Source organism: Limanda limanda, chromosome 7 (assembly GCF_963576545.1).
Source record: "Limanda limanda chromosome 7, fLimLim1.1, whole genome shotgun sequence".
NCBI lineage: Eukaryota > Metazoa > Chordata > Actinopteri > Pleuronectiformes > Pleuronectidae > Limanda > Limanda limanda.
In genome coordinates, this window is record NC_083642.1 from 16509714 (window position 1) to 16625703 (window position 115990).

The following is a 115990-nucleotide window of genomic DNA, read 5'->3' on the forward strand; positions in this document are numbered from 1 at the left end:
ACATATCAAACAATGTAATTTGATTCTCTTCAGATGGTGAATTTATTGAGGAACTGGCCCGACCTCCCAGCCATCCATGCCTTAGAGCTCTTGGACTACAGTTTCCCTGACCCAGCTGTGCGTTCTTTCACGATCAGATGCCTCAGGAAGCTCAGGTACACAGATGTTTATTTTTACATCCATGAGACGTTTAGTTTTTTGTCTTCTAATTGAATTATCATCTATGGTCCACTTTCTCTGCACACAGTGACGATGAACTACTTCAGTATTTAATCCAGCTGGTCCAGGTCCTGAAGTATGAGTCCTACCTCGACTGTGACCTCACCACTTTCCTGCTGGAGAGGGCTTTGTCCAACAGAATGATTGGACACTTTCTGTTTTGGCATCTCAGGTCAGATGCAGCCCAACAGAAAACCCAACATCACGTACCTCTGCAGCCTTTTGTTCAACTCTCTGTGTTCATCGTAGGTCGGAGATTCATGTGGCATCTGTGACTTTGCGCTTTGGCCTGATTTTGGAGGCGTACTGCAGAGGGAACATCCACCACATAAAGCTCTTAACCAAACAGGTATTCTTAAGTAGTTGTACTCTCTGACTTCAGGCACAATAAGTGTGTGTATTTGTTTTGTGCTAAATCTCAGCCTCTGCCCCACAGAACGAGGCTCTGGGCAAAATGAAGGCCCTGAGTGACTTTGTCAAGTCAGGCTCCCAGAAGATGACGGCCGAGGACCTGAAGCTGTGTATCAGACAGGAGTCCTACCTGGAGGCCCTGTCCGACCTTCTGTCGCCACTCAACCCCAGCATCATGCTCACCGAGATCTGGTTAGTGCAAGACACACAGCAGACCCACACACACACACACACACACACACACACACACACACACACACAAACACAACACACTTTTTTTGCCCCCATAATTTCATTTTCATTCTTGGCTTGTACTGAATGGCAAAATATATGAAATGTAACCTAAATAAACACTTGTTTTTTTCTTAACCCAACCTCGTCATTCTCATCCCCATCATATTTTGTAAAAGAAATATACGTCTTTAGTCTATGTCCTTAGTCTATAAGCCTGACACACAGTTAAGATGATCAAATGTTCATAATGAGTGTGTTTACTCTCACAGTGTAAATAAGTGCAGATTCATGGACTCTAAGATGAAGCCTCTCTGGTTGATGTACGAGAACCACTTGGCTCCAGGAGACATGGTGGGCATCATCTTCAAGAATGGAGACGGTGAGATACAAGAAAATCTGAAATCATGGCAGCATATTAACATATTGTGGACGCAAAATGTCAGGTTACAAGCAGTAGTTTCATTTAGTTTAGAGACACTAACTGGTTAAAATGCATAGTTGTACATTAGAGTGCAACAGAAAAGTAAACATACATAGAAAGGGAAGCCCTCGAAATCCAACAAGAGGAATTTTAGAGGTCAAACAGAGCAAGGGATATAATGTGCAGGAAATTTAATTTGGAGCATCCCCAGTGACAAGGAAATTAATATTTTTTCACTCATCATCTTAGATCTCCGACAAGACATGTTGACCCTCCAGATGATCAGGCTCATGGCGACGTTATGGAAGAAAGAAGGCCTTGATCTCAGGTACATTGGGAGCAGCTGCTGATGTTATTGCACAAGCAGATCTCCTACTACACCATCATAAACCTGTCAATTTCACCCCCACACTCACAGGATGATCCCTTATGGCTGCTTGTCCACTGGGAACAAGATGGGACTCATCGAGGTGGTGAAGAACTCGGACACCATCGCCAACATCCAGCGCAACAACAGTAACAGTGCCGCCACAGCTGCATTCAACAAGGACGCCCTGCTCAACTGGCTCAAATCTAAGAATCCTGAGTGAGTATGATGAGCTGCTACATTGTTCACTATCATCTGTTCTTAAGACGGTCCACTGATCTCTGTCTTTAACCCAAGAACCCGGCACTGGGTCACTTATATGCTCACAAAGGTTGTTTAAAGCCACAAATTTGTATCCATCCATCCATTTCTTAGTTGTTTATCATGATCAGGGTCACAGGGCGATAGCATGTGTCCAAATGGCCCCTTCATAGTAATTTTCCCCAGATTCCTGCTAGGAGGGATCGCCAGTGCCCCTGAGCCAGCTCTGTTATGGTCTGTGTCTTAAAGGAGACTGATTGTGATTATATACAGGACTGTCTCAGAAAATTAGAATATTGTGATAAAGTTCTTTATTTTCTGTAATGCAATTAAAAAAACAAAAATGTCATGCATTCTGGATTCATTACAAATCAACTGAAATATTGCAAGCCTTTTATTCTTTTAATATTGCTGATTATGGCTTACAGCTTAAGAAAACTCAAAAATCCTATCTCAAAATATTAGAATATCATGAAAAAGTATACTAGTAGGGTATTCAACTAATCACTTGAATCGTCTAGTTAACTCGAAACACCTGCAAGGGTTTCCTGAGCCTTGAAAAACACTCAGCTTGGTTCAGTAAACTAAATCACAAGTATGGGGAAGACTGCTGATCTGACTGCTGTCCAGAGGACCATCATTGACACCCTCCATCAGGAGGGTAAGACACAAAAAGAAATTTCTCAAAGAGCAAGCTGTTCACAGAGTGCAGTTTCAAAGCACATCCACAAAAAGTCTGTTGGAAGGGGGAAATGTGGCAGGAAACGCTGCACAACCAAGAGAGATGACCGCAGCCTTAACCGCATTGTGAAGAAGGGTCGCTTCCAGAATTTGGGGGAGCTTCAAAGACAGTGGACTGAAGCTGGAGTCCAGGTATCAAAAGCCACTGTTCACAGACGTGTCCGGGAAATGGGCTACAATAGCCGTATTCCCATGGTCAAGCCACTTCTGAACTCAAGACAACGGAAGAAGCGTCTGACTTGGGCTATGGAAAAGAAGCACTGGGCAGTTGCAGAGTGGTCCAAAGTCCTCTTTTCAGACGAAAGCAAGTGTTGTATTTCATTTGGAAGTCAAGGCGCCAGAGTCTGGAGAAAGGCTGGAGAGGAGCAAAATCCAAGTTGCTTGAAATCCAGTGTGAAGTTCCCACAGTCAGTGATGGTTTGGGGAGCCATGTCAGCTGCTGGTGTTGGTCCACTGTGTTTCATCAAGTCCAGAGTAAATGCAGCTGTGTACCAAGAGATTTTAGAGCACTACATGCTTCCGTCTCCTGAAAAGCTCTATGGAGATGAGGATTTCATTTTCCAGCATGATCTGGCACCTGCCCACAGTGCCAAAACCACCAGTAACTGGTGTACTGACCATGGCATTACTGTCCTCGATTGGCCTGCCAATTCCCCTGACCTGAACCCCATAGAGAATTTGTGGGGTATTATGAAGAAGAAGCTGAAAGACACCAGACCCAACAATGCAAATGAGCTAAAGGCCGCTGTTGAAGCATCCTGGGCATCCATAAACCCTAAGCAATGCCACAGGCTGATTGCCTCCATGCCCCGCCGCATTGATGCAGTAATCCGTGCAAAAGGATTCCCAACCAAGTACTGAGTGCATAAATGGACATTTTCAAATGTTTGATTTTGTTTTGCTGTTATAAATCTTTTTTTACTTGGTCTGAGGAAATATTCTAATTTTTTGAGATAGGATTTTTGAGTTTTCTTAAGCTGTAAGCCATAATCAGCAATATTAAAAGAATAAAAGGCTTGCAATATTTCAGTTGATTTGTAATGAATCCAGAATGCATGACATTTTTGTTTTTTTTAATTGCATTACAGAAAATAAAGAACTTTATCACAATATTCTAATTTTCTGAGACAGTCCTGTATATTATATTCTATTGTTATATTATCGTACTATGATCATCTTTATTTGGGTAATTACTTCAAAGGGTTAACATTCTCTGATTTTTTTTTAAAGCTCATCTCTCATTAAGGCACTTCTTCTAATGAAGCCCCCGTCTGCTCTGTGTTGCGATTTGTCAGCCGGTTCCAACAGACTCTCGCTTTACCTGGCTTTGTTAAAGGGCGTACCAGACTAGCCGCTGGGCGGGCCGTGCATAATGTAAATGTGGTATTGGTATCGTCCGGACCACTGACGAGGTGTTTCAGGAGCTTCAGGAACAGTGATTTCTGTGGGGGGATGGAAGCTCTCTGTACTGTGGCTTTTTTAACTTTACACACCTTGTAAAAAAAAAAACTCTATTAGAATCAGACTTTGCTTAAGAAGAGCACCATGCATAATGTTTTTTAAGGTTTAAAGACTCTATTATCCCAAAATGTAACAGAAGTGGAAGAGCACGTAGAAGGGCGTCCTGTGTGTGTGTGTGTGTGTGTGTGTGAGTGTGTGTGTGTGTGTGTGTGTGTGTGTGTGTGTGTGTGTGTGTGTGTGTGTGTGTGTGTGTGTGTGTGTGTGTGTGTGTGTGTGTGTGTGTGTGTGTGTGTGTGTGTGTGTGTGTGTGTGTGCAGTCTGAATTGTTCATATCAAAATATTTATTGTGTGCAGCGTTGTGAGACCACGACAGACCCAGACAAAGTGCACAGGCGACTACAGCTTTAGCAACATTAAATGAGAGTAGATTTTTATTTGGAGCCAGACAGTCTGAAGGTCTTGTCCATTCTAAATGCTCCTTGAAGAGGGAGTACCATTGGGTGTAATGAATAAGCCTCTGTACGTCACGTTGGCAGGACAGGCTCAGCTGACTGCACGACAGAACAGAGAGGTAATTAACTTGAAACGCAGCCGCGCCCGGAATGGAGAAAATTTGTAAAAGCTTAACACGGTGAACCCAATGCACGTCTAGACCGTTAAAGGACGTGACAGTCAATCATTCATTGGCCACAGGAAGTCCTCTGTGAATATTTCATACAGCAGTAGGAAAATCTACCTCATGACTGAATGATGAATGTGTTTGTACAGTAGTTAAGTTGGTTTCCCTTGGTTCTCTGACTCTTTTTGTCACCAGGGACAAACTTGATGAAGCCATAGAAGAGTTCACGCTGTCCTGTGCTGGCTACTGCGTAGCTACTTACGTCTTGGGCATCGGAGATCGTCACAATGACAATATCATGATCAGGGAAACTGGACAGGTGAGGTTTACTGGTGTAAAAACATGAAAAAAAACAATACTGACTCATATGGTTCCACCGTAATAATTCTTGACGGTGACTTTTAATTTAATTGCAATGATGATTTATTCTGATTAGAGTCATTTTGGAGCAAAATCATTCAGGTCAGTCACCAGTGGTGAGTGTGGTGAGTGATTCAGAACCGACTCAACAGTCGTTTTAACCTTTGTCCCTCAGCTGTTCCACATTGACTTTGGGCATTTCCTGGGCAACTTCAAGCGGAAACTTGGGATCAACAGGGAGCGTGTGCCTTTCATTCTGACGTACGACTTTGTTCATGTGATCCAGCAAGGAAGGACAAACAACAGCGAGAAGTTTGAGAGGTACAACATTTACCAAGGAGGTTATATTTTCACCCCTCTAAGTTTTTATGTTTGTTAGTATGTTTGTCAGATGGTGGATCCAGAATTAATCACTTCTTCACTTTGTTTAACATTTGTTTGACATTTTCAGTGATTTCTCATGAAATAATTGTTGGATCTTGATAAATTGTTTTGCTTCTTTATTTACAGTTTTCCATTTTATAACGACAAAACAGACCAAATATAACTATTTACAAGATGATATTAGAATTACCAGTTAAATACCACATTTGCTCATGTAGCAAGGCAGGTCAGTTTCATTATTAACATGCATGAGGTGATCTGATACTGCTCCGAGAAAGGACCTCAAACCCTCAAATCTGTCCTGTGTAATGGATTTGTGCAGTCAAAGTCTTTCCATCTGTATAAAAGACAACACCTCCTTGAGCCAAGGCAGAAAGCAGGGTGGAGTGGTAGACTTCAGGTCAGGAGAATAGGTTTCTTGGTGACTTAGCGATTAGGTAGCGAGTAATCTGCGTCTATTCATGATCTTTATGAAAAAAAATAAACAATCTGAGGACTTGATGCCAGAGGGTTCATTGCATGTCTGAAAGCCACTTCAGTGTGCACAATTTGGGGCAGCTTGATTGAATTTAAGGGAACGGTTGGGTATGAGTTTGTTCACAGGTCTAGGCTTTGGTTCACATATTTTATAACTGATAAGTGATTGTTGCATCCATGTCGTCAGGTTCAGGGAGTACTGTGAGTGGGCCTACAAGATCCTGTGTCGGAACGGGACGCTGTTCGTGAACCTTGTCTCTATGATGAAGGCAGCCGGACTGCCAGAGCTCAGCTCCTTCAAAGACATCCAGTATCTAAAGGTATGCAACAATACTAATGACGATGTTTCTGCTGCTGATGCCAATGAGGATTATTATAATGTTGACAATCTTTTGGATCTTGTTTTTCAAAAGGATTCTCTGGCTTTGGGCAAATCAGAGGATGAGGCACTGAAGAATTTCAAAGTAAAGTTCAATGAAGCGCTGCGAGAGAGCTGGAAGACCAAGGTCAACTGGATGATGCACTCGTTGGCCAAAGATAATAGACCATGAACACTGAACACCTGAGGACAAGCCAAGAAATTATGGATTTTACCTTTATGGAGATAAAAAGGGAAGAAAACACAATCAGATATTTGACTTTATCGATGGCACTTAAACATATTCAGTGACTGTTTACATCTGTCTGGCCAGTCTGTGGTAAATGAAGAACCAGTGGAGGCATCCAAAGACAATGAGAGAATCATGGAGCCTTGTTTCAAACAGTGGAATGCCTTTACCTCTCGGATAAATCGAATGTGCTTTTGATTTGTTTAAAACTGTTACTTGAAGACCACCTGCTAATGTGATGTGATGAATGTATCATGAATCACTGGAGCAGAAGCAGGGACTGAAACTTCATTTCACCAACTGCATCATTACTCACCAGGGAGCCGACAATGGATGATATCGATTTTAGATGACACATTTCAGTCACAGAGTTTAGTAACAGGGCGGCACTTTCACCTCAAGTCTTTCATATGGATTGATGTCTGTGTCGTTTCCTCTCATAGAAACTGCCTATTTGCAATTGTGTCTTTTTTTTAATTCTATTGTATTTTATTTAATTTGATAACTTTGAAGAACTTGTACAAAGTCATGAAGGATATTTTTTAAAGACTTTGCATTCTACTGCTGTATCACTTAATTATTTGTAATATTGCCTTTAAGTACAATATGTTGCCTTTTGTGTGCCAGTAGAAAGAAAACATAGAAGCATTCACAATTTTATCGAAAGATGAGAACAAAGCCCTGAATAGGACCATTATTTTGATAATATCCCCCTGTACCAGGCTGTGACTCAAAACAGAGCCTCACAAAACACCAACTACTTATTAGCGGATAGTATATTGTGGTAAATATGCTTATCTGCATTTTTATATAGCGTAAGATGAGAACTCACATGTTTGCCAGTTAGCTTAGCATAGTACAAAGAGTGAGGAAAAGGTGGAGACAACTCTGGTTTCATTGTTGGGATTCAGACAGAGTCGGGGTGCTGCAAGGTTTATTAAATTGAGTGGCCAACAACCTTTTGCACCAGTTCTAGAGCATTTCACACTACAACGGACAGCAGATGAGATCATCTTAGAATCAGAGCAGCATAAGAGCAGAAATGGACAGCTCACACGTCTCAGTTGTGCCGTGTTCTTGCCTGTTCTACATTTGCGCATCAGATAGGATATACATAAAATGCACAGAATATTCTTAAAATTAAATATTAAAACATTATTAAAAAAGGCTATTAGCCTACTCTTAAAATGTTGCTCTAGAAACTTAGATTAAATTCAAATTTAACAGGCAATGATTTTTTGCCTTTGGCTTACACCCTTTTGCCAGTAGGGGTGCTGCAGACCCCTCACCAGCCGTACTTCCAGCATCCATGTCTAGCACTTCTTAAATATAAAACATGTTTATTTGCAAGGTTGGCAGTAAGTTTTTACCTCAGACTGTTTCCTGTATTTGTATTAGCTAAGCTAACTGTCTAACAGATACTGTAGATTCCATTAATGACATGACTTCCATTACCATCTGGACAGAGAGATGTTCTCAGGCCTACAGCGGAGATGTTACATGTGTTTCGTGACTATAACAGACAAATATTTTAAAAACCTGTATCAGTAAAACCCTAAATGAGACAATCTGTTGGCAGATGTAAGACATAGACGTGTGGTTGTGTAACAGATCACTCGGCCCTCTTGAAAGTGAACTTTCTCAGATGAGGCAGTATCCCTGTCTGTGTGTTTATGAGCCTATGTTGTTTTCTGATATTTAAGCTATGCATTGTGATTCTCATTGTATTTTTTCAACTGATGTGCCAGGTGGCATGAAAGTGATATGTGATGATCGACCAGATGTCTGTTTAAGTGAGCCTTTGTGCTGGATGATTCAATATCATGTTGTGTTCACATTCATTTACATGCTGTATATCCGTCCTGCAAGGACTGGTTGAATGAGAGAAGATGATATGCTTTTCATTTCCTTCTTAAGAGGTGAAATGATCTCTACCGTTCGTATGAGTCTCTCTACGATGATGACTTTAAGAGAAGAGCGAGTGTAGCTGTGGATTATACAGCATTAACACCTTCAACTACTGAAATATTCACTGTGGAACAGACTTTAAATATGGGTCATCAGCGCAGAGTTAGTAAAACACTTCTGCTTCCAACAAGAAGGAGTGAGTCTACTCAATTAATGGGCTCTTTTTTGCAAATTGTAAAATATGCTGCTGTTGCCTTTTGATGGATTGTTATTCATTGTTTTGAGGCTCGGGCCTAATTCACATGTGTGCAGCTAAAACTTTCCTCCTTTGCTTCATTTGCTCTCAGGAGGGAAACATACTCTCAATAAATCGTTTGCAACAGCAGATCTCATTTGTAGTTTTTCTAGCTGCTGTGCGTGTGCGTGCATGGGTTTATATAGAATACTCCAACAATTAATAGATTTCCGTAGGGTCTATCACCGCTCACACAAGCTGTGATTTGTTATTTTGGCGACTGTGGCAAGAAAAATTTCCTCTGAGAGGAAGAAGAACTGGGTAGGGGTCATCTTCCTAAAGGTTGGGGGACATTGAGCTGTTCCATGGCAACCTACAGTATGTGGTCCGTCATCAATCAGAGCCCTGGAAATAGCCATCTATCGTCTTCTGGATGTGTTTGATGTCTAACCCTGATGTTCACCTTAACTTTCCAGTAAGTCTTCACTACCCCTAACCCTACCTTTTCACACCTCGGCCCATGGTTTGTCCTGTAGGTTCATTTTAGGGAGACTAGCTCATCACTGTGAGTTCAGGGCAACTTTAACTGATAGCAGGTAACAATGTTTTGGTGGTGTGTCTTTGTTGCTTGGATTCAAGGTGAGATTAAGAAATTTTATGTTTTTTAAAGCGTTTTGCTCTGGTGCTGGTAAGGCTGTTGGAGCTAGCAGTCATCACCCTGAGAAAGAAGTTGGGCGGAGTTAGTTCACTGATAGCACAAACATATCCTTAAATCAGCCCCAGTCTGATCATGTTGTTATTCTTTACCTGGTTGGAGGACACTACCAGCTCTTGGAGTATGACAGGGTCATAGATCTAGTTCAGCTGGAAAGATGGAGTAAACCTGGCATGCTTCAGGCTAAGACAAGTACTCTATTCTACAAGTTACTATTGTTATCATTAGTATTATTTTAGGGCAGAGATTTTGTTTTCCCCAAGGGCATGTTGAAGGTTAGTCTGGCCCTTGCATGACTGAAACAGCAAATTATATTAATTAATCAATAGGTTCTCTTCATAACCAATATGGTACAGAGGGAGCTACGGAAGCAGATAAGGAAGGGCAACGATGAGCTAGAGCAGGAAGTTGGAGGAACAACAATAGAGGGGTGTGGAAAGGCCGGAAAACCATCTCCGGCCACAGCAAGGACAGTGGGAGGGGCCCAGAATCTGGAGAGTGGGCAAATTAGCTGAATTAGTTTTCAACAGATTTGATTCTGTCCCCGCTCCCTCCCCCACTGAATCACCTTTACATCAATGCCTGCATGACAAAGGAGATGGTGATAGACGCTCAATGGAGGTCACCCCAGCCAGCACAGGTGAAAGTCCAGGGCTTGGACATTGAGATTGTGGGGGGACAACAGATACCTGGTGTTCACCTCAATAACAAACTGGACTGTTCCAGTAACACAGACCTCCTGTACAAGAGGGACCAGAGTCGTCTCCATCTGCTGAGGAGATTGAGGTCCTTCAGACTATGCATTTTTGACACAGTGTTCTATGCCATTGTCTGCTGGTGGTGTGGATGCACTCAGAGGGACAGAAAAAGACTAAATAAACTGGTTAAGAAAGCCAGCTCGGTCTTGGACTGCCCTCTGGACTCCACTGAGGAAGTGGGTGAGAGGAGGATGTTAGCGAAGCTGAATTCCATCATGGACAACACCTCTCACCCCCTACATGACACTGTGGGGGCCCTGAGCAGCTCTCTCAGCAGCAGACTGCCCCACCCACAGTGCAAGAAGGAACACTTCCACAGGTCCTTTTTTCAATATTTATGTTCTCTTGTCTACATCATTCTGACCTAACTACTGTTGTCACAACTCAATTATCCTGGTGTGTGGATCAACAACGTTTGATCTTGTCTTGTAAATAAAATAAACCTAATAAATGACATTTAAATCATACATGGCTGCATCCCCACATTGCTTGTACACATAAGGCCATTAATGCTGGGTCTAATCTAATCTTTAATTCAGGTTTAACTCTCCTGACTGCAATATTCATTCCTGTCTTTGCAATCCAATGACTTTGTGCAATTCCTTTCACTATGTATATTCTCACACTATATATGTAAGCTTATATATTTCCTTACATTTTCAGTATTGAATGGATCCTTTTATGTCTCTTATTGTATTTTTCTTGGTGAAGTAACACTACAAATATCCCTGTTGTGGGACTAATGAAGGATCTTTTATTGTATTTTCATCTTCGCCTCCCGGTATGTGCAGTGTTGGCTGTGCCGGTGTCGCCCCCTGCGGTCGGCAGCGGTACCGCCCAGGCATCAGGACTCCGGCTGCGTCGAGTCAGTCCGCCGGAGCTGCGCCGACTGGAGGGATGTGACCCCGGAACAGGACGCCCTCCTACAACAACACACCATTCAAACAGAGCACAGAAGAAAGGAAAGCTGGACCAGGAGGGGTAAGCTACGTGTGTGTTGCTTTTCCTGTCGAGCTGCCACGCTTCAGGGGCTTTTTACGAGCAGTACGTGGGTTTGAATCCCGGCGTTGTGCACTTCTGGCACAGCGGCGGCACCTGGATGCTGTTTGCACCCATAGGAACTTCATTCAGGCTTTTGTCTCGGGTATGCTAGCGAGCTAGCTCGGCTATGTAGCATTGCCTGCTTTGCCAAAGGTAGCGCGGGTTTGGTGGAGACTGAATTACAGGTTTGTCTCGGTTTAATTGGAGGCTGCGTGTTAGTGCTTGCGGAGTCGTGTTCACGCGTTTTCTCCGTGACGTTTGGTTAGAGCTCCGCATCGAGGTTGCGGTGGAGCCTCGTCGCCTGATGCTAGCACCAGCGATGCTACAGAACGGTCCGCGTCCCGCAACATGAAAACACGACCCGCACAGCGCCATGTGTTTTCATCTGCGTTTTACCTTCTGGTTTCTGCGTTCACTGTCCAGGCTCGTTTCTTAGCTCAGTTAGTTTTCATTCAGAATTGTTCTTCGGTTAAAAAAAGAAACTAATAAAATTCTCCAGTTACCTGCGGCCAGGAACTGTAAATTTCAGCTAACGTCAGTGGACATTAAGCAGAGTCAGCATTAACGTTACAGTTGGTGTGACACGTACCCACCATTATAATGTTAGTAACATGTAGTTATCACGACCTTACAGCAGTTTTCTGTTTCCTGATGACATGAGATTCTAAAGACTACATGTGGTTTATATCAGACTGAATAAATATACAAATTACAGACCCATTCATCAAACACCCACCAATCAGCAAATACATAGAGGACTACACAAAGGCACTGAGGAAACTCTTCTACCTGTGATCACTGTCTTCCACATGCTTTTCATGTTCATATAACTCCATTGATTTTTCTATTTTTGGCTCACGCCACCCATGGGTGCATTGTGCCATCCCTGCCTTTTACAGTGTCTGCTTCCCCCCACATGTCAGATAGCTGACAACCCTCTGAGTGGCAAAGCTGGCACCCTGCCTGCCGAGAGGCATTGGTGAGCGCTGCGGCCAGTGGGTGTTGAGGCTTGGCCACGGGCAGGCACACTGAATCCTACTGGCAACTAGCAGGGGTTGGTCATGGACCACAGTATGTCAAGCCTGCCTTAGTTTGCACATTCCCCTAGCTGACTGGGTTTGGGAGAGAGATCAGGACCCCAGGCCTCACATCCCTCCCCTCCTCGCTCCGTCACATTCAGGGCAGGTGCTCCTCGGCGGCTGCTCAACCCCCCCGAGCCCCGAGGGGACCTCATCAGCTGCCTGCGAGCAGCGTGAGGGAGGGAGGGCTGATTCATCACACAACCTCTTGCTCTGTGTTTGGCACATGCACTTGTCAGCCTGTCGGCATTAACCAGGCCACGTACTGGTCCCTTGTGGCCTGTCGCTAACATAGAAGAGCTGCTTTCATCCATTCGTCTCTTACACACTATGTCCAAATGACAGAAGACTCAAGACAACCACACATCTTTTTAACTTAAGAATCAAATTTAAAAGCCATCTTTTCTGTGTGCACTTCTTCGTCTGTTTTATATGGTATCCGGCACATTTGCATTTCGTTGCATTGTTCCAAGCAGAGCGATCATATAACTGCTCACAAATTTGAATTTTTCCCCCATGCCTTGACACTGGCACGTTCAAAATCTTGCAGACGCACCCCCAAGGGACCAGCTTAAGGCAGCAGCTTCTATTTCAATTCCTTTGAGAGGCCCAGATGCTCTGAGATCATAGTTAATTATGTAATATTGTGCAGTCTGTGAACATTTTTTATCAAATTACATATTATGGAAACATTTTCACAGTTACTTATTGTAAAAGATAGATGAATTTGGATAGAAGCTCTTAAGCAAACTGTGGTACTAAATGTACAAGTTGTGGCCCAACAGAAGCTTAAACACTGGCCAAATGCTCTCTAATAACTGATAACTTTAGCTTGTCTGTGGTGTTAAGTTTTTGAAATGTCATGCAGAGCATACTGGAATGCTCTCTCTCTAGGCCCTTACCCTAACCCATCAATTGATTGTGGCACAGTCATAGCCCGGAGACCACTAAAGCACACCCAGAAACCCAGCTATGAACTAAGCCTGTACAGTTGAGCAGGATTATTTGAGTTCATGCCTCACGTGGTGACAACAAGACATGACCTACTTATCAATCATGTTTTCACAATCCAGTTCATCATCATTGTCCCCAAATACTGTAGCCATTGTTGTGGGCACTGTACATGTGGGGAGATGGTTCCACACAAAGGCAGCATGCAGACATCCAGTAAATCCAAGCCAGAGCCTTTCTGGCCTGCAGTGTCTGTTCGTCTGGCTCACTCTGTTTCTGGACCCCATGCCGGCCCGACTCAGAGGGAGTCACTCGTCGTTGCTTGAAAAGTAGTTGTCATTATGGATCTGCAGTTTTATAATTTGTGATGTGTCAGGCAATACACACACAAAAAATAAAAGGGCTGACACTGACAGTCATTGGCAGAAGCTAGTCGTCAACAGATAAGTCAATTATCAAAAATCCAAAAACAAGCAGAAATGTCAGATGTTTATAGGTTACCCCTGTCTAGAATCAGAGTATTTGTAGCCTTTCCTAGTTTTATGACAATTTAAAGTGAATATACATGAGTTTTCATTCGCAGCCATTTCAGCCGTTTTATTAAACAATCCATAATAATATATAGTTGGTGATAAAAATAAATCTTACATGCAGCTATATTCCTTTGATTATTACTTTAATTATGTGACACAATGATTTAAAAAATCAACTCTACAACAGAAATACTCATAACAAAAACTACAGTTTGTTGTAAAGACTTTTAATAGACTATTAACTGCAGCTCCATGAATAATGAAAGAAATTGTTTATTTTGATAAACTGCAGTTTTAGGGGAGCTAAATTCATCAAATTATGTCCCTTATAAAGTCACTATCAGTTATTTTTGTGTTTTTAACAAATCAGGGAACAAAATCTTTTCACAAAATGAAAATAAATCACAATAATGTTATCTCTTAATGTCAGCATGATGTCTAGTTGTTTTAACCAGTAGAAGAACAGTGTCAGTGTGTGTGTGTCTGTGTGTAACCTGCAGTCACACAGCTGCTCTTCAGAACCAGGCCAGGTTGTTGACAGCTCAGCTGGCAGTCACACCAGGGTTGTAGCCTACTAAAGTTTCTCACACATTTGCTCTGGATGCTGAAGCAGCTCATGACTGAATTCAGATAATTCCCCTGCTCAGTGTTTTTCTCTGCAGAGGCTAACGACCTCCTAGGGTCCTCTGGTTCAGGCTGTCGGGGGCTTGTCCGTCAACTCAGAGGCATGTTTCCTCTCTTTCTGCTTGCTGGAGGAATTTGATTTTTAAAACAATCAGACATTGTGCATCATGCGAGCCAGTAACAAGCTCAACAAGTGGACCGGCCCATGTGTGATCGGGTCGGTGCACTGTGGCAGCCTCTGCCCCTCATGACCCTCAGCAAATGTGAGGGCCTATCACATTGCATGCTGTAATTCCTGGCAGCAGGCCCTCACTCAACTGTGTGGCGCACCCTGAGTGTTGAAATGGAGAGTGGCAGTACTGAACGTCTGTCCATCCGATTCCTGAACCACTTATCTTCGGAGGGTCGTGGGGTGCTGGGGCAAAACCCAGCAGACAACAGCCTGGACAGGTCAGCAGTCCAGCACATTACTGACACATAGAGACAATTTAGAGTCCAGCCTTATCTGAATTCAATTCTTCAAGAGCTTGTGAAAACAGTTACTCTATATCACAATATGTTTTAAAACATGGCTTCTGTTAAACGACACAATTTGAAGGTTATATGTATTTATTGGCACCTCTGAAGTTATCCAGGAGAAATCTGTCTCTTTATTTATGTTGAAATGTTTTTCACCAAGAGAAATAACGTAATGGCAACTCCTCCATGTTTTGTTTTGACAAGTTTGAGGATATAATAAAAAGTAAACACAAAACACATTTGAAAGGAATATATACTGAACATTTTTATACAACTAAGTAAATAAAATTATTGCTCACTAAATAAAAGTACATATTACCTGAGCACATTTACACATAGAGAAGATCAACATTTTTAACACATTCCCTTAACAACAAGGCATAAATAAAACTGATCAAATTAATGATGTAAAGATACAACTATGGCTCAGTATTGTAACAGAAGGAATTGCAGTGCAGAGTGAAAACCATTAGTAGCCCTTAAATTAAAGTCATGAAATGAACTAACAAGGGCAGATGGGAAATTAGAACCGTGCCCTCATGTTGTATTTGGATTCTTTAGGTTTTCTCAGCTCAGTGTCAGCGATGCAGTCTTTTCACTGAGCTGTCTAGAGGGACTTGGGCTTGATTACGCAGTTCAGACCAGCATCACAACATTGACGGGACGGGGGGGAGGTAGGCTAGATCCGCATTAAAGAAAGCATTTGATTATGTCTAGAACATTAGCCACATGTGTCTGAGGCCGAGTGTCCCCTGAGGGATTAGTGTTGAGCCAGCCCACCTCTAGAAACCATCATCACGCACACACAAAGGAGTCTTACGGGATCCTTGTTGTGGTCCTTGAAAATATTTAAGACACAGAAGAAGATCATATTTATCAAAATTATGCTACAAAAAACAGGTATGCTTCACCTGGAAAGGTTTCTCCCTGTAGTTGTAAAATTGTATCATTTCATAACCTTCCTGTTTGTCACCTCCTCTTGAGAAATCTGCTTAAATTTTTACTGTAACTGATGATTTTGTTCTTATTCTAAGCTGTTTGAAAAAAAAAAGAAAAGATACACCGACAAAACTCCCAGTTGTTCCCTGGTGTGTGACATCATACAAACATTATACAAAAGAGTATGTGCTTTATATCAAGACTCTTGGAGTCAAAACGGATTTAGGCAAAATCAAGAAAATAATTATTGGTCTGTTTGCATTTTAATTACAAATGAATGTTGGATGTTAGCTTTTCAATTGTGAGTACTTATGTAGTACTTGTGTATTAATTCATGTTTTTGAGATTTAGATTTTGGTTAAATTGGTTGGACTCAGTTGACACACTGGATTCTAGCTACCTGTAGTTTTATAGAAATATTTAGTTTTTGTACTATTCTTTGGGACAAAATAAGCAATGTGAACTCCAACTAAGGGTCTTGGAAATAGTGATTTTTGTAACTATTGTATACATCTAAAGAATAATGAAGCAATTAAAAAAATCATCTTTAATCAATAATGACATTAGTTCCAGAATATTATCTAACATACAGGCCTGTGACAGTACATCTGACTATGAGGACATTGATATTTGACCTCAAAATCACCTTTAGCTTGACACACTGCGTTAAAAATGTTGTAATCCAGAGCTGATTCCCTGGAAGGGATTACTTAGAAGTTAAGTCTTTGGCAGTGAGGCGTTGTACGCCAGGCATCTGAGGACTGTCTGGAGCATTTTGGATTTTCAACATCCAGTTGGCTCAATTTGAGGGCATGGAAAAAACATGCGTTACATAATCATTTGCACAATGTTAATCACTGTTGTACACATGTTGTCATCCAGTTCACCGCGTACCAGAACTGTAATGATTCCAGTTCTTTAGCTTCCCCAAATAGTTCCCTACAACTTAGTCTCTGTGCCCTTTTTGTGAGTCACAAACATGTCACGCTGACAGAGGAACATCACTGATCATCCACATTTATGATTCTTCATTGTTTCTTCTTACAGCAGATATTCTCCCATTGGGATTTCATTTACTTCATTTTTTGTTTGTGCTGCAGATATGGCTGCGAAAGTGGAATAAGATAAAATACACTTTGAGGCTTGTAAAAATATATAAATTACAACCCTCAATACAGTCAGGAGCCTGGGTAGAGATCGTGCTAAATATGGCTGGTTTTCATACTTCAAAAGCAAACATCAGAGGACCAGAAATGCGTTAGTTATGAAAGCAGCAGTCCTATTTATACAGACGATGAACCAGGGAATATATCGACCTTTTGTGCGGTAGAAGACATGAAAAATATTTAAGTTGTCATGTCTCAAGATATGCCAGAGTATTAATGCATCTCTGTTGTATAATCGTTTCTGTATTTCAAACTCTCAAAATGACACCTTGCAATCACAGGATCCTGTTCTTCAGTTCTTCATCCTCCATTTTTTATCCGGTCGTACGCAGTGACCGGTTTATTCCCAGCATGTTTCTGTGGCTGGCAGATTTGTGCTCCTGAGTTTCTATCTTTATTCATACTGTGCGTGTCATCTCGCCGGTTGGTCTCTGTGCCTGGAGTCTCAGCTCTCCTATTTGTCTGAGGCGAGGAGCGTGGAGACGTGATCAAACGTGTCACTGCTGCCGATTGAAGCCACTGCCACCCACCCCCCACACTACACCCTCCACCAACATCCTCTCTCCATCACTACCCCCACCCAAACACATTCACACACCACCACCACCATTACCCTGAAGGTGAACTGAGCTACTGAAGTCACACCAGCAGCACACTCTCCATCTTTTCATGTCTGTCTTGCTTTGAGTCTTTAGCCGTTCTCCAATTAATCTATGCCTGATGCCTAGTCGGTTTAAGTGAATAACTAATGTATTTATCTGCCCGTATCCATTGCTCTGCTACGGTTCTTTGTGACTGAGAACAGACAAGGGGACAAAGTCAAGTGTTAGTTGTTCACAGGAATTGGCCACTAAAGGTTCTTATAATGATAAGGACGTTAGCCACAAGAATACTCTCCAGCTGCTCTGATCTGGATGAATCCAAACGCTCGCAGTGGCACCCAAACGCCAGCCAATGCCCAACGGTGGCCCATTGAGCCTGCACCCTTCTTCTGGGAAGAGGGGGACAGCGAGCCAGCTCCTCAATTAAATATAACCCCACATCAAACAGCCTGTCAAAATGCATTAGTGGCCCTTTGTATAGATAAGAGGCCGAAATAAATTGCCAGAACTATCATAGTCACTGTGGCTCCCATAGGCTTTCATGAAAAATTCTTTGGTGCAAACAAATCATGACTTGCATACTGATCTAATTTTTTTTAGGTCCAGAATTCTATTTCGTCTTTTCAATTAGTTAATCCCTCTGCATGTTCTAGCTATTTCAACTAGAGAATTTAGGTAAGGGATCAAGCAGTGTTGTATTCCTCATCTTGTTGGTGCGTTGCAGAAATCTGATGCGACAGCAGCCGACCTTGATGTGTGCGCTATCACAGCGGAACCTATCCCTTTTCTGTCATATGCATTAGCTTTGGCAGCTTCTTTTATCGCCTTCCCCTCGCCCCCTTTTTTTCTCCCCCTTTGCCTATCCTTCACATCTCTGCAGACTGACAGTGAAAATAGGTCATTAGTCAGATGGAGAAGAAGAGATGGAAGGAGCAGGCAGTGGTGAGATCTGTGTGGAATCGCATACAATATTCATAAGAGCTATTCACACTGTGTAGTGCCAAAACTACTGTGACTGCACTGAGACAAGGCCACTGACTTCTAATATCCTCCCTGTTTGGATTATATGAATATGGTGTTTATCACACATAAATCATCTATCATTTAGGCTAGTAGTAAAACATCCAGTTCCCGCCTGGTTTTCTACATGTTACAAGTCAGATAAGATAAACATTTAATAGTTGAATAAGGTCAGTCTTTAATGGGTTATTATTTCAATGCTGCAGACTATGGCGACATCTACACAAATATTTTAAGACGTAGGAAACGCATTGCTGTTGCCATGTTTACGCCCTTTGTTCAAACTACTCAAGCGCTTAATAAAGATGTTCGGAAATGCTGCTGGGTCCCGTTTTAGATTGAAAACTCTGGAGCTGTGTTTTTGCATGGACTTAAACGAAACAAGGAAGTCAATAACTGTAGGTGAATGCAAGAGTTGCTAACAACTAACCTGTTTTCTGACATGAATTATGAAAAATGACAGTCCGGCGTGTTAAGAACAGTAAAATTGACATTTATCACCAAAAGCCATCAAATCTTCATGTGTGACACTTCTTTTTCATCCTGAGATATTTGTATTGTTTTTTTTCGCTTCCATCTTGTGTGAGTAACATCATCAACGTCCCCACTCACTTGCAATGAGTTCTCCAAGCATAATCCTGCAAAAAACTGACCATGATTTCTCACAGATCTTGTGTAATCTGGATTTGTTTGTGTGTCCAGAGCCACAGGAGCAGGCGGGATGAACCGCGAGGAGGCCCCGGGGAAGTCTCCTGAAGACATGTACGTCCAACAGAAAGTGCGGGTCCTGCTCATGCTTAAGAAAATGGGATCAAATGTAAGTACAGTGTCCTGACTCAACACTACATACAAAAAGTCATTTGACCAGCTCATTCTCGCAGTGGTTTTGTTTTATGAGCTAAGTCACACATTTGACATTTGACACTCATCACCTGAAATCTGCCTCTAATAAGCTGTCATCATAAATGTTTTGGTTTAGGTTTCTAACCAACAAAGAAGTTCCCCCGAAAGCTAGTGTATTGAGCTATTATACAAAATAAATTCCTTCAATAGAATGAATGTAAAAGGTGAAATTCTAGATCCACAATGTCAAACGTCTGCCTCTGTGGGGAATTATTTTGAAGCCTGTGTTTTAACTTGGAACTTTGTTTACTCGTCTTCAGCTCACGCCAAGTGAAGAGGCTTTTCTCCGAAATTACGCAGGTGTGGTCCACAGTCAGATGAGCCAGCTACCACAGCACAACATAGACCAGGGTAAGACTCACACACACACACACACAGACACACACACACACAATTACTGAATTTTGTTTATATAGAAGGTGTTTTTGACAGCCAGTTAATATGAAACCGTTTCATATACATTTCAAACACATTGGTCAACATACACCACCCTCACTGCAGAGGTGCTACTGTGCTGAGAGTGAAAATAAGGGAAATCCCTCCATGCACATCACTCCTCTTGAGTTTAAACCCCAGTTGGCCTATCAGATTCCCTGCCTGAGCGCTTGAGCCGACTCAGCGGTCCACCAGCACTGTTTGATTACTCATACAGCAAACTGTGTGGCTGACTGGAAACAAGTGAGTCATCTTCAGCATGAGTGCATCAGAAGTTTCACCACCAATTCTCACGATTGGCCTACATAGACAAAAGCATCCAAATATTGTGGTGTTTGTTTTACAAATCAAATCAGTCTTCACTTGTTTGCTTCATTATTTGACCTTGCGAATGATGTTTTTTCAGGGCACTGGGGAGCGCTGTTGAGCTTCTTTAAAGCCCCTCAACTCTTTTACCACCAGAAACCACTAGATGGTGCTGAATAAAACAAAATAGTGGAGATATGAGGAGAGGCACTGCAGTGTCCTGAGAAAGCAGCAACAAATTTAAATATTTAGTTTGCTAGTCGATTCAAAAACTGCTTTCCAGGCTCAGTCCAAACATCACACCGGTGCCCTGCGGTCCTCCTGTGGTAAACCTCCTGGGGCTCAGGTCTCAGTTAAGTGTCATGTCTCCATGGCTATTTAATTGATAAATATCTGATTTAATGCGAGTAATAAGGATTGGGTTTATGATTATAAAGGTATTAGGGGGCAAGTAGCAGGCGCAGTGACTTTGTCTTTTTGTTTCTTCTCTGCTTTTTTTTGTATTTTTTATTATTATCTTTGTTTTAGCCTGCAGGGTATTTTGTTAAACATTCTGCAGATCCTCAAATGTTTTATCTTGTCATTGATGTGTACATTTCCTGATTATTTTAAGCATTTTTATCCTCTTCAAGCTGAAGAGTTTTAAGCATTGCCTTAGACAGATTGTGTCACATCTTAAAACGTTCAGTACTGATTCTTTCTCAAATCTTACATTTATGGAGAATGTTTTCTGTGTGTTCAAACAACCTCTAACTAGCAGTCAGTTGGGGCAGTGTGGCCCTGTTCTGCTTCCTGATGCCCTTTCCTAGATACAGTATTGCGTGTCTTTGCTGTGTCAATACTGCGAGGAAGAGCCTCATTAATTATGGACGAAATGACTGGTGAAAGGTGCTCCGATGGTGCATTATACATCACAAAAACAGACACATTTAGCATCATCTGGCAGCACACCGCCTCCTGTGTGGCAATGAATAATTTGTGGTCTGCGTCTTGTCTAAAGTACTGTGATCAGGCATTTTGGAGAAAGCTGAGAGTTAATAACTTGTAAATATTCAATGCTGCACCAAAGGAGGGCGGCACATCAGCACATTGTACGTATCAGCACATTCCTGATCCTTTGAGGGGCTGTGAAGACGATTTACTTACACAAAGGAGGAAGTCCACAATTTGCTCTCATTTGGACCTAATAATATGATAAAAATAGATTGAAGGAAACAAAACTATACTACTCTGGTTCATGTGCGCAGCATAAATTCTTTTAAACCAGTTAGCTTCAGCAATATTTAAATTGTGAGAAGGATATTTTAAAAGACTAGCATCATCCACTTGCAATCAGCACATCCACTGTCTTCTGAAAAATGTTTTGTTTAAGCAACTTGATGGAACTGGTGTAAATGTGATTTGGTAAACAGCTGGAATAAATAGCGCTTTATGTTTCATATCATTACCTCCCAGCTAGAAGATTTTGTATTTTGTCAGACAGCGCAGGTCAGATGATTCCCATCGAGATTTATCCATGTTGGATAAGAAAGCAATGCAGCCACGATATCCTTTCCCAGGAGCGTGAAACTGAGCATAGTTTGAACATGCTGATGCGGGATGCTTTGATACCAGTGTCATCAAAGGGTCTCAGCGTGGAGCAACCCTGTCATGTGGTAGGCACGGCCTAAACGATCGAATTGAAGCTACCTAGAGGGCATCAAGGGCACAGTGGAGACATACGGGTATTGATTACTCAAGGTCAGCTATACTCAGGAAATGTTAAATGGGAGCCGAGCTAATGGGACAAATGGTGAACTTTATTGATGTTGTCAGCTTATGTCAGAATATTTATTCTGATTAGAAAACAAATTTTCAGGCGTTGCAGTTAAATCTCTCCAAAGACATTGTCACACTTCATCACATCTGATCAGACTGAGAGGAAATGTTACTCAAACCCTGAAGCATTCTCCCTGACTCTGCTTAACTGTCAAATGTTATTCTCTTGTTTCCTTGTAAGGAACAAGGAAAAGAAAAACGCTTGGGGGTGTGCCACTCATATTTCTTTTCAGTCTATGGGTCACTGAATTAGCATTTCAGATAGTTTTAATTGGCTGATTACCATAAATGCAAATACAGATTTTTGTTTTACAATTTTAATCAGGCCAAAGAGGAGTTCTCTGCTTTGGGACTGTGCATGTTTTGCTTCTATTTTTTCAGAGGAGCAGATGATTTTTGGTGAGCAGGACTCAACATGTTTTGTTTCATTGGAAACGAAGTGTGAAACCATTAAGTGAGATGTTGAAGCTTTGTTTAGAGAGTTATCTGTAGCTCAATAGTTTCCTGTGTGGAATATATTAGTTTTGTCTTTACAGTCAGGTTCTTATTCTTCTGCCTTCACTTCTCTCATTCACAGCTATCTATTAACTGACATCATGTCACTTTTAAACAGAGCCGCACATAAAGCCCGCAGTCTCACCACATATTATACTGTCTTATTTGACAGAGAAAGTTTACTCCTCCAAGAAGAACGTCTGAGGGTCGCAACAAAAGAGGAGAGATGAGGAGGCGTTGCCATAGCAACCTCAGTTGTCCCAGGAAAGCTGAGCGTCCCTGCGGGCCTTGGGTGTTGTTGTGACGTTGTGCGTCTGCAGATTGGAACCGGTGTCATTAGGGGGGGGCCTGGATGCAAGCTGGAGTGTTAATTACACAGCTAGAGTGTGATATTCCAATCTCTCCCTGATAGTCCCATCTCTCTTCTTACAGAAATATGGCCACTCTCATTTCAGATACTACCACAGCCCTGTGCAATCAATACACAATCTTCTTTCTTTTTGTGTGCAATACAACTCGGGTATCACGCAATCCTCAAACCGGCCCTCTTAACTGAGAGCACAGTGACACAGAGCAGGGCCCTGCCTTTGTTTGGCGCCTGGGCTCAGGCCGAGTGCTATCGATTCATACTTTGTCCTGCTCCTCGCTGCAGCATGAATCAGAGCCACACTCAGATTCATGAACCACCTTGTCTACCTGACTCACTGACACAGAGGCTGGATGTGCTCCTCTCAGTCTCAAATGGGTCAATTTGTTTGATGTTTTATTGATGAATGTTATAGCATTATTTCTAGTTCAGATTTGCTGATTCAGTCAATTCTCTTTGTAACAAGGTTTTCTTCATTGGAAACAGAAACTAAAAGTTTAACCAAACTACCCCATAAAAATCTGCTGCTTTATACAAAACAAATTTACCACCTGGATGTGGCCTGTAAATGTCAAATTAATTAAAGCTATCTTCAATAGATAATTGAGAAAAAGGTAATTTACCATTTGAAAGTAAGCTGCTGCTGCTTGAACATAATGTCAATGTTGTTACGCTCTCTTAATTATCAGAGTTTCGAAGCGTCATCAATGTGAGACATTCTCCATTTAATTCTGAAACATTTATTTGCAAATGTGACATGCTGCATTATATTTTGTTGTCCTTTTAATTAAAAGTTATTTTATTTACATTTTTTAGGATAAACAAGGATGAGAGTTTCTTTTGTCTCTTCTTTTGAAACTTTTATTGATATATACTCACTCTTTGTATCAGATGGTCAAAATGTTAGAATAAAATATCAGCCATCAAAATAACCAGCCGTAACAGGTGCAGAGGTCTGAACCTTAACACCTCAATAATATTCATGTTAGCCTAAAAAGAAGACAATTTTGTTGAAAATGAAACAATTAAAGTTACACGTTCACAAATTGGACTTAGTACTTAAAAAATAGATACTGTGAAGCTTCATCACCTTGAAATAACAGATCGTAGTTACAAGTGTATCAAAGTAGACCCCCTGTGTTTGTTGATGTCAATATGTTGAGCTGGACCACACGTGTCCCTGTTGTGTTCTGCATCTTAACCCACCCGGCTGGCGTGTGTGCACTTGCGTGTGTGTGTTGGACGGGGGGTGTTCCAGCTGACCCTGCACAGATTGTGACCTCGAACACTGTTGTTGCTCCTACTATTCACTCAGTGCTTCATCACTGGTTCTATACAGCTGCTTCCCTGCTTATTCACTCAGGAGTGACGCAGCACGGCGTCTTTCAAATTCAAACAAACTATTTTGGTCCATTTCACAGTGTTGAGAGGTTTCACTGGAACATTGTGTGTGTTTTTTATGCCTTTTTTTCAACGACATATTTATTGTCTCGCAGAAGCATGACAAAATTATTTTGATTGCTTGTGAATGATGACAGCAAAGCACTTATAATTATTTATAATATTAATAATCACTTTTCCTATATATTCTTTTCCTAGAAAGACTATTTCTGTTGTGGATGATGGAACTGTTCTTTTGGTTCAAAGTGCTTATATTATGCCTGTTGTTGTTGTTATTTATGTAATCCACCTTCCAGAGTCGCTCTATTTATCCATTTCGTGCAGGGTGAGGAGAGGATCAGTGCAGAGTGGAGGGCGGGGCCAGAGAAAAGCCGAATGCTGAGCTGCACTGAAACAAACCAAAAGCTTTTTGCTCATAGGCATCAGCAGGAGCAGCCCGCCATCCTCTGATGCACTGTGATCTTTATCTGTCGCTAGGCAACAGCTTTGAGGGACCTGACGTTTCCATTGCTTCGGCTAGACCATGTGTGTATTGTATTAGGGTATATGCGTTTTTGGCAGGGCGAGGTCCAAACATGACTGTCCGTCAAAACAGATATAGCTCAGTCTTCCACGCGGCTCCGTGGGTGTATTTTCAGAGGGTTTCTGCTCGCTATTCGGCTCAAGTTGCGCCGGGTCGGCTCAAGTTCACAGGACTGTCCATTATACAAGGGTGAACTCATTCACACAAGCACAAAAATAATTCAGACTGGCATTTACTGTAATAAATGGGCGTTACTGAAGCGTGTGGAGCCAAAATCTCATCTTGAAACGACAATGCTATTCATGGTTAGTGTAAATCAGGTTGAGTTCCCTTTTGTGTGGTTTTACATAATTGTCTCTTGTTCGAGCATCATTATTCCTACATGCTGTCTCCAAACAGATGAGATCTATATTAACTGAAGACAAACAGCATCTCTAACAATATTTTTCATCACTATGGGTCTGGTTTCCTTTCCTGCTGCTGCTTTTGCCCATTGACTTCATCTTTTCCATATCCTCTGGTGAACCAGTGTATCTTTTCCATATCCTCTTCTGGTGAACCAGTGTGCTCCAATGGGAAGAGGAAGTTGAGCCTTCATTCTAAAACCCACCTCTCCCCCAGTATCTTTATTTTACCGAGCTCATGATGACCTGAAAGCTCTTCAAACAGGCTCATCATCTTCGCCGTAGAGAATTTAAACACAAAAACTCTGTGTTTGGAGGGTCTGAGGAGGAGGGTCCGCCCTGTGTGCCAAATACATGTGGAAGCTCACAGTCCCTGGCCTACTTTCATATCTCCACAATAATTAAATCTAACAAGCACTCGAGGGCTGCAGTGAGAAAGTCTTTTTATAGCAGATCAGGCACAAAGTGCTGACAGGATTTCTTCTCAAGCGTGTGCAAAGGTGTGGATCTAGGTGTTGGTGATATTTATGTTTGTATCTCACTGATCAAGCTTCTGTTGGCTGCAGCTCCCCATCAACTTGAAGAGACGAGGCTTTATTATTAAAGAGTTGAGGAGACTAGGAGTTGCTGTATGTCCTTTCACAGACGGGTTATCACAAAATGGTTGAGGTTTGTATTGTATTTTCAGATTCAGAATCACAACAGCCTCGAAGAACAGGCTGACTGCAGATCCTTAAAATGTCTTGAATTAAAATTTACAGATAAATGGCCTTAAAGTCTTAACTCGTTTACATTTAGACTGGATGGATCTTTTTTTTAGGCACATCACTGCTAAAAGTCGCTGCAATACATTTCTCCACTCTGCCAGACCAAAGAAGAAGAATGAATAGTTCCTGTATGTGCTGCTTTTGGTTTAAGTTTAAGTGTTAAAATAATTACTTTCTAGCCAGCCTGCTAGCTTGTTTATGAAAATGGAGAAACCCAAGTTTAAGTGGAAATGATGAGAATCGGTGGTGATTGACACAGTGTAGGGAGGCGGTGATGAATACAACTTTGCTGTGTCGAAAGTCTGTCATACTTGGGACAATGGGGATCAAGTTTGTGGTTCTAGCATAAATGTGTGAACTTGGAACAGGTACATTTTCCCTTTTGATGTGTATTCCATTATAAGTTTGGTCTTAAATTCATTTAAAAGGATATAAATAACAAGTCTTCAACTTGAAGGGGCCAGAAGGGTTTTAATACTTTTCTGATATCATTTGTCAGAAGAGTTTTATCCCTCTCTTTTATGGAGGGCCTAAGAACATACTGCGAGAATTTAAGATGATTCACTGCAAAAATTATGAGGCCTATATGAAAGAACTTGGTATAATTGTATTTCCCCTTACTCTAATAGAATTGGAAAGTGTGTATTAATCAGGTGTGGGCAGACACAAACAACTTGATGAATCACAGTGAATGATCCCTTATTAAGCAGTCCTATTGTGCAACTGGCAGGTTCCATTAGTCGACTCAACCTGAATGAGGCTGTAATTAACGCTCACTCCTTGATAACTTGTATAAGTGAAAGAGACACAAAAAGGATGGAAAAAAAGTCAGACCCTGTGTGCTGTATCATTTCAGTCCCCATCGATTATTTTCCCTCAACTCGGTGAGGTTAAAATCAGCTGAAATCTAGTATTGTTTACCCAAAGATAATCTAGTGCGTCACAGGCAGAGCTGCAGCAGCAGAGGAGATTGAACGGTACTGAAGCCTCAGATGTAAGTGTTATCATGGCAGAGCAGGATGCGTCTGTCAGCAGGCCGCTCGCTGTGCTGCCGTATCTACCGTCTGGGCGCTGTGATGGCAGGCAATGGCTTCTCCCCAGCAGGGGAACATGGCGATGGATAGAATTACCTGCATACACCGAACTGATCTTCACGGCAATGTCGTCCCTCTCGGCTTTACTGTCACAGCTGACAGGATCTACAGGATTTACTGACATGATCCAGGAACCTGTAGGAAACTTGACTCGCTTCACAGTTGCCACTGAAATTAGTTTCGGCAGATTCAATTACAAATGGATAGTTGAAGTAGTGAAATATGTATGTTATTATCTCAGAGAAATAAAAAGTCTGAAGCATGACGTCATTTTGGGCAAATACAGTATTAGTGTATGTTATGATCCGTACGGTGTGTGGACAAAACTGCAGGTCACACCTTGTGTCGATGTTAAGCAAACAGATGACACATGTCTGGTTTGTCAGAAAAGTAAATACCGCTCCTTCCAAATCACAAATGTGAATTCACCGGCTCAAGCTGCATTATTCCTGGTGGTTTATCCTCTTTGACACTAAAAAACTGTCCATGTCCTGAAAGAAGTGTCACATTTCTGGATGTTTGGTATATATTTTTAATCAGTTTAGCTTTTATAAGAAGTTGACAGTAGCTTTTCTCTTAAAAAACTCTCAGACGTTGGGTTTCAATCATGTTTTCTTTCTATACTGTTACAGAAGAGCATGAGATCTGAACGTCAGCGTCTGTATTTATTTGTTTTGCTTCAGTGGACTTATCTGACTCTCTGCTGTTGGTTTCCAGGTGCTGAGGACGTGGTTATGGCGTTCTCACGGTCAGAGGCGGAGGATCGGCGACAGTGACCCTGGGCCCCCTCATCCTGCCCCGCTGCATCCCGTCTCAGACCCGTCCCCCCCCCCCCCGCACACGACCTACAACAACCCAAACTCCACAAGCACGACGCTGATAAGCTCAGGGGAGGAGGGGGAAGGGACAGAAGAGGAGAGGAAGAGATGCCGGGAGGTGGCTGCTGCCTCTCCCCCCCAAACCCCCACCACCACCCCCACTCCTTTTCCATCCGTATCCTCCTCACACAGGCTGGCACACCGTTACCTGAGATGCACTCCAGTGTGTCCCAGTGGGCTGAAGCCTTGAAAGTCAGTGAAAACACTCACAGATTGTGTGGATGAATATCAGTTGTAGTTTTTTTTTTTTCTTGTGATGGGGGGGGGTGGTTTTGTTATGTATTATCTTGTCTATGTTGAGACGTTGGGCAGTGTTACGTGTATTTCCTGCTGTGGTCACCGGAGGAACTGACCAGTCAGCAGCTGATTGGAGCAAAGAGAAATATAGTTGTGGTCAAGTAGAGCAGCGGGTGTGAGGAGTGGTCATGTTAGGGGAGAGATTTTAATTATTTCTGCTTACCCCAATGGGGCCGGAATTGTTTTGGATTTTAGCTGTTCTGTTATAAAGGCTTTTGTATTTTCTCCCACCAGGGGCCTCATTTATAAACATGTTGTGCGCATTAAAAACAAGCGTGAAAGATGCATTCACTATTTGGCACGTACGTGTTTAGAGATACAGGCGTCCGCTCTTCTGCTGGAACCTGCGTTTAGAGAGCATGATTTAAGAAACATTTAAACACTAAAATGTGTTTGTAAACAGATAATAGGTTTGTTAATAGATTTGTCACAATTGTAACTCATTAGTGGAGGCCGCTTTATAAACAGATGAATGAGAACGTAATAAAACACACTTGAGATCATATAAAATATGTCCTCATAGGAGAAGTTATGATTGTTGACAAACTGTGGAATAATAAACACAATAATTTCTTTTTAACTGCTTACAGAACCATTATGGTGTTTTTTTTTAAATAATTAAATAAATGTTTCAATTCCCACCCATAAATCTGTGACTGGGGAACTTAAAGTAAAGTATTACCATAAAATCGAATGCATCAATTACTCTTCTCAGTCAATGCTTTTCACTTAATGTTAAATTACAGCCTGTTTTTCCAGTGGGGAGCGATGGGTAATCACTTTAATTCACAATCAGTGATGTGAGGAGAGCTGCGGTGAAATCATTTTTACTTTATCAACTGATATTTTCATTTCAGAATAATTTGGTTCTTTTATCAAAAGCCAGCAGCATTTTAGACTCTTGATATTTCTCAATGTGATGGGATTTCTTCTGTACAAATACTAGCACGGCACAACGATGTGTGTCAACGCTCACAACAGGCCGTCATTAATTAAGTGAGCTAACGCGGTCTTTCCACATGCTTGACATGAATTTCTGCATTGAGGCGGGGGGGTGTTTGGAGCGTACGCAGGTTGATAAATGAGGCCCCGCTCGTTCTTCTGCTGCTTATATTTTTGAACCAGAGGCGGTCGAGGGTGCGGTGGCGCTTTCCTCTAAAGGAGAGCGTCAAGATTTAAAGACACTAGCAGACCTAATCATGCGAAACACACATGTACACATTCTCCCAAAACAACCACTGGTTTTGTTTTGGGTTATTGTGACATGTAAAACTTTTTTTTTTTAATTGTACAGATAGTTGGGGAAAATACAATAATAATTTGATTGTGCCAATTGTATTTTTGTTGTTTTTTTATCTGCAAGATAAAAAATTAACACATTGATTAAGAAAACTGATAAAGAGACAAGTTGTAGTTGTAATTTATTGTTTTTGCTGAATTGATTCCCTGTTCCTTGGACGCGTCATTAAAGATGGAGAACCAGTAGATAGTTAAAGCCTAACACAAGTCGCTCTTTGAATATCATCAGCAGTGGCTCTTTGTTCACACTAAAATCATACAAACTCTAATTTTTAAACTACCTGTAACTAAAACACGTGAGGCCAAACATAAGAACTGTGTGCTATCTCTGACTGTACTGTATCTCTTGCACTATTATCAATGAGATATTTGCAAAAAATACATTTTGATATTTAGCACAGAGATTCTCTGTTTGGTTCAATGGATAAAAGAAAAGTTTGTAACCATGTTTTTATTCATTTGGTGATTATAAAAAAAATCTCAACTGGAAAATAACTCAAATGAATATTTGTTAACAGCCAACATGTTTTTCTAGTGACATGCGGAATATTTAATGTGTTCAAGTACAGTTTGTTAACTTGTATAACTTAAAATAATCGTAACGTTTTAAAGCCAAGCATGTCTGCCTCGTGGTTTCTAATGTTCATTCAAGCGGAGCCAAGGATCTTTGAAGCCTGGTGCCGATGACCATTGTTTGTACATTCTTGACATTTGTGGAAGCGACTAGCTCTTTTAAAAAATGTTTCAGAAAAAAATGATGATTTCTTTTGTAAATGTTATCCGTTACATCGTGTCAGCAATAACTTCTATTTGAATGTTCTCATCAATCATCGCAATGTAAACGGCCAACAGATCCGTCACACTGTCCGCCTACGACAAAGAAATTTGTCATTTGATGTTTACTTTTATTTTGAAGCATTCTTTTTTTGTCTATGCATCGATTGTTTTTCTCTAAAATGTGTCTTACTGTACATTTTACCTATCAGGGTTGTTCTGCAGCCTTCATTCAAGCGTGTGTGTGTGAAAGGAAGTGTGTTTGTGTGTGTGTGTGCGTCTGTGTGTGCATGTGTGAGAGATTGCCATTGAACCTGCTACCAGTTTTGATTTTCAGCATGCTGTTGTCGATGTATCTTTTTACTGTGATGACCTGATGTTGCCTAATTGTCCTTTTTTTATTTTTTATTTTATTTTTTTGCCTTTGTATTTTCTTTTCCGCTCAGTCGACTTTGATTAGTTGGTTTTGTTTTGTATGGCTGCTGACCATGTTTTGACTTAATGCTTCCAAATCCTATACCAACTGAACCATTAAAGAAATTTTAAAACAGTGAAAGTCACGTTTTCTTCCTTTCACCATAACAACATTGAGCGTTTTCCAACATAAAAGCTCAGAGATTGCAAACTTTATTTTAAAGCAACTGCTTGTTTTCAGATGAGGCCTCATGCTGGTCATCCAGGGACAAGAGTTTTCTGCAAAGTCATACTAAGGGTGACATCAAGGTTTATTTGAACTTCTTACCGTCAGCACATGTAGAAGAAAATTTTTAATTTCTTCAGTCTGATCGGTAAAAAAATCACGTTCGATGAAATCTAAATTTTTAGATGAGTCTGAAAAACTATGCGGCTACTAAATAAAGAGCATATGGTGACTGACTGGCTTGATTTTTCAGTCTTGACCTTGAACATTGCAAAAAAGAAACATTGCTTATTATTGCTGTTAATTCTGTTAATAAACATTTGTTCTTTAACTATTATCCTTTTTTTTTGCATAAATTCAGGTAAAAGAGGCTCATCATATCTATCTTCTCTTTCTTTGCCTGAAATTCATTCATTAATTTACACATCTGTACAGTATGTATTGATGGTTTAAGTGAATGTAAATATATACTCTATATGTGACTTAAACACATGGTGAGGAACAAATAGGAATATAGTGTTTCATATATAATTCTCATTCTCATGGCTTTAAATGGTAAAAACATGAACTCAATGAGAAAAGATCATGCAAAGGACAGTTCTATTATTTATGAAAGTTAAAGTCCACACCAAAATGACTCACCTACATGTACTGTTAGAAATAAATGACAGGGGAAATTGCTCTATTGTTTCAAAGTTTTTCTCCATAAACATAAAGTCTCCTGCATTATAAGAAGTTTGGATTTTTAAAGATCAATGACAAGTAAGGACTTATTTTTCTGCAGAAGAAGACTGCTCCAGAACAAGTGAGTAAATGCACCTTGAGGGGAGGGGACTGTTTTTCCCTTTCATGTGAAGCTCTCATACATTTGGACAGTCTACGTTGGGCATCTTCCCTCCAACTCTACACCGACTGACGGTGACACACTATGTCACAGCCTCACCTCCTGCAAACTCTCGTCATTTAACAATGCAACCTTGTTACCGGCCGGGGCCTTGTTCATTTCCCTGTCAAGTGTTTAATCGAGGCAGATGTTTTAATCTACTCACCAGAAAACGAGGAGAAAAAGTGGGGCTTGGTGTTTTTCCTGCACTAATGATGAACATCTGCTGACTGTTCCCTCGCCTTCGTTCACAGATGCAGAAGAATCCTGCGTTTTAGAAGCAGGGAGCTCTGGGAGTGATGCACCAGCTGTCGGCCAATTCACAGTGTTCATGTGTTCATCACTGCAGACTGTGGTGTCCTTCACTGACAGCTAAACGTCTGGCTCACACTGGGACAACTCAAACACTTGTTCTGGGTGCAGCTGAGGATTCTAACCGCAGCTGAGGATTCTAACCAGGACTAATATCTGATCCTTATATTAATACATTTATATCGAAAAATCATATGAGTGGACTAAATTTTTGAGGAGTCTAGAGGAATCCATTGTAATTATAATCTCAAAGTCCTACTTTTTTAAAATTGAAGGTTTTCAACAGGTTTATATGTCTCCTTGTACCTTTGTATGATAAAAAAATGTATTTTAATTGATGGCTGCATGTTTGAGTGGCTTCGAGGTCAAACCCTTAAAGACCTGTTCACACGGGCGAATGAGAAGCAAATATTTTGAGGCAAAGGTCATCAAATACCACGCAAAGCCACCCTGCGACTTTCCTCGCCACAGGAAGCGAATGCTTTATTCGCCTCCTCTCTCTCAAAGGTTGGAAGTGAGCGGGAGGCCACTGACGCATTAGCACTTGTGTGACTTGGCCTAAACGCTGCTGTAAACGAATGGCAGTCCCTAAAAGAATTGGATTCAGACAGCCAGGGCTTTACATGATGGCATAAACCCGATTTCGGCTGAAGCCCGGTTTCTCTATCCATGGGGGGTTAACTGCTCTATCTCAGGGTACATGGCACTGAGAAATCCGACTCTTGTACGAAAGCATTTCATACCCCGCTACGATAGGTGGCGCTGTTTTCATTACAGCTAGTGGTGATACAGCCATTTCCGCTTGACCTCGTCACCACTACCAACAAAAAACAACAACAGCCTTCAACTCAGCATGCGAGAAAGATGACGAACGAAGAGCAAGGTGAAGCTACGTCCCTCTACATGATGTTGTGCATGTTTACTCTAGGAGTACTGCGAATGCGAACGGCGCATTTCGACTTCCGGGTCACAGCCAGGGAGGGAGGGGGGGGGGGCAGGATCTCAAGCATGCGCAAAGACGTCATCTCCAGTTGTTGTCTAGCTTCCAGAGTTACATGCGCGCGTTGTCCGATATACGGCCAAATCCGATCTACTTATCAATAAGCTGATATGGCCCCGCCCTTGGGGGGCAAGGGCGGGGCCATATCAGCTTATTGATAGATCCCTGCAGTCACAAAACGAAAAAGGAAGGTGTAGAGTTACATTTAAGCCATTTTATGGCCATGAAGGGATTTGTTTTTCATGACAAACATTTTGAATAAGTTTATTTAGGCAAAGTATTAAGCTACTGGAGAGGGACTTAAAACACAAGCTGTCAGATGAACAGAGGAACGAGGGTGTGTCTGGCCTGTGTCTGCTGCTGCTGGTTGAAATGCAGACTAAGTGCACCTTGTGAGAGCAGCACGTCTCTCATCCTTCCAACAACACAAGCTCCCTCCCTCTCTGTACACGTGAGCGCCGGCGTCATGTTTATCTGATGCCAGACAGTTCAGAGCGGACGCAGAACTCGTCGGCACAAGGCAGCAGCAGCAGCAGCAGCAGCAGCAGCAGCAGTCGGCTGATGACCGCCACAAGCGCTATCACATCAAGGTTATGCAACAGCAGACTGCTCAGTGCACACACTGAGGACGAAAGAGCAAGAGGGGGAAGCTGTGTGATCACTTTCAATGGCTGAATAAAGTATCATAAACACCTCAACCCCTTCTCCTCCATCCATTTGTCTCAGTTTTGATTAGTCATGCCTGCTGTTTTTAAATAATAATGATAACAATATGTACATTTTGTTCAAATCCATTTTGTATACAGCACCAAATCATAATATACATTTCCTCAAGATTCTTTTCATGTGAGGACGAGACCTTAACATTATAGAGAAAGCCAACATTTCCCACAAGGAGCAGCACTTTGGTGACTGTGGAGAGAAAAATCTCCCTCATTAACTGGAAGAAACCTCCAACAGAAGCAAAGTCAGTGGGCAACACCTGCCTCGACCGGTTGGGGTGAGTGTGAAAATGGGGAAGAAAGGAGTAGTGGTTCGAAAAGAGGGGAGAGAAGAGGGAGGCGGAGGGGGAAGGGGAGGAGAGAGGGGGAGAGAGAGAGAGAGAGAGAGAGAGAGAGAGAGAGAGAGAGAGAGAGAGAGAGAGAGAGAGAGAGACCAGGAACAGTTGTGTTACCATCATAATTAAACTCTGTCAGACTGGTTGTTATAATGAAATGGTAAGAGTGATATTTATAGATGTAATGATGTTATTGATGATAGCAGTCACAGTTAATTTAATAATAATAATAATCATTTTTCTTGTCATCTGGATCCTGCAGCTCTGGAGTCTGATACCTGCAGATAAATACTTCTCAAAACCAACTTGCAAATGCTTTACAAATACAAATTACACAAGTATAAATACATTAAGTAATATAAAAAAATAAAAACCCATAAATAATAATTATTTAAGAATGACTCCCCATTACACGGAAAGTCAAAATAGATCAAATCAGGGAATGTGGTTGGATAAAAGTAGGTTTTAAGATTTTATTTAAGCTTCATATTTCTTGGTTTGGGTGTTTCAGAACCTCGGGCCCTTAAATCTTCATCCAGGAATCTGGAACAGTTCAAACGTCCCTGCCAGAGGATCTCAAAGTGTAAGCAGGGTTGGAGGGGGATAAATATGCATTTGGGGGCCAACATGTATTGGTGGGTATTTTATAAGCTGGCTTGACTTCTTTCGAGTCAGTAAATATGAACCAAGCTACAGTGGATTGACTTTCCTCCCTGTGTCTGTGTGGGTTTTTCTCTGTCTTCCTCCCGCAGTCCAAAGTCCTGCAGATTGGGGTTAGATTAATTTGAGACTCTGAATTGACCATAGATGTGAATGTGATCCATCCAGGATGTGCCCCATCTACCGCCTAATGTCTGCTGGAATTGACTACAGCTCCCACTGTGACCCTCAAAGGAGAAGCGCTGTTGACAATGGATGGAAGGAAAATATAAGCTTAAAGATGAATTATTTCCTCCTCAGAATTTCATCCCTGGCACTGTCGATCATGTATCCCCAATTTTAGATTTGGATTTTGCAATTTTGAACTTATAAAATTTCAAAGTTCTATGTTCCTCTCAAATTAATGAAAAGAAAACTGGCCAGTCTGTCCTCACAGATGTTTTGGAGCTACACAGTTTTGATAAGGTATGAACCCTCATGTCAACGAAAGTATACACTTATATATGAGGATGTTTTTGTTTTCAGATTTCTCTGGGGGAGCTATGGCTGGGATCATTTACCTCAGCCAGCCTATTTCTGAAAATCTTCCAAGAGTTTAAGAACATCATAATTGGAAGGGAGCCCTTATATCAGAGAGTCTGATGCCACATGGCTCCACTGACCCGGCACTGCAATAACTCCACTCCACAAACTAGAGAGGGGGGATATAACTTTGCAGCCCAAGTGGATGTGATCAGCTCCCACTTTCATCTTCAAAGCGGACAAAAAAAAAGGGCTGAAGGCGAGAGCGTGGGAGCTCCAGGAGTGAGAGAGGTGTCTCACCCTCCCTCCCACATTATAACTCAGCATTATTACTGAGCAAAGGCGGGAGGAGTCCAGGGGGAGAGGAGGGGGGCACGCGGGCCTGAGAGGGCACACACAGTGGAGGAATGCAGCAGAGCACAGTCACTCAACACAAAGCTCTGCAGATACACTCTGGGCCGAGTTAAACCTCATTACTAATAGATGAGATTTTCTCTCAGCTCCTTTAACCAGCAGCGACTAATTCTCTTCATGAAAGGAGCACGCCTCCTCTTATGCATCACACGCTCCGCTTTTTATTTAGTAACCCGCTCTGATCTGAAATCCAACTGAAACCACTTTGATCGGCCTTTTGCTCCTGAGCAGATTGACTGACAACCACAGACATGTATATTTGTATAAAGAGAACACTGAAGTCTACTGACAGTGAAACATTACCTCATAAAAGCATATTCTTTGAAATATACCTCAAATAAATCATGGGCAGAGCTCGGCTGTTGACTCACAAGATGACAAATAAACAATAATAACTGTTTTCAGTTATTGGGAATTGGGATTAACTGGGATTCACTGTAGTTCTCAGAGCCTGAGAAGTAGAAGTAAACTAATGTGCGATTCGGAGAGAATACAACCTCCGCCAAGGCCCAACAGCTCCCCAATGAAAACACTGATTCATCTTATTTGAATCTGCACCACATATCAAACGCTCATAAATATCAGTCCTCCAAATATGCAAGATTCATGAATTATTCTGTGAGAAATCAATGAAAATGTGGAAAAACGCCCTATTTCCCAATGTTGTCCACTAAAAGTTCATGTGTTCTTCTCTAAACCATACGGCATCCCTTCACTTAGTTTTGTGGCAATCCATTCCATAGTTTTTCCTAATCCTGCTAAGAGAAACAAACAAACAAAAGCAGCCAGAACAACATACCCTCCTTGGTGGAGGTAAATATGAAGTTTCTAAGCAAAGCTAGTCATACGGCTCTGTGGATAGACAAACAAATGGTTTTCCTTGTTATTTGGTCCAAAGAGATATAATTCAACAACTATTAAATTAATTTGCTACGAAAGTTTGTACAGACGTTGATGTTCCCCAGAGGATGAAGCCTGTACTGACTTCATACCTGACTTGTCCTTTAGCACCTGGCTGATACTCTCATCTGAAATATGTGTGGAACTATTTGATGGATTCAGAACCTGTAGAATGTATGTTCCTGTGCAGGATGAACTTATGAGGTAGGAATTGTACTTTATCCAATATGAAGTTGCAGGCATAGCTGTAGACTCTTGTTCTTATTTCTTATCTTTTCTACATTCCATCCCTCCATCCATCTGTTCATCCATCCAATATCTAAACCACTTATCCTTTGAGGATTGCAACGATAGTTGGAGCCACACTTTTGAAAATGCATCACCTCTGCTTTGGATACGCCCGGCGTCCACACTACTCACTGCATTTTAGAACATCTAAAACAGAGACGTTTGTAAATGCTGCTGGGTCAGTTATAGTTTTAAAACTCTGGGGCCTAGTTTTAGTCTTGATGGACAGAAACATAGATATTTAGAAACCATGAAGTCGACCCTCACAACTGCTTCCTGATTGGTTAACGACGTAGACTTCACCGACCTGAAAACATGCAATTTCCACATAGAAAGATAATTTTTAGAAACTTTGGAATTTCCGTTGGTATTCAAAACCATCTGTGAGTGTGAACAATGACAGGCTGCAGAATTCGAGGTTGAACTTGTTGGCTCTGGCAAGTCAGTGGAATCTAAGAGGTCAACGAGAATAAATTACAGTCTGACTGTATTTTTAGAGGGTCTAGTTATGCTCCACATTGCACTGAAGTGAAACCCTCTCAGGTATGACATAAACAAACACTGCACCAGATTCCTGCTGCACCTGGTGGCTCGGAATCTGGGCCTAATGTTGGTCTAGCTGCTGTCGTGGGTCTGCTCCTGTGGACCACCTGTGTCACTGTCGTCTAATCGGATTAAACACACACACACACACACACACACACACGCACATCACGTTTTTACGCCCAGCAACAAAGATCTGCAGCTTCCACTCGGAGTGTCATGACACGCTGCTCCCATGAAGGCTTAAAGTCTCTAGCCATCTGCTCCGGCTCTTTGTGTAGCTGTGATATCACTCTGACAGAAGCTTACTTCCACAATATACTCTTAGGATCAACATACCTGTCCACCTCCGGGATTCCCACTCCGCTGCTTCCGCTGAGCGAGATCTATTCCTCATGTGTGACAGTGAGTGGGCAAAAAAGTTTGGAGATGTCATGTCTGGTTTTTCCATGTGGCAACGTGAGGATGAGAATATTGTGGGAAGCATTCAGAAGCCTTCAGTGTGTTAGTGGAGAGCATATATAAGCATGTGTCCAACTTTTGACTGATGCCAAAACTCACACTGACATTTAAAAGAAAGTATAATATTTATGGCAATGAAACATTCCCACAGAAAAATACTTTTGATAATCATTTAAACACGTCACATTTGTTTGTGATTCAGCTCTGATGGTGGAATTTTAAAGGTGCTGTGAAGACGAATTTAAATCTCACAAATCTGCTCGGTGCACAAACATCAACAGAGCCAATGTTAGACATGTGAAAACTATTTATGAATCATACGCACTAAGTTTCCGCTCCAGCCTCTAAATATGAAGCCGGGCCTGTTGCTGGCGGTCATGACAAACAGAGCCTGGCTGTGCCGTCCGGCCTGAAGTATGCTTCATGTTGACTGAAATAAGCATGAGTGACTGCTGTTGCTGCAGGAACAGCATATACTTAGACAGTGTTTATATTAGTTCTCACTGCAACTCGAGGGGTCGCTTGGCAAGCACATACTTCGAGCGAGGCTAACACCCTGTCTCAGCATGTTCAAGAAAATGATGAATAAAAGATCCTGGATCTGCCTGTTTGTCCAAAATTAAATGGGTATTTCCTGCTGGTCATTTCCCACCCCTCCAGAAAGTGTCATCGTAATCTTGCTAACAAACAAACAAACAAAACATAGCCACCTCAGAGGTCACAAACAAACGCGGATGGAGCTCAACATTCCCTTCAATTCATTCCAGTTGCACCAAATTACACACACTCCTTTATATCACTTATCTTAATATGCCTGATTGATTCAATTAAGATCTCTGTATTATTACCTCCACCGAGGGGTTATGTTTTCATTTGTGTTTGTGTGTCTGTTACTCTGAAGAATTTCACAAAAACTACTGGACTGCTTAAGCTGCTGCCACTATACTCAGTGACGTTCTAGTTCTTTAGAAAGTCACAAAAATGTTTAAATTACAACGTTAAAGAAAAAATATTCCTGGATCCGCCCCCTGATTCAGATCCGCATTTACCAAATGTATCGGGCTCTTCTCTGATCGATAAAACATCCTTCCACCAAGTTTTGTGGAAATACATATTGAAGTTTTCTTTTTTTAAATGCCGCTAAACAAACAAAAAAATGCTAATGAAAAATAACCTCCTTGTTGGAGGTTCTCATTAATAAGTGCTGGAGTGGTTTCTCAAACACGAGAGCTCAGGATTCACAAAACAGTCTTTATCTGATGTGTCATTATGGTAAAGTTTCATCCTCTTTGACACTGAAATGTACCCGTCTCTCCTCGGCAGTGAATTTAAGATAAAAAAAATAAAACATCCACCTGATCTAAATTCTCTAAACAATTCTTCTCATTTTCATTCAGCCAATGCAGAGGGACTTCAAACACCTTAAAGTGATCACATTCTTCCCTGGGGAGGTTGAGAAGGTGAAGAACGATTCACAGCCGGCAGCAGCTCCAGCATTGATTAATGAAACCCTTTCCGAGCTCACAAGTTCAAAGCTGTATTTATTAGTCTGTTTCCTTTGCAGGAGATGATGAAGTCTGTTGTTTATTTGTGTGAAAACGTGCTTCACCAGATCACACTAGGAAAAGGCAGGTAAACGTTATTGTTTTTAATAGTGACTCACTCAGGACGCAGCTATTTGTGGACTTTGACCCCAGATAAATGACAGGAGCAGCGAGGCCGGCACAGAGTCCCACTGAATGCTGGGAATGCGTAGAATGACTCAGCGTTCTCAGCAGGAGAGTTGGCAGAGCGATTATCCATCACCCCACAACAACAGTCGGCTGGTAGCCTATAGGAACCTGACGCCTGCTCTGACATTGTAATGGTCGGCTCGCTGCGGAGCAGACACTGCTGACTGCTGAGGAAATATCACTGACCTTTTTTCTGTACCGGGGGGAAACCAACCCGGTGTGAAATGAGGAGGAAGAAGTCATTAGTGGAAATTTCCAAACTGGATTATATCTGACACAACATCCACTGTTGTTTTAGATCCACCTGCCCAGTCAAGTCAAGTAAACCTGTTTACTGAATATTTCCCAATATCATGAATCACAGTCTGTACAGAACAGGATCTGATTAAACAGAGATATCTTTAGAAAAACAACACTCACTAAAATAAGATATATATTTTATGAAGGGGTCAGTGGTGGATTTAATTGTTCCTTCTGTACACAAGAGGCTGTAATAGACAACCATCAGCCCTTGTTCTGTTTAAATAGTTCGGTTACTAAAGGTAATATGAGGATTCAGGCCACTGAGTTCATAAAATCAAGCGGATTTCTCCCAAAGTTTCCATCATAGTCTTTTGTGATCCTGCTTTGTGTCTCGATCTCTCTGCTGCAGGTCACAGGGAAATGTGAAACATTTGATTTTACAAACTAAAGCTGCAACAGCGATATGAATTGTTCAAACTGTCGGTCTCATTAACCGCAGCTATCATGTCATGGTTTGGTTCGGCAGTTTGATTCTTTTGGTGTATTTTGTTTGCATTTGCAGATCTGTCACTGCAGGAGCAGAAATGATGTGTAAAAGTCTGCATGAGACTATATTTCCAGCTCTTGGAGCATTTAAGGAATGTATTGAACAAATTGATAGATCTTTATGCAGCATTCACAGATTCTTCTACACATAACTCATAACTCATTAATCTGATTACACACCCACAGAGATTGGGTTCAATGTTATTTCCAGCATGTCAGTATTGTTTAAAAACACATGCAAAACAAAACAGAGATAAAACAAAAACCCAACTAGGGCAATTAGATAGAAATCCAACAGCAAAGAGTAACAGACAACAGTCTCTCCACTGACTGTAGTAGTACATTCTAACTGAATGTAGCTATGGTTATTGCTTATTTTAACGAAAAACAACAGAATCATGTGTACTAACCAATAACAATTTTAACATCGACAACACTACACACTTCAGCCTCAGGATTAAGTATTTAGTCAAAGCATCAACCACAACTGCATATACAGTTTACATTTTTGAGCTCTTGCTGATATCATTATCTCTTTCTGTTGGCCCTCCTACGCAGGCAGCAGAGGTTAAGGGTCAACTGCTGAGCGGCACCTCACAGTTTGTAGTTTGACATCCCATAAGCACGGTGGTGGTTTGCAGACACAGAAAGCTGCACCCCGGCCCTCTGGTTAGAGAACAGCCTGTCGAGCTGCTCGCTGTCAGACGCCCTCTACGACCTCCACGTAAGAATGTGCAAATGCATATGTCAATAACAATTCCCCAAAGCTTTATTGGCATGAATGAAAGGGAACTGCCTCTGCCAAAGCATTTCAGTGCATCAATAGGCGAATGTTGATGCACGATGATGAACCAACCAATGATCTTATGTAAGGCCATAACTGGTGACGGACACAGACCAGCAGCACCTGTTGTCGTCTGTTGATGCAGATATCGGTACCTGCTGATTAACTGCAGGGCTGACATGTGCATAAACATCTGTATCCAAGAAAAAATGCAGCGGTCGTTTACTGACACATTGTACATACGCCTTTCGTGCTCACGACACACAGGAGGAGGGGCCGAGCTGTCACCACAGACGCTTTCCTCTGTCTGCAGGTGCTGCTGCCATGGCAACAATGTATGAAGTTGTCAGAGTGAATCATGGAGTCGACCGTCGGCTCACTCTCTGCCCTGAGAGCGGGTCCTGACCTCCTCCGGGGGCCTTGAGAATAGAGTGTCAGAGGAGCCCGTGAAATTAGATTCTGCCCTGCACATGCACCATGCACCTCTTCTTTTTATTCCTTTTTTTTTACTGGACTTCAACATCCATGAGCTGTCAGCTCTCTCTGTGAAGACCGTATCCTCGGGCCCTCAACTTAAATTAGAGAGCAGCTGTCCCTGGATTATCTTATCCTGAGACAGATTCCCAGAATACCCGGGACAGAATTATCCCGAGGGTAAAAGAGACGGGACGAATGGAGCTGGGAGACACTTTTGGGGGGCGAGTGCACCTAAATGCCTATTTTGAACATCCAGGCCACTGCCAGGACACTGACAGTGGAACGCTGGTCAGTAAAGTTTGTGCTCCTATATGAATGTGAGAGCAGTGGTTTCAACCTACTGTCTTAAAGGGATAGTTCACCGAAAAATCTAAATTAACTCTTTATCTACTCACCACTATACCGATGCAAGGGTAAACAGCATTGCAGCTAGATCCAATCCATCATTTACACCATGTTTTTATCCTAAATGTCCTCTGATATCTTCCTCTGGAATCGTGTTCGCGTTTGCATGCACACGCCGAACACACTCCAGACAAGCTCACGCCCAAGGGTGCGCACAGCATCGTTACTCCGGATAGCGGACAAAAACGTGGTGTAAATGTAAAATAATCAGAGATTAGAAAATTATTTTCAAAACCAATTTGAAGAACTTCAATACCCTTAAACAGCTATTCAAAATTAGTTTGTGTTTCTTAATCCATGACAGAATGTGAATGTGTGCTTTCCACTTGCAGTGTGTGTGTGTGTGTGTGTGTTTGTGTTTGTGTTTGTGTTTGTGTTTGTGTTTGTGTTTGTGTTTGTGTCCTCCTAGGTTTCCAAACAAACCCCCAATAAGAGCTGTGGCAGCACTATTTACAGTACAGCGTCCCACCGGGCTGGTCTGGTGCTCTGACTGCCTTCTGCAAACAGCCGACCCCCTGAGCAGGAATCACATCTCATCATGAGGGCTGTTGCTGAACCTCCAGAGTGAAATATGCATATTTGACCAAGTCCTATTTTTCATTCTCACCTTTAACTGCAGCGATATGCTCTTGAGGGGAAACGTAAATAAGAGAGAATTCTCATTCATCTCAATCTGGGCTCCAACTGTAGAAATAAGGCAGCTTATAACCACGCCGGTGTTAATGAGGCGGCGTGAGGCTGTCGTTAGTGCAGGGAGAGCTGCTGGATTATTGATGCCTCTGAGCTCCTCTGCTGGGCTCATTCCTGACTGTCTCCTCAGGGAAGAGGTGTGCTCGCTCACCTCCAGCCTGGGTGACAGCCGGGTATGAATTACTTTCCCCCATTTCCCCCTGCTGACACTGCAGCTAGCGGCGGCCAGCAGCTATATGCATTTTAATATGGAGACAAGTCAGTGGGTGAAAAAACATTGTGTGTGTGGTCATTAATGTGTCTGTGTGCGTGCATGTATTGTGAAGGATTTTGTGTTGGAGGAAAAAGAGCGATAAAGGTGGGAATATGGGGAACGGCGGGGAGATAGAGGGGGAGAAGGAGAGAGATAAGAGGAGCAAATCAATTATTGAAAGGTCATGTTCAAAGAGAGAGAGAGAGAGAGAGAGAGAGAGGGACAGAGAGAGAGAGAGAGAGAGAGAGAGAGAGAGAGAGAGAGAGAGAGAGAGAGAGAGAGAGAGAGAGAGAGAGAGATCGGGTGGGCCAGGGTGGTGGTGGTGGGCTTCATCTAAATAATATTTTAATCCTCCATTAATGTGCAGCCGCCAAATCCTCCAGCCTCCTCGTCACGTGAGGTCACAGGGGACGGCTTCACTGCTGCACCACGAGAATTAGGCAGGCGCAACCTCTCCTCCCGCTCATGAAACCACACGTACTGTACAGACTGAATTAGTCCTGACGTGCTGCAGTGATGTACTGTAATTGTTGAATAATGCATATTGTGGAGTCTCACTGTCGGGTTGACTCATGCACACAGTGGCAGTCGGCAGGTAGACAGGCCGACTGATGGAGACTCAGAGCCTATTTATAGACATCAGTGAAGCAGGATAGAACTTGATCATGATTTTCAGTGTATAACTATTTACTACTGAGGAAGTACATTTTAAAAATAGGTCACACAGTTTTTGTGACTTCATTCATTTTTCCAAAACCAGGCTCATAATTTAGCTAGACAGCAGGGACTTGTGTTCCTAAATTAAATTTAAACAGGAGTAAATAATGTGTTTGATGGGGACTATTGTCAATTCATGGAAGTTTTGGGTTTCTCCAAGGGATTTGTTTTCATAACTTTATTTATACTGCACCTTTAAAAACTAAGTTTACAAGACCCTTTGATAGACAAAGCAGACACAGGAAACTCAGGGGCACACCCCAAAATGCATTCACACTGATAATAACAATTGAGAAATAAAATTGATAAAAACAGCATCACATAAAAGCGGTAAATAATAAGAATAGGAATAACAAAAAGAACAAAGAATATTAAAAAAGATTATACATTTTTTTTATACTAAATGCAGAACTTGCCTTGGAAATTCTAATTTGTCACAGTCTGCATCAGAGGAAAAGTTACGCTTAACTTCTGTGAGTATGGAGACAAGAGTGACATGAATCACATCATTGCAGCTAGACGCTATTTAGTTATATGCAAAATACTTGCAAGAGCAAACAAAAGTGCACAAACAATTTGCGAATAAGAGACAAAACTGAATACCAACAAATCTGAAAATGCAAACATATCCAAACAAAGGGTCTAATGTAGACAAAAAAAATTTTCATGATTCAATAAAAATGCCAATTGATGACATCAGAGTACATCTTTACATCAGACTTGAGCAGATGTCTCAGTAATGTGTTTATGTCTGAGTCTGGTGTCCCCACTTCGGTTGTGCAGAGGTAACGTGTATTTATAGCAAATACTCAAATAAATCAGTCCCACGAGGCTGTAAATCACCCAGTGTAATGAATAAGTGCATCGCCAGCCATCAAACCTGGGCCAGAGTCAGACTTTTGTGAAGAAAACAGCAGACTCAAGAAAATCTATATTGGATGAAGATAATGAATAAGACGGATGGACCAGGAGCAGATTCCTGAGCATCACACACTGCTGATGTGTAGATTCTAATCAGCTGAGCAGGGACTTCCACATGTGTAAATCCAGAGGATAATTTGTAATGATCTCTCAAAGATCAAAATCATTTCCGTTTTCTCTGTATCTTTCGTGTGCACAGGATCATAAACAGTTACAGGGGGGTGGGGGGGGGGGTATCTCAATTGCTCCCCTGCCTGCAGCGTTGACCTGGCCGGTTAATAAACGCTGATCTCTCTTAATAGCAGGCTAACGACATAATCATGAGCAGCTAAAAGGAACACGATATAAACACTTTAATGGGACCTGAGTCACAGTATAGACGAGCTGACTTTAATGTCTCAACAAGTGCGTTTAAGAGTCTGAACTCTACCACAGGCTGGAGGTCAGTTTACTATCAGCTCCAGCTTTTTTTATCACAGGAGAGCATCAGCTGCTGTTTCACGGTGGAAGAGAACAAATAGCCCTCATTAAATCGTCTGATGTGGAAAGATAGGAATCTGGGGGTAGAAACATCTCTCAGAGAAACATTTGGAATCTTTCAGATGATGTTCCTCCTCTATTCCTCCCTTTTGGGATAGAATTGGATGTGATCTAGCTCAGGTATTTGAAATCATAAAATTCACCACACTCGGGCCAGTTTCAGCATCTGGGTCAGTGTGCTCTCCGATGCTCTGCACACTCGGTCGGAGACGCCGGAGCCACGCACTGGCTCAGAGCCATTTGAACTTCCTCCACTTTAATATCACCCACTCGCCATATGAGCCTTCTTGAAGGGTAATGAGGGAGCCGACCGTTCTCTTCCGCTGTCTGGACAGCAGGTTTCCACATTTACAAACACGATTTTAATCACAGACGTCCACTTGGGGGTTATTACAATGGGTGGGCAATGTATCCTGGGCCGGCATTTGTGTTATTAGCTCTATCCGGTGTGTGGGTGTACACATGCACATTTTTTTGGTGTGTGTCAAAGTAGTTTGTTTCCTCAGAGAACAAAACTGCAGAGAGAGTTATAGAGCAGTTCCAGTTCCCAACCACAGCTGGGTCACATTAACTAATGTCCCTTATCTACAACCACATAGCGTCACTTTGAAATTATATTCATTATATTTACATACATTTTTACGTTAATGATAAACCTGCTTTCTTCCTGAAACAAAGTCATTGATCAGGTCGTCAATGTCCAACTCGAGCTCTGATTCAATAGCAGTAACAGAATGTTCGGTCTTCTCTGCATGACTCTGGTCCTTGGGTTATTGTTGATCTAAGACAGTTGTGAGAAGGACCCCATGACGGCATGTGTTAAAATCAATCTAACCTCCATCCAGCAGGGGTTCAGGGGGGTGAGAGGCGGGTTAGGTCCTGGAAAGGTCGCCAGTGAATCACAGGACCAACATTCAGAGACAGACCTATAATTGCGAGTCCCAAATGAACTTCATCCCATCCTGCATGTCTGTGGACTGTGGAAGGGCAGAGAAAACCCATGCAGACACGAGGACAACATTCAATCTCCACACAGAAGGGGTGCTGGGATTCAAACCGAGAACTTTTCTTCGGCTCTAGGGACTTAGCTATAGCTGGTATAACTGTTTGTTTGCGTGTAAGCCAGTTTCAATGCATTTCACAACGTCCTTCGTGTTTGGTGTTACATCTCTATGGGTGGATGGTAATTTATAAAATTAGTTGGGCTACTCTACAATCTCTCTTAGACCCGTGGCAGCTGCAGAGTATCTCTCTTGGGGGACAAGCTTTGTTAATCACTGATCTACAGAAAACTTTTGTGTCATTTCCTGGCTGCTGTCTCAATTATTGAAACAAAAAAAATCTTTATAGTCTATATTCATTAGTTGCCCTCCCCCGTGCATCATTTGTAGTGCTTGCAATGAGAGTGTCCAAGTAACCAAGAGACCCTGCCCATCACAGATGACTGATTGGACTCGTTGTGACAGCCATGTCAGTGCCCCCTCCCTAAACCCTCTGAGGCAATAAAGACGAGGAGGTGAGAGTTTGACACCAGCTCGACCCCCGGTATGAACTCTCCGCATGGCATGTCAGAGGTGACCTTCTGTGGGGGTCAGGGGTCAAGTCTTAAAACAAGAATATCACAATCATGGCGCCCACACTTCTCTGAGCAACCTGATGCCCATCTGGAAGAATCCAGCACACATGAGAGGAAAATGGAAATGTTTTCATTGAAGAATTCTGATTATGAATTCTGTTTTAGATGCACATAATGAATGTAACATCAATCAAACGTTTGACATTGGATATAAGTGATCAAATTAAATTATGGCTGTAATGAATATGGATGTGGAATATGGATCTAGTCTGCAGGGTTGTTGAGCCCCATAGAGCAGACTGAGGCATTCCAGAGCGTTACTAAGCCTCCATCTGTCAGATTCCCACTCACTCCTGCTATGTGCTTTTGGTGTCCTGGCCTCGCATCAGTAACAATGGGGCGAGGCAGCTGAAACTGCAGGCTGTTGACAACCAAGAGGACAACAGAGGCAATTTCACAAGCCAGAGTGATATGACACAATAGAGGGGCATTTTTTTTCTTTTCTTTTGTTTTTTAAAGGGTTTGATAAGGTGTTTGTTATTCAAAGTGCATATATGGGATACGGATCCCTGCTGCAACAGAGGCCAACAGCTTCTTTGTTCAGGAACCAAAATAGAGAAACAAGATTCTGCACAGCATCGATATGGAAACTACAGAACCTAAAATGACACTCAGTGCAGAGCATACCTTGCAGCAGTACCCTGATGAAACCACATTTAGATTCACTAAATGCAGATTTGTATTTGGATCTGCATCCCATTACACACTCTGATAAATATCAGTCCTCTAAACATGTCTTTGCCTGTGTTTTTTCATCAAAATCTATGATTGATTTTCTGAGAAATAAAGAGAAATGTTCATAACGCTCTATCTCCCAATGATAAAAAGAAAATGAAAGGAATTCCTGGAATCGCAACAAATTAAATAGTAGTTTAGATAGATAGACAGATAGACAGATAGACAGATAGATAGATAGATAGATAGATAGATAGATAGATAGATAGATAGATAGATAGATAGATAGATAGATAGATAGATAGATAGATAGATAGATAGATAGATAGATAGATAGATAGATAGATAGATAGATAGATAGATAGATAGATAGATAGATAGATAGATAGATAGATAGATAGATAGATAGATAGATAGATAGATAGATAGATAGATAGATAGATAGATAGATAGATAGATAGATAGATAGATAGATAGATAGATAGATAGATAGATAGATAGATACATAGATAAATAGATAGATAGATAGATAGATAGATAGATAGATAGATAGATAGATAGATAGATAGATAGATAGATAGATAGATAGATAGATAGATAGATAGATAGATAGATAGATAGATAGATAGATAGATAGATAGATAGATAGAGAGAGAGAGAGAGAGAGAGAGAGAGAGAGAGAGAGAGAGAGAGAGAGATAGATAGATAGATAGATAGATAGATAGATAGATAGATAGATAGATAGATAGATAGATAGATAGATAGATAGATAGATAGATAGATAGATAGATAGATAGATAGATAGATAGATAGATAGATAGATAGATAGATAGATAGATAGATAGATAGATAGATAGATAGATAGATAGATAGATAGATAGATAGATAGATAGATAGATAGATAGATAGATAGATAGATAGATAGATAGATAGATAGATAGATAGATAGATAGATAGATAGATAGATAGATAGATAGATAGATAGATAGATAGATAGATAGATAGAACTTTCTAATCCACACATCTGGGAAAATTCATTTGTTAAAGCAGCAGGCAGGTCAGAGTGAGGCAGACAAGAGAATAAAGAAATATAAACACTACAATAGAATTGTGTAATCCTGCTAACTAACTGACAAAAACAACGCAAAAAAAAACACCTTCTTGCCTGAGGTAACTCAGTGAAGTCCACATCTGCCAAGACCCAATAGTCCCTTCAAAGTCATCCAACCTGCAGCAAATCACACACCCACTCAAAGATATTAGTTTTCTAAATGTGCCTGATTTTTTCATCAAGATCCATGAATTATTCCCCTTGGAAATCTGTAATAATGTCAAGAACTAAATCAGCCCCCTGATCCAGATCAGCACCAAAATGTTATGCGTTCTTCTTCTCACAAGCCAACAGGGGTGAAAACATAACCTCCTTGGCAGAAAGGCAAAGAATGTGGTTAAGGAACATGGATCACTGCTCAATCAGAGGCCGACAGCTTCTTTGTTCATGAACTCAAATACACAAACAGGATTTTGCATAGCATCAATATGGAAGTGGGGCAAACATTGTGATAACTAAATATCTTGTCTCCCGAGGTGAACAGCAAATGTCTGTGACACTGACAGGAATGAGAGTTTCTGAAGAATGATTAGTTTGAATTAATTTAGGGAAGGACAACTGGCTGTCTTTTCAGGACTTTGGTAGTGAGAGTGTGTGCACAGGGAGGATGAGCCATGTGGTTAATAAATGACGGCGAGTGACAGCCCAGGATGTAAGATAAATGAGAGCAACTTAGGCAGAAGGGAATCAATCACTGCGGGTTAGCTCTAAATGTTCCCTGTGGAGGAGGTAGCTCTTAAAGGTGCATAGCTTCAGCACCCGTGTCCTTCGTTGGCAGACTGCTGCACATACACACCCATTGGCTTTAAAATAAAAAAGTCCTGTGAAAGGAGTCGATAGCAGAAGTTCTAAAGTGAGATTTAATCCACCCCCCCAAGTCGAGGATTTTAAAAATGAATTAATGAGTAGATTCAAGGAGACGCCAGCACAGAAAAAACGTCTCGCTGTATATGAAATTAATCTATTCAACAAAAATGTCCACTGAAAATTGAGGCTTATAGATTTATGAGGCGACGTTTCACATTTATGGTTCATGGGATATATTTTTTGATGATCAGATAAAGAAAGTGAGAGTGAATGAAGAAAAATTTGACATGCAGATCTATGATCCTGGGAAATAAATTTTCTCAGCTCTTCCCTTGGGCCAATTAAATACTGGGCCGCTCTCTGAAGTATGCAGCTGCTTTGTGAAGAAGACATCGATAAACAAATAATGGTCTGTCTGTACACATCATTAATAAAATAACATGTGAGAATGTCATTATGAAAAAGCCTCAGGCTGCAAACAATCACCTTCTGAGCAATTATTTTTGTGCCTGCGCCCATTATTGAAAAGTGTAGTAGATAATGACATTCCTGCTTGCTCCAGGAAAGGAAAACCAACAACTCTGCGGTGGTTAATAACACAAGCTGCAGTCTAGACTCTAGTCGCAGGACAGGAAAGAGAATAAGCTGAGAAGCTGTGGCGTTTAATGGTCACGACCACTTTGATTCCCCTGATAGCAAAGTTATTTTCTGATTCCGTCTGCTGCCACCCACCATGACAGCAGCCTGCGGTAACGTCTCCAACAACTGAATGTGTTCAACCCCCAGAGTGTCCACCCTCTGTCCGTTCTGGTGAGTTTTATAACTATAAGGCAGAAGGATGGAAACTGAGGCGGAATGATTTAGAATAATTTGAGCTGCTATGAGGCATCCGCGACCTTCGACCAGCCTCATAATGTGGTGTATATAATCCCCAAATCCTTGTCTGGGGGCTCGAGTTGGAGTCTATGAGCGGAATTGTAAAAGGCAGCTTCTTTTTCCACACTGAGCAGCCATGAAATGGACGACAACAATGAACATAAACAGTGCTGATACAGTTGTCACTGGAACCGGAACCATTAATATGCCCAGAAATTTATTGAAATGGCTCAACTTCCAGCTAAATTATTGCCACTTAATTTTCTGTTTATTGATTAATCTACAAATCGTTGGAGTTCACAGGTATAAAGTAACAGGGGCTGAAAAAGTCTCTTACTTGCATGCATGTGCAGCTTTGTTTTAAATATCAGTTACAGCATTTATTTATATATATTCCTTACCTTCACCAAGGAGGTTATTTTTCACCCCATCCCTTTGTTTGTTTGTTGTCAGCGGGATTATGCAAAAGCTACTGAATCAATTCGTTCAACAAAACTTGAACGAAGGATGGGACACATGAATGAAAGTTGCAGAATAATTTTTTTTAATTATTACTTTGTGAGATAGGGCGTTATTCCTTTTTTTACTTTCACAAATTTCTCAGGGAATATTTCATGGATTTTGATTTTGTAAAACCAGGAAAACTTTAGGGAACCGATATCTATTATTTTGTGCAATTTGAAAGAATTTGAGGACAGTTGGAAGTATGCAATCTACTGAGTGCCATTAGAGTCCAGCTTGTTCTAGTTTCTCTACTGAAACTATAAGAATTCTTTTTTTTTTTCTGCTTCTCCGATAGCACTTTTGAGGAGCTAAACGTGTGCGAAGATACGTGAAATAATACCTATTATCATGCGTTTATCTTGTGAATTTATCTGAATATGAATTGCTTGTTTTTATATGCTCTGTTTCTTCAGTTGATTGTAGTTCCAATGGAAATTGTTCACTCTGAGCTCTGTCGACTTGGACACTGGAATTTTATTGGAGGAGGATTGGAGGACAAAAGTGAAAATGACTCCATGACTAAATACTGACCTTGTATTAACATGTGTTTTTTGTGATCCGGTCTCAAGTTGACAGCTCTTAGTACAGATGTGAACGCACTCAGATCGGATAAAGATGCGAACATGCAAGGCCACATGTGGAGGTGGTCACATGTGTCCACATTCTTTGTTCGGTGTGAACATAAATCTGTCCTCGGCCACACAGGTCCTTCATATGTGGCCCAGGACGGATTCGCATTCACACTGCTGATCTACATCCGATCTGAATGCACTCAGAGCTGTCCACTTGGGATCGGAATACAAAAACAACATGTTAACACCAGGTTTGTACGGGGCCATAGAATGGTGACAAAAACACTCATTAACTCCTTTTGCTGTTTACAAATAAAACAGCACATTACACATTATAAAGCACTAAGTGAATACCGATAAGTCTGTATTTACAGCTGACAACAAGCCATCAGCAGTCGTGGTAACCCTGAAGAGCGAGTGGGCAAGTGGGCACTCCTTAAAGGAAGTAACACCTTTCCGCTCATTCGTCGATCTCTCACACCTTTACACTAAAACCTCCTACTGCCTGTCATTGTGCCCCAGAGGAATGATGATGGCCTTTCTATGTCTCTTCCCAGAGGGCTGCACAGCAGTGAGGGAGGGGGAGCGTCCATGTGTTGCCAGACTGGAGACAAACAGGCATTGTGCTTCGGCTCTGCTGCTGCCCTGATGCCCATAGACTGTCCCTGTTTATAGACCCAGCACTTAATTGTGGCCTCACACAACTATGTCCTTTCTGTGCTGCTTCTTTGTGATAATTGCCACGATTGAGACAGCGCAGAGTTCTAATGGTTGCTCTTCATTCTTTTAACACATACAAGGGCAGTGCCCGTTCTCCACTTGCCTGCTCTCCTGGCCTGTGTTAATACTTGGGAGCTTCATCTGAATTATTCCTTAGTGAGTCTTCCTTTAAACAGTTCTACACTTTACTGTCACTTTTTTTTATGGTTTGTCTGCTGGATGTTGTGTACAGAGCTTTTTAGTACAGGCTGCAGAGTGAAGTTAGAAAGTCATCCTACCTGGTTTATCTGCAATTAAGGTTTTAAGTCTTATGTTTCTTATTAAAGTGAAACTGATTTTGATATATTACTGTTCAAGAGTTCAGTTCATTTATAAGTGTGACTGAAATTACTTAACTGCTGTTATTTGTTTAATCTATAGCATGTCAACTATTTCAGAGGTCTGTTAAACAAGCGACTAATCACTTAAAATGTGATTCTGTGAATGTTGTTATGTCACGCCACAGACTGAAGGCACTTTTCATTAATATTTGAATAAAATTGAATTTATAGTTACTTCAAATCTTACCAAATCTTACACAGCACTATCTCAGCCAATTTACGATAGACATGCCAAGTGTGAAACCGATTAGGTGAACGGTTTGCGTGATGCACGATCCACATACATATGGAGAGACAGACAATTGGAATTAATAGGTAGGTTTACTTTTCTGCAGTTTTTCAAAAGTGTATTTATTTGACTAAAATGTTGAATATGTGTCACTGCTGTGGTACCAGTATAACACTCATAATAAAGTCTCCTGTTTACTTTCTATCATCAACATGATTTTTCCCATTATGGAGCCTTGACCTTTTTTATTTTGTAAAAAAACAGATTGTCTGAATTTGCATAAGTAGCCGCCATGATGCAAAGTGAAAAATAAAGGGATTTAGATGGAAGTACTTCTCTGATTGCATCGCCTCCTCTTCTCCTCAGGGGTGCTATGTATATCTCAGGGTGTTGATTAGACAGCAGCCCCCCCACCCACATTTGCAATTCAAGGCCACATTGCCATGATGCACTTGCTGTTGTGCGGCTGTTCTGCAGGGCAAGGATAGATTAACTCCGAAATTATTGACATGATCTTTTGTTTTTTTTACCAATCAGTGCAGGTGGAATAAGCTTAAAATTAAAGCATGGATGTAATTCAGTTTTTAAATGAAGTATTGGTTTAAGGATTAAACTAATTTTAGATTCTCTGGCACATCCCCTTTCACTGTTTATAGTTTTGTCACAAGTCGTGTTGTCCAATAACCATTGCAGGGGTTGTGTGGCCGGGGCCCCGGGGCAGTGTGCTCCATGGGCGACAACTCCATTATTATGAACGTGTGTATAAAACCCTTTGAGATACATGAAGGGCCCTCATATCGCAAACATCTCATTTCTGGCTTACAACAACTGATGACAGTCTGTGTGACTCAGGGGTAGAACAACTTTACAATTAAATTGCAAATGTGTTTTCAGGTGCGCAGACCCCCCGATGGTCCCTGTTGGCCCCTGGGCTTCAGTGTTGTGTTTAAACGACTCCTGCACCTGACATCATCGTGGTCTCTACTATCCTCACAAGCCCCTTTGTGGCACCAGCAGGCATCTGGACCCCGCCCACAGTCTTAGTTTAGCCGTCTGTGCTAAACTAGCTGCATGCTCCCACAATAACAGTACTGACGTCACTGACCATCGTTAGGCACATGGTGCCTTCAGGTTCTCCTCATACAACCCGATTTCTGAGAACTTTACGCTATGGAGACAATTCTAACTGGCGAGGAATGGAAAGAGACAAGGTTAACATAAGTGGATTTCTTGTGGGTTGGTTTTACATATAAGAACACAGACATAGATTTGCAGTGGCATGAAGAGACACATCAAACACATGTATAGTACAGGTTTGATCTGATTTAGTCAGGGATATAAAAATGAAGTCCTGGACTTTCCTTCATAATTATACCTGGTGTTTTCAGATTACATCACATACACAGGAAGTTTTAGACAAGAGTTATTTCAAATGTGAATACTTTTGAAATGTATACTATGCACCTGCATCAAAACAAAATGCAGCACACCTTGTTGTGAGTTCACAAGTTCAAACCACCCTGTCTGTGGGGATTGAGGTAACTGTTTGTGGACATTTCTTCTCAGATGTGTTTTAGAAAAGTTTACTTTGTGTACATAAGCACAAAAGATCAACAGTGAATGAAACCCTTTTAAATACACATGTTTATTTTTCATCGACAGAACATGACTACAATTATGTGTAAACTGAATTAATTTACAGTCTGAGGAGGGAAATGGAATAATGGTTTGGAATTGGAGAAAACAAAGCTTGGATCAAAATGGAAAGCTACATTTTCAAAGTAAACATATGCTGCTGGGCCTTGATTAGCCTACTGATTTCCCCCCGTCTTTGTGTAAAATGTAGAGTTTTTCTTAGCTTGAATACCAATGTAGTCCAAGATTTGCTGCATGATAATTATACTGGACATAATTAAAGTATTTTGACCCCACAGCTTTTAAAAACTGTGCCTCGTGTCCAGGAAGAAAATTAGCCTTGATTACCTTTGCCTGGGACGTAATGTTTTCATCTGTGATTGTTTGTTAGTTGGCAGGATCACACAAAAGTCACGGGACAGATTACCATGAAACTTGGAAGGATGCGGGATGGGTCAAGGAAGATTTTCTTGTTCATCTTTCTTTTGCATTGAGAGAGCGTTTTTAAACATTTTCATTGATATTAATTGATGGGTCCTGATGAAAAAATCAGACATGATTAAAGGGACTGGTTTTTGTGGTAGGTAATTTGGTGTAAATCCAAATAAATCCTGATCTGGTCTGGCCTTGTCGGATGTATGCACTCTACTGAGTGCAATTCCACCTTTGCTTCCGTGAGGAACTTTTTCTCACAATTTGATTTGGTTTAGGTTCTTTTGTTGGCTTGTTTTGTGTTCCCAATGTGTTCCCAAAAAATGACCCTTTTCCTCTTTATTCTTGTTAACATGTGTGTGTGTGGGTGTAATATTCTCATAATAACCCTTATGTCTTTCTCTTTCCTTTTTCTTTCCTTGCACAGCGTGTATAAATATGTATTTGTGCTCAATTATTCCTGGTATATATGTTTATTTCAATAAAGGTGATTTGGTGGATAGCTATTACATAAACACCTGTCTCAGGGGAAGCAGCTCTACACAACATGAAAGATGAGTGTGTGTGTGTGTGTGTGTGTGTGTGTGTGTGTGTGTGTGTGTGTGTGTGTGTGTGTGCGTGTGCGTGTCACAGCCAGTGCACCCTGGATGTTGTACGACGGTCCGTGAACGCGTCGCGCTGCACACCAGGAGCAGCGCTGATTGAGCAGCAGATCGGCGGCGGTGACGACGGCCATCTTAGAGCTACCGCGGTAACACACACTCATCTTCTGCTGGATTGTATTCTCCTGCTCAGAGACACGCTGCGCCTGACTGACGGGGGAAGAAGAAGAAGAAGGAGAAGCAGAAGCCTCTTACTTCACAGCGGTTGAACTCCACGTCGGGATGCGCTTCCGAGGGAATACACGATTTGCCTCCGCTATCGGACTGGTCCTCGGACTATTATGTGCGGCGGAAGCAGCCAAAGGTAACTAAGCTGGGATTTGTGTCCCGTTGTGTGAGTGTGTGTGTGGGACATGTCCTCTCGGTCTCTAGCGGTTCTCCAGACGGCGGAGGAGGGAGGGAGAGGCGTGAGGCAGCCGGGCGCTGCGGTCCGGAGAGAACCTGCTCGGGGATGGTCCGCAGCCTCTCAGCCTCGCAGCCGCAGGGCAGGGATGGAGGCATCCCGCCGGCAGCAGCAGCAAGTGCATCCCGCGATGCTGCGGCCGTGTGAACCTTTAAAGCCCCCCCCCACAACCACGTAGAACACTCTAAACACATATTCCACCTATGTGTTAATATAGCATCCTAATAAAGGGGGGCTACTGTGGAGATAACATCAAGGCCACGGAACGACCCCCTCCTGTCATCCGCATCCAGTCTATTTTTAGATCGCTCGTTTCTCGTCGCTTCTTATTTCTTAAAATTCATCCTCGGCACCTTCTACCTGGTTCATGATCATCACACTTTTTCTTTTTAACTTGCGCATGTTTGGAAATCAAACGGTAATTATCTGAATTGATGGCGAGTGATGATGTGTTTATAAACCCCCCCCCCCCCCCCATTTTAGATCCAGTGCCATCAGGGCTGGCAGGTTTATTCTTCGATCACAAGGCCTGATGCTGTGGTCGCACCGGGATGGAGCTCGGTCGGCTACGCATTGCAGATCCTCTTCGCATGCTCCTGTTCTGTCGGCGGACTCAAAAATTCATGTGGTGTGATTACACACTGAAGTAAAAAAAATTATAAAAATCTATAACTACGTCTGGGCCCAATCAGGATCACATACATAATTGATTCACAAATATATCCTTTTTATTCAAGAGATAGAAATGCATTTGTACTCTTCATTTGCAATGTCACCCATGGACACACTGAGGAGGAACATGCCCTTATCTGCAGCAGGGTGGTCCACCTCCCTCCTCACAGCGGCTGCCTGCACAACACATGAAGCCATCCTTCACTGCATGAATTTACACACCCAAACTCCACCGACTCCCCAGTGTGATCTTCCTGTGTTCCAGGGTGTGTAAAGGTGCATGTTAGTCACTAGCCATATCAGCATGTCTGGGCAGTTCCCAATGCCGGAGGATTGTGTGTGTTGCTTTATTTTACATGTTACACCCAGTTTATGCCCCATGAACAGTATCAAGACCATGGTTCCATAAATGTCGGCACAGGGGCTTTTAATACAGCCTTATTTTTTCCCCGTTGCCATGTCAAGCAGCTGAGCATGCCCAGCACCATGAGTCTGCCAGTACACCAGTAACTTCATTACCTTTTTCATAAATCAAAAGGAAAAGGCCTCCAGCAGTTGGTCCTGGGTAGTGTGGAAATGTGTTTTATGTGTGTGTTTGCAAAGTTCACCTGCTGGCTCTCCTGCTCTTATCAGCAAAGGGAGGCCTGTGAAATCACCATCTTGGCGAGGGCTTATCTTTTATTAACCAAAGGTCACTCGTGTATTTCATGAGCCACCTCTTGTCACCTGCAGGCCGGCTAATGCGTTTTCATTGCTTGTTGTGGATTTCTTCCTGTTATAACAGACACCTTTAAGCCAACAACAGGGCAAACTCTCTGGTATTCTATCCTTAGCGGTTCTTGGTCCCAAAGCCTCTAGTTTAGATCACTGCAAATGATTGGACGCTACAACCAACCCTCAGCAGACCTTGAAGGACCAGTGGGGGAAAAACACGTTTTGTTACACATCAAACTTCTTGCAGCTACCCTTTGATTCATTATACTACCAGCAAGGACATGCCAGTGTGAGGGCCACTGAGGCAAACACAGATGGCTTGTGGGAGGTCTATTGAAACGTAATCACATTTTAGTTGTGTGCTGTCCACTTCTGTTTAATGATTTTTTATATTTTTAATCGAAACTACACATTTTGGTGTTTGTCACTTGGTTTGAACCTCATGTCCACGTGATCCGTGTCTTATTCTGTGACCACGAGCAGCTGCTGCGTGTCCCTGTGTTGGAGGGTTGAATGTTCGGTCTGCTGAGGTGCATGAGCCAGACAAAAGAAAAGCTGGCGGATTGGAAGTTTCTTGGCTCATTCATGATCGAATTAAGTAATTGTAGTTGAACAAATTGGATGGCTGGCTTCGTGCGGTGCTGAGTTAACATATGCGCAGTCCTCACATGGCTAGGATGAAGTACATATTACAGGTCAGGTGTTTCCTCCCAGGCCTCCTCTCATCCTGCAATAGTCGGAGGAGCCTGCCATTGATTTACTTAAAATTTCATATAGGTTAATGCTAGTGTAATGTATTGAGGTCAATATATTTATTTTTGAAGTCTAATTAATTGTCTGGATGCTCATTCCTGATCACTTAATTATTCAGTTTAACCCATTGTAAAGTCTAATGAGTTAAGACATGCAGGGAAATATTGTACACATGGTCTTTATTCATACAAAGATGCTCTATATCATATTTATTTTACTCCAAAAATGTATTCAATAATTGTGAATTTGGTATCAGATCATTTTTCTGTTAAATCAGCTAATTCATACATGTCTTCATAAATGTCTTCATAAGCTTTTCTACCCTTACACGTAGTCATCTGCACTGTCACTCTATAAACAACATTGACATCAGCATTCAAAGCCATTATAAATTGAAACCTTTGGTTGGACTTCTGAAACTATTCCAAAATGTGGATGCACACAGATGACAACGACTGCATTGTTTGAATCTCCCCTGCAGCTCTAGTTATGCTGTTGTATTCCATCATCCAGCATCAGTTTACAGACTTGTTTAGACTCAGAAATAATAAATATTAACTGGGGGGTGGTTATTGACTGATAATGTGATGACATCTTTCACTCAGGTCTTTATCAGCTGGTTAAACAAATAGTAAAATGTCAGCTGTTGTCAATGTGTCACTCGACGTGGTTTTGATTGATGGGACTGAATTTATTTGATGTTTAGTGATCTGCTCCGCATATCAGTCCTTGGACGCAGATGTGACTACAAAGACCTCTGTGAGCACACATCTTTGCTGAAGCAGCACAAATAAGTGCAACTTTAATCTTGATGGGCTGATGGCAGCCATGACTTTTAAAGAATACGTAGATCCTTCATTTGGACTTTATGGATTTGTATTAGGGTGAATTTTAGGTCAGACTGACCTAGTTATGGCCATTAATTTTATTACAAACTACAAGAAAAAGTTCTCAGTGTCTGCAGGATCAGAATTGCCAACAAGACATTGGCAGATATTGGAATGACAGACATCAGGTTAACTTTTTATCAGGCTCAGCCAAGTATTTATTCAAAGTTAGATGAGCTGATAAAATGTGTAGGGGGAATGGATAAAATGGAGGTAAATTAGTCAACACACAAATGAGACAAATACTCATAGTTTTGTTCCATGCAGGGAATCTGATGAGGGAATATACCTCTTAACATCACGGTACGTTCTTGGCGATCGTTAAAAGGGTCTTGTAAATGGCAGCATGGTGGCGCTGTTCACAGTTAAACCTTATCACTTACTCATTGGGTAATGGACAAAGGTTGAACCAAATTTCACTTAAATATGTTTTTTATTTGTTGAGACACCGTGTGTCAAACCGCCTGGACTGAGGTAAAGAGGGAACCATGCATTCTTATTTAAGTGAGCTTTAAAATTGTTTACTATTTCCGTGAACTATGATTAGATATATTACATTTACCCTTAATTGCCCAAAATAACAGTTTGCTTGCCCTAGATGGAGGCCCTGTTCCTACAAGTTAACTGTTACATATTTGCAATATTTATTCAGACATTCTGCAGAGGAACAAAAGGGCTTTTGGACCCAGACTTTGGGGTCGGGATCTTGACTAAATACGTCACAATGTGTTCACTGTTCACAGGATCGTGTCTCAAGCCCCTCAAGAATGTGTGTATGAGATAATCCTCAGAAAGCGCTAAGTTGTTGAAGTATTTCGATTTTGTAATTTGCCACTTGCTGGAAAGTCAGGCCATGAGAATTCTAGAACTGAATTGGGTCGGTGGTGACTTTCCTATCGGCGGTGCCTTCACTCGCTGAATGGAGTCAGTGAACTGTCAAGAATGGGTCATTCAGTTGTGAATATTAAGTTGTGCCAAATGACTGGGAATTTGTGTCAGCTAACAAGAACGGAGTTTAAATTTGCATGAATCTGTAGTGTTTATGTTTAACATTAGAACTGCAGAGCAAAGGGTCAGGGGTTATGTTTTATAGAATGAGAAGAATTAGTTAAAAATCAGTTTTGACTTTTATATCTGGTGAAGATAATAGGCCACACAAATATATGAGAAATATAATTTTCCTTGTCAGTCTTAAATGGAATGCCTCAATGCTGAAAGTGATTTGTGTTTATCTCATTGTGTTATTTTTGGATTCAGAACTATAATAAAATGTACAGGTTGTAATTCCACCCATATCTGCTGCTTATGCGGCTGTGCTACCTCCTCCCTTGAGTCCCATTGCCTCCAGCTGAAAAATTGCAACTGGAGTTATTCACAATTGGGCGTGTTAACATTAAGCTCCATGGGAAGCAGGTAACCAGAGAGCACATTACCTGGTTTAACTCAGCTACACCGGAGCGCCTGTTCAGAGCTGTTGCCGTCTCACTCTCACTTCTTCACTCTCACTGGCCCTTTTGTGTCGCTCGCACAGAGAGGGGATTGAGTTGCATTCAAGGCCTCTGCGGCTCCCTACCCCCTCCTTGTGCAGGGCTACGGCCATCCAGGGTGTGTTCAGTCTCTGCGTTGAAGACAAACAAATGTTGTTGCCTGGCAGGGAAACTGAGAGACTCTCCTGTGTGAGCCGGGTGTTTGGGGAGTGAGGGGCCCTTGAGGTCTGGGCTTCATTTAAGAGACTTCAAGGCTTCCTAGAACAGTCCACAGTCTGTGATTGTGGTGACTTGTGTCAACAAGCTCAGGAGCTTGTAAGGCAAGAAAAACAGAGAAGTGTGCCCACAGTTTCAGACTGTGAGCAGATTGTCCATTGATAATTCTTGGTCCATAGAGTTAAGAGTCACCAGGATAAATGAATCCAGTGCTTGACTCAGATCTGCATGCATTGCACACCTGCGCCTATTCAGCTGCTGTATCTGTGCCACTGGTGGATATTTCTGTCCGACTTCAGTAAAGCCGTTATCAGACATGACCTGCGGGTAAAGACCGGAAAATTGGGTCTGGACTTAACCCGGACTTTGCCTTTCACACATGCACAATGCAGCGGGAGGATCTTTGCACAGACGTGTTCCAAATCCTCCGCATTATTCAGGTGAGAGGTGGTGCAACTGGGTGCAGCAGGCAAAGGCAGGAAGTAACGCATTAACTCCGCTGTGGAGAGCACTCGATTTTCTTGAAGACACACAGACACCAGTGAGAGCTCTTATCTCCATAAACTCTCTTGACACATTTGCCAATGTCTGTTGGTGTTGGAAACGTCATCCACATCATCTGTAAGCACACACCTGTCTGCCAGGAGAACCATGCTTCTGGAAAATACAGATTTATTGGATAGTTAAATAAATCAGTCCGTATCTGGAATTGTCTGGTGCTCACATACTCTGAGGCAGTTTCTGCAAGTGGTATGTTTGGCTTCTTCCTCTGTATTTGTTTTTAAGTTTAACCGGATCAAATGTTTAAATCTTCTTCCTGGGACCACCTCAAGCTCTGATTATCACAGAGCACAGACACTCTCTTCTCTTCTGTTCAGTGTACTGCTGCAGCTGATGGGACAAATATGAATATCAACCTGGCAACAGAGAGGCTTTATTTAGTCTCCAGCAATATTAAGACAGACTGAACACTCTGCTTGAGGACCACACTACCACTTATGTTGCCTGTGATTGTCATGTTTGGCTAATTTATTCATAATAATTAGGGCTGCCACTAACGACTATTTTTCTATCGATTAATCGGACGACTATTTTATCGATTAGTCGATTAATCTAAACGACTAATTTTCCTCCAAAAAAATTTAATTGGCCATTTGTTTCAGTTAATTTTATTTTGACAACAAACTGTATGTCATCGTATAATGCAGCACAAAACAAAATGTAAACAAAGACTCAAATATTAAAGTGCAAAACTGTAGGTTTAAACTAGCAACTCCAACGTGATAAAAAATAAATAAAAAAGAGGGCATATAAGTTAAGTCAGCAGTGCAACTCAAAAAGATATCAAAGTTTCTATTTAACCCCTTATCAAAATTAAAAAGTTAGGTCTGGATATTAAACAAAGTGCAACAAGTTTAAAGTATAAGAAACAATGGTGTCCAGCTCAAAATCCGACTCAAACGTCAGTTAGACATGTGTGTTGTAATGTAAGAATGTCAGCACATCCACATGTTCTGGACTCAGTCTAGCGGACCGCTAGTAGTTTAACTATATATGTTTTGCTCAGTGTTCAACCAGACTTATTATGGAGTGTAGTAGAGCTTCACATTTGCATGTAATCAAAGAAGATGAAGGCTTGCAGGTTCAAATGTAAAATATGAGTCAATGAAACAGCGCCTCACAAGGCTTCTCAGGCACTGACACCTGGCTGCAACATTATCATTACACAACAAGCATTTAGAGATTCATAAGCATTATCAGGCTTTAAATTATTTTGCAGACCAATCATCTGCTGCAGTGATGCTGCTGCAATCTGGACAGCTGTGGTGGTTTCCTCTGCTTCTCCCAGGGTGAGCAGTAGCCTGTGAACACTCATCACATATTGGTGAAGTGTAGGAGAGGCAGAATGATTATATTCCTCCTACATGAAGACGAGACATCACAGCAGTGGTATGGAGGGAGAGCGCATGTACAGGTGTCCTATTGAACATCAGGATTACCACAGGCCATTGTATCCCTTACATTCTCGCAGGAAGCATTTCATCACGGTTAATAGGTCAAACTGTGTAGCTGAGGCTTCAATAAAAGAGCTAGGCAACCATAAAGGGGCTTTGTCTTTGTGTCCATGTGAATGGTCAATATGTTTCCCCGTTCTGTGGAAGTCATGAAAGAATCAGCGATGGCATCCCACTGTTCAATAGGTGCCTGCACATACAATATGTGAATCCTCAAAGATTGCCTTGAAGTTTGATATTGTTGTTGTTGGACTGTTGTTTCTATTTGAGATGGTGCTGAGCTGAGAAGAAGCTTATTGGGCCTTTACAAGACCATTATTGTTTTGTGGTTTAATTAGTTGAAAGGAAAGCTCAAAAGTTGCAGTGGTGATAACAACTAACAACAAATGGCTTCTCATCAGAGACGGCTAATCTTGTTGCTGAAAATGGTGCATCGTCCTCTGCACCTTAAAGATCAGGAAAGTGCCTGTGATTCATTTAACGGGGGATAGCTGCTAGCTATTTGTTCTCACTGTAATATTGCAATGTTATTGATCCAATAATGGTCTTGACTGTTGCATTGAGGCCTGAAACTCCAGTTATCGATCATGACTCCAAGCAGGACTGCAGCTAACAGTACTTTTCATCATTGTTTTCTGTCAGTTTGTAAAATGTCTTAAACAGTGACAAATGCCTGTTATATTTCCTGAGAACCCCAGTTGACGTCTTTGAATGTCTAGTTTTGTCAACAGCTAGAGTTAAGAGTCATGTCTGAAAAAGAAAAACAACAAATTGTCGTATTTTGAAGATGAGCAAATGTTTGGTACCTTTTAAAACAATGACTACACGATATGATAAATGCACATTCATACATGAGTATTCGGTACATCTAACTTAATTGTATTTTTGTTCAACCACCACATGTTTAATGTGTAAAATATATAGCTCAGTATCATGGTTCCATCACCCTAATGCAAATCTGGATCACTTCAGAATCATTAAAGCCCTATTATCATCTCCAATAAATGCATATATTTCCCTTGTAATCCCTGGAACAAACCAGGTGCCTATGCAACAACAACAACAAAACACCAGGAACATCTGGTTCAAAGATCGACGGTACGGGTGTCAGAGACACAGAGCAGATCAGGGAAGTTGGCTTGACCTGGCATTGCACAGTTTGGCTCAGACATCGACACAGGGTACTTTATCCATGTCCACTGGTGTCAGAAGACGGCTGTGTTTCAGCTCCCCTCCCTCTCTAAAACTGCTCCTGTCCCCCTGAGTTCTCCTCCTTAGCATAATTTGCACATTCTTTAAGTGGATTAGCCAGTCATCATTACTCATGTCACAGATCAGGTTTTAAATTGTTTGGTATGTGATACAGCATATAGGAGAGTTTATTTTTGTGGCAACTGCTGCAATACAAGCACTTTGTTTTGTGTTTTAGAAACTTCTTTTTTTTTTGGTTAGATAAAAATTATTTACTTTGGCAGAGGATGACACTGCAGGGGTAATATCTTATTTATCAAGAGAGCAATATCAGCCCATTATATGTGTATTTATATCCTAACTCATCTAATATTTATATTGAAATGATTTATTTTGCTACAAATACAATGGAGGGTCACTTAGTCCATGTTTCTCCCCAAACTTACCCTACAATGTTTGGATGCATGTGGAATGATCTACATGTTTTTGTAATTGACTCCTTAGCTTTGTTATTTATTTATTTTTGCAATTTTTGCCCTTATCTGTTCACTTTTCTCTAATATGTCTGCACTTAAGCAAAAAAAGGACACATTAAATGATATTAATGAGCAACCATCCTTTCTGTTTTTTCCCTAATGGTAGTTTGCAATGACAGATTGACTTATTGTTTGTCTTTTTTCTTTCTTGTTTTCAGGCTTATATTCATTCAAGGTAATGTGCATTCAGTGGTTGCAGCATGTGCCTCATGTCAATCTGGCCTTAAATGTTACCAGATAACTCTAAGAACATAATGTTAATTTACATTTGATACAACACAAGCACATCTGCTTCTCAAGCCTTTTCTGCTGTAGGTCAAGGATCTCATGATCAGTTTAATGTTGATCATTATTCATTAGAAAGAGTCGCATGTTATTCTTGAATTATCCTCTGTGATCTGAGCCATGGGCTGAGTCTGCAGGTTATAATTAAGACTATAGTGATTATGCATTGCATTAGGAGAAGTGGTTTTATAATTTAGTACGATAAAGAAAATGTCAGTTTTCCATATGAAACACTTTCAGAACTGCAGCAGCAGCAGGCCCCCTCTCAGACTGCTTCACTTCAAAGCCTGTCTCCTTATCTCGTTCCATCCTAAATCCTAAAGCGGCCTTTCCTGAAGACAACAAACTCGTGCCTCAATTACAGTGCAAAGTCTTCCCTTTATAATCGTATTTAACAAAATCACCCAGTTTCCGTGAATCACATCTCTGTTTCGCTGTGTCAGATGTTCTCTGCCAAGCAAGTCACAGCCCTACAAACGTTCTTCCTATTCACTGCAGGCTTGATGGGAGATGATGAAGCTGTCTTGTCAGAATGGCCTTGTTGGCAATTTCACACATCGTATGTGAGAATTTCACGCTTAAGATAAAATGGAGCTTAAGATTTTATTTCATTGGAGGTGTGTGTGAGAGTGAAAGGAGCTGTGATTTAAATGGTGATGCACAGCCGAAGTGCTGTTTGCAGTTGGGCATCTATACCTTCAATTAAGTGGGATCACATTCTGTGTGCTCTACAATTTGTAGGGCTGGGCGATATGTCACATTATTTGTCTTAAGATGAAAAGCCAATATTTGCTCCAATGTGAAGTTTGTGATTTGATTCTCTTTTTATGAGGAGAGAATGACAGAGAATGACAAATACTCAATCAATTTTGTGTGTAAACTCCTCTTTCAGACACAAAGCTAATTGGCTGTGACAGAGAATCTGACTACCAAAGTAACACACATAGATTTACCAGTGTCAGCTGGTCTTAAGCTTGTGTGCTTGTTTACCGTGGATTCAATTAATTAAAATGAAGTAAAACTCTTTTCCCATTTATTTTTAGGCCAATTCCAAATGGTCTAGATGGAGATGTTAGATTACGGGAAACAACATTAAATTCAATCAACCAGAGAAGACCCAGGCCATGTCTGTTCAATCAGCTGTTTTTATAGGTCACGATTAGACTCAAATGTTTGGCATCAACCTCCAGGAGCTTTAAATGTGTTGCTTGATGTTGCACCATTCAGTATTGATCCTGGTTCAGTGCACTTCGAACGGAGGATGGACCTGTATTAAAGCCACTGTGACTCTGTGGAAGCTAAAGCAGATTATTGTAGTAGTCTGGCCTGGCAATCTGTCTAAAGACATCCACTTCACTTCAGACGACTTATTGGGCTTGATCAATTCCAAATCACCGGCAAACAAGGCACTTAAGCACTGCATGCGCAGGACAAGATTAACCAGAGATTTAAAGTGATAGGAAATCCTTATGCAGCTCGGCCATGAAGCGAAAAGTTCTTTATTTTGGCTAAACCTTAAAACACAGTTTGAGTCTATATAATATTTTTCGTTTTGTCCCCTCACCTCATTATCTGTCTTCTATCATGTCAAATTGATAATAAACTAAATAAACACATCCAAAAATACTCACTTTAATAATGTACTTATATATATCAAATTAATGTTGTTTATTCAGTCATTAAACATAAAAAATACTCTATACTTTCTGCATCGACAAGTTTTAAAAGCATGTCTACTAAAGCCTTTAAGATACCATGAAAAAACCTCTCACAGAATAAAATGACAGTATGTTGGGTAATTCCCATTCATGGTGATGCCCACGTCAACCAATCCTGTGCAAGTAGCTTGTAATTAATTTTCATTGATCGTGTAATCACTGAGAATTACACTAAATTACGTAACTACACAACGCAACTCATTTGCTTATCTGAAATTGGATTTGGCAGATTGACATTTAATGCTTTGTGAAAACCTTGCCATCTTAAATTTACGCTTTTGTAGATTTCCTTTATATCTGGCTACTGTTTGAAGCTCAAAATATAACAGATAATGAATATATGATGTGGAGGCTTTTTTAAACCATGAAACAACTGTGGACTATGCAAAACATATTTCAGTTTGGATTTAATTGGGAAATGCTGATGTGATGCTTAATTATTAAATGGTGAGGACATAACTTTATTTTAAGAGTTTGAAATACACATACTTGCAGTTCACACATTGACCCACAGGCACATGTGCCAACAACATTTATGTTTTGGCAACCTAAGCAGATACTTGAATTTCACCAGCTTTCTGCAACAGAGACACAGTAATTAAGCCACTGCCTAGGACTGGAGGCTGGAGGATGTGCCACAGAATTATCGACACAGAAGTCGAACATTCATCCCAACTTAAGCCATCAGTTGCTGCTCTGACTGGCTTCTAGTCTTTTAATGTTAACCTTGTGGATCTCATTGAAAAATACCATGTTTTTCATGACCTGAGGTCACTTAATGTTTGCTGTGATAACCTCTTGACAGCTCATTTGTAGCATCGGGATGTTCCTCTATGAATCAAAAAAAAACTCATATATCTACAAGCAGTTTATGATACCTAATGAATAATTTTTGATTAATTATGACGTAACTTTGAGCCCCATGCTAATTAAAGTGTGGTCAATGACATCTTGCTGTTGATTGAAGGCTTACATGGCCTAGCTTAAATGCAAGATGGGGCCACATTGAATTTATTATGATTTCCACACCTTCCGGATTTAATGAATCATAATTGGATAAAAAAAAAAAAAAAATGATATAACATTTCAAAGCCATGGATCAATAAGTGTGATCAAACATTAAAAAAGTAGCAATTCTTGTTAATAGGTCTTGCACAAAAGTTGCAGCCCTCATAAATTTTGGGTGATACTGTCCCTGAACTAAACCTATCATCCTGAAATCCAGGGAAGAGTTACATAAATGATTTTCACATACTTGCAAAAGCATTTGCTGTCCTCAGGAAAGGTGCCTATAGTTTGGTTAGCTCTGCCAGAGCTGCTGTCGCCTACAGCGTTCTGTCAGCCAGAGTTAGCATCGCCTCTGCAGATCAGTAGTACAGGAATGTTATCCTCTCCTCTCACTCTGGAGTGAGCACATATTGGCTGTAAGAGAGCTGCATATCCCCTGCGTCAGTACTGTTCTCTAAATCAGCCCAAATATGTCACTCACTGCAGCTTTTTCTGCAGCCGCCAGTTAGGACAGTTTGCTGTCTGTAGCTTTAATGCTTCCCAGGTTGAGTAGCTCACTGAGCTGTAAACGGCACAGCTAATGCTCCACAAAGCCACCCTGAAAGTACAAGGCTCTGTTCAGACCTGGTAGGTCTGTGAACATTCAAGATGTATGGTTTTATTCTAGATCTAATCACCCACTTTGAGGTGGCCTGTGACGCATATGTTTAGCTGACGTCATATGAACCACCACAGTTACACAATGAAAGGCAAATTATTTTTAAACATCTGTGTTTTCATACATATTGATTTTCTTTTTTTGCTATTGCGAATAGTAATATCTCAAGACTCACGCACTTAAATCGACTTGCATCACTTTGTGAACAAAGAGAATGCCGATGTTTATTTGCATATAGAGCGAGGAAGTGAGATCCAATCACAAGCTGACTCATGTCTTGTGTAACTGTCTAACTTAAAAATATCGCCTCGTAGTCAGATGATTGTTTGTTTTGAGATGTTTGTTAATGTCAAATTGTTCTTGGGTCCCTGATGGCTGTGCCATTAGTGTGTGAATGGGATGTGATGGCGTACTACTATATATATATTTATGCTGTATATATGGGTGTGTTTGCAGCTTGTATTATAAAGAGCTTTGAGTGGTCATTAAGACTGGTAAAGCATTACATGAATCTAGTACATTTACTATTAAGGGTTCAGAAAAAAAGATGGAAATTGCTCATTTGTGCCATTGGGAGATAAACAAGACATCTCAGGACAGAACTAATTAGCAGAGACTTTTCTTCTGTATAGTGAACACTAATGTTTCTCTTTCTGTCTCTAACAGTCAATAAGCACAAACCATGGATTGAGACGACGTACCATGGGATCGTAACAGAAAACGATGAGAAAGTGCTACTGGACCCCCCTCTAATTGCACTGGACAAGGATGCTCCTCTACGCTATGCAGGTGAGAGAGGAGATGTAATGCTGCTGCTGTTGTTCCTCATACCTCAGCTTCAATTAACCTAAAATTACTTCTTATTTCACACTAAATAAAGGAGAAAACAAACTTAAATGACTCCGAACCATTCAAGCTTTGAGATCATGTTACATCTAATGGATGGAGAATTTATAATGTGATTTACTTTTACAATTCAGTCTCATTGTTGTATGTGTTTTAAACACACATTGAGTTTTGATTTATTAAACAAATCATTCTTGAAAATGAAAAAAAGCTTTTTTAACATGGAATTGGAACCAGCGTAATGCCTTATATAATCCATAACTCATTTTTCTGGGATCTGGGTTATTATTTAGAATATATGTTCATTTATATTAAATTAACACCATCTCAGTAGTGCAGGAGATAACACCTTTGCTCAAATTGAATAATTATTTAATGCACTTCTGGTAGCAGACTTGTGTGACTCAATTGCTTTCTGCAAATTGAATTATTATGACATGGCTGTCATACTGACGCACAGCTGGTTTCCATAACCACCAGATTTTCCCTTTTGATATTCAGATCAAAATACCCTTTCATGTCGTTTTCCCCTCCCAGTGGTGGGACACAATTAGTGTGCTTTATGTACAGAGGCAGCGTTAGCTCTGGGGCTTTTTAATCACATCAGGATTGACTTTGGCCAGAACTCAAAGCACCACAGCAGTGGAAATGATTTCCCACCATTTCAAATCACATGAGTTGTGTGATCTTTAGTCTGCTATTCTCCTCGCACTCTGTGCTCTCACCCCACTAGATATGACCATTTTATCTTGCATAACCTCTCCTGATTTTGCAAGTGAGGCGTTAACATCCACGTGTCAGAGAAGATGCCAAATGTAATATCTTTCACAAAGTTGTGGGAAATGTGACAGCTCACAGAAGCTGTTCAGCCTAGAAGCACTCAGCCTATAAGGTGGACGGCATCAATAAGAGGCCCATCATTTCTGAGGGTCAAGGAATTTAATAAATTCCCATTCTCTGCATGTTTGTCACCTTTCACAGTAAATTAGCATTGAATGCAGAGCCTGGTTGTCCCTCTTCTTTCAGTGGAGGGGCTCCCTTGTTGATGAGCAGGACTTTTGCGAATGGACTGCGTGTCCCTGTGAACATGCTCTCTGGAGACAGAGCGAGCAATCTGGCCTCACGTGGCAGCAGAAGTGACTAGCTCTGCTGTGCCAGGCTCTTTCTAGTCGGCCCATCTGTGCCAACAAACAGGGTTCACTGTAAAGCTGACCCACAGGCCATGCAAAAGTCCAATCACAGGCTCTTAAGTCAGATCAGCGTGAATAGGTGAGCCTTCAATGAGAGAGGAGCCCCTGTAGCGGTTTGCACTGTGTGTTTAGGGCCATACAGTGAGGCTGTGTTTCTGTGTGTTGTATGTATGTGTGGTACTTGAGGTCAGTTGATTGGACCTTAAATACAGTTTTGTTTAGTTCAAACCAAAACACACCAATGGAGGAAAAATAATAGACAAGCTGAGAGAAAAAAATTGTTTTCCTGCAGCACATGTCCTGCAAATGGGTTCATTAGACACCACTGAACAACAGCATTTGGATCCATTTTCCTGTAAATAGAAATTACGTCACTGTATTTATTATTTATTTATAAGCACCAACAGCTAAATGACCGGTGCATGTCAAGACTAAAATCAATACATAACAGTCTCTATGATGGCTGACCTGATCTGAGATGAGAGGCCAGTGTGACCAGGAACAAGCTGAGGAATTCCTAAAGCCTTAATGTGAGCTGGTCATTAGAGCTCACTAGAGAACACAAAGGCCCACAACTCCCCCACAGCGTGACTGGCCCCGGACAGCAGCCCCTAATGTGACAAACCATTTTGTTTAGTAGGTGAAAACAAAATGACCCCGTCCATCTCACTGGAGGCCCTGACAGGCCGTAAACAAACAGCCAAGCAGAAAAAATAATTCTTCATTCATTTGAATGGGAGAAAAGGTCTCAAAGTGTTGGATCCTTCTGGATGCAGGACTCAATTAATTAAAAAAACTGATGAACTAGTTTCCACAAATGTAATTGTGATGTTTTTTAAACCGCAAAGACTCATCCATCTGTTTTAAACCATACTTTCTTTCAACTGGCAGCATATTCTTTGCTTGTGAAGGGTTTTGTGAGCTTATAGAGTGTCTCTCCTTCCTGTCCTCCTTGTGTTTTCTCTGAGCTTCCAACTCTTCTTCTAACTGATCTGGATTTATCTTCTCTCCCTTCCTTGTAGAGAGTTTTGAGGTGACCCTCACTGATGAAGGTGATCTTGGGCTCTTTCTTCTGCCTTGTGCTTAGTTGTTACTATTAACCCACTAACGCAAAAAACAAATAAAACAAACAGCATCCACACATTTACACAGCAACTCCCGCCATGCTCCGTAATCTCCCCATTTGGTTTTCTTGATTTTGGTTTTTTTCTCACCCTGAATATGTTGACGTTCCAACATCTTGAAAAGTGTGATGTGGGGCTGACTCTACTTAGAAATATCTGTGCATGAGACATCCATTGCAGTTTGCAGACCCTAACAGTTTTTCAGCTGTCACCAGGAAACGGAGCGCTGCTTAAAACAGGAGTTGTCAGTCACTCTGCTGTCATTCTGTCCAATACAATCCAATTTAAGACAGTTAAATAAAAAAAGTAAGACGATGATTTCAGAACCTATGAAGTCAATTGGAGCCGAAATTCACAATGGATTTGATATTTAAAGAGAAGAAACGTTCTGAAAGTGAACGTCTCAAAGGCACTGACATGTTCGTCTTGCCTCTATGTGACAAATCAGGTCTGAGCAGCTACAGTGACTCCTGTGGATTTTTCTCACATTCAAATCTTCAAATGAAAGCTGCTGAGATTGTTAACTAATGCAAACTCTCTCTTCTGCAAAGTTTCTGTTGTTGCATCTTTGCCTCAGTGGATCTCTTTGAGTTAAATCTTCACCACTAATCTTTACCATTAGCATGGCTGCAGTTGTCATTTGATGTGGATGTCAAGCAAGTTGATATTTCTAACCCCAGTTCTCATCCAGTACTTTTCTGTTTGAATACTGTTACCGGTTCAGTTCTTTATGATTTTATTTGAATTAATTTTCCAGTAGTTTCGGGTGAGAGGCAAAATTACACAGGAAGACTTCTTTCAATTACGAAAAAATGAATATTATAATGGAGGTGTTGTCTGAGATTTTTTTTCTTTCACAGACCTTTTGGGGTTTGATGGCTGAATTGATGCTGGATCCCTTTTACACAATGTTCTCTATTGTAAAGAGTTAACATTTTGCTTTAATTTTCCTTTTATTTATGTTAATTTATTCCTGATTAGATCGTTTGTAATTTTTATTCATAACAGAGAGAAATGACCTTCTAATATTGTTCTTGATGTACTTACTTTATACTTGGTTTCATGAATTTTGAGTATCTCAAGTATTCCTGTGAAATGCCTGTCCACATCTTTTCAGTTTCTGCCTGCATGACTGGATGCAATGTTTTTAAGTGGCTTGGAAAAGACACTTTTGTACTGATACTAGATATCCCACACCCTCTCCCGACCCCCCTCCCCCAAAACTACTCACCCATATGACAGTGCTTTTGGGCTTCCTCCACAGACACCACCCATCCCAATCTACAAATCCCCGGCTCCCAAAAAACTGTGGCTGATCTTTTTCTTTTCTTTTTTTGCGTGAATTTATGGTTTCTTTGCTTGAACATAATTGTTCATTTTGAACAATGTAATTTCCCATCTGTCGTCAGTTATCTGAGCAAAGTCTCCTTTGGCTCTTGACGTGTTCAGGTGAGATTTGCGGCTTCAGGATCCACGGGCAGAATGTCCCCTTTGAGGCAGTGGTCCTTGACAAGTCCACTGGCGAGGGGGTCATCCGGACCAAGGAAAAGCTGGACTGTGAGCTGCAAAAGGAGCACACCTTCACCATCCAGGCTTACGACTGTGGAGAGGGTCCTGATGGTGCCAACATGAAGAAGTCCCACAAGTGAGTCACCCGTTGCCAGTTCACAAGGCCCTTTGCCTAAACTGAGTCCTAACCTTTTCTCAAGCTGTTTTCAGACATTAACCCTGAAAACATTTACGACAATAGGGTCCGGACACTCTCCAGATTTTGCCTTTCATTTATGCAGAATGCAGCAGGAGATTGTCCGAGTCTGACGAGCCGTGAGTAGAACATGCAGGAGGCAGGACATAATATATAATTTCCGCTGGGAATAGCACATTTTAACCAAAAGCTCTTGAATCTCGTCTTCACATGTTAGAAACTACATAATTTATGGTGAATTCTCCAGAGTTTTCCTGCTGTATTCTCACATGGACTCAGACTCAGACATTCGATAGACATTTACTATCGGGCTGGCGGGAGAAACTCGGAGAAAGTCTGCAGCTGACTTGGATATTTGCATTCTCTTATACAGCCACAGTCTTAAATATTAAATATTAAACTGAAGTCTACCCTCTCACATCTATGTAGGCTTAATCTTTCAGATGTAACTCTTGAGGTGCAGCTCACATGAAATTTACCCATTTGCTGTGGAAAGTGACAGCAAAGCAAACGACAGAACTGTGAATACTGTTCTGTTCTGGTTTTTATTATTTTACCATGAATTCAAAAGCTAAATTATTATTTCATTGATGTGCTGGAACTGTTGACGCAGTGATGCCCAAAGCATAATTGTACGAAATATGTCAGTAGCTATGGTAACAAGAATGAAAGAATACAGTTGTGGAAATAGCCTTTGTGTCTGTTGCAACTGTCAGAAAACACAAGAACGACAAAAATAATTTACAATTCAAGGCTGGCATCAAACAGCATAGAGCTTCATATGCATATCCATAGCTACCGGAAATATTCCTTTTTATTACACAGATTAAGACATTTCTTTTATTCTCCTCTTTCTTCATGACCCCTTTAAATAAATAAATGGATCTCAAAATCATCATGAAGTATGATGATAGAATATTTTTGCTTGGGTTATATTTTTTTTCATGAAGTATGTCTTTTGAACATCCCCAGTTGCCAGTGCCCTAACTTTGAAATGTCCCTATCAGGGCCACCGTCCACATACAAGTGAACGACATCAACGAGTATTCACCCGTGTTCAAGGAGAAGTCCTACAAAGCCACCGTTATCGAGGGAAAGAAGTATGACAGCATCCTGAAGGTGGAGGCAGTGGACGCCGACTGCTCGTTCCAGTTCAGCCAAATCTGCAACTACGAGATTGTCACCCCTGATGTGCCCTTCACCGTCGACAAAGAAGGTGAGGACCATCACTTAAGTCTTATTGGGGAAAAAGCTGCAGTGTGCCTAAGAGCCAGCAATTTTATTCAAACACATCACATCGCCTATCGATCTGTGTAAACAATGGTGCCAAAAGACTGTCATTTAAAATTCACTTGTGAAACAATGTCCATCTCCTTGAAATGTCGCCCGCACTGGTCAGTGATTTGTATCCGGCTGCAGGATTGTTTCTGTGTCTTGTTAAACAAAATGAAAGATCCAGTGAAATACAACATCAGAAATCCAGGCTAAGCTGATCTGATGCTGGTTCTGATAAAGAGGAAATACAAACAGGTGATACAGGGGCTAGAATTCACAATGATTCATAATGTTGGTGATAGTGTTCAACTGTGATAGTTTACGATGGGAACAAATTAACCTCAGATAAGATCTAAACTTAGCGAAGCAAATGCCATTACATTCTTTTAATAACATAAATACTGATCACATTCTCATGACTTGGTAAAGTCTGACAGTGAACCCCTTTTTGTGCATAGATTTCTATTCCGTATTTCTGCTTAATGTAATATATATAACATAATATGTCATGTTTGGGTGGGCTGCTTAGAAAAAAATGTTATACCTGTTATCTGATCTGTTGCCTCATTCAATGTTATTTCACTTGCTTTGTTCAGGCTTCATTAAGAACACAGAGAAACTGAGCTACGGCAAGGAGCGCATGTATAAGCTGACTGTGACCGCCTACGACTGTGGAAAGAACCGTGCCTCAGAGGACGTGCTGGTCAAGATCAGCGTCAAACCCACCTGCAAACCCAGCTGGCAAGGTAGCAAAGCTCTCCTCTACTTGCTGTAGCTCAACATTCATCACTAGTTAGGTGTGTCTTTGATGAACCAAAGCCATCTACCAACTTAACACAGGTTGCCATTGTCAAAAAGGTCATTTTACTCCTTTGTAAAGAGGCCTTTTCTCATGTGTGAAAGAACTGAAGTACTTGTTAATGGACAATTACTGTTGACAGCCTCTGTATTGACTGCTCACGTTTTGTCTGTGCTGTGCTGAAGGATCCATTTTCACTCCATTTTCATTTTCACACTCAATCTTCCTCTTTCAGGCTTCAATAAGAGGATTGAATATGAGCCTGGCACTGGTAGCCTGGCCCTTTTCCCCAGCATGCACTTGGAGACCTGTGATGAACCAATCACCTCTATCCGAGCCAGTATTGAACTGGAAACCAACCATATCGGGAAGGGCTGTGACCGTGACACCTATTCTGAGAAGTCTCTGCACAAGCTGTGTGGTATGTAATTTCTCCACAGGGAATGGTTATTGTCAACCGATGGAATAACAGTTATTGTAATATTCTCAAATGCCCAATATAATTGCATCTGCCCCATTTTATTTTTTTTCCAGGTGCGAGCTCTGGTACAGTGGAGCTCCTCCCTGCACCTAGCAGCTCTGCCAACTGGACGGTCGGGCTGCCCACCGATAACGGGCACGACAGTGACCAGGTGTTTGAGTTCAATGGTACCCAGGCCATCAAGGTCCCCGAGGGCATGGTGAGCACCAGCCTGAAGGAACCCTTCACCATCTCTGTGTGGATGAGACATGGCCCCGGGGCCCATGAGAAGGAGACCATCCTCTGCAACTCTGACAAGACAGGTAACATCTTCAAAGCTGTTAGGAAGAAATTGGACATGAGGTTTGATTGTTGCCTCATTTCAGTTTATTTTACTGATTTTCTAATATGAAGACTATTGGTACATGACCACATTACACAACATTAACTTGTTATGTCATATTTTTAAGTCAAACTTTAAATTTTAAATGTGAATATACCTTTAATTAAACAGTCAAATAAAATTATCTCATTGTGCCTTTGGACTCTAGTGCTGGAAATACATTGAGGCAGTGCACAAAAATACATTACACTTGTACCGTACCAATATTGTATTGTACCAGACTGTAATCAATTATCTGAAAATGTCAGCATCCTGTATTGAATTCAAATGGCTGGTGTCTACTGAAGGTGACAAAACTAAGTGACATACTCATTGTTGCTGCACATGTCATTTCTTAAATATAATATCTATATATCTAATAAGCTAATAAGTAACTTTAGGCTCTAAGCTCCTTGATCTTACTGACTTTAAAGTCTGCATCCTGGCCAGAGAGGGGGGGGGCAGTTCATCAGCCTCTATCCGATTGCTTATGTAAGAAGGATTACATCAGAACGGCTGCGGCCTGGACAGGAACCTTCCATAGCCATGATCTCAGCACCGTTCATGACGACCATTCAACACACTGTCTGCTTCACAGAAACATTAATGTTTCACTTTTAAATACTAACTGTGAAACAAAAAATCATGTTCACTTCAAAATGTATTTGTTATTTTGTGGTAAATTCATTACAATTCGCATCATAACTCACCAAAGTGTCTTAAAACTTCTAACCTTATTTGTCCATCCGCTTCAATAAACCAGTATTATTGTTCACAAAAAGCAAACAGACAAATCTTAATATTTGTGAAACTCGGTTGAGCAAATTGTTGTTTTTTAATAAGAAGCTGGTCATTCATTTTTACAGAGTGAAAATATAAATTTAGTTTGTGTTTGTTAAAGGTTTAGTGTGTAGAACTTAGTGATATCTTGTGGTGAAGTTGCATGTTGAAGCTGAATACCACTCACACACCCTACCCATCCAAACATGATAGAGAACCTGTGGAAGCCTTCAGTCGTCATAAAAACTGTAAAAAAAAAACACGGTGGCCTACATAGATGCACTCCTGGTGTACATATAAAGTATTTAAATATAAAGGAAATTAAACAATTCATAAAATTTAGATGATTACCCAAGAAACTACAAATTCACTGTATATTTAAAAGATCTAAATCTATAACCGAATGCGCACTAATTATAGCGCAATGTATTGACACTTTCTAAAATACTAAGCCTATGGATATATATATTAAGAAAAGCACAAAAATGTAATGTACAGATCAATCTCAACTCTTTGATTCTGTCGTTTTTTGAGGCCTTCCTCTGAGAAAATAAGCTGTAGTTTCATTTCCAGGTCACAGAACAATACGTAGGGTAACATCTCTGTCTGTGTGAGAACCTGTGAAGGCATTCTTTGAATCAGCAAGTGGTATTATTTTCATGAGCTCATTACAAATCCCAGTAGTTACATATTTCAGATGGATTAAGCTCCATAGTTATGAGCTTGTGCTGGTAACTGTCAGAGCTCCCTTGTAATTTTCTTACTACTTCTGCGTAGAAAAAATAAATAACGATACCATTTCCCTCGAGATTTAAGATTTCCCCTCTATTATCTAACTGTGGTTAATGCCGTGGTGTTTTATAGATTCTGTGCATTAGTGTGTGCACTTGATTCAAAATAATCACCAATCTCCTGAATGTTTTGGTCCTGATATTTCACATCCCAGTTCCCTCTCTCATATTCTCCTCTGCAGAGATGAACAGGCACCACTACTCTCTCTACGTCCACAACTGCAGACTGATCCTTCTCCTCCGTCAGGATCCATCTGAAGCCGAGAACTACAAACCAGCCGAGTTTCACTGGAAACTTGACCAGGTCAGCCGCTTCTACCACCAAGCAGCCTGCGACAGCAAATTAAACTGCATTTAACTAAAGCTTGTTGTATTGTACTCTACAACTTTCACAGTGTGGATTTCAGCTCTGTTGTGTTACCCACAGGCGTGTGACAAAGAATGGCATCACTATGTGCTGAACGTGGAGTTCCCCACCGTGTCTCTGTTTGTGGATGGAACTACGTTTGAGCCCTTCCTGGTTACAGAGGACTACCCGCTGCACGCCTCCAAGATTGCATCTCAGCTCACGATTGGTGCCTGCTGGCAAGGTAAACTCTTAAAGCAAGAAAGGGAAATGAGTCTTAACTCTCTTGTTTGGCAAAAAGTTTCAATACGACTAAATCAGAAGCACAGAGACAATTAATGAAAAACATGAATTCCTGTTACATTTGACTGATAATTTGAATCTGTAACATTTAATTATGTTTAACAGATGATTAGTAAAAATATGCTGTAATGCTTCCTGGTAATCTGTTAGATTAACTCTCTTGCACCTCAACCTCGTATGTAGCGTCTGAATCTTTCCTGCAGATCCTCAATCTTCCCCTCTTTCTCTCCCTGCTCTCTTGTTTCTGTCCTTTACAGAAAACTCAGGACATGAAAATGACACTGAGACAGTCTCTGAGCCCACCTCAGGTTGCTCAAGTCTTTCCCTTACTCCTTGTGTCCACAATGTCCCACCATGCTAACTGCATTGTCACGCCATTTCCACTAGAATGATTCTCTCACATTCTAGATGCAGAATGAACTGTTTGATGTTTGCAGCATGATGCAGAATAGATGCAACCTTATTATTCGTTTTTGCATTTTCTTCACCCTCCATTTTTACGCTCTCCTCGCTGCAGCGGTGAGGCAGTTGTTTTTCTCTACAACCTGATACAGGAGCAGAACAAAAATAGACATAAAGCAAGTACAAAACTGACGTGGCTGCAGCATTTTGGATGTGCTGGCTTGCCTTTCAGAACGTGACCTTGGGGTCAGCTCCTCCATATCAGATAGCAGAGCTGTGCGCACACAAACACACACACACACACACACTGCGTGACCTTGAGATTTGAAAGTCCAGGTTTGTTTCTGACTCACTGCTGTGGTGCAGATTTATGCTCATTATTGTTCAGCAAGAAGACAACACGGTTGTTTCACCTTTAACCCGACAGGATTTTTGCACCTCACAGAAACACACAGTTATTGTGAAATTTCAAGCCTCCAAACTTCAGATATTCCACTATAGAAAAAGGTGACATAGGAGGATTAATTTCATCACTATCGTAGATAATCCCCACTTTGTTTTTCCTGTTTTTTCTCTGTTGACGCCATTTTTTTCCCAAAGTAAGGCAGCGGTTCACCCCGTTAATGCAGAAGTTGCATGTGTTTACTGTTTTGTATAAGCTCATCCATCATTGTTCTGTCATGCTCTCTGGGCCTCAGGCCTCGGAAGGGCACACATTCTAACTTGCATGAAATCCATTCACACCAGCGTTGCACATTGAGAAAGCATGCTTATATCACCTGGTAGAAAAGGTGAAGTTTGTGGAATATACACTTTAGTAGCTGCTTTTTTTACGTGTGTGTGTGTTTGACTGTTTTCCTTTCCACATCCTTTCCTGTTGTGTCCAGGCGGAAACGCTCGTATGGGTCAGTTTTTCCGAGGGAACCTTGCAGGGCTCATGATTCGCTCTGGAAAACTGGAGAACAAGAAGGTGATCGACTGTTTGTACACATGCAAGGAGGGCCTGGATGTGCAGCTGCCTGAGGAGGTCTCTTCAGCTGTCAAGGTGAGGACTCATTCAACCTCTGTCAGGCTGGATGTATTTGTGCTTCAAGAAGATGGTCTGTCTGTGGTTCTCAGCAATTTCAAGCTCAAGGAAAAGCAAAGTCTCTCAGCAGCTTTGGCAGATTGCATTTAAAATGTCTCAGATGACTCTCCTATTCAAGTGAATGGAAACGTGTTCTCCGAATTTTGGAGCTCACTGTTTATGTGTGATTTGTAAGCGGTTGAAGATTTTTTGAACAGTTTGTCAAGGCCTGAAGAAGTGTGATGAATTCAATCGGCTTTAGTAGACAATCTTGCCTCCAACTTCACAGTCCGTCACCATATTTTCTTCTCTCAGGTGGAGATCAACCCCAACCAGTCCTCTCTGACCGTGGAGGGCGACGACATCGATGCCTTTGACAAGGTCATGCAGCACATCTCCTATTTGAACTCTCGCCAGTTCCCCACACCTGGCATCAGGCACCTTCGCATCTCCACCACCGTCAAGTGAGTCACAGACGCCAAAAATGCTTCACCACTTGTTATTATCTTCTCTGCTCGGTTTCTATCTTGTCACCTCGTCTGTCTGTCAGTAGCAGCCCAATGTGCAAGAGACAGGTTATTTCTATCTCATAATCATTCAGAGAGGGTTCGTCTTTCTGCCTAAAATGTGAGGATGGTTTGTTGAACGAAACAGAGGTCAAAGGTTTTATCTGATTTCCATAACAGAGTAAACATGAGCTGTTTTGGTAGTGAAGGATTGTGCATTTTGATTTCTCTACCTCTATGATGTATATTTTTTTTAAGAATGTATATTAAGAGAGATAAATTCAGTAACAAAACAGTAGGACTATAACAGATAATAATGTATTAAAAAAACAAGTGTCGCGGTTTCTGCTGAGCCTAATCCAAGTTTCATATTTGTTTTCGTCTGCATACACACTAATCTGCATAAACTAAGTGTAACTGTGTTAACTGAGCAGTGTAAACCTTATGTCGAATGCTCCTCATACCTACAATTTCTACATGCCAGGGCAAATTTCTAACTGGTGGTGCTATTACTTCTAAATGAATGAAGAAAAACAACTGCAGTAAGCATTTTTATATGAAGAGCAGTTAGCAGTAGTTCCTCAATTTATTTTCCTTACTCTCAGTTGGCAGAACTGGTGGCTACAATTTATCACTTTCATTTGTCATGTTAGTTATGAACCTGTAACAGTTCATCTCAATGTTATGTCTTTCCTCAATAACCATGCTGACATATATCATGGAATCAGGGCGCCTTCAGTTGAAGCCGCTTATAGTGATCACATTTGTCCCGGGCCAAATTGAACACCATAAGAGCTTGATTACAATAACTGAATTGTGTAGCCTCTATATGAGAACTTAATGGAAAGTTAACGGCGGTTAAGGGTGATGTCACATTGAGCACAACCTGACACCGCTTCTTACCTTGTCTCTCTCACTCTCTCACAAACACATACACACACTGACCCAGACTTAGCTGACGTCTCTGACCCACTAAAGTTAAAACATTGATTTGTTTGAAATGACCTCCACGATATCGTTAATGATCACCACATAATGATCAAAACTTTTCTGCAAGGAGTAAAATCTTCCTTCATAGTTGTGCATTAATTCATAATTTAGCTCTTCTAGACTCAACTCACTCTCTCTCTCTTTCTCTCACGCAGACACATGCTGACACACACACCCACACACACAAACATGTGTACACATGTACTCAGACTGGGTAAAAACAACAGAATTTGTCATCTAAGCCAATGAATGCAGACCCGGAGAAGATGGCGGGGCGTGCTTGGTTTGGCTTGATTCGGTTGGCAGTGCGCAGAGCGAATGACAAAGACACAAACGGGAGCAATAAAATAACTGACAGAGCCAGCTAAAAACTTATCATTAATTTATTGTTATTTGTTTCTTTTACATTTAACAATAATGAAAAGAGCCCTAATGAACACTGTAAACGTACGATTTCATCACTACAACCAAATTATTTTAACAGCATTTGTATAAGCATGATTTGGTCCAAAGCTTTTAAATCCATATACACGGTTGATCACTATATCCATGATCATATATAGATATATATAGATATATAACATATAGATAATATATTTATATATATCTATATATCCGGTTTCCAATGTAACAAAAAAAAGATTTTGATTTCCAGGTATTTCATATTTTATCTTCCCCACCAGATGCTTTAATGAGGAGTCCTGCGTTTCGGTGCCAGATGCTGAGGGTTACGTGATGGTTCTGCAGCCCGAAGAACCAAAGATCAGCCTGAGCGGCATTGACCACTTCGCCCGCAGTGCTGCCGAATTTGAGAGCCAGGAAGGTGTGACGCTGTTCCCCGAGCTACGCATCGTGAGCACCATCACCCGTGAGGTGGAGGCTGACGCTGAGACTGAAGTCACGGAGGGAGCTGATGATGACCCCACGGGTAAGAGAAATGCATACAGGGCGCCTACATAACCTTTGATTATGTTAAAGAGGATTAGTAAACCCATTTTTCTCAGTGGATTATTGGTATTTTCACTTCATAGCCGGCTCAACCTCTCACTTAAATATGCTGACTTTCTACTTCAACGCTGCCGCATACTGTATGTAATCTTACTGCTGAACACGGTGAATGTGCAGTTGATGGCTTTGTAGACATATAGCAGCTCCTGAGGATTAGGTCTGGGGGATGAAGGGATTGGACAGACGGAACGAGTGGGCGGGAGTGAGAAAAGCGATAAGTTGTTTACAACTTTATGGGAGGGGTCAGTTGACCAGCCGTGCCATCTGTTAGGCCTGTACATGAGCTAAGAGCAGGAGAGACAATAGACATGCACCGAGGCTTACACAGATACAGGGAGATACCATGTCCTGTGGCGAACAGCAGGCCATGTGGGACAAAAGGGCTTACAGTGATCTCTTGCTATTACCTGCATTACCCTGCCCCACCTTACTCAACCAACAAATGACATGATTAAAAGTCACTTCCACAGTCCAAAGGTGCAAAACTGAAACTGCATGAAATAATCAGTTTGATGAGAAACAAGGTGATTATCACCTTTATTAGAAAAAAGAAATTTTTTTCCTGAGCTGTTTTTATGTGTCTTACAGCTCTGTTGTTAAAAAAGGTACATTGTAAGAAGATTAACCCAAAGTAACAGTTTTCAGATTTTTTAACAGTAAACATGGATAAAATTTGTTTTAAGAGCAGTGCGGTCAGCTTCAGTGAGTTAATGATGAAGGACAGATAGCAAAGATCACTGTATATGTGGTATAATTAGCTACTAGATATGTAAATGCATACTTAACCTATTTATATTTGAATTATGGACAATGTTATTAAAGCAGCTGAGGTTAGGCTGTTGTATCACCCTATATTAAATCTTCAAGATGAGGGTGATTCTTCGTTGTCTGCTCTTATCCCTCAATTGTTTTTTCTGGAGCATTCTCTGAATCTCTAAAATAAGACAGCTCACTGTTTTCCCCTGCTCTAAATTTTCACAACTTGTTGACTTGTCTTTGTACTTGACTTGTGAAGTGCAGCCAAATGGTTGTGTATCACATATTTCACATATACAGAAGAAGACTTGAGTCTAGCAGATTTTTCCAAATGCAAGGAAGTAATTCCAAGTCTTGGTGCATTCACACTTCAGAAGGAAAACATGTACAATACAGGCACAATGGACAAACCTGTAATGTACAACTCTTCACCTTGTTTCCTTTGTTCATTCAGTCCAAGAGGCAGTGGTGTCAGAGGAGATCATGCACAACCTGGATACGTGTGAAGTGAGTGTTGTGGGAGACGAGCTGGACGGGGAGCACGAGAGCCTGGAGGTGGACATGTCCCAGCTGCAGCCGCGCGGCCTGGAGATGAGCTCCTCTAACCTGGGCCTCGTCATCACAGGTACAGTGATGAGCACAGAGCAACTTCACATAGAAAGAAAAAGCTTTGTAATCTATATAATATAATGTGTAGCTTATTACAAACTATATTGTCTGTTTGTAGGCTTTTAAACTGTCTACTACAAAGATTTAAAGTCTGTTACTTACACTACATGATTCCTTTTTAAGGATACATTTCTAAATACTAAAAACATAATGGTCTCCCTCCAATAAGGACACACTTACTGGTTATTGCTGGTCAGATTTCTCTTTGACCCAAACTCCTCTCTCTGTGTTCCAGGTGTGAACACCATGGCCAACTACGAACAGGTTCTGCACCTGATCCGTTACAAGAACTGGCACACTGAGGCGCTGTTTGACAGGAAGTTCAAACTGGTCTGCTCTGAGCTCAACGGTCGCTACATCAGCAATGACTTCAAGGTTGAGGTACGACGTTTGGTCACGCAACAGTGACGCTTTCATACAAGAAGTATGAAAGAGTCACACAAAATGCCCATTTAAGCTTCATCTAAAATGGAGGGGTGTTGATGAGAGTTTGGGACGGTTTACAAATGTGGTCCTTATTTTGATTCTCTCTAGGTGAATGTTATCCACACAGCCAATCCTGTGGAGCATGCCAACAACGCCATGGTGCAGCCCAATTTCATTAACCCCATCCATCACGCCTCTGTGGATCTGTCTGGTCACAACCTGGTCAACGCTCACCAAGCCTCAGGTACTTCAACGTGAAGGATTTACATTTAAAATGTTGCACTACAACACAGAGCAATGTTTGGCCTTTTTATCATCAAACAAAACCAAATTAAGTCGATTGACGCTAAAGAAAAACATATTTCTCTCGTTTTGTTTATAGCTCTTCCAAAGATTAGCAATAAATTAAAGAAGAGGTCAAATTAAAGTTCAGCCTCCATCCAAGCAAACTCTGGTGTAGCACTGGTTCTAAAACATGTTAAAATTTTACTTTTTGTCTAAAAACAGATTATATATGATATACATGTATATATTTCACTTGTTGAATTGTGATTCCACTTGATCCTCTTTAAGTTGACAGCGGCCTGCTGAAGCTCCCTCCACTTGCAGTGTTTAATTTATCTGTTAAAGTTAATCCTCAACATCATAATCAAACTAGCAATCTGCTTAATTGTTGTGCTGTAGATAAATAGTTGGCCTCTGCTATGGCAAGCGTTACTGTAGCTGGATTACAGCCTATTAATTAGAAGTAGGGCATGTATGAAACATTGGCTGTTTGCCTGTTTTTTTTTTGTAACTGACACAAGTTGAGGGATTACACTTGAGTGCTGTCTGTGACATCTGTACAGGCGGCACAACCTTTTATTTCCCAGCTTTAGTAATCTTCCGAGCTGTCAGGCTCACTAAGTCTGCCATCACACAGGAGAGGCCCTTTGCTGCTAATATGGTGCAAAGTGGAGCATGTTTGGAGCAGAAAGGCAAAACTATTTAAAGAATCACACCTAGAGCTGCAGAAAGTGTTTAACTGCAGTTTACTAAGAACCATTTAACGCTGGCACTGACCCACCGTGAAACTGCAGCCCTTGAGACATGTAAGCTGGGTGTCACCACGTGAAGGGGTTTGAAGGTTTTTATGCGTCAATGTGCAAACTGTTCTTAGTATATGTCTAACCTCATTTTTGTGTGTTTGCGTCCTCACAGTTGTTCCCAGCGCTGCCACCATTGTCATTGTGGTGTGCGTCAGCTTCCTGGTGTTCATGATCATCCTGGGCGTGTTCCGCATCCGTGCTGCTCACCAGCGAACCATGACAGACCAGGAAAGTGGCAAGGAGAACGAGATGGACTGGGACGACTCGGCTCTCACCATCACCGTCAACCCCATGGAGGTAAAAAAAAATAAAAATGTTTGCAAGAAGGCAAGATTAATGAATTGACCAGTGAAAAGCTGTGGAACTGAAAATTCTGAGCTCAACTGAATGTGGCTGTGTCGCAGCTCAGACAGCTTTTCACCTGCTAATTCTCTTTGGGCAATGTGTGACCATAACCTCGATTTATCTGAGCTGTCATGATTGACTCATAGGGATGGAGATGGACCTTTGTTGTAGGTATTTCTGGATTTTCACCTCGCTAATTTATATAAAGGAATTTTGTGTAGCCAGATAGTCTCATGCTCCAGACAAGAGAACAGCACCTTAAGTCTTCAACAAGTCCAAAGTGACATTTTATTCAGACTGAATAAAATGATTGGCTGACGTACTTGTAACTGTATTACTGTTAACTGGGATAAACTGAAAGCAGTTCTTTTTAACTTCGACAACAGACATTGGTAGAATAAGTAAAATGATAAAAACATCATCATGACAGAGAGAAAACCAAGACAATCCGATAAGTTAATGACTCTTACTACTACTGAATCCCAGGAATATGTCATTTTATTATTTGCATTAAATGACTGCTTTGAGTTATATATCAGAGGAACAGAGAGTTGCACCGGTTGCACCAGTTCCTTTTGACTGGTCTCAGCAATAATGCAGCTATGCAGCTAACAATTCTTAATCACTAAGAACATAAATTCGTCATAATGACTCAACACAAACGACCCCTCTCCCCCTCTGTCTCTAATTCAGACGTACGAAGACCAGCACAGCAGTGAGGATGATGAGGAAGAGGAGGAGGAGAGCGAGGATGGAGAGGAGGAAGATGACATCACAAGCGCTGAGTCAGAGAGCAGTGAGGACGAGGAGGGCGCCGAGCCCGAGGACCAGCAGGGGGCCAGCAGACAGCAGCAGCTGGAATGGGACGACTCTACCCTCACCTACTAGAATGAATACACAAGCACTCACACACACACAAACACCAAATGCATAGTACACTCAACACAGCTCTCTCTGACATACACATCACCAACTAAAACGTACTCAGAGGGTTACACTCACACACACACACACACACACACACACACACACACACACACACATACCACAGATTCATGTCTAAGGAGCCAGGATGTAAAAAAAAAATAACACAAAAAAAATTCCCTTCAGCGTCGAGGTTTTCCTGTTGTTATCTTAGTGGTGGTACTCAGTGTAGTGTAGTCATCACCGGATTGCTTATTTTTTTATTTATTATATTTTAATTCCCAGGAAAACTTGGCCTACATTTGTTTTGAACTGAGTGAGGAAGCCAACCTTGCACTTTTTATTTTTTCTCAGACAAGAGGCGTTCAAACAGAGAATAATTTTCATTTTTTTCCCTGATGTATATTCTTGCTTAATGCTTTTAGATTTGTTTGCAGCTAAACTCACTTGACTTGAGTTTTCTTAGTTGTCCACAGTGAAAAAAAATTGCTTTTAACAAGTAGACTGCATCTTCTTTTCACATTTTTTTTATTTTTAGTGCATGAGGATATTTGCGTCGTATGTGTAGAGAAATAAATTGCTTTTTAAAGATTTTGTAAATATAAAGAAACCATGTAATTAGTCAGTGTGTTAGTGAAGGCCTTCTCAACAGGGTCCAATATCTAAAACAACGCAGTATGTAATGTAGAATATTTGTGTCACAGAGGCTGTAGCATGTTGCAAAGATTTTCCCGCAAAAAGCTGTTCCATCATGCTTGTACAAAAACTGTCTGCTTCACGATGAGAAACCCAGGACTGTTCAGCAGAGGTTTCCATGACAGAGTTGTGTCTATTTTGTCTTTTTCTTTGTTGTTGCAAAAACAAAAAACCTTTGTTTTACGAACATGTAAAGCAGGACTGGTGGATGGTTTCAGCTTCACACATGCTTTGCTCTGCTTGCACAGGTGGCAATGCTCTACATGTCACATGTATTTCATTCCCAGTAGATCTCACTGTTGTACAGAGGGGATTTTTTTTCTTTTTTTTAATTCGAGTAATAATCTTACTCAGAGAAACGCTAATGTACAAATTTAAATTTTGTGTGCAGCGGTACAAACACCAGACCAGCAGGTTCTGTTGTGCTGTTAAACTTGAATTATGGGTACTAACATTTCTGCCAGTGTAATTGGACGTGGAGAGAGATTTCCTCAGCAGCTTTAAAATGTCTTCTGCCCGCTTTTGTGTTGACAGAAGTAGGGAGGAAAATAAAAAACCTTCAAAGTACTGAAGGAGCAGCTCTCTGACAGACGGAGCTGCGCTGGTTGAATTCTGCCGTCGCCGGTTTCGTTTTTGGAAAGAAAAGTGAAATGAGAGAAAAGTACTTTTCAGTTTTGCCCTGTTGCAACTTTATTTTCCACAGCCCAGCTATTTAATCAGAAGTTGAAATAATACATATAAGATGGATTTTTTTAGATGGTTTCCTACTGCAAACTGAGCATTATCTTTAGTGCAATTTATGGAATTACAACTGCGGGCATGACTGCGTAGTTTGCAACAGGAAAGCCCTTTAAAAATGACTCATCTTCTCGTTTGGATCTAAAAAGTTGATATTTTTTGCATTAGACCACTAGATTTTATTGTACATGGAACTGTACTGTAGAGTTGTTCTAAGATATTTGTTTACATTTGGTAAACTTGTTTTCCTTCTGGTATTAGTGTAAAGCTTGTACGACTGATTGGGAAAATGTGTCCAACCTCTTAACTCCTCTCAGACACTGTTGTAACTATTGTGTTCGTCTCATGTTTTTGTGAACTGAGTAAAAAAATGTAAATCATTTCCTAAACCTGCATTAATTCAAATCAGCGTTATCAGGATTAGAAGTGTTGGGCGTCGCGAGCTCCATATTTTGCATGCAGACCTATTTTCGGAGGCCAAGAATTTCAGTTCAGAAACACATGAAAGGCTGTTTTTGAGGATTTGATTTTTTATTTTTAAGTTCAATATAATTCCGTGGTGGAAACGTAGTGAACAGTCTCCCCCTCCTCGATGACTCGGAACAGAAAGAAGAAGAGGTCTGAGCCGGCTGAGATGGGAGTGCCTTTTGCCTTTTATCAATCATAGCAAACTTAGCAGGTCTAACAATAACACTCATTCATGCTCCTTTCTTTTTTCTTTTTTTTTGTGGCTTTGTTTGGGCCCGAGGACTCACAGTCCTGTTGGAATTGCTCGGATTGTTATTACTTGATTTGTGTTTGTTAAATGCTAGATTTCCTGCAGTGCTGGGGGATTAGACTTTTCTTTTAAGTCTGTTGTATCAATAATCCACAGCTACTTTTATTAACGGCAACAAACATTTCACGTAGATGTCATGTGTCCATGTTGATGTGTAGAGGAAGTAGATCCATATTGTACCTTCTATAGATATTGTACTAAATCATATTGACGGAATCCACCTTTTAAAAAGATGCACAGTACATACTGAAATTGCTTTGGCGGCGTACATGGGTTTACTCTTCATTGACCTGTTTGTGTATCGTGGAAGGTGATTTTTGAACAGTGACTTGTTGCCTGAGTTGTCGAGAAATGATTTTTGAGGGCAGCATGAAATTCACAAGTGTCGAAGCCTGTCGACTCTGAAATCGTCACCGTTTCATCCAGTCAAACACAAAATGTCCACATTGCATCTACAGTAAAAAGTACAGTACCAGGGGTCACTGACATGTGCACGCTGACTCTGAAGTCAAGTCTCCTCAGTGACTCCACTGTCTCCGGTTCTCTGGGGCATATGATTTCCATATAAAGTGTAAGTAAGTTGAATTGAATGTCACTGCCTAACAAACTGAAACGCAGCCATACCGTAGTATCACTAAAGATGTAAGGGGGGGGGGGGGTACTTTGCATGAACCACAAGTTTGTGTCAGTCCATGTGGGGTTGTGAGACTGGAGTGAGAAAGGAGACGTGATACACTACTGATTCTCATACTGTCCGTTTCACACGTCCACAACACTCCAGATATATATATATATATTTTGTTTGTTTTTTTCTTTGAGAATTTGCTTGAGGAAGGAAGGTGACGACGTTATTTTTGTTTTATTTTGAACAGTTGGATGTTTCCTTTGTGCTTGTTGGAGCTGCTCTCACTTTTCTACCAATTGAAAGGCAAATTGTAGTGAAGTTGATGCTTGCTCGCAAACAAAATAAAGGATGATGAGATGGGGTATAACTTCTGTGTGCTCTTGTTTTATTTCACTGTAATCACACTGCAGTGATGGATGGTTCACACCCTCAGGCCGGCCACACACCGGACGCGTAAGCGTCGCGTTAGCGTCGCGTAGGCGCACCGTCATGCCTTAAATAACAGCTGGCTCCCATCCACTCCCACGTTAATCCCTTGTGCCGGCCACACCGGACGCTGAAGTGCAGCGCTGCACCAAAAGTGCCTCGCGTCGTGCAGCGATCGTTTCGGCGTCGAGTCTATTTTTTGCGCTTGACGCGAGCGTAGCGCTCCGGGAAACACAGTGAAAAATGATTTTAAACGATATTGGGGACATATTTTATATTATATAAATGATAAAATATGCATCCCATAGTTTGTATTCCCCTTCTGTTGTCCTGGAGTTTTAATTTTACCAATTTTACCAATCACATTATTAAATGTCCCCCTCTGCCCCTCCATACAGACACACAAGCAGTCATAAAGATAGAAAGAGAGAGGTCGTGTGTGTGTGTGTGTGTGTCTACGTAGTCTCCACATAGGCTTGAGTGGAGAATACGTAATTTACCCTCGACACCCGACATTGAACTGAGCAAACAGCGGAGAAGTTCTTGAAGATGGATGACATTAAATTAATAATTGAAGTGGAGAAGTAGTACAGTGAGCTGTACGATCCTCGGCCGTGTTGTTTAAAGACAACATTAAAAAGGACAAATGCTGGGACACTTTTTCAGTTAATAACAAATATCAGCTGTATGTGTGATCACGGGGAGGAATCGCAGGATGACCGCCGCGGAGTTCAGCGTGTCCGGTGTGCAGCCTGGCCCCAGCGTGCTAGGGATCTACGCGACGCTTACGCGACGCTAACGCGTCCGGTGTGTGGCCGGCGTAAGTCGGGAAAGTGTTTAAAATGTTGAGTGTTAGCGCCATCTAGTGGTGAGAACCAAACAGAAGCCCAGAAGTAAATGGTGCAACAGAATTTCACAGGTAAAGCAAATAGTACTACAAATTACACACACTCCTCAAGCCCTCCTAAAAATGTCGGATTTTTTTCCATCAAGGTCCATAAATTATTCTCCAAGAAATCAACGAAAATGTTGAAAAACATTTCTCAAAACGTTCTAGACTGAAAAATATTGTGCCTGAAATAATAGCCTGAACATTGAATGAGCTCTTCCTTGGGTTATGTTCCGCCCCTCCACAAAATACATTTCATGGAAATCAGTGAATTATATTTTGTGCAATCCTAAATAACAAACCCAAATAAAAACATAACCTCCTTGCTGAAGGTAATCAAATACATCAGTCCCCAAACAAATTATTTTACTCTTTTTAAAATAACACGATTTGAAAGCTGAAAAATCTGTTAAGACTGAATAAAGAGACTACATAATTTGAGTTTGTCGAAACTTGTAAATGAAATATGATGTACTATGGTGTTGGCAAATATCTGCTGAACTTCATGAAATAACATTTTATTTCCCATTATTAAGTCCAACAAGTTTCTATTTTTTTTTTGCATTTTGTTATTAGCAGGGTGAGGCCATAACAACTAAACGAATGCATGACATTTTTTGCAGTGATGCAGCATTTCCCAAAGAATTCATTTTGTATCTCTTCAATATTGTGAGATAAGATGTTTTCGTGGATTTCACAGAGAACAATTCATGGATCTCGATGAAAAAATATCAGACGTTAAGAAGACTGATATTAGGAGTGTAATTTGAAAATCCAGATATGGTGAATTCAATGTGATTTGATTTCACAAGGGGACTGTTGGACCTGTTGGGTGGAGGAATGCACTGTACTGATGATTCCACAAAAAGTACACAACCGATTTGTATCATTCTGGTTAATGTCGTTCCTCTCAACTTATCACTTTTATAACTGGTGAAAGAAGAGGCAGTTTTTTTTTTAACTTGTAGCCACCAGCTTCACTGCTACAGTGCAGACTGCCTGGCTCTTTAGAGTGACCTCATGTTGCACTCCTGTTAAAACCACCACAAACTCTCATCAAACTGAATGACTCATGAGACAGCTGCTGGAACCATCACAAGACCCTCCACAAAACAGACGGCATCGAGTCCACCACAAGGAGGGGATTTTTTTTTACTGTGGGCTGACTGCTCAAAAACGTAATTATATTTACATGCATCTCTATAGCAAATTTTTGCCCATATACATTTAGTTCTCCAATGAAAATCTAAATTAGGGGGCTTCTAAAGGTAGGGACATTCTGATCAGATGTTTTTATTTCCTCACCACTCTGCCATGTTTTCCATGTGTTCCTGTCCGTGCTGTCAGTATTGTATTATCAATGTATTTTCACAATTTTCAAGTCGTTCAATTCAAAGCTTTTTGTGACCCATGATTTGATTACTAACTCATTTGGAAGTTGTTTAGTAAATGATGGGATAGAATCTCTCAAACTGATCAGTTGAACTGTATGAACACTGCATTTAATGTCATTGAGTTTCTTCACACTTGTTTTATGTGCACCTCTTTTTTTCTTCAAAGCCTTGTACACAGCTACAGTCGAGATAAAACAACATCTCTAGTATAAGCAGCATTCACACACAGGAAATCAACAACATTCTTTTCACACAAACAGCAGCTTAGAAGAAATGCAGCACAATTCACCACAGAATATTTCTCCTGAAACGTCTCCACTCTCCTGTACATTCATGTGCAACATCTTCATCTTAAACAAATCACATGCTCGTACCTATAATACAACTTTACATTTATCTGCACAACTAAAAAGACATTTACAAAAGTAGGGAGGGGTATAAAAGCATATTGTTAAAAAAGTGTTAGCATCCACTGCAACACCTAGAAGTTCAGATTGTTCACAAAATCAACCATCAATTGGCACATTCGTTTCCTGGTAATAACAAAGGCCAAGTTAATAAAATATTTTGCAGAATTACTACACTTTGGGTTTCACACCAGAGCTGGCTAAAGCCAGGATTTTGTCTTCGGAGCCTGAATAGGAAAAAGCAAAACGAGACAAATGTGTAAGTTCATCCAATTATAAGTGTTATCAACCATTTCAGTGAAATCAAATGCTTCTTCTCACCAAGATTTGCAGTCACTTTTTCAAACTGGCTCAGGGTTGCTGTCGCGTTCTCTGCGAGGAAAGTCTCATCCTCGGCTGTGAGCTGACAAGGCATTGACAAAAGTAATTAATTTGGTTTTTAATAATAATTTAAAAAACTGTTTTAAATGGGAGGTTGAAGCCTGTTGAAGGAACAGCTATGTCAGCCCAGTGGCACTTCAATGACTAAATAGAAGTCAGTGCAGCTTAAAGAGTTGGTGTGGACAGATGAGAATAAACTAAACCAGTGATTCATTCATGAACTCGTGGGGGAAAAAACACATCACATCTCTGCTGTGAGCATTCCTAACCTTCTCTCCTAGTTTTCTCAGGGCTGTGAGGATTTCCATTTTCTGCTGCATGTACATGTCCCGCGACAGTTTGCCCACGATGACATCTCGGTCCATCTGGGGGGGAGGGGACGAATCGCAGAGCAGTTGAACAATGGACAGAGGGCAGTAAACGCACAAACAAAAATAATTTTCTAGATCCTGCTGTACAAACCTCAGCTAGTCTGGTTCTCAGCTGTCCTGGCTGCTTCTTAGCAAACAGCCGGATCACCTCTGGAGTTTTGAACGCTTGGCTGATGGCAGCCTGGATTGCCTGGTGAAGACAGAGACATACTTTTGAATTTATTGGCAAATTTGAAAACAGCCAAGCCCAGAAATACATTGAGATTTATTGAGCTGGACTGGTATTTAAATAAAATGGGCCAATTCTAGGGTAAGGGAAAAAAACCTTTGTACAATTTAGATGGAACGCAATAGTGAAAACATCACTAGGATGATTTTATCTTCAATTTCTACCAATAGATCCCTTTCCCCTAAATCGTACACACTGGAAATTGAAGTACTCTGTAACACTGTTCTATACTAACTAAGTTTATTATTATAAAAAGAATTCAAATCACTCAATCACAATTTATAAGTGAAGTCAAACTATAACTTCACACTATCAATGGATTGTCCCTCACCAGCTGCATCCCACCCAGTTCGTCCACCAGTGTCATGTCTCCTGTCATGATCTTCTTCAGGGAGTCATTGAATTCATTCAGCTGTTCCAGGGTTTCCCTCTTCGTCTCCTCATACTCTTCCTCGTCCAGCTCTTCTCTGGAACGAACACGGAGACGCCTGTGTTGTATTCACTGCCACAGGTGTACACCATCACATCACCAGCTCTGACCCACAACTAGGGTTGCCAACCGTCCCTTGAAAAACGGAATCGTCCCATATTTGGAAACATAAGCACCTGTCCCGTATTGAGCTGAAAAGGGACGCACTTTGTCCCTTATTACTGTGAGATTTAAAAAATGGTCAGTAAAATGCCAATGGAAAATGAATCACAGGGCGCTTTATATGAAAATTTACGGTAAACTCAATGTCCCAGGCAATGTCCTTCTCTGGGATCAATGAGCTGACAGCATATTCATATAACATGTTCTGTTTGCACTTTTGTTATTGCACTAAAAATATGCACTATTTCAGGATGGATGTTCTGCTTTCTATCTATTGTTTTATATTAATGTATTACATTACATTACATTACATTTCATTTAGCTGACGCTTTTATCCAAAGCGACTTACAATAAGTGCATTCAACCCTGAGGGTACAAACCAAGAACAACAAGAATCAAGACAGTAAAATTTCTTCGAAATAAAGCAAAACTACAGAGTGCTATAAGTAAGTGCCATTTTAGTGCTACCAAAGTGTTAGTTTTCAAAAGTGTTTTTTTTTTTTTTTTTTTTTTTTATTCAAGGTACAGTCGGAAGAGGTGTGTTTTTAGTTTTCGGCGAAAGATGTGTAAACTTTCAGATGTCCGGATGTCGAGTGGGAGCTCATTCCACCATTTAGGAGCTAGGACAGCAAACAGTCGTGATTTTGATGAGTGTTTAGCTCGCAGTGAAGGAGGAACGAGTCGTTTAGCTGAAGCAGAGCGGAGAGAACGTGCTGGTGTGTAGTGTTTGACCATGTCCTGGATGTAAACTGGACCTGATCTGTTTACAGCATGGTATGCGAGTACTAGTGTTTTGAACCGGATGCGGGCAGTCACTGGTAGCCAGTGTAGGGAGCGGAGGAGCGGAGTAGTGCGAGTGAATTTAGGTTGGTTAAAAACCAGTCGAGCTGCTGCATTCTGGATGAGCTGCAAAGGTCGGATGGCAGTAGCAGGTAGACCTGCCAGGAGGGAGTTACAGTAGTCGAGGCGTGAGATGACCAGGGCCTGGACCAGAACCTGCACCGCCTTCTGAGTGAGAAGGGGGCGTATTCTCCGGATGTTATGTATACAGTTTTAAGTTAAGCAAGACAGGTTTCTGTTTAAGAAAGATTCTTATTTTATTGAGTTAATTTTGTTCATTATTTAAGTGAATTGCTTGATAATAATTTGTTTTCCATGTGTTCATGTCACTCAAAAATATGCATCTTATTCAATTCAGGGTCAAAAAGTTAAAAAATCGTTTCACTCAGAAAAAGAGGAGCTAAAATGAGGTGTCCCTTATTTCTTTTTCAGGGAGTTGGCAACCTTAGGTGTACACCATCACATCACCAGCTCTGACCCACAACCTTACATCTCTGTCTACTGCACCTGCATTCCTCCAGATCCTGGAGCTGCTGCATCAGTCTGTCCAGCTGCTCCTCCATGTTCTGCCTCAGTTTCCCTGTTTCGGATTTCCCGCGGGATGCCATCCTCCCCAACACAAGCTCTCCGACCTGAGAAGAAGAAAACAAAAAGCAAAACAACAGTAACTAGCATGTCACCAGAGGACTTCAAGCTATCACGCTAGGTGCCTCCACGGACAACGAGGGGCAGCAGTGAGCATCACAACACAACTACTCAACGTCTGGCTCGACATAAACTATTGTGTTGGAAACTCAGACTGTCACAGGAAGGTGCTCAGTTAACGGAGCAGCTAGCTAGCTAGCACGCTAACAGAAAACGTCTCACCCGGATCTCTTGGTGGTAAATCAGTGTCGCGTTGAGTGAGATGTTTGCATCGGTTTGACGACTGAACCTCACAACGCTTCACTGCACTTCCGCTAACTTCACTGGCTTTAAAAGGCTTCACCGGACGTGAGGTGTCGCTGGAGACGTGTGTGATCATCGGCTCCCGGTGGGTGCGGCCGCCCAGGATCAACAGCGTCCGTGACGTCACAACAGCGGAAGCACCAATCCACTGCTCCTCGCTCCAATAACAGTCCAGGCAAAGTAGCGTTTACCATAGATATAAACACTAGATGACTCGGCCGCGTTGCCGGCCAACGGAGACGAACGTCACCACATGGCGGCCATCTTGCTGAGGGCGGCTCGCTCACCCATAACATTGTGTTGTAGTGGTGCGTACTTTTTAAATAACCATAACTTGCTAAATTTTCAACAGATTTTTAAACTGTTTGGTTTGTTATAAACGTCAGAGATGTAGCTATGACACTGCATACTTATGAATAATTATGTTATTTTTCTAAACAATTTAATAATTGATTAAAACTACATCTCTGACGTTTATAACAAACCAAACAGTTTAAAAATCGGTTGAAAATTGAGCAAGTTATGGTTATTTTAAAAAGTACGTACCACTACAACACAATGTTATGGGTGAGCGAGCCGCCCTCAGCAAGATGGCCGCCATGTGGTGACGTTCGACTCCATTGGCCGAGGCGTCTAGCCTTATATATGTCTATGGTGTTTACGACTGACTAATTGTAAAATAATTTTTTTCAGCATAGGTCATTTCTATGAGCTGTCCAGAACAACATACTAAAAGTCCTAGGAAATCCTAGTTGAGGAAATATGTTTAATTCTCATCAATCCGAGATGTGTGCCAATAAGGCCAGGCAACAATACACCCCAAAGGGGCTATTTTTTTCCTTTAAGGCCGAATTATAGTCGGTTTTTACGCACGCACGCACGCACGCACGCAGCTTCTACGGACTCGTTTTGGTTTATAGTTCCCCCACAGTTGCGCGTGTTGCAACGTAATTCACCGCCAGACCACTAGCCGGAGTAATGTTTTTTGTTGAAGTCGGCTCTTCTTCGTGTGTGGCACACGTCTATTTACATCGCCACGGCGGCTCTTCAGAGCCTGTTTCTGGCGGACAAATCCGCCGGTCAGTGACGGGTTATACTAGTGGTCATAGTTTCGGATCTTTTCTGCCAAGTGCTCTTCTATTTTGGTCCATATTCGTTCCTCTAAATCTTCCGTGGTTTCTGCAGTTTCCGGGCTTGAAACCGGAAATGCGACTCCGGACAGGATGTAGTAAGCAGACCAATCACAAGCCTTGCGGGCTGCGTGAGGCTCGCGTCGCTTTGTCGTATAGTTAGAAAAATTGGCTGACGCACGCAAGCCGCAGGAGGGGCCCCGCAAGTTTAGTACATTGATAATTTGAGAGGTCCATATCAGTCTCTTTCTGGAATTATAGATCAAAGTGTTTTTACAGTACAGTACAGAAATTAGTTACTTGAGCTAAAAATGTGTGACTCTTTTTTTGTAAAATCTCAGTCAAAATGCTATTCATAAAAATGACACGTGAGACGATGTGTACTTCTTGTGAATATAATCCAATCCATTTCCTTTTCAATTATGCATTTTGTATGAGCTCCATGTCAACAGTTTATTTTGAAAAAACGCTTTGGATGAGTTTACCATAAATGTCAGTGTATGCACGCAGTAGAATTTCTGTGTCGGCTGATTTGACCACAGAGACGCGAGTGACGGCTGGTTTGACCGCAGTTTTAACTCTTCTTGGTTATACTACAGGTATGTGTGTATTCATTGTACACTCATTGCCATGTTTAACTGTATTGACAGGTTTATTACCTGTATAAAAAACCTTTCTTTGTTTGTTAATCTGTGACAAAGACAACATTCATTATTATTCGCTTAATATTGATGGAAATGTATAATGTCAAATATAACTTAATGTTATGTAATGAGAAACACAAAGTAACATTTGTTATTCATTTATTAGGGCTGTCAAAATTAACGCGTTAATCTATGAGATTATTGTGGCCGAGATTAAAGGGACTCTTACCTTTGTTGCATTTTTACACTTTTTTTGGATAAGGTTAAATTGGTATTAATAAGGTAATGACACTCTAAAATGCAAGACAGACCCACCAGGAGTAAAAACAAACAATTATTTCACTCTCATAATATTTAGTGAAAACTTCAACCAATAAAATTCTTCGGACCGAAGGACCTTATTGGCCGACAGACCTGTCTGTTTGCTGCATGGACATGCAGGTTTTCTGTCTGCTTCTTGTGGCGCATTCGGGCCCGCGTCATCAAGGCATGTGAATGTAAATGTATATAACTTACCGAATCCATTGCTTTGGTAAACAAAAACTCACGTGCGTTTGCGGAGGCAGTAGATTGTAAGTCTGCTTGTAAATAAAGTTTCTTCAAAAAAACACCGCGGATGGGAACGAGGGGGTGGGGCATTGGAGGAAGGCGGGATGATTTGAATGTGCTGTAATTCTCAAATGCAACAAAGGTAAGAGTCCCTTTAATGCGATAAAATATTTTAACGCAACTTTTTTTACTTCCGGTGTGCGTTGACCCTGCGTGACACGAAACCGCTGCGTGCCTGCAGCCAGTCAGCTGGGAGAGACCGAGGTGAAGATGGAGAGAGCTCAGGGAGTGTTGGGCGGAAAGTTTCTATATAAGAGGCAAAATGACAGAACACAGTCTGCAAAGGACCAAAACCGTTTCCCTAAAAGACGGTGGTTTTGAAAACGTCCTGGCTAAATGTCGGAAGATTGTTGGGCACTTCGAGATGATCGAGAGTTGAGAGCACAGCAAACTGCACGAGGAAGTGAAAAATCTGAGGGGGTCTCTCATATCTGAAGGTGTCTGCCATATGTGACATTGTAATTTAATTTTATATAACGCTCATTTTCCATCCCTGTGTGGTCTCTTACCATTAAAGACGTTAAATTAAAATAGGATACCATACCACGGGACATAGCCAGACTGTAGCCTACCTGACGCTCATGAACGCAGCATGACTGCACTTCACCACCACACCACTAGGCGAGCAGACCGGCCCGCGAGCTGACCCCCGGGCCGGCCTGTGAGTGCCGTTTGTTCTTTCATGGATTAAGAGAGGACACCGGACATCAGCATCATGGATTCCTGGACGCAGGCCCCAGCCAGCTGAGAGCAGGGCAGTTTGGTCTGTTTTGTCTCCGTAATGGTAGGACAATGGCTTTATTCATTTCTGCCAGATAGTGCATTTTCCCTGTGTTCAAGTTTAAGACGACGACATGCATTTTTATGTCGTCTTCAAATGAGTTATGTTTTATTTCATTGCATTGTGAAATTGTGAATGACCAGTGTTGGGAGTAACGCGTTACAAAGTAAAAAACACCTGCTGACACTGGATGACCAGGTCGTTGAGGTCACATGATTGCATAATACATCTTCTACTGCTTTTCCACTCACTCCTTTGTTTGGGTCACATGCTGCAGCTGGATGTGTTTGGTTTCCTGCGCAAAACGTCTTAAAGTAAAGTAACGCGTTACTGTAATTCCACTACTTTTAGCGGTAACGAGCATGTAACAAAGTATTTTTTTAAATCAAGTAACGCAGTTACAATTACTGAAATTTAAATGAGTTACTCGCATTACTCTCTTTTGTGAAAAATTAACACTTGCAGACGAGAAGACAAGTGAAGCAGAACCCCTGAAAGATGGTGAAGACTTAAACTGATGTTCTGGTCGTTTATTTGAGCCGTCCTTGTAACACCGTACACCTTAATACAACTTTGAACAACTTAGAAACACCTTAAAACCACCGTGGACACCGTAAGAAATTGTGCTTCTTCGGAGGGTCGCTAAAAACATAAACCTTTTCCGTAGCGCCATTGTCGTCATCACAGGATGTCCGGAACTCTACAGGAACCGTTTCAAAATAAAATCATGTAATTATATTATTATGGGAGAGGCGGTGGACTAGTGGCAGAAACTTGGACTATGGGCAGAAAAGGTCTCTGGTTCGACTCCACGGAGAAACAACAGAAAGACGAACCTGGATTGATCTGTCCAAAAATCCAAGAGGATTCTCCCTACCCTGTCTAGTGCCTCTGAGCAAGGCACCTTACTCCCCAACATCTGCTCCCCGGGCGCCGTACACGGCTGCCCACTGCTCTTGTGTGTCTGGCACCAGATGGGTTAAAAGCAGAGGTAACATTTCCCCTTGCATGATTGTGCCTGTGCATGTCTGTGCATGTGTGTGGGATAATAAAATGTATCTTAATAACATTTTCACAATAAAATACAGAAAGTATCCTAAAAGTTACTTTCCCTCGTAACTAATTACTTTTGATATAAAGTAACTGGTGAAGTAATTCAATTACCTTTAAAAGAAGTAACTAGTAACTAACTAATTATAAATTTTCAGTAACTTGCCCAACACTGTGAATGACAAGACTAAATCTTTTGGTCTATTTCTTTATATTTCGAAATTGATATATATATATGGACTATTACAATCAATAATATATTGAAATTAATTAAAATAAATCAATTTCTGTACAAAAATGTCTCCATCTGTTGTGTGCGTGTGTGAAGTTATATAGAGCCTATGCCAACTGTGCGCAAAAGCGCTGCTCGCGCCTAGGCTATTTAATTGTATAGCCTTGGTAGGCTATGTGCGCGGTGCGCCAACTTTTTTATGAGATAGAGACCCCGTTAGAGACAAAAAGATAATTCGAACCCTGGTTTTAAGGCCCTTATTAAATCATGCCTGCACCTTTTATTGCAGACATGTGACTGAACTACTGGGAGGAGAGCAGTATTTTCCTGTTCAGTGGTCTTACCAGCCTTGTGCCACCTGTCCAGGGTGATGGAGTCATCTGATGATGATCCCATCTACGTGGTGAAATTCAAAGACACCTTTACTGCAGACCTTGCCAATCGCAAAGAGAATACCAATCTGAAGATGCTGAAGATTGCGACACTGTGTGACCCCAGGTTTAAGGACTTGAAGTGCCTCCCGAAAGAGAAGAGGTGAGGTGTGGGCTTTACTGCGCAACCTGATGCTAGAGGACAACGGTGGGATGCGTTCTGCACCTGTGAGAAGAGAGACCCCCTTGGGACTCAGGTCAGTACAAAGTGGTGAGCGTCATCATCTCTCCTGTGGGCGATGGCTATAAGAAGAAAGGTTTGATTGAGGCCTCCCACCGTCGGGAAATGACCAGATTGGCCACAGAGGAGTCAGACTGGCTTACTGTAGATTCCTGGGAGTCGACATCTTCCATGACTGGGACTAAAGTTTTCTAAGATGATTAGAATTCGCTCGGCAGCGATAAAACCAGGTAGAAAATCACCAAGAACAGGTTGTCAGCGACAACAAGAGCTTCAAGTATGACCTATCCAGATTTTCTCCTGCGTTTCAGTAAATACACAAACGCAGACAATTGAAGGTGACCAGACGGAGAGACACAACAGTCAACTCAGTGTGTGTCTGTCTGCGTGTGCGAGAAAGATCGAATTGTGTTTTCTCGTATCTCCAGGTGACAAATGTCTTCATTAAACTAGATCGATGACTAAAGAAACACGTCTATTCATCCGTTAATTTTAACTGCTATTAACTACATCCTGTGAAAGTACATGACATAAGGCCGGCGCATGCTTCTGCGTTTTCAGGGGCCTGCAAGCGTAAGAGCCCTTCCGGGCCCCTTACGTGCTTACGTATCCCTTATTACGTGCTTACGTGCGTCGCCCAATTTTTCTAACTAGACGGCAAAGCTCCGCAAGTGTCACGTAGCCAGCAAGGCTGTGATTGGTCTGCTAACTACATCATTTCCGGAGTCGCATTTCCGGTTCATGCCAGATAATACCGGCGGAAACCACGGAAGATTTAGAAGAACGAATATGGACCAAATAGAAGAGCACTTGGCGGTGAAGAAACATGTCTACTCATCCGTTAATTTTAACTGCTATTTACTACATCCTGTGAAAGTACATGATATACTCTCAATACAGTTTTGCATTATTCCGTAAAATTAGGTGTGTCGTTTTTGCGTAATCCTGCTGAAAAATAAACCAATGAACAAACCAACAATCAGACAAGGGTGAACTCATAACCTCCTTGAGGGAGTTGATTAACTGAAGTTAATTTAAAGATCACTTTTAAGAAATTCAACAGCACGACCCTGTTAATCTGGACAAACCACAGACCCTTGTAGATGATTCCTGTTATTTAATCACAGGAATCACAGGCTGTGCTAGCTGCAGGTAGCACTAGTTGTGTTTTTCTCTTGTGTTGTTATTACACCTAGACTACAATAAGGTAATCTGCCAATGGGTGTAAGGAACTATCTGTCAGATCTTTCTGTGTCCTTGATCATTACCATGAATCATTTGATATTGTGCCTTGAAGTCCAAATAAGAAATTTGGGTTTAATCTAAGTCATTATTTAATATTAATCATGTCAGGTGTTCATTTGAAATGGTCACTTGTCCAAAATATGTATTTAAGTCACCATAGGTGAAACCAATTGAACGTTTTGAAATTGGAAATTGAAAATGATAAGCTTACGTTAAACAATGTAGCTTAAAGGGTCAGTGTGTAAAATTTAGTCGTGAAGTTACATGTTGCAGCTGAATCCCTCACCTCACCTTTTTTGGTGATAAATCTTGTCAAATCTGATGTTTTGTTTGTTGCTTTATTTACTCAGGCATCACTATGAGAAAGAGCTCGAGACACAGCAGAACTGCGATGAGACGGACACAGTAAAATGTACCAAAAAGAGACGAATAGAGAATCGTTATGAAGCTTCATCTCATCACTCAACGACTTTTCTGAAGCTGGGAATACCTGCGCAGCTGAGATTCATCTCATCAACTCCACCTCCACTTAATAAAACCTCAGCTCATATCCCCTGTCATCGCCAGATCGTCCGTTCACCTGTGCACCTTCCTGGTTCAACTCCATCCACAGAGTCCTGCCTGCCTGCTTACCTGCCTGCCTGCCTGCTTTATTGGAATTTCCAATAAGCCTTCTCTTACCATCTACCTGCCGTGTTCTTTGTCTGCACTTTTTGGGTCCGCTTAAAATAAGATCGTTACACTGTGCAGTCACTGGTGACATGGGAGGGGAATAAACTGGTGTGTGAACAAATTGGAGAGAAGAAGAACCGCGGCTGGACTCACTGGATTGAACACAACAAGCTACATTTGGTAAGAAAATACTACAGGTATATTCTTACGGTTACTCATTGCCATGTGTAACCGTGTTGACAGGTTTATTACATGTATAAAAAAACTTTCTTTGTTTGTTAATCTGTGACAAAGACAACATTAATTATAATTTGCTTAACATTGATGGAAATGTATAATGTCAAATATAATTTAATGTTATATAATTAGAAACGCAAAGTAACATTTGTTGTTCATTTATATTTTATTCATTTATTATTTCAATCACATGTTTAATTTCAAGTGAATAGTGAGTCTTTGCTCTATTTGACTGCGAGAGGCTTGTTGTTGTGAAGATGAAATCCATAACAGCATTTTTCGCGTCTTGGTTACACTATAGGAATAAACCTGACTTCCAGTATCTGACTGTGCACCAGAACACAACAAAGGGTGGTCGGGACCTGTTCCGGCTACGTGTGTTCCAGCTCAATAACAGTGTGACATCAGAGGGAGCTGCCTTTTAACATTGTGGCATCAAAGGCTGAAAGGCTTTAAACAGTTAAAAGTCAATTCACGATTTCGTCAGTGCAGGCCATCATCTGTAGAGGGCAGTGGGGATACGTTGAGTTTACTGGTTCCTTGAGCAGCACATCGACAAAATCGCAACATGAATGAGACGGCAGTATCCTTCGCCAAGGACTTCTTGGCCGGTGGCATCTCCGCCGCCATCTCCAAGACAGCTGTCGCCCCCATCGAGAGAGTGAAGCTGCTCCTTCAGGTCCAACATGCCAGTAAGCAGATCACCGCAGATATGCAGTACAAGGGCATTATCGACTGCGTAGTCCGTATCCCCAAGGAGCAGGGATTCCTTTCTTTCTGGAGAGGTAACCTTGCCAATGTCATCAGGTACTTCCCCACCCAGGCCCTCAACTTCGCCCTCAAGGACAAGTACAAGGAGATCTTCCTTGATGGCGTCGACAAGCGCGCCCAGTTCTGGCGGTACTTCGCTGGTAACCTGGCCTCCGGCGGTGCTGCTGGAGCCACCTCCCTGTGCTTCGTGTACCCCCTCGACTTCGCCCGTACCCGTCTCGCCGCCGATGTTGGAAAGCCCGGAGCTGGGAGAGAGTTCAACGGTATGGGTGACTGCCTGACCAAGATCTTCAAGTCTGATGGTCTCAGTGGCCTGTACCAGGGCTTCAATGTGTCTGTGCAGGGAATCATCATCTACAGAGCTGCATACTTCGGCATCTACGACACCGCTAAGGGTATGCTCCCAGATTCCCAGAAGCAGAGCATTTTGGTGAGCTGGATGATTGCTCAGTCCGTGACAGCCGTCGCTGGTCTGACCTCATACCCCTTTGACACAGTCCGTAGACGTATGATGATGCAGTCTGGACGTAAAGGAGCTGACATCATGTACAGCGGAACAATTGACTGCTGGCGCAAGATCGCACGCGACGAGGGTGGCAAAGCTTTCTTCAAGGGAGCCCTGTCCAACGTGCTCAGAGGCATGGGCGGCGCCTTTGTGCTGGTTCTGTACGACGAGCTGAAGAAAGTCATGTAAATTCTTCATGTCACATCCACTGTTCAATTCGGCTAAATGTAATAACTTACCATTTCTATGGACTCAGCGTTCTGCCTTATTTATGGGAACAAACTATAGTGTCTCACCACTAGATGTGGGCGATGGCTGTATGTTGTGCTGATTTGTGTTTAACTGGTACTTCTCTGCCAATGCTGGTTGTCAAGTATACGCATGGCACGTTTAATAAAGTTTTTTAAGCAACCAAAGAAACCAATAGTTGTGTTTTTAATGATTCGTAAATGTCGTCCACAAGTTTATTGATCAGGAATAAGTCCGACCTGTGGATAAAACAACAAGAGACAGTGAAAGGCATCAACTGAATGAGATCTACACAAAGAGAAATATATATAAAAAAACAAATGGTCAGTGCAATATTACTTAATAGAACATTACTGTGTTGTTAAACTGAACTTGTCACGGCTGCAAAATAAATCAAGTTGCCTTCTGTTGTGAACACGTAGCAACGCTGCAGCAGTGACGGACAAGTCAAACCTCCTGGAATTCTTCACTTTCATTGCATCATAAACTGTTTCAGTTAAAGCTGCACAAAACACAACGCTCGTCATCTCACGATTCCCAAACAAACCGGATTTATTTAAATGATCAATTCAATCTGCAGGCAAAACAAAACAATAACACTCGCAGACAGGAAATCACCTCGTCTGCACTCAAAGACCAAGACAGTGTCACTAATTTCATTAATTCTGCTCACGGTTTGTCTCTAAGATGATTAGAATTCGCTCTGCAGCGATAAAAACAAGTAGAAAATCAGATTGTCAGCAATGACAAGAGCTTCAAGTCTGACCTATCCAGACTTTCTCCTGCGTTTCAGTAAATACACAAACGCAGACGATTGAAGGTGACCAGACGGAGAGACACAACAGTCAACTCAGTGTGTGTCTGTCTGCGTGTGCGAGAAAGATCGTTAATTTTAACTGCTATTTACTTTATCCTGTGAAAGTACATGACATACTCTCAATCCAGTTTTGCATTATTCCTTAAAAATCAGTTGTGTAGTTTTTGCGTAATCCTGCTGAAAAATAAACCAATGAACAAACCAACAAACAGACAAGGATGAACTAATAACCTCCTTGAGGGAGTTGATTAACTGAAGTTAATTTAAAGATCACTTTAAGAAATTCAACAGCACAACCCTGTTAATCTGGACAAACCACAGACCCTTGAAGATGATTCCTGTTATTTAATCAAATATGTTTAGAGACATGTTTCAATGCGTTAAAGGGACTCTTACCTTTGTTGCATTTGAGAATTACAGCACATTCAAATCATCCCGCCTTCCTCCAATGCCCCACCCCCTTGTTCCCATCCGCGGTGTTTTTTTGAAGAAACTTTATTTACAAGCAGACTTACAACCTACTGCCTCCGCGCACGCACGTGAGTTTTTGTTTACCAAAGCAATGGATTCGGTAAGTTATATACATTTACATTCACATGCCTTGATGACGCGGGCCCGAATGCGCCACAAGAAGCAGACGGAAAACCTGCATGTCCATGCAGCAAACAGACAGGTCTGTCAGCCAATAAGGTCCTTCGGTCCAAAGAATTTTATTGGTTGAAGTTTTCACTAAATATTATGAGAGTGAAATAATTGTTTGTTTTTACTCCTGGTGGGTTTGTCTTGCATTTTAGAGTGTCATTACCTTATTAATACCAATTTAACCTTATCCAAAAAAAGTGTAAAAATGCAACAAAGGTAAGAGTCCCTTTAACCGGATTTACTGTGCTGTTGCTTTTAATCAAGTGTTCATACACACTCCCTCCCTTATGTCTCAGGTCAGTACAAGGTGGTGAGCGGCATCATCTCTCCTGTGGGCGATAGCTATAAGAAGAAGGGTTTGATTGAGGCCTCCCACCGTCTGAAAATGGCCGGATTGGCCACATAGGACTCAGACTGGATCACTGTAGATTCCTGGAAGAGCTCCCAGCCTGATTGGGTGGAGACGGTCAAGGTGATTCTGTAAGTTGACGATTATTTTTCTCTTGTTAGTGACTTACTGCTGTAAAGAATGAACTTTATCATGTAAATAAAAGACATGAACTGGCAGTTATAATCATTAACATGAATCATTTGGTACTGTGCCTTGCAGTCCAATTAAGAAATTTGGGTTAAATCTATGTCATTATTTAATATTAATCATGTCAGGTGTTCTTTTAAATGGTCACTTGTCCAAAATATGTATTTTAAGTCACCATAGGTGAAACCAATTGAGCGTTTTATCAAAAGAAAAGGATAAGCTAACGTTAAACAATGTAGCTTAAAGGTTCAGTGTGTAAAATTTAGTCGTGAAGTTTCATGTTGCAGCTGAATCCCTCACCTCACCTTTTTTGGTGATAAATCTTGTCAGATCTGATGTTATGTTTGTTGCTTTATTTACTCAGGCATCACTATGAGAAAGAGCTCGAAACACAGCAGAACTGCGATGAGACGGACACAGTCAAATGTACCAAAAAGAGACGAATAGAGAATCGTTATGAAGCTTCATCTCATCACTCAACGACTTTTCTGAAGCTGGGAATACCTGCGCAGCTGAGATTCATCTCATCAACTCCTCTGTGACAAAGACAACATTAATTATAATTTGCTTAACATTGATGGAAATGTATAATGTCAAATATAACTTAATGTTATGTAATTAGAAACGCAAAGTAACATTTGTTGTTCATTTATATTTTATTCATTTATTATTTCAATCACATGTTTTGGAGTTAATTTCAAATTAATAGTGAGTCTTAGCTCTATTTGACTGCCAGAGGCTTGTTGTTGTGAAGATGAAATCCATAACAGCATTTAACCTTTCTTGGTTACACTATAGGAATAAACCTGACTTCCAGTATCTGACTCTGCACCAGAACACAACAAGGGGTGTTCGGGACCTGTTCCGGCTACGTGTGTTCCACCTCACAACAGTGTGACATCAGAGGCAGCTGCCTTTTAACATTGTGGCATCAAAGGCTGAAAGGCTTTAAACAGTTAAAAGTCAATTCACTCAGAGAAGCAGAGCTGCTTTGTAATTATGAAGTTTGTGACAGTTTGTTGACTCCTCAGTCTCTGTTGTCTTTGTCGTGTCTGTTGCTCCAGAATAAAGTATGGAGCGTCCCAGTGTAACCTCAGTGGTCCTGCTGGCCTGCGGTTCCTTCAACCCCATCACCAACATGCACCTGAGGATGTTTGAACTGGCTCGAGATCATCTGGAAGACAAAGGTACATTCAAATAACAATGAGATCTTTTAGAGGAAATATTATATAAGTGTTACTTTCTCACTCACTTCTAAAAAGATCAAGTCCTGCAGATAGCGTGAGTTTTAACTGCTATTTACTACATCCTGTGAAAGTACATGATATACTCTCAATCCAGTTTTGTACTATTCCTTAAAAATCAGTTGTGCAGTTTTTTTCGTAATCCTGCTGAAAAATAAACCAACAAACTAACCAACAAACGGACAAGGATGGACTCATAACTTCCTTGAGGGAGTTGATTAACTGAAGTTAATTTAAAGATCACTTTTAAGAAATTCAACAGCACGACCCTGTTAATCTGGACAAACCAGAGACCCTTAAAGATGATTCCTGTTATTTAATCAATCTTTCTATGAGTTAACCGGATCTACTGTGCTATTTTTAATCAAGTGTTCATACACACTCCCTCCCTTATGTCTCAGGTCAGTACAAAGTGGTGAGAGGCATCATCTCTCCTGTGGGCTATAAAAAGGAGGGCTTGATTGAGGCCTCCCATCGTCGGGAAATGGCCAGATTGGCCACAGAGAACTCCGACTGGATCACCCTAGGTTCTTGGGAGAGCTCGCAGCCTAAGTGTGTGGAGAGAGTTGAAGTGCTTCGGTAAGTGGACGATTCTTTTTCTCTTGTTAGTGGCAGCGGCTGTGCTAGCTGCAGGCAGCACTACCGTACTTTCCGGACTATAACCTGCTACTTTTTTTCACACGCTGTGAGACTGCGGCTTTTACAACGGTGCGGCTTATTTATGGATTTTCATAGTGTTGCAGGCATGGCCTGCCCCTTTAAGAAAGCTGTTGTGTGTGTGACGTAGTGCACCTGAGAATTTTGGGTAGGGCGCCACATGTTGTACGAGTGCGAGTCATATCAGACCAATGACATTACCGAACAGGTCACAGTTGACCAATGAAACTGTTTCGGCAAACTAAACTTAATTCTTCAGATCACCCATTTTGCGCTTCTTGCACGCACCCTCATCATGGAAAAGACACGAAGATCTGCACATGATGCGGGTTTCAAGTTAAAAGCGATCCGTCTGGCTGTCGAAGAAGGCAATAGAGCTGCTGCACGTACTCTCAACGTTAATGAATCAATGGTGAGACGCTGGAGACGGCGGCATGCAGAACTGAATCGTTGCAAAAAGACGACAAAAGCTTTCAGAGGCAAGAAAAGCAGATGACCACTTGAAAACGTACTTGAAGACTGGGTGAAGACACAGAGAGCAGACGGCCGAGGTGTTTCCACCGTTCAGATACGACTGAAAGCTAAAACAATCGCCATGTTGTTGCGTATGTTGTGTTGTTGTTGTGGATGTTACCGGTATTTATTTAATTATAATGATTTCATTTAATTAATGACTTTTACTGGTAGGTTTCTATATTTTCGCCGAGAAAATGTGTGACGAAGTTTCATGTTGCAGTTGAATCCCTCACCTCACCCTCCCATGTCAAACATGAAAGGGAACCTGTGGAAGCTTTCAGTTGTCCTAAAAACTAAAAAGGTGTTTAGATTGTCCAGTCTGGGCTACTGAAAAAAACATGGCGGCCAGGACCCTCTCCTCGTGTAATTACAAAGTATTTAAATATAAAGGGTTTAGATGAAACACACTAGTGAAAACATCACTAGGATTATTTTAAAAACAATTTCTGCCAATCTATCCCTTTCACCCAAATCACACACTGAACCTTAAACAAATAATAAAAACATTTTTTTGTGATAAATCTTGTCAAACTGATGTTTTGTTTGTTGCTTTATTTACTCAGGCATCACTATGAGAAAGAGCTCAAGACACAGCAGAACCGCGTTGAGATGGACTTTTCTGAAGCTTCATCTCATCAGAATAGGAGAGGTAGGTCACGTGTGGGAATGTAAAGCATGGTATAATGTAGGGATGTCACGAGAACCGATACTTACGATACCTTTCGATACTACGATAACAAAACACAGACGATGCCCATTTTTTGAAGCTCCGTAGGCTCCGTTAGCTTCGATGCCACCGTGAGCTTCGATGCCAGCTGTTAGCAACTTAGCATTAGCATTCCGCCGCTTCAGCCTCCGGTGGGACCCGCACAAAGGTTTAACATGGGAGTGGATGGGAGCCAGTTGTTATTTAAGGCTTGGCGCTGCGCTTACGCGTCGCTTTGGCGTCGCTTCAGTGTCCGGTGTAAACCCGGCGTGAGGCAGATGACTGTGGCATTATCATTTAATGCATAACGTGTCTCACAACAATGCGTCATTCACATGTGTCCTCAACTACCGTAAAACCCACAGTATATGCGCAAGCACATTGAACTACCATATATGACATTAACAACATCCAAAGAATGCACTTTTTTTTTACCGTGGTATCGAAATTGGCTCCGAGAATCGTGTTATTTTAATAGTATTGGCACTGACTACTGAATTTTTGGTATCGTGACACCCCTAGTATAATGTAAATATTGTTCTCTCTGTCCTCTTTTTCACTCCTGCCTTTTTCAATCCGCGATTTCAGACAGGTAACAAGTCTCGTTCTGCTGGCACTGTTTGCATGGTTCACTGTATTCGGATTAATTAAATAACAGGAGACAATGGTTTGAGTTTATGGATACTGGGGTGTGTTGTGTGGTTGGTGACACCCAATCACACTGCATACACAAGTCAGGTGTAAGACAGTGAGACATGAGCCCCCAGGGGTGAAAGAAAAGTAAACACAGCTAAAACTAAAACGTTTAGGTTCACGTCTTGGTTTTACAACTTTGCACCAGTGACAGGTTTTTAAACTGGGGAAATCTGCGGCATGTAACCTCACTGTGCAGGAACTGAAGTGCGTTCTGTGCCAGACCTTCATGTTGCATTAGGCAGTCACTGGTACACAGATAAAAAGCCATGACTATTATTAACACATAATTACAATATGTTTTGCAGAGTGTGCACAGCACCTTGCTTGCAAAACTGTTAATCTCCTGACTCTAACAGTAGATGTTTTACTAGCAATGACACCAAACATTGAGAATAGAGAGGCCACCTCTTTTTAAATGATTGCTCTATTAAAATAATCTGTTTGACTTCCTGGTTGGAAAAACAAGGGCATGCAAATATCAGCAGTTTCTAAATCTGCTTTGCCAACCAATGTTTCTGACACGTTGGGGTCACACACTTTTCCCAGCTGGTATTTTGGGCTGCTTACATTTTATGCTTCGAACACTCATCTGGTCTGAAAAATGGGGAGATGTGAATCTCTGCAGGCTGAAAGTGATGTAATCGACTTTATACATGTCTGGCCAATGGTGTTTCATAGGGTTTTAACAAGGTGTGACATCCTCTGCCCTTAACTCTAATCAGGAGCAATGAAAAACTACAAAAAAAAATTTTATCAGGGGAAAAAGAAAGAGAAATGTGAGGGTTACCTCTCCCAGGACGGACAGAAGTGAAATAGATGCCACGTGTAATGGAGAACATAAGAGTATTTATAGCATTGATTAGAAGAAACAGCTTGTAGTATAATGGAAGGTAAATTAATTGATGAATTATTGTCAGCATTACATGGCAGCAGTTCTGCAGACCGAGTCACACATTCAGCACTTCAACATTAAATAATGAAGCTTGAGCGCCCTCAGAAAATATTGACAGATCAGAACAATCCCAAGGAAATGTGTCTTCAACTGGGTCTAATCAATCATTAATGACTCTAAACATTCATGAACAATAGGCAATGGGATCAGTTATCATCATTAATAAGCACCAACAAACCTGAGGATATCATTTTTAAACGGTACATTGCCGTAGAGATGATTACGTCTGGAAGCGTCTCTCCTTCTCTTCCTGGCCCCTCACCTCAGTACAGCAGTGAAGTGAGGAGTACTTAGTTGCAATATAAGCTTCACCACGAGATGGTACACGCTTAACCTTTAAAAAGAATAGAGCAATAAAGCCTTAAACCGATGTTAAAATTAAAAAAATGTGAAAATAAAATCTTAATTTATCCCTTTATCTCCTCATGATCTCACTGTCTGTGCTTATTTGAATTTGCTTTTATTTATTTTAATGCCCTCTTTCCTTTTTAATCTGTACTTTCTTCTTTGTTCCCCTTTTATAAGAAAAGCTACATTCATATATAGTTTTTTGATAAGCTGTTTTCTCTGCTCTCAGAGGTCTCTCGGGTGATGTTGCTGTGTGGGACTGACGTCCTGGAGTCCTTTGAGGTCCGCAATCTGTGGAAGCAGGAGCACATCGATGAGATCGCGGGCAGCTATGGTTGGGTCGCTATCGCTCGCACTGGCTTCAAACCAAACAAGTTCAAGTCGGACTTTCAGTGGAAGTATCGCAGAAGCATCCACCTTGTCCATGAGTGGGTGGCAAACGATACCTCCTGCACTGGAGACGTGCGCCTGGCGCTTCGTCGAGGTCAGAGCGTCAGGTACCTGCTGCCAGACGCTGTTGTGACCTACATTCAACAGAATGACCTCTATATTGCATAGAGCGAGCAAAACAATGCTGATGTTTCTCCATGGATTCCAGTTAAAGATTTCAAACTGCTCCAAGGCTCATGTCAGAAAGAGAGCAACACAAATAAAATAAATCCTGACAAACACGTTGACAATACTTACCTAAAACAAAGACTGAGGAACATTGGCCTAGGTGTCAGGTTTAGCGGAAGCAGTTGGACCCAGGAGCAGAGGTTTTAACAAAAAGAGTATTTAATATAAAAAGAGTCTTAACTAGACAAAAACACAAAAAATAAACACTAAAGGGGAGAAACACAAGGAAGCTTACACAAGGGATTCAGAGGTGCGGAGGCTCAGGAGATCAGGACAGGAACTGTTAAGGCGTGCTGGTTTATCCTATATAATGAGAGAAGCCGATCCAAGATTTTGGTTCAATCAAATGTTTTATTTAAAGATACAATGAAAAGTTATTCATAGCTATGGACAATTATCACAGCCTATGCTAATTAAGTTAGCAGTAGGAAGATGAAAATGGCCCCGAACAGAAGGGGTTTGGTATAGTTATAACAGTAGATTTGATGTGATTGGTTATGAATATTTGGAGGGGAGTCACCGCAAATCACTTTGGATCTCCCTTATTGGTCCAGCCGCAGTCCCACGCCTCTTGTCACCGAATCCAGGAAGTGACAGGGAGCAGCTCTCCGTCATGCACCTACGCTACTCTACCGGTTGCTAGGGCAACCCTATCTACCCTGACAGTCTGATGTTGTCTCGTAATTCAGCCTTGAGTAGAAAGTGTCTTGCTCTAGCCATCTTGGCTGCACCAACTTAACCATAACAAAACTCTCTTCGACTCTCCTATCAGGACAGCTGTTAGACTGGCCATCCTTGTGACGTACAAACATTATTAGCAAATTCCAAATATTAAATATGTTAAGCGAAAGGTTGAAAATAATGATTTGTATAAGGTAATGTAATTGACCCACTGCTCCTACCTCCCCTTCCGCCTTTATGAAAAGAGTCTGTGCCATTATGGTTTGAGAACCTATTATTGTGTGTGTCTGCTCCATCAAAACAATCTTGACTGTGAATGTGTAAACATTCGCATCCTCGAAACTAAACAATGTCATACTGACTTTGCCCCAGAAAGGACAGCTCCTTGAATTCTGTCTGATGTTGAATACAGCTAATGAAAATATGCTTTAATATCCAAGAAGTTTATTATGAGGACAACTAAAAGATACATTATTGGCACTAAACAGCAACGGTTATTAAATTAATTTGTATGTGCATTATATCTAGCTAAAACTACCTCTAGCTTTATTATTAAGAGTTCTTTCAGACACAACCTATAGTTAAAAGTTTGAAATTCCTAACAGAACGGAGGAAAGGACAGCACCATGGAACATCATCGACAAGAAAAAGAACGACAAGAACAAAAACAATCCGACAAGGACAAAGGGGAGAACAGAGACTTATATACACACACCAGGAAGGCAGGGGCAATTGAACACACGTTGTAACACATGAGGACTGGGGCAGACAATCACAGACAGGAAGTGAAGACAGAAACAACAAACAAGTAACAGAGACTACAAAATAAAACAGGAAACAGAAACAGGCTGTGCAAACAAGAAAACAACTCGAACACACAACAGAGATTTACTAAAACAGAAAACACTTTCACAATTAAGCTTAAAAATATAAACTAAAGTGCCAGATCATTACACTAGGAGATGTTGACATTGACGGTTGCCAAGTGAGCCCCTCCATCAAGAACTAATTTGTGGATATGCTGGAACAATACCAGGATGTGTTTTCAAAACACCATCTAGATTGCGCAGGATCCGGCTCACAGACGACCGTCCTTTCCACCTCCCAGCCCATTACCAAAAGCTACTCCAAGTCCTCACCAAGATGGAAGAGCAGGTACTTGGAATCCTTGGAAAACCAGTGACGAGTTAGCTTCCCAAATCGTAATGGTATGGAAAAATAATGGAAAAATGCTGTTGTTAGCGGACCGATCACAGCCAGGGGCTATCTGTAGGCTCTCTGCCATGCCCACGAATAGTTAGAAAAATCAGAGGTGCACGAAAAGCTCTCCGATGCGCTCGGAGAGGGCGTTTCTCTGTCCGTTTCAGTCCGTGTCAGTAAAAACGGAGAAGCATGTATCGGCCTTTACAGCTGGTCAAAAACGGAGAGTGGAGGTTGGAAGGTCAAACCAGAAGCACGGTGTCTTTGGAAAGGTCAAACCTGCAGGCTGGACTGATTACTTCTGCGCCTCTGCCTTACCGTAGCCTTAAGGAGAAGCTTTTAAACTGCGCTGTTCTCCCTCACACAGACTTCTCCAAATCACTAATGCTCTCTATTGATAATTTTTCGATGGCCTGGATCAGAGGTCTTCAACAGGGGGTCCGCGGCCCCTAGGGGGTCCGCGGAGGTACTGCAGGGGGTCCGCGAAATTTTGATGGGTTGATGACAATTTTTTTTTTTTTTTTGAAATTTTTTTCAACCAATTTTTTTCCCAGAAATATCATGTCTTCAGAACCAGAATTGTATTTATTATCTTTAAATACTAGTGCTGTAAATCGATTAAAAAAATTGATCAAGTTAATCACGTCAATAGGCTGTGTTAATCACACAATTAAATATTATTTAATACTATTTACAAGTACGGTGTTTGAATAAAGAAATGTATTGGTTATGACTTTTTTAAACTTTATTTTAAATCTCAGGCACTAAGAATATCTTAATTCATTGAGCAACAACACCCATAAAATGCAAACTTAATTAGCAGACAACCACATCAAGTACAAAAATAACTGCTTACCTGGAAATAATTTGTAAAATGACATTTTTACCTACATGACTTTTAAATTGAGTAGGCTTAAGTTTTGAAAAGAAAATTAATGCCATGGTGTCTGTGAAGAGACAAAGTAAACAGTCCCTTTTCAAACTCTACAATGAACAACATTACTTGATACTTGTGAACTTTATCTATTAGTTGAGCTGTTATGCCGAGGTAGTTAGGGTTGCTTACTGATGTCCAGTGGTCTCCTGTCAGTGCAATAAATGAAGCTCATGCCAGCTGCTTCACTTTCGTTTCCTTTTCACTTTCATAGAGTTTATGGATTCTTGTGACAATAGTTTCCCTCGACGGCGTTTTGTAGGATGAGTCCCCAGAGACGATCTGGATAATGTCTCGAAGCCCCTTGTCTTCAGCTATGTTGATGGGTCTGCAGTCTATTGCGACCCATTTAGCAATAGCATTAGTCGGCTTATTTGTTGTCGTCTTTTTGACAGAGCACCGGCTCTGCTGCACTTCGCCAGTGTAGCTTGACGAGCACGGCTTGAACTCGTCTCGGTGTTAGCGTCTGTGTTAGCAAAGATGTGCTTTGCACGAAGATGTTACTTCAGACTCCTTGTACTACGGTGGAAAGAAAGTTCATCACTGCAGTATTTGCACACAACTCTGGTTTTATCTAAACTCCCATTCCGAAACTTTTTAAATCTAAATTTGCCGTTAAGCACACCGGGGTCCGTCTCCTCACCCTCCGCGCTGGAGGACTACGGCAGGAAATTGTGGTCAGACTTGGTGATGTGATTAATTAAGGTGTTAAGATTTCAAGATTAATCGCAAGCGTTAACGTGTTAACTTTGACAGCCTTATTAAAATCACATTAACATGAATCCAACATATTCTAGCGAACGGATATATTGAGGCAGAAGACGTTATCTTTCAGTCTGCAATGCACACATTCAGCTACACACAGAAGCTCTCTCAAGCTGGGCACCGGTTCACAGCAGCTTTCATGCAAATACGACAGCACAGGCACTAGCCAATCAGATCTCGTTTATGCTCACGTCTAAAGAGCGCAAAGCTCAAAAATAAAAGATGGCGGATCAAACTTCGTAGATGGTCGTATTTGTA

The 115990-nt window shown here is 41.3% G+C and overlaps 6 protein-coding genes across 6 annotated transcripts in view; 5 read left to right on the top strand and 1 right to left on the bottom strand.

The window, feature by feature from the left end:
- Positions 1-8834, top strand: part of pik3cd (phosphatidylinositol-4,5-bisphosphate 3-kinase, catalytic subunit delta) — a 20822-nt gene extending 11988 nt beyond the window's left edge. Inside the window, exons 13-23 of the mRNA XM_061075483.1 lie at positions 34-155; positions 248-391; positions 469-568; positions 656-822; positions 1134-1243; positions 1535-1613; positions 1704-1871; positions 4930-5053; positions 5270-5415; positions 6143-6275; positions 6369-8834. Of these exons, the coding sequence (XP_060931466.1) occupies positions 34-155; positions 248-391; positions 469-568; positions 656-822; positions 1134-1243; positions 1535-1613; positions 1704-1871; positions 4930-5053; positions 5270-5415; positions 6143-6275; positions 6369-6506 (1431 nt within the window). The 3' untranslated portion in view covers positions 6507-8834. The remainder of the gene's footprint in view (positions 1-33; positions 156-247; positions 392-468; positions 569-655; positions 823-1133; positions 1244-1534; positions 1614-1703; positions 1872-4929; positions 5054-5269; positions 5416-6142; positions 6276-6368) is intronic.
- Positions 8835-11067: 2233 nt separating this feature from the next.
- Positions 11068-27989, top strand: ctnnbip1 (catenin, beta interacting protein 1). Its single transcript, XM_061074737.1, has 4 exons — positions 11068-11160; positions 19356-19470; positions 19817-19907; positions 27884-27989. The coding sequence occupies exons 2-4, from the start codon at positions 19375-19377 to the stop codon at positions 27940-27942; spliced, it is 246 nt and encodes an 81-aa protein (XP_060930720.1). The 5' UTR covers positions 11068-11160; positions 19356-19374; the 3' UTR covers positions 27943-27989.
- A 27719-nt stretch (positions 27990-55708) lies between these two features.
- Positions 55709-86468, top strand: clstn1 (calsyntenin 1). Its single transcript, XM_061074734.1, has 17 exons — positions 55709-55947; positions 68853-68975; positions 72796-72991; positions 74059-74267; positions 74923-75072; positions 75361-75546; positions 75660-75908; positions 77721-77842; positions 77966-78128; positions 79477-79634; positions 79971-80119; positions 81835-82079; positions 83370-83540; positions 83820-83965; positions 84119-84254; positions 85211-85395; positions 86137-86468. The coding sequence occupies exons 1-17, from the start codon at positions 55866-55868 to the stop codon at positions 86329-86331; spliced, it is 2865 nt and encodes a 954-aa protein (XP_060930717.1). The 5' UTR covers positions 55709-55865; the 3' UTR covers positions 86332-86468.
- A 5531-nt stretch (positions 86469-91999) lies between these two features.
- Positions 92000-95803, bottom strand: lzic (leucine zipper and CTNNBIP1 domain containing). Its single transcript, XM_061074538.1, has 7 exons — positions 95601-95803; positions 95241-95365; positions 93633-93768; positions 93164-93262; positions 92971-93066; positions 92642-92723; positions 92000-92547 (listed from the first exon to the last, which is right to left on the bottom strand). The coding sequence occupies exons 2-7, from the start codon at positions 95339-95341 to the stop codon at positions 92492-92494; spliced, it is 570 nt and encodes a 189-aa protein (XP_060930521.1). The 5' UTR covers positions 95342-95365; positions 95601-95803; the 3' UTR covers positions 92000-92491.
- A 7582-nt stretch (positions 95804-103385) lies between these two features.
- LOC133004954 (ADP/ATP translocase 2-like) lies at positions 103386-104491 on the top strand. Its single transcript, XM_061074525.1, has one exon. The coding sequence runs from the start codon at positions 103462-103464 to the stop codon at positions 104356-104358; it is 897 nt and encodes a 298-aa protein (XP_060930508.1). The 5' UTR covers positions 103386-103461; the 3' UTR covers positions 104359-104491.
- A 2996-nt stretch (positions 104492-107487) lies between these two features.
- On the top strand, positions 107488-112092 carry LOC133005035 (nicotinamide/nicotinic acid mononucleotide adenylyltransferase 1-like). The gene is made up of 4 exons (XM_061074624.1): positions 107488-107602; positions 108061-108238; positions 109396-109481; positions 111764-112092. The coding sequence occupies exons 1-4, from the start codon at positions 107488-107490 to the stop codon at positions 112090-112092; spliced, it is 708 nt and encodes a 235-aa protein (XP_060930607.1).
- Positions 112093-115990: the final 3898 nt, after the last annotated feature.

Coding starts and splice junctions, on each gene's coding strand:
- clstn1 (XM_061074734.1), top strand. CDS start 55,866: ATGCGCTTCCGAGGGAATACACGATTTGCCTCCGCTATCGGACTGGTC. Junction 72,992..74,058: donor AACATGAAGAAGTCCCACAA/GTGAGTCACCCG, acceptor TGTCCCTATCAG/GGCCACCGTCCACATACAAG. Junction 77,843..77,965: donor TTCACTGGAAACTTGACCAG/GTCAGCCGCTTC, acceptor TGTTACCCACAG/GCGTGTGACAAAGAATGGCA.
- ctnnbip1 (XM_061074737.1), top strand. CDS start 19,375: ATGAACCGCGAGGAGGCCCCGGGGAAGTCTCCTGAAGACATGTACGTC. Junction 19,471..19,816: donor TTAAGAAAATGGGATCAAAT/GTAAGTACAGTG, acceptor ACTCGTCTTCAG/CTCACGCCAAGTGAAGAGGC. Junction 19,908..27,883: donor ACAGCACAACATAGACCAGG/GTAAGACTCACA, acceptor GTTGGTTTCCAG/GTGCTGAGGACGTGGTTATG.
- LOC133004954 (XM_061074525.1), top strand. CDS start 103,462: ATGAATGAGACGGCAGTATCCTTCGCCAAGGACTTCTTGGCCGGTGGC.
- lzic (XM_061074538.1), bottom strand. CDS start 95,341: ATGGCATCCCGCGGGAAATCCGAAACAGGGAAACTGAGGCAGAACATG. Junction 93,769..95,240: donor CAGGATCTGGAGGAATGCAG/GTGCAGTAGACA, acceptor TGTTCGTTCCAG/AGAAGAGCTGGACGAGGAAG. Junction 92,724..92,970: donor TGAGAAAACTAGGAGAGAAG/GTTAGGAATGCT, acceptor ATGCCTTGTCAG/CTCACAGCCGAGGATGAGAC.
- LOC133005035 (XM_061074624.1), top strand. CDS start 107,488: ATGGAGCGTCCCAGTGTAACCTCAGTGGTCCTGCTGGCCTGCGGTTCC. Junction 107,603..108,060: donor AGATCATCTGGAAGACAAAG/GTACATTCAAAT, acceptor CTTATGTCTCAG/GTCAGTACAAAGTGGTGAGA. Junction 109,482..111,763: donor ATCTCATCAGAATAGGAGAG/GTAGGTCACGTG, acceptor CTCTGCTCTCAG/AGGTCTCTCGGGTGATGTTG.